Here is a 128,444-nt window from a genome sequence, read left to right on the forward strand (position 1 = left end):
AAACGCATTCTCTGAAAATTATTTCGAGCAGTTAGTTCATAAGCCCACGCGAATATTAAACGGTTGTGAATACACACTTGACTCTTAGCAACAAATAATCCTGAGTTAATAACAAGCATCAAAACCGATTCAGGGATTAGTGAACACAGGGATGTCGTAGCAAGATTGAATATTGTAATCCCCAAATCCTCGAAAAATAAGGGAAAAATATACCTATTCAAAAAAGCAGATAAAAATCACTTGATGCCTTACTGAGAGACAAGCTCCACTCATTCCAAATTAATAATTTAAGTGTAGACCAGATGTGGCTTAAATTCAAAGAAATAGTATCGGCAGCAATTGAGAGATTTATACCAAATAAATTAACAAACGACGGAGCTGATCCTCCTTGGCACACAAAACGGGTTAGAACACTGTTGCAGAAACAACGAAACAAACATACCAAATTTAAACAGACGCAAAATCCCAAGATTGGCGAAATTTAGCGCTGCCCTCAATGCGAGATGCCTCTAACAGTTTCCACAACGAAACTTTGTCTCGAAACCTGGCAGAAAATCCAATGAGATTCTGGTCATATGTGAAGTATGTTACCGGTAAGAAACAATCAATGCCTTCTCTGCACGATAGCAATGGAGATACTATCGAAGACAGTGCTGCCAAAGCAGAGTTACTATACACAGCTTTCCGAAACGCCTTCACAAAAGAAGACGAAGTAAATATTCCAGAGTTCGAATCGAGAACAGCTGCCAACATGAGTAACGTAGAAGTGAATATCCTCGGAGTAGTGAAGCAACTTAAGTCACTTAATAAAAGCAAGTCTTCTGGTCCAGACTGTATACCAATTAGGTCCCTTTCGGAGTATGCTGATGCTTTAACTCCATACTCAGCAATCATATACAACCGTTCACTCGACGAAAGGTACGTACCCAAAGACTGGAAAGTTGCACAGGTCACGTCAATATTCAAGAAAGGTAGTAGGAGTAATTCACTAAATTACAGGCCCATATCGTTAACGTCGATATGCAGCATGATTTTAGAACATATATTGTGTTCGAACATAATGAATTACCTCGAAGATAACGGTCTATTGACAGACAGTCAACATGGGTTTAGAAAACATCGTTCTTGTGAAACACAACTAGCTCTTTATTCACATGAAGTGCTGAGTGCTATTGACAAGGGATTTCAGATCGATTCCGTATTTTTGCATTTCCGGAAGGCTTTTGACACTGTACCACACAGGCGTCTCGTAGTGAAATTGCGTGCTTATGGAATATCGTCTCAGTTATGTGATTGGATTTGTGATTTGCTGTCAGAGAGGTCACAGTTCGTAGTAATTGACGGAAAGTCATCGAGTAAAACAGAAGTGATTTCTGGTGTTCCCCAAGGTAGTGTTATAGGCCCTTTGCTGTTTCTTATCTGTATAAACGATTTGGGAGACAATCTGAGCAGCCGTCTTCGGTTGTTTACAGATGACGCTGTCGTTTATCGACTAATAAAGTCATCAGAAGATCAAAACAAACTGCAAAACGATTTAGAAGAAATATCGGAATGGTGCGAAAACTGGCAGTGTGAGGTCATCCACATGAGGGCTAAAAGGAACTCGTTAAACTTCGGTTACACGATAAATCAGTCTGCCGGCCGCTGGTGGCCGAGCGGTTCTGGCGCTACAGTCTGGAACCGCGCGACCGCTACGGTCGCAGGTTCGAATCCTGCCTCGGGCATGGATGTGTGTGTTGTCCTTAGGTTAGTTAGGTTTAAGTAGTTCTAAGTTCTAGGGGACTTATGACCTCAGCAGTTGAGTCCCATAGTGCTCAGAGCCATTTTTTTTGATAAATCAGTCTAACCTAAAAGCAGTAAATTCAACTAAATACCTAGGTATTACAATTACGAACAACTTAAATTGGAAGGAGCACATAGAAAATGTTGTGGGAAGGCTAACCAAAGACTGCGTTTTATTGGCAAGACACTTAGAAAATGTAACAGACCTACTAAGGAGACTGCCTACACTACGCCTGTCCGTCCTCTGAAACGTCCCCTTTGGAAAATTGTCAATGACTGTGCTGATAAACCTCTTACGTTATTTGATTTTCAAACAGCTGATCAAAACTGAACGTACTCAGACATTTCTCTGAACGTACTCAGACATTTCTCTCTTTACTATTCTGAACAACACTAAACTGACATACAATATTTTTAGCGCAACGCAATCTTACTTTCAATAATCCCTACAAAAGAATGGCCCTGACTAACAAAAATCTATACCTTTCATGAATCACTTACCTCACAAAAATCTTCGTTACTCGAACTACTGCAATACAGCGAGTGCCAATACTGCCAGCTAAATAAAAGATTCTAACTACTGATGGGCAAAGTTAGCAAATGAAAGATTTTGGTAGAGAACAAACAATATATGTATATATATCAGTTCATGACCTCCAGTCTTACAAATTTCCTTTTTCCGACGGACACACGTCCAGATCGTCCGCTCTCAAGATTCTGCCATCTCTCCCCACATCCACCACTGCTGGCGGCTCACCTCCAACTGCACAGCGCTATGTGCTGTTCACATCCAACTGCCCAACACTACAATGACGAATATTGCAACAATGCCAACCAGCCACAGATTGCACACAGCACAGTCAGTGATTTTCATTCAGAGCACTACGTGGCGTTACCAACATAAAAACCTAAACAGCCTACTTACATCTCTTTTAGAATACTGCTGCGTAGTGTGGGACCCTTACCAGATAGGACTGACGGAGTACATCGAAAAAGTTCAAAGGAAGGCAGCACGTTTTGTATTATCGCGAAATATGGGAGAGAGTGTCACAGAAGCGATACAGGATTTGGGATGGACATCATTAAAAGAAAGGCATTTTTCGTTGCTACAGAATTTTCTCACGAAACTCCAATCACCAACTTTCTCCTCCGAATGCGAAAATATTTTGTTGACACCGACCTAAACAGGGAGGAACGATCACCAAGGTAAAGGAAGGGAAATCAGAGCTCGTACGGAAATATATAGGTGTTCAATCTTTCCGCGCTGTACGAGATTGGAATAATAGAGAATTGTGAAGGTGATTCGATGAACCCTCTGCCAGGCACTTAAATGTGATTTGCAGAGTATCTATGTAGGTGTAGATGTACTATTCACATCGCAGTATTGTGAATAGAGCGAAACAAAGGGGCCTTGATTCTGGATGACATATAGCAGGAATAACAGAAGGTAGACTAAAACTCTCTGGCACAGGAGAAGCGACCGATAAAATTGTGTTGACTTCACTGCTTCTCTTACCAGGTAAACATCGATTATAAACAGTGGTTTTCGACTGAAAGCTCTATGTTCCTTTTAATATACACTTCCCGGTATTAAAAGTTTGTTTTTATCTAACATAATATACATTTTCCGCTATTAAAAAATTCCTTGAAACTGTAAATCTCATTTCATATCAGTCTCCTACATTATACGTATTAACGCTATTATCGATTGCCTTCACGTGACTCAAGTTTTCGCTTTTGGTTTCGTTTTTAGAAATTATGTCTGCTGCTTTTTGGACACTTTTTAAATACACTCTTTTGAAGCAATTGAGCTATCTCAGTCTAATGAGCAGGTTAAAATACCTCGATTCATACAACTTGTTACCCATAAAAGACAGTGTTATAATTAATGTTCACTAAATAAAACACAGTAAGAATACATTGTTTTCAAAATAAATTTCACTTACAAAATTTAATTTCAAATTCGTACTTCTCTGGCGTGTCCACCGACACACATAGTATGGAGGGTGCCAACGCTAGGCAGTCTAAGGCATGGGGCAAGGAGTTTTGATCTGTCGCCAGGCAGATAGCACACGTAACACGAACCTTACATTGAGGTGACAAAAGTAATTGGATACCTCCTAATATAAGTATCTGACCTCCTTTTGCGCCGGCCGGTGTGGCCGAGCGGTTCTAGGAGTTTCAGTCTGGAACCGCGCGACCGCTACGGTCGCAGGTTCGAATCCTGCCTCGGGCATGGATGTGTGTGACGTCCTTAGGTTAGCAAGGTTTAAGTAGTTCTAAGTTCTGGGGGACTGATGACCTCAGATGTTAAGTCCCATAGTGCTCAGAGCCATTTGAACCTCCTTTTGCCTGGCGTAGTACAGTAGTTCGACATGGCATGGACTCAACAAGACGTTGAAAGTCCGCTGGAGAAATATAATTGTTGCCGGTGCAGGATTTTGTGCACGAACTGACCTCTAAATTGTCCCATAAATGTTCGATGGGATTCATGCTGGGCGAAATGCGTGGTCATGTCATTCTGTCAAACTACCCAGAATATTCTTCAAACCAATCGCAAACAATTACGGCCTGGAGAAATGGCTGTCATCCATAAAATTTCCATCGTTGCTTGGGAACATGATGTCCATTAATGGTTGCAAATAAGGTCCAAATAGCCTAACATAACCAATTACAGTCAATGATCGGGTCATGTGGACCAGAGGACCCAGGCCATTCCATGTGAACACAGCCCACACCATTATGGGACCATCAGCAGCTCGCATACTCCCTTATTGACAACTTGGATCCACGGTTTCGTGTGGTCTGCGCCACACTCGGTCCTCTCATCAGCTCTTACAACATAAAATGGGGGCTCATCTGACCAGGCTACCGTTTTCCAGTCGTCTAAGGTCCAACCGATATGGTCACGAGCCGAGAAAAGGTGTTTTAGACGATGACGTGCTGTTAGCAAAGGTCCTAGAGTCGGTCGTCTGCTGCCGTAGCCCATCAACGCCAAATTCCGCCGCACTGTCCTAACGGACACGTTCGTCGTACGTCCCACATTCATTTCTGCGATTCTTTCGAATAGTTCTGCTTGTCTGTTAACGCTAACAACTGTACGCAAACACCTGTGCTCTCGGTCGTTAAGTGAAGGTCGTCATCCACTGCGTTGTGATGAGAGGTAATGCCTGAAATTTGGTATTCTCGGCACATTGTTGGCACTCTGAATCTAAGTACACCGAATTCCCTAAGATTTCCGAAACTGAACGTCCCATGCATGTAGCTCCAACTACGAACCCGGCGTTTAAAGGCTGTTAATTCCCTTCCTGCATCGATAATCACGTCGGAAATCTTTTCACGCGAATCACCTGAGTACCTATGGCACGTCCGCCACTACACTGCCCTTTTATACCTTGTGTATGCGATACTGCCGCCATCTGTATATGTGCATATCGCTATCCCAAGCTTTTTGTCACCTCAGTGTGCTACGCTTCCACCGCAAGACATTAAAACAGTACCGATAGTTCTGTCTGATGCCACATGGACCGCCGAAACCAAGGACTACTTCCTGCCTCCTTCAAATAGCGTGCAGATGTCGATTCATCCGCCGATCGCGGATAAATGTGGCTGCAAGGCCACACTCGGCCACTTGTCGCACGTCATCGATAGCAATTCAGCGGCAGCAACGGTCACCAACCAGTTAGTTGCCAGCCGCTGTCAACGAGTGATCGTCGCATAGAAATAAGCAAACTGTCTCAAAATGTTATTCAGTATTCCGAACCTAAAGAAAAAATTATTAGTTACAGGAGTCCAGACAAAACTTCTATATATTAAATAGTTCTCTTTCACTGTGTTAGGTTTGATTAGTGTATAGGACATAAACTGCAGATTCACCCATCATACACCACTCAGAGTTCAGTATTTTACTGTATATTATTTCAACAAATGCTGTTCACTTGCCTATCATTATGCTGCAAATCTTATCAGTCCTATGCAGAGGGCGTTCAAAAAGTTTTGCACAGTCGTCTCTAATTTTTTTAATTTTTTGCAGGAGAAGAATTAAATTTTTTGTGAACAGACTTGGAAAATTTAGCTATAAGTTGGTATATAAAAGTATTTTCTTTTATTTACAAGTGAGCCATAATGGACCGTGAAGTAGATGTCAGGTTGTGGCAATGGTCGGGGATGGATAGTTCCTCTTCACGACCGGCGACGATCTGCCACATCTATTCACAGGAAGTTGCTCACTGTTTATGGGGAGGACACAGTGGATAGCAGCAGTATCCAGCGGTGGTTGCAAAGGTTTAAATTAGATGATTTCTCACTAATGGACAATCCACGATGCGGTAGACCATCGACGGCAGTGGGTGATGTGAATAAGGAGACCATTCATCGAATCATCCAAAATGACAGATGAGTGACGACACGACAGTTTGCTGAAATGACTCGTTTGTCATTGGGTAGTGTGGCATCACTGGTACAGTCAATAGGGTACAGAAAAATCTGTGCACGTTGGGTGCCTAGGTTATTGACAAGAGAAATGAAAACGATGAGGAAGAATGTGTGCGAGGGTCTCATGAAGACCTTTACTGAAGAGTGGAAACAGTGTTTTGACGGCGTCATTACCGAGGATGAAACATGGTTGTTTTAGTCCGAACCTGAGAGCAAAACCCAATCCATGGAGTGGCGTCATCTGGGTTCCCCTCGGAAAAAGAAACCAAGACTTTCACGAACAGCGGGCCGAAAGGTGATGGCCTCCTTCTTCTGGGATCAATGTGGCGTCATTTTAATTGACTTTTTGGAACCTGGCTCCACAATTAACCGGGGCCGTTACTGTTTGTCATTGGACAAGCTGCGACGTGCCATCAAGACCCACAGACCACAGCTTCAGGTTCATCTCATCAGGCTACACCATGACAATACCAAATCCCGTACAGCCCTTATGATGCGGAAGAAAATCAGGAAAATGGGTTGGAAAATTGTTCCTCATCCTCTCTAGAATTTCATTCTTCTCCTGCAAAAAAAATAAAAATAAATGGAGACGAATGTGCAAACCTTTTTGAACGCCCTTTGTAGTTAATGTCGACCACTGACCAAACCAGTTGCTAGCGCACTAGCAAGCAACCTTGTGCAGTAACTACTTTCTATGGGGGCGGGGGGTTCGCTTCGCAGTACCCTTTATAATGGGTACCATGCGTAAGAATAGCATTCTGTTCGAATTTATTCTGGCAATTTTACAGTAAGTTTTGTGTTTTTATCATTTCTGTTCTCATGGGAAGGTTGTCGAATCAAAATATTATACTTCTGATTTTCAGGCATACAGAACTGACACTATGTAAGTAACTCCCATTTCTCTTATAATGAGCTGAATCAAATAGGATATTGGCCTCAAGAGTAACTTTTGTAAAGTAAAAATTGAACTAAAAGAGATGACGGCATTATGATGTTTGGCTCAGTGAGCTTCCTTTCCGAATTCGTTCGTTTATGTTAGTTGTAAGATTACCAATTTCGTTCTTCATTTTTCTGCTATAATACGAGATCTCTTTGGCAAGTAAGTTCCGATGCCGTATAGTGTGCGAAGAAGTGGGGGTAGTACGTAATAAGGTTACTGAACTGTTGTTTGTACCGCATCTGTGAATCAAAATGGCCGCTATCATCGAAAGTCCCACCGCCTATGAATTACATGTTGTTTTGCATTACGTGTGGGAAACACATGAAAGCTGTAAACATTCATATTGTACTTTGTGCAATGTACGCAGAGAACATTATGACTAACAGCAATGTTAAAAAAAATGGTAACATTCTTTATGAAGGTCACATGAACGCCCGTGATGAAGAAAGAAGTGGACCGCCATCTGATGTAACAAATGAATTTGTTGCAAAGATTAATGACAGCACCGAAGAAAATTGTCGATTCACGATTACAAAATTACATCTTCGTGTGGATAATCCCGTCTTCCAATACGACAACAGCCTTGCTAACAGAATTGCACGCTTGTATTTCTTGTTTACTCTTCGACTGGTCCGCTAAATCATTTGACTTTAATCCCATATAAAATGTCTGGAACAATCTGGAACAGTAGATGAATCGTAGCAAATCAACGTCATCGCAATTTGATTGCTCTATGGGATCTAATCATCAGTGATTGGCTTCAGACGGATACAGCAGACCTGAATAAAAACGTGGACTATCTTTCTCTCGGAATTAAGACCATCATCGGGTTTTGAGATGATGCTACACGGCCTTAGAGTGAGGTCTGCTGATGGCGGCCAATTATATTTGTACAGTGTAGTTATGTATGATTATCCCAGGGGCTTCGTCGTGGCACCTAATAGATCTCGGATACTAACAGATGCTGACACCTCAAACGAATGCGCCAGCGTTAACCTACAGTCTCATAGTTCTCGCGTTGGGAAATTATCCGTTACTGCATTGGGAGAGTCTTTGATAAAGATGCTTGCGAGTTACCACTGTCAAACTTTTCTGCTGTTAGCCGACGTCCGTTAACCACGTGAAAATTACGTAGCGACTGTCACTGATTAACAGCTCCCAGAAAAATGCAGATACGAAGAACTCCACCAGTTACGTCCAGAGTACGGTGGGACCGACATTAAGATCCAGAAACTAATATATGGGTTTTTTGTCTGATGGCTAATAATATAAAATTTCTTGACACCATTTTATAACATGATCCAACCCTTCGATCGGCACTGGAATTAAGAGCAGACCAATGAAATGACACAGATATGCTTGTGGACCTGTGATGCATCTTCTTGACATTGGACAGTCCTTGTATGTACGATCTACAGTACTTTTCATATGTTCAAATAACTTACAGGAATGCAACCGGGTGACATCGTCGACAATCGCCGATATTTCGGCAGGAGCCCACCCTGCCATTTTCAATGCATTAAGTAGGGCAAGTAAGCGCTGTGCAAGCCCGCCTGGCTAGCCGTGCCGTCTAACGCACTGTTATATCCTAGCCAGTAATGCCAACCGAGCCCGCTGCCAAAAAGGTTGGCAGCATCAAAGTCCGGACGCCGTCCGCATAAGCAGCGCCAGCGATACAGGAAATCGCCGCAAGTCTGCGCGCGCCACCGCTGGCTTCTGGCTTCTTAAGCGCTGGAGTCGCGAGCGCTAGGACAGTTCTGGATTCGCCGCTCAGTTGTATACTCGCCACCGAATTGTGTACTTGCTAGTCAGTTGTGTGTTCATCGCAGCAGAGTTGTTGTTTGTCGTCAGCCGACGCTGACCAAGCCGCTCCGACTCGAACTAGACAGATTTCTGTAGACCATGTTCACCACTGTGTTCTGTATCGTCGTTAATAAAGATAAGTACCGACTTTCATTTAATCCGAGTGTTTGGGGTTTCATCTTTCTGTTCACTGTTCCAGCGGACCGGTCGGCCCGCTATTAAAAGTGTGGCGGTGACTTCGTAGGCCGTTTCTACAGCGAAGTGTTGTCGCTACGAAGGCCGTCACAAAACGCACTGCTTCCCGAGCGGGAAAGCGTGCCGGTCCCCGGCACGAATCCGCCCGGTGGATTAGTGTCGAGGTCCGGTGTTCCGGCCAGCCTGTGGATGGTTTCTAAGGCGGTTTTCCATCTGCCTCGGCGAATGCGGACTGGTTCCCCTTATTCCGCCTCAGTTACGCTATGTCGGCGATTGCTGTGCAAACACTGCCTTCACGTACTCGTACACCATAATTACTCTACCACGTAAACATTGGGGCTACACTGATCTGGAATGACACGTTCCCGGGGGGGATCCACTGGGAGCCGAACCACACAGTAACCCTGGGTTCGGTGTGGGGCGGCGGTGGGTGAGTGGACTTACTGTAGCCTGTTGCGGGGTTGTGTACCACTGAGGGCTACGGCGGGGACGAAGCCTCTCCATCGTTTCTAGGTCCCCAGTTCAATACATACATACACACATACATATATACATACAAGTGCTGTGCAGTCATGCCTTGAAAATGGCCGGGCGTGGTCCTGTCAAAATACCGGCGATTGTTGACGATTCCTGTAAGTTATTTGAACATTGCTTACGCCAGAAGAAACTTACGTCTCACATTACCTCCTATTTGTGCTTCCTGTCTTTACGATGCTGACAGACTCTGGCTATTCCCACTATATGTCGGGCTCTATTGTTTACTTAAGCATTTACAGTGTTCATATTGAACTTGCTTGACTATTTACGTTCGAAACGAGGCTCTTTTATTTGCCATGACAATTTTCAGCTAGTTTTGGCCATAAATGTTAATGAAATTGTGAATTTGTTAAATATACTCAGTCCCTGTAGAACCGATACAACCATCTATGATAGATGGTATGGGTGTAAACAAGTCATAACATTGATGAACAATGAAATTTTTTCCTCAAGGACAAGAGGTTTTTCTGGGGTATTTTTTGGAGCTGATTTCAGGTAAAGTAGTTTTGACGCAAATTTAGAATTTATCTCAGACTTTGTCAAAGGCTGTGGATCAGGACAAGCCATAGGCCCCACATCGAGTGTCTTACAATCGATTTCTAAACAAACTGCGTGCCTACAGAGTATCCCCTCAGTTGTGAGACTGGATTCGTGATTTCCTATCAAAAAGGTCACAGTTCGTAGTAATTGAGAAAAGTCATCGAGTAAAACAGAAGTAATAGCTGGCGTTCCCCAACGAAGTGGTTCAAGTACTCTGCTGATCCTGATCTATACAGACGAGTTAGGAGACAATCTCAGCAGCCCTCTTAGTTTGTTTGCCGATTACACTGTCTTTTATAGTCTTGTAAAGCCGTCAGATGATCAGATCCAATTGAAAAATGATTTATACAAGATATCTGTATGGTGAGAAGAGTGTCAATTGACTAAATAACGAAAAGCGTCAAATTGTCCACGTGAGTACTAAAAGCAATAAATTTCGGTTACACGATAGATTACACTAATTTAAAGGTTGTCAGTTCAACTAAATGCCTAGGAATCACAGTTACGAATAACTCAAATTGGAATGATCACATATATAATATGGGGAAAGAGAATCAAAGACCGCCCTTAATTGACAGAACACTTAGAAAATGCAACAGGTCTACTAAAAAGACTGCCTACACTTCACTTGTCTGTCCTCTTCTGGAGTTTGGCTGCACGGTTTGGGATTAGTATCAGATGGTATTGACGAAAAATTTTAAAGAAGGGCAGCTCGTTTTGTATTATCGCGAAACAGCAGGGAAAGTGCCACGGACACGATATGCGAACTGGAGTGGCAATCACTTAAAAAAGGAGTTTTTCTTTGCGGTAGGATCTTATCATGAAATTTCGATCACTTACTTTTTCCTCTGAATGCGAAAATATTTTGTTCGCGCCCACCTACAAATCGAGAAATGTCATCATAATAAATTAATTAGAGTTCGCACAGAAAGATTTAAGCGATTGTTTTTCACGCTCGTTGTTCCGGATTGGAACGGTAGAGGAATAGCTTGAAGGTGTTTCGATGAACCCTCCGCCAGGCATTTAATTGTGAATTACAGAGCAATCATGTAGATGTAGACAAAGATGTAGATGAATCTGAAGGTTGCTGGTATCTCCATTCAATATGTATCCCCTAATTAATGGTAAATGCCTTTTCTGATCTTAGTAATTTCTATCTCAATAATTTGTGTAACTGTTCTCGTTCGACGCACATGTAAATTTCTACTAGGAAAACGTCTTCTTTTCCGCTTTTTTTCGTTTACTTATCTCATCTTGTTTCTCCTCCCACTTCAAAATTTCCATTTCGCTGTTTTTGCACGGTCCCCTATCTTTCTTCTATCGTGTTCATTCCCTCCACACCATACAATGTAAATCTATCTACTTCAATAAAATCCCTTTTCATTCTCTCTTCACATTTAAACATAAACTGTAGCTGTTTCTAGTACAGCTAATACTGTTATTATCTTTCTGTATTTCAGTCCTTAATAAAAATAACAACTATTCTAACATTTGTGTCGTAAAACATGAATAATGTGCGATTCGTTATTAGAAAAGGACTCACGGTCCTAATCATACTCGATAAATAAATTCAAAATGTGTCAAGTTACATAATGTGAAAAAGTATGAAATCTACTAGGTGTTATCCAGTGTCAACAAAATTCACACCAATAAACAGGTTATTTGTTAGTTCTCTGAATAGACTGCACAAGACATATTTTCTCACGGGAAGTAAACACACACTGGAATTTTGTATTCCTTGCTTGAGAGACACTTGTGCCGAATAGGTTGCATCAGTGCTAGACCGCTTTCGAGGCAAAAAATCGGAGTAGTGGTGCTTTCGGGGAATAGTAATCTGCTGTCCGTACTAGCTATTTTGTCGATTAATATAACTATCTAAGGCAAGCCTAGAATCATTTATAGCATTAAAATTTCACTGTATGTTAAGCCCACATGCATAAAGGGAGAAGAAAACATCTTTCTGAGCTGTAACAAAGCATTAGCACGTACCATTGTGATCTCTGGGTTCTACGCACAGCGCTAAGTAGGCAGGGGCACATACATCTCGATATGCCCCTGGAATCCAACTTGCACAACGAGCAGGGGCAAATTCACGGGGGAGAGCACATTTTCCTAAAAGCAATAATATTATCACATATACCAATTCCAGTATTTCTCAGATAAATATCGCAGAATAACGTAGCACGAAAAGTCTAGTCCCTAAAAATGGTAAGGATTCTGAACAATTATAAGCTTTTTTTTTACACAGGCTTTCCTGAGGGCTCAGCCAACGATTCCATACTCGCGGGATGACATGCTGCAGAAAGTATTCTATCCAGATTACGGAGCCCATTCACGTACTCACTGTCCTCGCTGACAACAAGAAATCCGAGATGGTTTGTGAGTCCACAAATAGTTCAGAAAGCCGAGGCAGAAAAAGGTGCAAATGACTTACTCAACAAACATATTCCCCTTTTAAATACTCACATAACTACAATCTGCAAACCAGACAAGCTGTAGAAATAAGAATGTGTGAGGAAATCTTTAACCGTGACAGCGGATATAATCGTAGCAATATTTGGAGGCGAGCTCTCGACGTAGAAAAGATCTATATCTATTCGTCAGAATGTTCACGCTACGGCAGGACCGGTGGCATCACCAGCGCAGACGTTGACACCTTCTGCGGTAGCTTTACGTAATTACTGACGAATCAGAAGCCGTCTCTGGGCTGGATAAAGCCATTTTTTGCGGTCATTTGTTCCTGACGAAGGCGATGGAAGTAATCGTCGAAACCTCGAGGTTTTACTCTGAACTGACGTGGAAGAAGTCCGAGAAAGTTTTATAGAACTTTGATTACGATCATTGTTCAGACTGAAATGATGATAACGGTAGGTGCTTGCTACAATTTTATATCGTCTAAACTGTACACTGATCAAAGCTGATAGATTTCGTTGCTTAGTGTGTTGTTCCCTTTTCAAACATAATACAACAGAGATTCTGCTTGGCAATGATATTACAAGTCCTTGACAGGATTCTAGTAGTATGTGGCCCCAGATGTTTACGCACAGGTCAAGCAAATCCCTCAAATTACATGATGGTGGTTTATGGACACGCAGGTGGCGCTCGACGTGTTCTCCAATGACTACAGACCAGACACATTTGCTAGCCAAGACATCAATGTGAGAGTTCACTATAATGCCCCTCACACCACTGCAGCACGGTTCTGACCTTGCAACACGTACTGTTATCCTGCTGGAAGATGTCGTCGCCGTAGAGGAGACTTCAAGTATGAAGCGATTCAAGCGGTCCGCAATAATGTTCACGTAGATCACTGCTACCTAGATGCCTTCGATTACCACCACAGATCCCATGGAAGCCCAACTCAATATACCTCATAGCATAATTCTGCCCTCGCCGGCCTGCGTCTGTGGCACTGTGAATGTGTTGCAGCCAATCGCCTGGATGACGGCGTGTTACGTCGCAGCCATCGACCTGGTGTAACAAGAAACGCGAGTCTTTCGACAGGCGACACGTTGCTGTTGATCCACGGTGAAAACTGAGTGATACCTCACCCACTGTAATCATAACTGACGATATTTTTGGGTAAACACAGGAGCACGTAGGGGGTCCTGTGATGAGGAGCTGCATGTTCAACGATGGCATTTGAACAGAGTGTTCCGAAGCACTTTTGCCTACACCAGCATTGTACTCTGTCCTCAGATCTGCTACAGATCGCTGTCTATCCTGGATTACACAGTGGGGGATCCTCAGCCCTCTCCGTTTTGTGATAAGACGTGGTCGTCCAATACCATGCGACCTACTCTTTATTCCACCATCGTTCAATCACTTTCCATAGCTGCTCACGACAGTAGTACGCCAACAGGTGACCAGCTTCGCCGTTTCGGAGATTCTTCTTTGTCAAATCCCCTTATGTCGATGGATTTCCGCATTTGCGGCCCATATGTTCGCTATGACTGCCCATTCGCCTCTCTCACGTTTTTTCCTTACTGAATCATGTGCCCGCAACACCACCAGTAGGCGTTCAACCTAGCGGTGGGCATTTTAATAGATCAGCATAAAGTGTGATTAAATATTTCAATACATTCTCATCATCCTTCAAATTGATGATATTTATTTCTGTTCCTTACTTTAAAAAAATGGACATAAGAAACTATGTGATACGTGTAATACCACAAGTGTTTATTCAGGTCTGAACATGTTCATTACCGACCGAAGCTAACAGCCTGATTACGAATAAACATGGTGATCTAAGTCTAGAATTATAGTAAAGAAAATAGGAAATTATTATTACATAGGACACATTAGTGTTATTTCTTCACTGAGGCTACTGTTCAACTTATATAAGTAGTCTGTCAGCTGTCTTGAAGCTCAAAGTTTGATTGTAGTTCATTTATGTATGATTCTTTCATAATAACTCTGTTTTTGTATGATTTACTTTTGTTACTTGAATGCATTCACACTTACATGTTCTAAAAGTTTTTATGTGTTGGTATTAAAACAATTTAATTTGGTGACTAATCACTATCTAATGAAGAAATAATTAATGTAAAGTCTCATTCCTGCGGTGGTTTATCAAATTTTAGAGCAATATGGCGTCAGGGGCACGTTATTGTTTAGAATATAACTACAGTGAAAATTTTTTACCATCTAGGCCTGTAAAATAAGATCTTTGGGCAGTTATAACAGTAGACAAGGCACTAGTGTAGCTCTAAGTACGATGATAGTTTACACTGGAAGATAGAAGCACATGATTACTTGTATCATAAGTTACACCAAAGCGGAGCATTTCAATATTATAATTAATTATTGCAGATGTGGAACGTACAGTTTAATATATCTTTTGTATGTATATGTTTTGTGTACATAAGTGACATTCTGTGTATAATGCATGTATGAATAATGAATTTGATATACAGTGGTTCTCTTTTGGTACAGATGAATCGAACATGTTAGATTATGATCGAAATCAATGTCAAAATAAAAATAAGTACAGCTATGTACTGCATGAAACAGTTCCTAAGTTATATTACAGTTGTTCTACACTGCCTACTAAAAATAAGACCGAATCAAGTCTGCACATTTTTTCTGTAATTTTGGTGAAATTTCGAGTACAATTAAGGAACTTCATGTTTACTAAATGGCACATGATGGCCAGAACAGAGACCATAACGTTATTATTTTGGCTACTTAGGCTGTTGCAAATCGATTCACTTAAACAGTGCTTTACTTTCCTGCTAGGGGACAGCCCTACCCTCCCTTTGACAGGGTTTTTGAGTGACGATACGATTAATTCGACACAATATTGAATGTATTAACCCTTTGGGAAAGAGAAACTTATATTATACCCAAAACAGGAAAATAAGTTTATGATAACAATAGTGAAAACTGAATTCAACTATTTGTGACCCCAGTATTTCAAGAAAACACTGTATCAGTTACTTCTGAGGCCGAGAGAAGCATAAACATAAGAAGGTTTCGTTTGCAATCAAACACTTAATGGTGTTTACCGAGTATGCCACCATTCTTGGAGCTGGCTCAGCATCAGCGCATATTAATAGCGAGGTATCTATTCCACCTGGAAAATCCAGTAAAGACACCACTTTTTACGCAAGAAGCATATTCTTCCCCGGTACTTAGCTGTGAAAAAAGATCTGGAAGTAAGGGAGGCCTTTCAATATGCACTACATGAAATTCTGCTTTTATAATACGTTGATGGAATAGCCTAGTCACATCCAAATTCCAGAACAGGTGCGGCAGACCAGGGATAAGCAATGAAATAAAATACAGGTGTTATTGTTTTATGTGTAGTAAGTATTTTCATTTTGTTATAGTAAAACATGATATTTTGTTTCTTTCTTTTTATTGCTATGTCAGATTATGCGTCAGCTGACTTAGAAATATAGCAGAATCCATTACAAAATGTAAAACAGAAAGATACCACATATCTTTAATGTTTTAATAGAGTTCTAAATACAGGGTACTTCTTAAAATAAGTCTAAAATCTTTTAAAGAATTGCAAAAAATAATAACATGATGTTCCTTAGTTAGTATTATTTTATTTTTCTCCTGTAGTAACTCGCTAAGGCTAGCATTAAAAGAACGTACTCTACATAGTTTTTTTCACTTATCTAAAAACTTACTTTACATGACACCTGAGCTTTTATGAATAAACAATTCACTTCCAAACCACTGGTCGATATACAAGAAAAGTTTCAATGAGCACACTAAATCATATCTTCAGCTCTTCAATCACATTCACCTATGCATAACAGTGAAAAACGAATTGATTTACCCAGTGCTTGAGCTTTCGCATTTTTCACAAAAGAATTCGGTTGTAGAGGTAGCTGCTGCTAGTAAAATGGGCATTTTGAAAAAAGTGACAAAGTGCACAGACTTCTCTGTGTGGTTAGGATGAGGTGTACATACTTATTAAGAAAGAGGCATAGATGTAGAAGCATGACTCTTCTTCCATCTTACAGGCAATAGGAGATGCAACTTTAGATTACTAGACGGGCAATATAATTTCAGGTGCTGTGTATTTCTTTTGGTAATTATTAAGGCACTAAAAACTTTATGGATGTGCCATGAAATCTCATGAGTCTCTTATGGTATCCATGAAAATTGACTAGGTCTTAGTAATGGGGCTATGTAGGTTTCAGAACAATTGGGGGGGGGGGGGGGGAAGTGCATTGTTCTTTTACTTCAATAACTACTTGCCCTAGCGTGATTTAATGACCCTTACGTAAACGAACCGCTTACTTGGGTTCTTGTTTTCTAGATTTAGGATCTAATTACTAGCTCATAACTATCATTTTCAGTACCAAAATTTTTGACCAAGATGGCCACCAAGGAGTGCTCATGTCTACCCAAGTGTTACTTAATGGTCAAATGCTTTTAGCCTACTATGATAACTGTCATCTTAATGATCATTTAATGTTAACGACCATAATTTATGACTCAAAAACGGCGATCTCACCTTCTTCATTGGTGTAGTATGCTCCTACAGGTCGTCTACCACCAGCCCCTACACCCACTACCACTACCACCACTCTTAAGGGGACCTGCATCATGAGTTGGGACTTTGCATTCGTGCTCTGTATCTTGGTACATCAAGAACAACAATAGCAGCTGCAAATTCTTGCGAGAGAGGTCCTCAATCATTTAGCTTGTTTTAAAAATAAAATGCATAGTTCTCTTATTTCCTAGCCTCAGCGGTGGTTCTAACAGCACCAGAAGTGTGGGTCCAAACATTATTTAGTCATGTCCTGCGCATCTTGAAAACTGGGAGAAAATCTACAAAATATCAACAAAACTGTAAATAGCGTCGTACATTGATGTACTCACAGGGTACGCAATGTGGTGTTAGTTGTTAAACATAAATGTGTGTCTTCTTGAAAAGTGGGAGAAAATCGGTAAAACAGGCCCAAAAGTGTAAACAGTGCCATATGTTGGTGTGCTCACAGGACAAGCAAAGTGGTGATAGTTATTAAATATTTTCTTTTGTCTTCTCGAAAAGTGGGAGAAAATCGGTGAAATAGCTCCAAAATCGTAAACAGTGTGATAGACTGGTGTGCGCTTAGTGCATGCACAGTGGTGATAGGTATTCAACATTTTAAGTCCTGTATTTATCTATGTCTTCTTGGAACGTGGGAAAAAGGCGATAATACTGCCGCACAACTCTATATGCACACAGCAAAAAAAGTTTTGCATCACCCTGGTTCCCAGAACTCCTGATGATAGACATAGACTGTGGATATTGTAACACAGACATAGTCCCTTTGACTGTTCAGAATCTCACTAAACCCACCCAAAGATGTAAACAACCATGCATGAGCAGCGCCTGTTAGACGGAGACGGTCCGACACCCCATCACTTCCAGTCATTCCACCAGGAAGGAGGTCCACGGTTCATGTTGTCTGTAGCTTAACCATACCTAGACGATCAATACTGCGGTTCGATCACGTCGGCACTGTTAATTTGTGCCAGAAGGGCTCTCAACAAGGAAAGTGTCTAGGCGTCTCGGAGTGGACCAAAGCGATGTTCTTCGGACATGGAGGAGATACATAGAGACAGGAACTGCCGATGACATGCCTCGCTCAGTCCGCCCAAGGGCTACTAATGCAGTGGATGACCGCTACCTATAGATTATAGCTCGGAGGAACACTGACAGCAACGCCACCATGTTGGATAATGCTTTTCATGCAGCCACAGGACGTCGTGTTTCGACTCAAACTGTGCGCCATAGGCTGCATGATGCAGAACTTCACTCCCGACGTCCATGGCGAGGCCCATCTTTGCAACCACGACACCCTGCAGCGCGGTACAGATGGGCCCAACAACATGCCGAATGGACTGCTCAGGATTGGCATCACGTTCTCTTTACCAATGAGTGTCACATATGCCTTCAACCAGACAACCGTCTTGTTTCGAGGCAACCGGTCAGACAGAACGCCTTAGACACACTGTCCAGCGAGTGCAGCAAGGTGGAGGTTCACTGCTGTTTTGGGGTGACATTATGAGGAGCCGACGTACGCCGCTGGTGGTCACGGAAGGTGCTGCAACGGCTGTACGATACGTGAATGCCATCCTCTGACTTATAGTGCTACCAAATCAGCAGCATACTGACGAGGCAATTGCCTTCATGGACGACAATTCGCACCCCCATCGTGCACATCTTGTGAATGACTTCCTTCAGGATAACGAGATCGCTCGACTAGAGTGGCCAGCATGTTTTCCATACATGAACCCTATTGAACATGTGTGAGATAGATTGAAGAGGGCTGTTAATCGACGACGTGACCCACCAACCACTCTGAGGGATCTACGCTGAATCGCCTTTGAGGAGTGGGACAATCTGGATCAACAGTGCTTTGATGAACTTGTGGATAGTATGCCACGAAGAATACAGGCATGCATCAATGCAAGAGGACATGTTGCTGGGTATTAAAGGTACCGGTGTCTACAGCAATCTGGACCACCGCCTCTGAAGATCTCACTGTATGGTGGTACAACAACATGCAATGTGTGGTTTTCATGAGCAATAGAAAGGGCGGAAATGATGCTTATGTTGATCTCTATTCCAATTTCCTGTAAAGGTTCCGAAACTCTCGGAACTGAGGTGATGCAAAACTTTTTTTGATGTGTGTAATTTCATAAGTTGGTGTGATTGATGGGCATGCACAGTGATTGTTGTCACACAAACATCACAGGAATTGGCATTTGGTGTGATGCTCTCCTGGAAATTACACAAATGAAGCCACAAGACTGTAAATGGCAATAGAAGGCAGTGACCTTGCAGAAAATACCGTTGGATGCGATACTCAACTGAAAATTGCGAATATCACGTGAATTTGCACCTGCCACTGCTGTTATTGATTGACCCAGATTACAGAGCACAAATGCCAAGTCCCAACTCAGGCTGCACCGAGACAGTGGGGGCAGTGGCAGTGAGGCAGGGGGACAGGTAGGGAGGGGGGGGGGGGGCAATAGGGCCACACTACACCAGTGTGGGAGATGACACTGCCATTCTTGAGTCATAAATTATGGTCATTATGATTAAAGATAAATTATGGTCATTAAGGTGACAGTTATCACATTAGGCTAAAAGCGTTTGACCATATAGTAACACCTGCGTAAAAATTAACCAAGTGCACCACTTGGTGGCCATCTTGGGCCATTAATTTTGTCCTAAATAAATTAAACAAGATCTCAAGTGAGCAGTTTGTTTACATAAGGGTCATTAAATTGTGGAACAGCAAGTGGCTGGTTTGTTTACATAAGAAAACAGTACCCCCCCTCCCCCCCATTGTTCTGGAACGTACAAAGCCCTACTGCTGTCCTTGATCAAAGCTGGACATTGAGACCAATCTTCTTCTGTATTTGTGTAACATGGTGATGTACAGAGATATGTTGTGTGGCTCCCAGCCTGGTAACAGTCTTTCTTGAGTGTCAGATTTGTTGCTTCTTTATTTGGAGCTGTTCCCCAGCTGGTCTTTCGAAGGTGGGTGGACCCTTCCTAGACGTTATCACTCAGGTTTGAGAAGGTTAGTAGGAATGGAACCAGAGACCTTTGCATCAGTATCCAGTAATGCTATCTACCAGATGACATAGGTGGAAAGGGTGCACATGATCTCACTCTTCTGCCTTGGACACAGTAAATCAAGGTCTATATAGATGACCGTGATGAGTCCCTAGTATCATTTTTATATTATCATTTATGGGTTTGGAATGAAAGGATGTGAGCTGGTTAATGGCGGGTTCCAGGATTAAGAGGTCCATAAAGTTAATGTTCCCCATCTAGCAGAGTAGGAACCACAAAGACTGCCATATATCATCACTCGATGAGACATTGTAGAAACACTCAGAATTTAGCTCAAGGCATAGGTGCATGACCCAGTGATCGTGGACCAGATTCCACCAATTCCTCTAACCTCCCAGCGAAATATCGGTGACGATTATTGCTTGCCATCGGAACCATCTGGTTTCTGCCCTGGATCGGTCGACGTTGCAACATCGTCTGTTCAGGGCTTCAGCTATGAACACCAAAAAGTTCTACACCTGTAGCAAATGATTTCATTCAGTCGCTCAAATACGTATCACAAAAACTGTAAAAGAGCGTCTCATGTCACCGACTTCCAAACAAAAGTCTGTTTAGCTTTCGCAGCGTACACCGCGTTCCCTGAGGACTTCCCGAAGTCCATGGAAGCCGCGCATTCCGACCTTGGCGCCAGCAACCTGGCAGGCGTATCGCAGGCTGTGTTGCAGCGGGCAACCGCTAGACAGCGCTGACAGCAGCGCGGCGCAGAAGGCATCTCCAGCGCCCAGCGTGTCCAAGACGCGCTCTGGAGGATAGGCGGGGGCCAAGAAGACGCCCTCAGGACCTTTTGCAGCCGCTCCTTGCTCTCCCCACGGCACCACCAAGGTCGCTCTGTAACAGGAAGGCACATCCATAACTCAGGGGAAAATCACACAACTGAGAATATTTCTAATTTTTTGAGGCCTCAGCCTCAGTTGCGCAAATTTTCTGGTCTTTATCATGTTTCGGCTAAATTAATCTAGCTTTCTTCAGAAGCATAAAATTGCGATAACATGCCAGAGTAAGAAACAGTCAACATTAAAGTTAAAATCTATAGTACCGTGGTACCATGTCGAATTAAATCTACTTAAGTGAAGTCCAGCCCCGGCATCACTTCACCACGCGGTCGGTTGGCTGCGGCAACCACGTTGGCACAGACCGTTGCACGCGGAATTGCACTGAGCCACGGCCGCCTGTATTAGAGGCCGGAGGACTGAAATGTGGCAACGTTATGTTAAGGCCTACCGCATGGCTGTGGCTATAAGGTAGCGAACGGAAGCAATTGTTTAAGTACTTTCGCGGTGTCTGTTTTATCCGACATTACAGTGTGATTATGCTAAACTCGACTCTGCAAAAATTATAGCAACTAGTCGTGGCTACAGTCGAAGATATAACACAATGTAAGTATACAATTCTGTGAAGTTTGTAGTGTTTTTACAAGTATATGTGAAAATGCAGCTTTACTGTATGATTAAATGATAATGGCGTCCTCTTGGGTAAAATATTCCGGAGGTAAAATAGTCCCCCATTCGGATCTCCGGGCGGGGACTACTCAAGAGGACGTCGTTATCAGGAGAAAGAAAACTGGTGTTCTACGGATCGGAGCGTGGAATGTCAGATCCCTTAATCGGGCAGGTAGGTTAGAAAATTTAAAAAGGGAAATGGATAGGTTAAAGTTAGATATAGTGGGAATTAGTGAAGTTCGGTGGCAGGAGGAACAAGACTTTTGGTCAGGTGATTACAGGGTTATAAATACAAAATCAAATAGGGGTAATGCAGGAGTAGGTTTAATAATGAATAAGAAAATAGGAGTGCGCGTTAGCTACTACAAACAGCATAGTGAACGCATTATTGTGGCCAAGATAGACACAAAGCCCATGCCTACTACAGTAGTACAAGTTTATATGCCAACTAGCTCTGCAGATGATGAAGAAATTGATGAAATGTATGACGAGATAAAAGAAATTATTCAGGTAGTGAAGGGAGACGAAAATTTAATAGTCATAGGTGACTGGAATTCGTCAGTAGGAAAAGGGAGAGAAGGAAACGTAGTAGGTGAATATGGATTGCGGGGAAGAAATGAAAGAGGAAGCCGCCTTGTAGAATTTTGCACAGAGCATGACTTAATCATAGCTAACACTTGGTTCAAGAATCATAAAAGAAGGTTGTATACCTGGAAGAATCCTGGAGATACTAAAAGGTATCAGATAGATTATATAATGGTAAGACAGAGATTTAGGAACCAGGTTTTAAGTTGTAAGACATTTCCAGGGGCGGATGTGGATTCTGACCACAATCTATTGGTTATGAACTGCAGATTGAAACTGAAGAAACTGCAAAAAGGTGGGAATTTAAGGAGATGGGACCTGGATAAACTGAAAGAACCAGAGGTTGTAGAGAGTTTCAGGGAGAGCATAAGGGAACAATTGACAGGAATGGGCGAAAGAAATACAGTAGAAGAAGAATGGGTAGCTCTGAGGGATGAAGTAGTGAAGGCAGCAGACGATCAAATAGGTAAAAAGACGAGGGCTAATAGAAGTCCTTGGGTAACAGAAGAAATATTGAATTTAATTGATGAAAGGAGAAAATATAAAAATGCAGTAATTGAAGCAGGCAAAAAGGAATACAAACGTCTCAAAAATTAGATCGACAGGAAGTGCAAAATGGCTAAGCAGGGGTGGCTAGAGGACAAATGTAAGGATGTAGAGGCTTGTCTCACTAGGGGTAAGATAGATACTGCCTACAGGAAAATTAAAGAGACCTTTGGAGAGAAGAGAACCACTTGTATGAATATCAAGAACTCAGATGGCAACCCAGTTCTAAGCAAAGAAGGGAAGGCAGAAAGGTGGAAGGAGTATATAGAGGGTTTATACAAGGGCGATGTGCTTGAGGACAATATTATGGAAATGGAAGAGGATGTAGATGAAGACGAAATGGGAGATAAGATACTGCGTGAAGAGTTTGACAGAGCACTGAAAGAGCTGAGTCGAAACAAGGCCCCGGGAGTAGACAACATTCCATTAGAACTACTGATGGCCTTGGGAGAGTTAGTCATGACAAAACTCTACCATCTGGTGAGCAAGATGTATGAGACAGGCGGAATACCCTCAGACTTCAAGAAGAATATAATAATTCCAATCCCAAAGAAAGCAGGTGTTGACAGATGTGAAAATTACCGAACTATCAGTTTAATAAGTCACAGCTGCAAAATACTAACGCGAATTCTTTACAAACGAATGGAAAAACTGGTAGAAGCGGACCTCAGGGAAGATCAGTTTGGATTCTGTAGAAAGGTTGGAACACGTGAGGCAATACTAACCTTACGACTTATCTTAGAAGAAAGATTAAGAAAAGGCAAACCTACGTTTCTAGCATTTGTAGACTTAGAGAAAGCTTTTGACAATGTTAACTGGACTACTCTCTTTCAAATTCTGAAGGTGGCAGGGGTAAAATACAGGGAGCGAAAGGCTATTCACAATTTGTACAGAAACCAGATGGCAGTTATAAGAGTCGAGGGGCATGAAAGGGAAGCAGTGGTTGGGAAAGGAGTGAGACAGGGTTGTAGCCTCTCCCCGATGTTATTCAATCTGTATATTGAGCAAGCAGTAAAGGAAACAAAAGAAAAATTCGGAGTAGGTATTAAAATTCATGGAGAAGAAGTAAAAACTTTGAGGTTCGCCGATGACATTGTAATTCTGTCAGAGACAGCAAAGGACTTGGAAGAGCAGTTGAACGGAATGGACAGTGTCTTGAAAGGAGGATATAAGATGAACATCAACAAAAGCAAAACGAGGATAATGGAATGTAGTCAAATTAAATCAGGTGATGCTGAGAGAATTAGATTAGGAAATGAGACACTTAAAGTAGTAAAGGAGTTTTGCTATTTAGGGAGTAAAATAACTGATGATGGTCGAAGTAGAGAGGATATAAAATGTAGACTGGCAATGGCAAGGAAATCGTTTCTGAAGAAGAGAAATTTGTTAACGTCGAGTATAGATTGAAGTGTCAGGAAGTCGTTTCTGAAAGTATTTGTATGGAGTGTAGCCATGTATGGAAGTGAAACATGGACGATAACTAGTTGGGACAAGAAGAGAATAGAAGCTTTCGAAATGTGGTGCTACAGAAGAATGCTGAAGATAAGGTGGGTAGATCACGTAACTAATGAGGAGGTATTGAATAGGATTGGGAAGAAGAGAAGTTTGTGGCACAACTTGACTAGAAGAAGGGATCGGTTGGTAGGACATGTTTTGAGGCGTCAAGACATCACAAATTTAGCATTGGAGGGCAGCGTGGAGGGTAAAACTCGTAGAGGGAGACCAAGAGATGAATACACTAAGCAGATTCAGAAGGATGTAGGTTGCAGTAGGTACTGGGAAATGAAGAAGCTTGCACAGGACAGAGTAGCATGGAGAGCTGCATCAAACCAGTCTCAGGACTGAAGACCACAACAACAACAACATGTGCAAGTGTGCTACGTGAATGACTTTTGTCTACACAATTGTAACAAAAGTTCTACTATATTCTAGATACAATTTGAAAATAAAGTTTTGAATTCATAAGTTTCGTATCAGAATCTTCTCCTAAGTGATTTTGTGTTAATATTATGAATATTTCTACACATTTGATTCTATTTGTAGACTTGTGTTTCGTGATGTCCAAGCAGTAAAAAAAACCAGTCCACTCAAATTCTCATTTGCTATTTTTACATAATAGTATTTTGATTTAAGATGTTAGCAATTAATGCACATTCTATTTGCAGATGCCGGAAAAATGTTGTGTTCCTGGTTGCAACAGCAACTACAAATGCAGCAAGGAAGAGGGTTACATCTCAGTGTTCAGATTCCCTACTGAAGAGGAAAACAGAAAACGATGGACAAGAAATATCCCCAGAAAGGACTGGACTCCATCAAATAGAAGTGTTGTTTGCATTAAACATTTTGAAGATTGTGATGTATCAAGAGTGGAGATTTACATAGACTCTGATGGGAACTGTCACGAGTTTCCTCGTCAAAGGTATTGCTTTTACCAGAAGCTGTGCCAAAAATATTCCCTGGGTTACCATCGTATTTAAGTAAGGTGCAGCCTCCAAGAAGGTGTGACCCAGAAATAAGAAGGAAGTGTGAACGCCATGAAGAGAAGGAGAAGAATGAAGCCATGCTAAATGAGGACATTATTGCAAATTTTCAGTGTTTGTGTGCTGAGTACCAGGATAGAATAAACAGTGTAGGAAAGCGGAGTGTTAGTGTTAAAGAGAATAAGATATTCTTTTATACTATAGATTTTTCTGAAGACATTCCTCAGGTCAAAGTGAGTATGGAAATTAATGACAAACTCACTTCAAATGTGTGTGTGAATAGTTTCAATCTGTCACATGAGCAGCTCAGTTGGATTTTATCTTCCTCACTTAGAGTAACCAGATGGTCAGAAATAGAAAATACGAGGGCGGTTCAGAAAGTAACCTCCGATTGGTCACAGTGCGGGTTGTGGGGGGAGTAGCGACGCCATCTGTGCGTTCACACACTCAACAGGTCAGTCGGCATCAAGCCGTGGTCGAGTGAACGTCGTACCTGCGCTAGTTTAGTTTTTGTGGCAGTTTGAAATGTGTGCTGCAATAGAAAACCCCGCCAAATGTGAAGTGCGTGCTGTCATAAGGTTTTTTTACAGCCAAAGGATATTCTGCAGCAGCTATTCATCGTGAGCTTTGTGCCGTGTACAGACCAAGAGTTATGAGTGAAGGAGTTGTCCGTGATTGGGTACGTTTATTTAAAAGTGGACGAGAAAACGTTCATGATGAAGAGAGGAGTGGTAGACCATCATTGGTGACTGACGAACTTGTTCAGACAGTTGATGCAAAAGTTCGTGAAAATCGACGTTTCTCAATGTCGGAGTTGTCTACTGGTTTTCCACAGATTTCTAAGACTCTCTTGTACGAGATAGTGACAGCAAGATTGGGTTACCGTAAGTTCTGTGCACGATGGGTGCCCAAAATTCTTACCGACCACCACAAAACTCAAAGAATGGCCTCTGCATTAGACTTTCTGTCACGTTATGAGGACGAAGGAGAACCATTGTTAAACAGAATCGTGACCGGTGACGAAACCTCGATTAAGTACGTGAAAAAGAGACAATCAAAGATGTGGGCACATTCAAATTCGCCTACCAAACCAAGAAAAGCCTCGCAAGATTTTTCTGCCAGAAAACTGATGGCAACGGTGTTTTGGGATGCCAAAGGGGTGTTGTTGGTTGTTGGTTGAATTCATGGAATGTGGTACGACCATTAATCAAGACGTGTACTGTGAAACAATAAAAAAGTTACGACGGGCTATACAGAACAAACGCCGTGGTATGCTGACTTCCGGTATCGTTTTTTTGCACGATAACGCCCGTCCTCACTCTGCTCGCAGAACAACAGCCATTCTTGAGTCCTTCAAGTGGGACGTTATCAACCATCCACCTTACAGCCCAGACCTGGCGCCAAGTGATTATCACCTCTTAATGCATTTGAAGAAATGGCTCGGGTCACAGCGGTTTGATGACGACGAAGAGCTCAAAGATGCGGTAACAGGCTGGCTCCAGGCACAAGCGGGTGATTTTTATGCAGAAGGAATTTCAAAGCTTGTGAAGAGATACGATAAGTGCCTCAATCGCTATGGAGACTATGTAGAAAAATAGTGCAAAGATGTAGTTGTAAGATGTATATATTAAAATATTTTTATTTAACTTGGTGTATTTTTTTAAATCAACCGGAGGTTACTTTCTGAACGGCCCTCATATTTTGAATAGAGATATCAACTGTGATAGCTACACACCCTCTTTTAGTTCTCTTTTAAATGAATTAAAGAATATTGTAAAGAAACTTACTCTGCATTCAGAAGCTAATCCAAATTGCTGTGGCACACTCTTGTTTCTGTTGGAACAGATAGATTTGTTGGCAATGAATAAGCGGACATATTCGGTTGATATGATGATGCATGCATTTATCATCTACTACCAATCTCCAGCATGCATTACAGCACTCTGGTCAAGTGGATTACTTATCTTATCACATGTGAAACACATTCAGCAGCTTTCATCTTCACTGAAGATTTGTCCAACCAATAAATCACAAAATGCCCATTTTCTTAAAATTGTTGTGGATAAATTAGGTGAGAGAGAAAAATTTGTAATTCTGCAAGTGGATGAAATTTATGTTAAGCCATGTATTCAGTTTAAAGGGGGGGGGGGGGGGGAACTCCATGGATATGCAGAAAATAATACCCCATCTGAGGCAAGAACTTGAAAGGTGGCTACACTGAGCCACAGCGCCAGAGATCGCTAGAGAGCATTGTTCCGCCGCCTCCACGGGCTGTCATTATTGAGATGTGCTAGAGGTCACTGCTTGGGGAGAGCTCGTAGTAGTCAGTTGGTGTTCAGATGTGCTAGTAGGGAGTGCTTGCTGAGATGTGATACTGAAAGGTTCTTGTTCAGATGTGGTAATAGCGAGGCGGTGTGGAGATATATTGTAATTATGAGAGTGATTTTGGTCAATATATGAAGGTAACGAAACTTGATTTATTTTTCATTATTTCCATGTTTTAAATAATGTGTCATTACAGGTTCAGTCAACAAAGCATCTGGCTTGGGTTCTTGGATTAGAGTGTAATTGTGGTTCTCTTGAGTAATTATGGTATTTGTATTTTCTTTAATTAATTCAGTATAATGTTATTTAAAAATTGTTGTGTTGTTGAAGAAGAACCGTGCCAGATGCGTACGTTGAGTCACACTCCCACACACAGAACAGTTACTCTTGTGCTTGTTGTTGCGTTGGTTTTATAGTTGCTGGGGGCTTAATTAATTAACTGTGTTAATGAAAATTTCCATTTCATTCTTTGTTATTGTTCTAAGCAGTCAGATTGCGTAACAATAACAGTCAGGGCCAACCGTTACGAGACTTCGTAATCGGACAGACAGCTACTAAAGCAAAAAAAAAAATTTAAAATTATTTGCATTAATATTTTTATTAAGCCCCCATGCACGTGGCGTCCACTGCTTCGGATCGTCCCTTGGAATTCTTCTGATTGTAGAAATAGTAGACAGTAGGATTGTTGTAGTAATTTGTAGTTAGTAATTGTAGTCTACATCTACATCTACATCTATACTCCGCGAGCCACCTTACGGTGTGTGGCGGAGGGTACTTATTGTACCACTATCTGATCCCCCCTTCCCTGTTCCATTCACGAATTGTGCGTGGGAAGAACGACTGCTTGTAAGTCTCCGTATTTGCTCTAATTTCTCGGATCTTTTCGTTGTGATCATTACGCGAGATATATGTGGGCGGTAGTAATATGTTGCCCATCTCTTCCCGGAATGTGCTCTCTCGTAATTTCGATAATAAACCTCTCCGTATTGCGTAACGCCTTTCTTGAAGTGTCCGCCATTGGAGCTTGTTCAGCATCTCCGTAACGCTCTCGCGCTGACTAAATGTCCCCATGACGAATCGCGCTGCTTTTCGCTGGATCATGTCTATCTCTTCTATTAATCCAACCTGGTAAGGGTCCCATACTGATGAGCAATACTCAAGAATCGGACGAACAAGCGTTTTGTAAGCTACTTCTTTCGTCGATGAGTCACATTTTCTTAGAATTCTTCCTATGAATCTCAACCTGCTTTTCCCACTATTTGTTTTATGTGATCATTCCACTTCAGATCGCTCCGGATAGTAACTCCTAAGTATTTTACGGTCGTTACCGCTTCCAATGATTTACCACCTATGGCATAATCGTACTGGAATGGATTTCTGCCCCTATGTATGCGCATTATATTACATTTATCTACGTTTAGGGAAAGCTGCCAGCTGTCGCACCATGCATTAATCCTCTGCAGGTCCTCTTGGAGTACGTACGAGTCTTCTGATGTTGCTACTTTCTTGTAGACAACCGTGTCATCTGCAAATAGCCTCACGGAGCTACCGATGTTGTCAACTAAGTCATTTATGTAAATTGTAAACAATAAAGGTCCTATCACGCTTCCCTGCGGTACTCCCGAAATTACCTCTACATCTGCAGATTTTGAACCGTTAAGAATGACATGTTGTGTTCTTTCTTCTAGGAAATCCTGAATCCAATCACAAACCTGGTCCGATATTCCGTAAGCTCGTATTTTTTTCACTAAACGTAAGTGCGGAACCGTATCAAATGCCTTCCTGAAGTCCAGGAATACGGCATCAATCTGCTCGCCAGTGTCTACGGCACTGTGAATTTCTTGGGCAAATAGGGCGAGCTGAGTTTCATATGATCTCTGTTTGCGGAATCCATGTTGGTTATGATGAAGGAGATTTGTATTATCTAAGAACGTCATAATACGAGAACACAAAACATGTTCCATTATTCTACAACAGATTGACGTAAGCGAAATAGGCCTATAATTATTCGCATCTGATTTATGACCCCTCTTGAAAATGGGAACGACCTGCGCTTTCTTCCAGTCGCTAGGTACTTTACGTTCTTCCAGCGATCTACGATAAATTGCTGATAGAAAGGGGGCAAGTTCTTTAGCATAATCACTGTAGAATCTTAAGGGTATCTCGTCTGGTCCGGATGCTTTTCCGCTACTAAGTGATAGCAGTTGTTTTTCAATTCCGATATCGTTTATTTCAATATTTTCCATTTTGGCGTCCGTGCGACGGCTGAAGTCAGGGACCGTGTTACGATTTTCCGCAGTGAAACAGTTTCGGAACACTGAATTCAGTATTTCTGCCTTTCTTCGGTCGTCCTCTGTTTCGGTGCCATCGTGGTCAACGAGTGACTGAATAGGGGATTTAGATCCGCTTACCGATTTTACATATGACCAAAACTTTTTAGGGTTCTTGTTTAGATTGTTTGCCAATGTTTTATGTTCGAATTCGTTGAATGCTTCTCTCATTGCTCTCTTTACGCTCTTTTTCGCTTCGTTCAGCTTTTCCTTATCAGCTATGATTCGACTACTCTTAAACCTATGATGAAGCTTTCTTTGTTTCCGTAGTACCTTTCGTACATGATTGTTATACCACGGTGGATCTTTCCCCTCGCTTTGGACCTTAGTCGGTACGAACTTATCTAAGGCGTACTGGACGATGTTTCTGAATTTTTTCCATTTTTGTTCCACATCCTCTTCCTCAGAAATGAACGTTTGATGGTGGTCACTCAGATATTCTGCGATTTGTGCCCTATCACTCTTGTTAAGCAAATATATTTTCCTTCCTTTCTTGGCATTTCTTATTACACTTGTAGTCATTGATGCAACCACTGACTTATGATCACTGATACCCTCTTCTACATTCACGGAGTCGAAAAGTTCCGGTCTATTTGTTGCTATGAGGTCTAAAACGTTAGCTTCACGAGTTGGTTCTCTAACTATCTGCTCGAAGTAATTCTCGGACAAGGCAGTCAGGATAATGTCACAAGAGTCTCTGTCCCTGGCTCCAGTTCTGATTGTGTGACTATCCCATTCTATACCTGGTAGATTGAAGTCTCCCCCTATTACAATAGTATGATCACGAAACTTCTTCACGACGTTCTGCAGGTTCTCTCTGAGGCGCTCAACTACTACGGTTGCTGATGCAGGTGGTCTATAGAAGCATCCGACTATCATATCTGACCCACCTTTGGTACTTAACTTAACCCAGATTATTTCACATTCGCATTCGCTAATAACTTCACTGGATATTATTGAATTCTTTACTGCTATAAATACTCCTCCACCATTGGCGTTTATCCTATCCTTGCGGTATATATTCCATTCTGTGTCTAGGATTTCGTTACTGTTCACTTCCGGTTTTAACCAACTTTCCGTTCCTAATACTATATGCGCACTATTTCCTTCAATAAGAGATACTAATTCAGGAACCTTGCCCTGGATACTCCTGCAGTTTACCAATATTACGTTGACTTTTCCTGTTTTTGGTCTCTGAGGACGGACGTTCTTTATCAACGATGATGATGTCCTCTCTGGTAAGCCGTCAGGTATTTTATCGTTTCGCCCAAGGGGGGGTCCCTCTAACCTAAAAAACCCCCGTGTGCACGCCACACGTACTCTGCTACCCTAGTAGCTGCTTCCGGTGTGTAGTGCACGCCTGACCTGTCTAGGGGGGCCCTACAGTTCTCCACCCAATAACGGAGGTCGATGAATTTGCAACCATTATAGTCGCAGAGTCGTCTGAGCCTCTGGTTTAGACCCTCCACACGGCTCCAAACCAGAGGACCGCGATCGACTCTGGGCACTATGCTGCAGATATTAAGCTCAGCTTGCACTCCGCGTGCGATGCTGGTTGTCTTCACCAAATCAGCCAGTCGCCGGAAGGAACCAAGGATGGCCTCAGAACCCAAGCGGCAGGCGTCATTCGTTCCGACATGTGCTACTATCTGCAGCCGGTCACACCCAGTGCGTTCAATAGCTGCCGGAAGGGCCTCCTCCACATTACGGACGAGACCCCCCGGCAAGCACACCGAGTGCACACTGGCATTCTTCCCCGACCTACCCGCTATTTTCCTAAGGGGCTCCATAACCCGCCTAACGTTGGAGCTCCCTATAACTAATAGGCCCGCCCTCTGTGACTGTCGGGACCTTGCCGGAGAATCGGCCACTGGCCCAACAGGCGAGGCATCCTGTGGTGGCTCGGAAACGATGTCATCACCACTAGGAAGTACCCCGTACCTGTTGGAAAGGGGTAAGGCAGCTGCCACGCGGCCAGATCCCACCTTCGCCTTTCGGCCAGGCACGCGCGAGCCCACCACTGTCCGCCATTCACCCTGGAGTGATGGCTGACCGGTAAGATGCTCACTGCCGGAAGACGCAGCGACATCAGGGGTTCCATGCGATTCCAAGGCCACCGAAGTAGGCATAGGTCTCACCACAGTTGCCCCAACGCCACTACGAGCCGACGCCTGCGCCTCGAGCTCGATGAGCCTAACAGACAAAGCCTCCACCTGCCCCCGAAGAGTGGCCAATTCTCCTTGCGTCCGCTCACAACAACCACAGTCCCTACACATGACTATGTTTACCCTACAAGCGAACGGTGTACTCGCCTTATTAGCAGCAGGAAATCGAAGTGCTCTCTCACTGACGGTCTAACCGACACTGAGCTGTTCTAACCAAACAAACAAAAGCCTGTACGATACGAGGGTCGATAGCAACGGCGATACTGTACACTACACTGTTATTAAAATAAAAGGTTGTGTCTAGTAGGCACTCAAACACGCAAGAAATTACAAAAATAAAATAGTAACTACCCAGATAACTGAAAATAAGTTGTACCTGTTTGAAGCTCGTAAAAATGTGTAACAAGCGAACGGTGTACTCGCCTTATTAGCAGCAGGAAATCGAAGTACTCTCTCACTGACGGTCTAACCGACACTGAGCTGTTCTAACCAAACAAACAAAAGCCTGTACGATACGAGGGTCGATAGCAACGGCGATACTGTACACTACACTGTCATTAAAATAAAAGGTTGTGTCTATATTGCATGTGTAGATTTGGTAATTAGCATTCTTCTAATGGTATTTTTCAAAATTTAATTTTTATTGCCTTGTATACGCGTTTGACAATTTAATGCAATTATTTCAATTGTTCGTTAATCGTGTTTGAGGGAAGCATTTCGTGTGAAGGGTATTGTTGGAGATAAAGAGTCATTGTGTGTAATTTTCATATAGTGACGAGTTTTGTATATTTTGTAAATGATTACGCGATCAATGAAAAAGGCAAAAATGATGAATAGTGAGAATGACGAAATTGTTGACATGGCGAACTCGCCAACACAGGAGAACAGTATGTTGAATAATGAAGTGGAAATCAATTTAATAAGTCGGGAAAGTAGTCCGGAACCATTTCAAAATTTTTCTCAATCAGAAAATTCACAGAATACGAGATTAACGATAGAAAATTCTGGAATAGCATCAAACACAGATAGCTTTACAGCTATGACGAATGAAACTGGTTTTGCGGGAAATGTTAGGGGCGAAAGGAATTGCGAACAAGCTAATATGGAGCAGTTGATGGGTGCAATATTAAATTTGGGATCACAAATAGGAACAATTAAAACACAGATGGGAACAATGGAAACACGGTTAGACTCACTGGGATCACAGTTGGGATCACAAATAGGCACAATTAAAACAGAGATGGAAACAATGGAAACACGGTTAGATTCACGAATAGGGACATGTTTCAAAAATATGAAAGATGAATTAAAGAAAGAAATCAGAGAAGAAGTACAACCGATTTTGAATGCTCACAATAATATATTAATTGCAGTAGAGATTAGACAAAGGGAACAGGATAGAGAACAGGAGGAGAGAGATCGCGTGATAGTACAGAAATTTTCAGAGTTAAATTTACAACGTGCACACGATAAGGAAGAAATATTTGAGAGAATCGAGGAATCCGTACCAAATGACAGAATAAATAAACTAACACAACAATATGAACAGTTAACCACCAAATGTGTTAATACTGAAACCCGAGTCGCGACACTTACGGAAGACGTAAATAGACAGAAAGAACAAATAGGTGATTTATCGGAAAGAGTTGAGGAGATTTCAGATAAATTGACAAGTCTTAGTTTAAATGGGGATAGAGATTCAGATGATACAGCTCCATTACCATTTGCAGAAACCGAAGAGTACCAGAACATAAATAAGCATGTTGAAAATCAGGGAAAATTTAATGAACGCGTTAAAAGGGAAGTTGAGGCATTACGAAAGCAAGTCAAACAAATTGAAGGCGAAATCGTAGGAAAAGACAGCAGAAGAAATTTAGAATCACAGATAGCAGAGGGGTTTGAAGAAAGTAATTTATTTCATTTACGGGACACAACAAGAGAGCGCCAGGCGCGCGAACTTGACAATAATCGACATTCAAACTGGGACAGACGCGGTAGGTCTTTGTCGCCACGAGGCGAAAACTTTGACTATAAACACTTTTTGACTGTTCGGAAATTTAAGATCTTCCGCAATTCTAAAAATGACATACATCCATGTGCATGGTTAGATCAATTTATGTATGCACTCCCACCAAATTGGCCACTAAGTCACAAACTGGAATTTATGTGTGGATATTTAGAAAACGAACCGGCGACGCGGATGCGTGCACTCATTAGAGATTGTAATAATCTGAATGATTTTTATCATGCATTTCTATCGGCATATTGGTCCGAAAACACGCAAGACAGAGTCAAACACAGTCTTATTATGCAGCGTAATTTCAAACAGTCTGAATTCCGCACGCCAGCAGAATATTTTGAAGACATGATTCGAAAGAATCAGTTCCTTTCCAACCCTTACAGTCCGACTGAATTAATTCGCATTTGTTTTACTAAGCTGCCACAATCCATAAGACAAATTGCTTTAGCCGGAAGATGTAAAGACGACATTGAGACTTTTAAGACTTTGCTACAAGAACTTGAGTATGACAACGACGACGGGACTTCTTGTAATTTTTTCAGTAGCAGTAATTACAATACATTTTCAGAGAAAAGGGATAGTGATCGGAACGGACGTTATTTGGGTAACTTTGAGAATGACAGACGTAACAGACAGGACAATAGATACCAGCCTTATGACAATAACAGACGTTCTAACAGAAATTACACAGACAATTATAATAACGGTAATTCCTACCGGAATGATCAACCATACGGAAACAGTAATCGGTATCATCAAGATAGAAATTATTCATACAGTAACAGAAATTCTTACTACAGAAATAACCAGGGTAGTAGATACAACAATAATTTCAGAAGTGACAGTCGAAATTACACAAGAAGTAGTTATGCAGACAGACAGGAAAACAGAAATTTTAATAACAGACACAACCAAGAATTTGCATCTAACAGACAGGAAGGACCTAATTGGCATCCTCCACGTGACAGAACTTCAGAGAGACAAGTGCAATTAGTAGAAATTGATCCGCGAAATGACGCGAATAATCAAAGACGTGACGCAAACAATCGACAATGACTAGCAGCTTCGGCTTCTGGCAGCAATATAGACGGTTCAGAAAGTAATGACACTTCGACTTTACACTACGTACGACTGGAAGACATGAGAGACATTTTGTTAGACGAAAAGGAAACTAATGTAGACGCATTTTTACATCCTGTTATTGAAGTATGTGTGGGTAAGAATAAGTTCACTGCAGTTTTAGATTCTGGGAGCCCATTGAACGTCACTAGTGAATCAGTTTTTCGTATATGTGAAAGAACTATTGCCTGTCCCGAGTTACCTATTTCTAAAACTACAATTCGAGGAGCGATTTCTGGAAAAGGTGTGGAAGTTAAACAACAGACCAACCTAAATTTCATTTGTCAAGGATACGAATTTTCTGCTAATTTTATTATTGTTCCATTACTCAGTACACAGATTATTTTAGGTATGGAGTTTCTTAACGCACATAAGGCAATTTTGAACTTTAAAGAAGGAAGTGTGAATTTGACTGTTGCCGGAATGCTGAAATGTTTGAAATTTTTCGAGTGTTTAGCAAGATCTGAATCAGATACAAAATGTTTAAGGTTTCTTACTTCTGATGCTTTTGTTGAGCATTATGACGACAGTGTGTTTATTCATGACAATGACAATAGATACAGGGACGCGATGGATGATGTAATTAATAGCGAAGAATTAATTAATGAAAAGGTTAAGAAAGCTGAAGTGCCAGATGACGTTGCAAGAGAAGAGCTGCACCATATTTTGACTTCACATGCTACAGTGTTTAGTCATCACACAGGAACTATACAAGGCTTACAATATTTATTTAAAGTAAAAGAACACACACCATTTCGCGGAAAAACGTACGCTATTCCTTTGGCTTACAGAGACAAGGTTAAGAATGAACTTCAATACATGTTAGATCAGGGCATTGTTGAGCCAGCAGTCAGTCCTTATACCAGCCCATTACACGTTGTTCTTAAAAAGGATGGGTCAATTCGTTTGGTTCTGGATTCCAGACAGATAAATAATATTATTATTCCTGAAACTGACCGTCCACAAAATTTAGATGAACTTCTTCAACATTTCCATGGAATTAAAGTTTTATCCACGATTGATATGCGCGCAAGTTTTTGGCAAATAGAACTCCACCCTGATTGTAGAAAATATACTGCTTTTTTAGCCTTTGGTAACTGTTACCAGTTTCGGAAATTACCGTTTGGACTTACTGTATCTTCAGCAGCATTCATTCGTAGCTTAAATGAAATTTTACCTGTTTATCTTCGTGACAATATTACTTCTTATGTTGACGACATTCTTATTGCTAAACGTTCTTGGAGTGAGCATAACAAAATTTTGGATTCATTATTACGTATTTTTGCACGAGTTGGCATGACAGTGAACTTGGAAAAATCTGAATTTGGTCGTTCTCAGGTGAAATTTCTCGGTCACATTATTTCTACAGAAGGTATTCTCCCTGATCCAGAGAAACTAGACGCTATTCATAATTATGCTGTTCCTACCACAAAACGTGATGTTCGTAGTTTCCTTGGTGTCTGTAATTTTCTTAGACGCTTTGTTAGATTGGACAATTTGGCCACACCTCGTTTATGTGAATTATCTGGAAAAAATTCTAATTGGTGTTGGGATGAGGAAGCTCAGTCAGAATTTGAACAACTTCGTGATGCTTTAGTTGCTGCCCCACTTCTTTCACATCCGGATTTATCTAAAGATTTTTGTTTGGCGACGGACTCATCATACAAAGGCCTAGGTGCACATTTATTTCAAGAGATAGAAGAAAACGGCGTTGTAGTACAGAAAACTGTTGCCTTTGGAAGCCGTGTTCTCTCTAAATCAGAGAAGAATTATTCGATTACGGAACGTGAAGCTTTGGCTGTTGTATGGGCCTTCACAAAATTTCGCACATTTTTGTTTGGCAGACATACTAAGGTTTACACCGATCATCGAGCTCTGGAATTTCTTATGTCGACAAAATTAACTCATGGCAGATTGTCACGATGGGCGTTGTACCTACAGGAATTTGATTTTAGTATTGTTTACATACAGGGATCTTCAAATATTGTTGCTGATGCTTTATCACGTGCACCTATGGGTTTGAAACAAAGTGCCGAAGAGGACGGCAAAGAAAACCATTATTGTTTGATGTACATTCAAGGTGTTGCGTTTGAGAACTTTATTTCGTCTTCGCTCCAGGACATCGCTAAGGAGCAAAATAAGGATCCAATCTGGAAGGACATTAAGGAGAAGTGGAGGAGAAAGGAAAGCGTAGCGATCAGACAGTATTATTTAGTTCGCAATGATATTCTTTTCAAACGAAAATCGGTCGACAACTCTGTTTGGTTAGTTTGTATTCCTGATGAGTGGGTCAATAAATTGATTTGGTACACACATTTCAGTTATGCGCACTTTGGTCCCAGAAAATGCTTTCATAAATTACGAGAAAATTGTTACTTCAGTAATATGGAAAAACGTATTCGATCTGTTCTTGCCAAATGCAAATTATGTCAAAAGGCTAAGCCGCCAACGGTTTCTCACAGAGCACCGTTGTTTCCTATCATTCCAGCGAAATTAAAGGAGATGGCTGCAGTCGATTTGTTCGGTCCAGTGGTTCGTTCTACTAATGGTTTTGCGTACATTTTCGTAGCAGTGGAGTTGACATCAAAATATGTGTGTTTTACACCTTTACGCAAAGCAACAGCTCGTTCAGTATCTAACGCTTTCATCAAACATTTTCTTAAAGAAGTTGGTCATGTTGATAAGGTTATATCAGATAATGGATCACAGTTTCGCTCTAAAATTTGGCTTCGTACTCTACGGCGTCGTAAAATTAAACCAATTTTCATTTCACTTTTTCACCCTCAATCTAATGCTTCAGAGAGATGGATGAAGGAAATCAATAAATTGTGTCGTCTTTATTGTCATCAGAATCACAGAACGTGGGATCAGTATCTTCATATTTTTCAAAATATTCTGAATGAACTCCCTAATGATTCAACTTCTTTACCGCCTACACTGATATTAAAGAATAAAGCACCGACAAATCGCGTTTCTGAAATCGTTCCTTTTCCGCCTTCACGGAAACTGCGGCATTCTGAAGTTGTCAACCTGGCTCTACAAAATATTGCATCGGCGGCTGCTAGAAGAGAGAAATCAGCGAAACGTCCTGGTCGTTTAAAAATCTTGTCAGTTGGCCAGAAGGTGTTAATTAAGTCCCACCGTTTGTCTCATAAAGGAAAAGGCTTGTGTCGCAAATTTTTTCTGCTTTATAACGGTCCATATAGAGTTCGCAAAATTATACGTGATAACACCGTTGAAGTAGAAACTCTTAAATCTCGACGCTCTAAGGGAATACATCACATATCTAACGTAAAAATTTTTGTGGAATGACATACTTGTGAGAAACCAACAGTTTACGTAAACATGGAGAGAGTACAAGGATACCGCGCTGTGTTTGGCGGCGGCACATACTCAAATCAACAGTCAGTCTGCGCGCCGCACAAGGCAGTCGTTGACCGCAAACAATTACCTTCCTACGTCACGCGCCTACAGCTGATCGAGCGCTCAGTGCGAATGCACTGACAGACGTAAACAAATACACAGTCTAATTTCTCCGACTAAATTCTGTATAAAGCTATAAGGACTTCATAAATTATGTTATTAACGTTCAGTATTTTTCAGGATACGGTTGTCTAAAGTATTTAAGACCTTCAGGTAAATTCGGTGCGTGTCCGACGTTAAGACGACTTGCTATCGAGAAAATTTCAGGAAGAATGGAATTTCGAAAAAAAAAAAAAAGTAATAAACTAAAAAGGGTAACTATTAATTGAGTTTATTTTTCAGGTAACATAATTTCACTTAGGTACGTACTTTAGACGTAATTTGCTGCTCGCGATTACGTGACTCATACTTTGTGCTAAATTTTATGTTCTATGAAATTACTTGTGAAGCGACGTGCTTGTGTACATTTACTGATTTTGACAATTATTGATTAATGAACAGTGTTATTACTTGCGTATATTATGCATCGCTTGGCTGCTATGCTTTTTCACTGACGTCATATTTTTTTTATTATGTGCCTGCTGTGCTTAGTTATTTAAATTATAATTGTCACCTGATTAATTGTGCTGATGTGGTTAGATATGTAAGTTATACTTTGTGATTTATCTGCTTGCGCCTTCATGTTTACTTATTAAGATTACATATGAAGATTTATTTGCTTATGGCGATGTGATTCTAATGACCTGTTTATTGTGTAAGGCATGTTTGCTGCTGTGCGTATGGATTGCATATTTACACATTTCTGTTTTGTTGTCATAACTACTCTTCAATCTAGTATATAGAAATGCTGATATACTGTGTACAAATATAGAGTTTAGGTTACACTGTGGTATTAATTATAGATTGTTCACTTGGCAGAGCCTCGTTGTAGGGATTGTGCTGCATCCACTTGTTGACATTCTGTTCTCTACTGGTATATTTACTCGCTATTGCATGTTTTGCTTACGCTCAGTGCCTTATATTTTTAAGATAAGAAAATGAACTGCTATAATTCGACGAACGACATTAGTAAAAGAAAGTCATAGAAGTCACATGAGCTGAGGTTTTATGGAAGCTGTATAAATTTATGCTAATAGGAAGGAAGCTAACGACATGACAGACCAAAACTAGGTTTAGACCATTGACAGTATTACACTGCATTTTTCGTGAGCAATTGAAATAGGAAGTGACACTTGACACAAGGAATACTCCACATGATTGCTTCTGCCATGATTCTTGAAGTGGTGTACACACTGTGAAATATTATGATTATTCACACTCCGTAATCGTACTTAATTACTGAGAGTTATTCGAACTAAGTCTGTTAGAGGTCATGTATGCATTTCTTTTATTTAATGATGGACAAGGAACCAAAATGTATCTTATAATTTATAATGAGTAGAAAATTTGGGTCAGATGGAATACACAGAGGTTGTGTGTGGACAATGTGTCTTCGGATTGTATGGGATGCTGAAGTTGCACTAGGATTTTATCTGTACTTGTTCGAGGAGACTGACTAGAGGAAAGAGTTGTTATGGAAGTGAAATGATATTGGTGCTGAGGTTTATATGTATCGACGTATTATTGAAGTATTAAGATTAAGTGATGATTATTGGAGTTTGGTGGATAAGAGGTAAAGTAAGTGAGGAGCATATTTTTTTTTTGTTGGTCCATATGGAACAAGGAGGATGAAGATGGCAGACTAGAACACTCAAGTAGAAAGAAGATTGCCTACACACACACTTTGTTAAATCAATAAGCAGTATACATTTTTTTTTGAAGAGAGGAAGTATTTGCATATCTTGGCTCACTGACAGTTGTTCAGCAACAGTACAATTTGATCTGGCTTGGCAAACATTGGTCTTGACATGATGACTATGACGTTGACTAACTATTATTGACTGTTATACATTGCTGCCACTACTACTTGGTACACATGATGAACATCAAATCTTGGACAGAGTTACATTTACACAGTTAACACTATTCAATTACACAGTAGCACTTAATGAGGATGAAAGATGAGTGGATGTGTTTTGTGTGTTTTCCTTTCCTAATCCTACCCACCTATCTCCTAAATATTATTTTATTTGTTGGTAGTGGCTTGCACTGACACCCATAAATATTATAGGTTAACTGTTATTGTGTACTGTAATAGTTAATGTGACAATTAACTGATATCATTTGTGTGTTTATTATGATTTGTATGTTTAGTGTAAGAGCATTGATTATATTTTGTTAAAGAAATTGTATGTGCATTCAAACTATTGTTCATGACTGAACTGTCTCAGTAGTTATGGTGAATAGTATGGACTGTTACTTGCACTTTTTCTACATAATTGGTGCCACAAGGACATGTTTAATTTCTGCTGATGAACTGTGTGATCAGTGATTGTAAAAAAAAATTATGGACTGTTACTTGTACCTTTTCTACAATATTGGTGCCACTAGGACATGTTTAATTTCTGCTTATAAACTCTGATGAACAGTGTGATCAGTGACAGTGTATTTTATTGAACTGCTTCTGCTGAGAAATGTGACTTGTTGCTGTGTGTACCTGCTCAACATTGCTGGGTACCACTGATGGACTGTTTCTACTGAAAAGATGTCACCTGTTGCTGTGTGTACCTGCTCAACATTGCTGGGTACCACTGATGGACTGCTTCTACTGAAATGGTGTTACTTGTTGATGTCTGCACCTGCTCAACATTGCGGGGTACCACTGATGGACTGCTTCTACTGAAATGAAGTCACCTGTTGCTGTGTGCACCTGATCAACATTGCTGGGTGCCACTAATGGACTGCTTCTACTGAAATGGTGTTACTTGTTGGTGTCTGCACCTGCTCAACATTGCTGGGTGCCACTGATGGACTGCTTCTACTGAAAAGATGTCACCTGTTGATGTCTGCACCTGCTCAACATTGCTGGGTGCCACTGATGGATTGCTTCTACTGAAATGAAGTCACCTGTTGCTGTGTGCACCTGCTCAACATTGCTGGGTGCCACTGATGGACTGCTTCTACTGAAATGAAGTCACCTGTCGCTGTGTGCACCTGATCAACATTGCTGGTGCCACTAATGGACTGCTTCTACTGAAATGGTGTTACTTGTTGGTGTCTGCACCTATTCAACAGTACTGGGTGCCACTGATGGACTGTTTCTATTGAAAAAATGTTACTTGTGGTATTTGCACCTGTTGACCATTGCTGGGTGCTACTGCTGGAACTGTCAACTGCTTATTCTTGGGCTACGGAAAGCGTTTATGTGAATATTTGTATAAACTGATTTATTGTGTATTACTGTTTGTGGAAAGTTATGAGACTCTTACCTGCACATATTCGTCATTGCTGACGCTATTGATTGAACTGTTTAACCACATAATACTTGTATAAACTGTTATGTAAAGTCACATGTATGAAAGAATTTGTATTGCTTACTGTATTCTATATAATAGGTTATTGAAAGGTCAGTGCAAAGCCAAAATTTTATCTAGTTATATGATATTTACGTATTAATATTATCTTTTATTTTTGTCTGTATTTTTTTGACGAATTTGGTGGTATTTTCACCACCAATGCTGGCAAAAATACCATCAAATTCTAGCCGTGGAGGAAGGGCATATGAAAGGTGGCTACACTGAGCCACAGCGCCAGAGATCGCTAGAGAGCATTGTTCCGCCGCCTCCACGGGCTGTCATTATTGAGATGTGCTAGAGGTCACTGCTTGGGGAGAGCTCGTAGTAGTCAGTTGGTGTTCAGATGTGCTAGTAGGGAGTGCTTGCTGAGATGTGATACTGAAAGGTTCTTGTTCAGATGTGGTAATAGCGAGGCGGTGTGGAGATATATTGTAATTATGAGAGTGATTTTGGTCAATATATGAAGGTAACGAAACTTGATTTATTTTTCATTATTTCCATGTTTTAAATAATGTGTCATTACAGGTTCAGTCAACAAAGCATCTGGCTTGGGTTCTTGGATTAGAGTGTAATTGTGGTTCTCTTGAGTAATTATGGTATTTGTATTTTCTTTAATTAATTCAGTATAATGTTATTTAAAAATTGTTGTGTTGTTGAAGAAGAACCGTGCCAGATGCGTACGTTGAGTCACACTCCCACACACAGAACAGTTACTCTTGTGCTTGTTGTTGCGTTGGTTTTATAGTTGCTGGGGGCTTAATTAATTAACTGTGTTAATGAAAATTTCCATTTCATTCTTTGTTATTGTTCTAAGCAGTCAGATTGCGTAACAATAATAGTCAGGGCCAACCGTTACGAGACTTCGTAATCGGACAGACAGCTACTAAAGCAAAAAAAAAAATTTAAAATTATTTGCATTAATATTTTTATTAAGCCCCCATGCAAACTGTGATTGCCTGTCTCACATCATCTTTATATGGCAGTTTCAAAGAAGTTGTTCATTTGATTCCTGTCAAACAGTTGTCAGGCTCAGATCTCTATAAATTAACACTTAATGTGTTGCAGTTGCTTTCCTCATATGGTCTGACTGTTGTTATTATATCTGATAACAACAGAATTAACAGGAATATGTTTTCACTATTGGTAAAAATTTCCAGCAGTCCATATTCCTTTCTGTCATGTGGTTCCCCTGTATTTGTAATGTTTGACACTGTTCAGTTGTTAAAAAGTATTAGGAACAACTGGTTGAACCAGAGGGACAGTGACAGAACATTTAAATTTCCCCATTTTGACTCAACACCCAATGATCTGCTAATGGCAAAATTTTCAGGTATTGAGACCCTATACAAAAAGGAACTCAGCCAGCTATTGAAATTAGCTCCTCGGTTGACCCACAAATCAGTGTATCCCGTAGCTTAGAAAGACAAAATGTCAATCTCGTCTGCAATATTTTTAATGAGACAACACTTGCAGGCTTAAAAGCTGAATATGGTGAAAATTCAGAAACTGTACACTTTGTTGAAATCATTCTCCGTTGGTGGAATATTATTAATGTTAAGAACTGTACAAAGGGAATTCACAAACAAAATGAATTGTGTCTGCCTTTCACTAGTGCTTCTGATGACAGGCTTGAATTTCTTGACAAATTTTTGGCTTCGTTAGAGAGATGGAGGGCTTTGGACACTACCAGTTGTCTGACCACAGACACACATCAGGCATTGTATCAGAGTACTTCTGTTATTTCAGAAGTTGTTGAATATTCTTTCAGTGGTGTAGGTGTGCAGTATCTTCTGATGGGAAAACTACAAACTGATAATTTGGAATCACAGTTTAGTAGGTATCGTCAGTTATCAGGTAGAAACTACAATGTTTCTGTAACCCAGGTATTTGAATCTGAAAAGAAGTTGCATATAATGAGTGTTTTGGGAATAAAGTCTGCAAAATATGGTCCAGTAAAATTTTCTCCAGAAATAATGAAAGACGTAAGCTTCTAAGATGTAATGTCTACGGATGTTGACGTGAATCCGTTTGTAAGTGTTTTGAACAACATAGGCAATGAAAACGTTGATGTACACCAATCTGTGCTTCTGTATGTTTGTGGTTATGCAGCACACAAAACAACACAATTGCTCAGTTGTACAACATGCACTGATTTTGTTTTAGGCACACATACCACAGATAAATATTTTGATAACCTTGTCCGAAGTGGATTGACTGTACCATCAGATATTGTTGTGGAACTTGGCAATTTTGTGTATACAGTTATGCAGCTTTTAATATCTGAAGAGTATGAAACAAAATTCCTCACTTGTCAAAATCAAAAGCAGTTACCACTCAACCTGGTTGGCCAAGGAGTTGAATCACATGTTTCTCTGCAAATATTTGTAACAGATTCATGTCTCTGTGGAAGGCCACTTACTGATATCTACAAAAAGCTGGTTTCCATAATGTGTAACATATTGTTAAATAATTATACCAAACTCCAAAATGATCATTTAATATGTTCCAAGAAGGAGGGAGTTAATAGAAAATTAAAAACATTACATAACTTTTGACACAAAATCATGAAACTTCTTTCTTACCCATAACCTCAGTCCTTAAATGCTCTGATTAGTACTGGCAAGGAGGAGGTGGCCACTATGAAATAAACTTGAATGCACTGATAAATTTCAGTCATGTTTCTTATGCAAATCCTACAGCAAGGTCGTCAGTCATTTATATAGGAAGGAACATGATAATACATTTCAAATAACAGACTGAAATAATTGCAAGTCTGCAAATAATGTTAATAGGCACCTCACAAAATTGTTTGCTGAACTTGTATCTCCAAATCTCGGGTAAGAAACATCATAATATACTGGTATGAAGCACATGTGAGTTATTGAAAAGTTCATCGTTGCAAGGAAACGAGAATAAAATGCGTAATTCCGACATAATGTCGACGTAATACTGCGAGAAATTAGCTTTTCTACGTTACTGTGTTGTTTATAGGAACCAAATCTACAAAAAAAGAAAGTGATTGCGTATTTATATCTGACACGTGGTCTGCATTCGACAAAATCTAAACTACAGTTTCGGCCTAGCTGGTCACGCTAGGCGGCCTACTGACGTCACAGGATACGACGTCGTCAGCTTGACGACTCCGGCATCTAATACAGGCGGCCGTGACTGAGCACATAGAACTCGTGCACGGTACTATAGGTTTTAATTCTGATGTTGACTGTGCCTTACTCTGGCATGTTGTAGTAATTTTACGCTTCTGAAGAAGGCTAGATTAATTTAGCCGAAACCTTGTAAAGACCAGAAAATTTGCGCAACTGAGGCCGATCCTTCAAAATATTAGTCTTTAACAGTTGCTGACGGGGCTGCAATATGCTAAAAATTCTTGAGAATATTTCAACTATTCACTAATCTAATTCTGATAAATTGATGCTAACATGTAGAAAACATAACAGCATAAATAAAACCGTGAAACTCCATTGCAAGGCAAAACTTTTGTGTCCGAAATTGCGACATACGAGGGCGTGCTGAAAAGTAATGCCTCCGAACGTTTTATGTGAAAACTCTTAAAGGTTTTTTAATCATCGCTAGAGGGCTCCGAATTGTAGTGTGTAACACAACTATGTCGATGCGTGAGAAACAGCTGGCTGTAATCGAGATTATTATTCGAAGAGTTCGTTAACACGTGTAGCGCCTACTCCTGCTGTATGACGATGCCAGACCACACACGAGCGCTGCGACACATGCAACAGTTCCACGCCTTGGATTTCCTGTCATCGATCATCGTTTACACAGTCCCAAATTGGCCTCATCCGATTTTCATCTGTTTCCAAAACTTAAAGGAAACCCTTGAGGACTTCAATTTAATAGTGATGAAGCGGTGGAAGCAGAGGTGAGATTGTGGCTACGCCAACATAGTCAAACATTATACAGTTTGCATTACATTAATACTTGTTCCATAGATCATGAATACGACAGTGTGTTTACATTTTGCGGCGTGCACTGCAGCTGTAGCGGTTATAAGCTAAATACTGACAAACTTATTTGTGCTCTGTAATACAGTTCTTAAATTTAATTAATTTCAGCGGTGTTGCGTGCCGTTTGTGGCGAAATAACGACTTAATAAACTTTTGTAATCGTTCGCTCGCTGTGTTTTATAGAGTTTTCAGTGTGTTGAAGCCGTTTAGTAAATTTCGTGCTTTAGTTTTCAACTGACGTTTATTATTCTTTCTAGTGAAATATTTCAGTAAAATTTTCACTTAGTGTTTTAACTTCGCTTAGTGTTACAGTGGTCGTTTTAATTTTTTGGTTTTAGCTAATAATTTTGTGAAGTTTTGCTGGTATTGGTATCGGCTGTATTGTAGTAGTATTAATACAAGTAGCTGCTTTCTTAGTAGGCAGAGAATCTCCAGACCATTATTGTTAGTTCTTAAATAGTTCTATTGGTATACCTGAACTTTGATAACGTATAGTTTTTTTTTCAGTAACTGTAAATTTTACCATGAGTGAAAAGTGTGGGCTCTGTCGTAGGTTTGTGAGTAGTGGATTACGGTGTGGGATTTGTTCAAAGTATTTTCATTGGGGGGGAATGCAGTGGGGAAGCCAGTGGTCATTTTAGGGAGATCCTCTCCTGGGAATGTAGAATCTGTAGTAGAAACAAGTTAATAGAGGAGCAGGAGCGTAAGATCTGTGCCCTTCAGGTGCAGTTACAATGTGTAAAGGAGGAACTAGATATGTTGAGGAGGGTGAAGGGTGGTGGGGAATGGGAACTGGCAGTTGGCAAGAAGGTAGCTAGGAAGAGGAGGTATTCAGACAGTTTTACTTTGCATACATGCAATAGATACGACCAACTGTCAGAGTTGAGTGGAGAGGAGCCTCGTGTAGCCGTAGATGTAGGTAACTTGCAGCAGTCCTCAGCAATTAGGAGGCCTAGGTTAGTTGCAAAGTCTAGCAGAAAGAAGGTTCTGCGGCTAGGTAGTTCCCACGGTAGAGGTGTGGGCCAGCAGTTGCAGGAAGTGTTGGGGAGTGAGTACCAGGTCACCAGCATTGTGAAGCCTAGTGCAGGGTTGGTTCAGGTGACTGAAAGCATAGGGAGTTATGTAAGAATTTTACGAAAGAGGATCAGGTAGTGATAGTGGGTGGAGCAGGGAACAGTCTCGATAGGGACGGGGAATATGATGTCAGTGGTGACTTGGTTAAGATAGCTATTCAAACTGGTGACACAAATGTGCATTTCGTGCAACTGTTTCAGCGTCATGATCGGCCTCACCTTAATTCGGCTGTTAGGCGCGTTAATGTGGGGCTGGGGAGGGCACTGATGGCGGAGGGCATGGATCAAATCTCAGTGGTGCCAGTTGGGTCTATCAGTAGATGGGGTTTCACTAGGCATGGCCTGCACCTCAATAGGTATGGGAAGGGGAGGCTAGCTAAGCTTATAGGTGACAGTGTAGTGGGTGGTGGTGGTGGTAGTGGTATCACTCATGGAAAAATTCCTGTAGTAGTTGGTGTTAGAGCTGCACCTTTTTTAGACCGAAGTCAGCTGATAGGTATACTTGCTTAAAGGAAGTGCCTCTAACTAAGGGCTCACCTCCAGAGGATGTAATGTTTCCAAGTAAAGAAGGAATTAGCATATTTCATCAAAATATAAGAGGTATTAGAGATAAAGTTAGTGTACTGCTAATAGATGTTAACCCTGAAATTATTGGTATATCAGAGCACCACTTAAATAGTTTGATAATTCAGAGGCTTCCTTCACCAGGCTGGCTGTTTCTCAAGGAGTTCCTTACGGGTTGGGGGAGTGGCTCTGTACGTAAAAAACAGCATTTCATTTGAGTCCATAGACGTAACACGACACTGCACTGAACAGATATTTGAAAGTTGTGCAGCATTAGTTGAATTTAGTGAAACTAAACTTCTAATTGCTGTTGTTTATAGGTCCCCTAACACAGACTTCAGAGCATTTTTGCTTAAGCTAGAGAGGGTTCTTGATTCACTTTGTTGGAAGTACCAGAAAGTAGTTATATGAGGTGACTTCAATATTAATTTTGTACATGATTGTGCAAGAAAAAGGATGAAACTTCCTGGAAGATTAAAACTGTGTGCCCGACCGAGACTCGAACTCGGGACCGTTGCCTTTCGCGGGCAAGTGCTCTACCATCTGAGCTACCGAAGCACGACTCACGCCCGGTACTCACAGCTTTACTTCTGCCAGTATCCGTCTCCTACCTTCCAAACTTTACAGAAGCTCTCCTGCTCAGATGGTAGAGCACTTGCCCGCGAAAGGCAAAGGTCCCGAGTTCGAGTCTCGGTCGGGCACACAGTTTTAATCTGCCAGGAAGTTTCATATCAGCGCACACTCCGCTGCAGAGTGAAAATCTCATTCTGGAAGAAAAAGGATGTTGGCAGATCTCCTAAATTCATATGACCTGATGCAAACTGTGTTTTTTTTTTTTTCAACTATGGTGCAGGGGAACAGTAGCACAGTCATAGACTTACAAGCAGTCGTTCTTCCCACGCACAATTCGTGAATGGAACAGGGAAGGGGGGATCAGATAGTGGTACAATAAGTACCCTCCGCCACACACCGTAAGGTGGCTCGCGGAGTATAGATGTAGATGTAGATATTTTTATTCATTCTTCATTACTAGATGGGCATTCTGTTAGTAAAAGGGTGAATGGCCTTTCAGACCATGATGCACAAATTGTAACACTAAAAGGTTTTTGTACTCAAACCAATGTCGTATTTAATTACAAACTACGTAGGAAAGTTAATCCAACAGCAGTAGAGAGTTTTTCAAAACTTGTCAAGGAAAAAGAGTGGCAAGATGTTTATAGTGCCGATAATATAGATGATAAATACAATGCTTTCCATAACACATTTCTCATGCTCTTTGAGAGTTGCTTTCCATTAGAACATTCTAAACGGGGTACTAGCAGTAATGGACAGCCTGATTGGCTGACTAGTGGGATAAGGATATCATGTAGAACAAAGCGGGAATTATATCAAAATGTTAGTAGTAGTCGCAATCAAGCTACAGTAGCCCATTACAAACAGTATTGTAAGGTGCTTAAAAATGTTATTAACAAGACAAAAAGTATGTGGTATGCAAATAGAATAGCTAATTCACAGGATAAAATTAAAGCCATATGGTCAGTTGTGAAGGAAGTGTCTGGTCAGCAGCACAAGGTTGATGATATAAAGTCAGTTCGCAGTAATAATATTTCTGTTACTGATAAATCAGATATATGTACAGTATTTAACAACCATTTTCTGAGCATTGCTGGTGAATTAAATAAAAATTTAGTTTCTACAGGAAATCATATAAATTTCTTAGCAAATGCCTTTCCGAGATTGACGTCTGAAATACTCCTCTGTGATACAGACAAGGGAGAGATTGAGTCAATAATTAAATCCATGAAGACTAAGTACTCTCATGGATACGATGGAGTGCCTAGCAGAATATTAAAGTACTGTGCTACACATGTTAGCCTTGTACTTAACATTCTTTGTAATTTTTCCTTTAAGAATGGTCAGTTTCCTGAATGATTAAAGTACTCAGTAGTAACGCCACTTTATAAAAAGGGAGAAAGGGATAATGTAGACAATTTTAGACCTATTTCTATGCCATCAGTGTTTGCAAAAGTTATAGAAAAGGCTGTGTATGTAAGGTATTTGATCATTTTATATCACACGATTTGCTATCAAATGTACAGTCCGGCTTTCGAAGTGTGTTTAACAACTGAAAATGCTATATTCTCTTTTCTCTGTGAGGTACTGGAAGGGCTAAATAAAAAGTTTCGAACGCTTGGCGTATTTTTTGATTTAACAAAGGCATTTGACTGTGTTGATCTCACAATATTGCTCCAGAAGTTGGACCATTACGGATAAGGGGAGTAGCTCACAATTGGTTCACCTCTTACTTTAGCAACAGGCAGCAGAAGGTCATTATTAACAATGTTGATAACGGCTGTGATGTGGGATCTCAGTGGGGTACTGTCAAGTGGGGGTGCCCCAGGGATCAGTGTTGGGGCCGCTCCTGTTCCTTATCTAACTAGTATTATGGGTAACTCTAAAATATTTCTTTTTGCTGATGAAACTAGCTTGGTAGTAAAGGATGTTGTGTGCAACATTGACTCGGTTTCAAGTAGTGCAGTACCTGACCTCAGTTCATGGCTTGTAGAAAATAAACTAACGTTAAATCACAGTAAGACTCAGTTTTTACAGTTTCTAACACACAATTCAACAAAACCTGACGTTTTAGTCTCACAGAATGGGCGTATGATTAGTGAAACTGAACAGTTCAAATTCCTAGGTGTTCAGATAGATAGTAAGCTGTCGTGGAAAGCCCACGTTCAGGATCTTGTTCAAAGACTTAATACTGCCATTTTCACTATTCGAACAGCATCGAAAGTGAGTGATACTTCGACATGTAAATTAGTCTACTTTGCTTATTTTCATTCATATGTCGTATGGTATCATGTTTTGGGGTAACTCTTCCCATTCTAGAAGGATATTTTTGGTTCAGAAAAGGGCGGTTCGGGCAATGAGTGGTGTGAGTTCATGAACCTGATGTCGACCTCTGTTCACGAGTCTGGGTATTTTGACATTAGCCTCTCAATATGTATATTCCTTATTGTCGTTTCTTGTTACCAATATTAGTTTATTTTTAACAATAAGCAGCTTTCACTCGGTTAATACTCGGCAGAAATCAAACCTCCATTTGGATCGGACTTCCTTAACTGTTGTGCAAAAAGGTGTGCAGTATACTGCTGCATCCATTTTCAATACGCCGCCACTCGAACTCAAAAATCTTAGCAGTAATCCACGCGCTTTCAAATCGAAACTGAAGAGTTTCCTCATGGGTCACTCCTTCTATTCTGTCGAGGAGTTCCTTGAAAAATTAAGCTGATTCTCATTATATTGCTGATAGCGTTTGCTTAAACTTATGGACTGATTTTCTTTCAGGTTCATGAACATTTATTTTTATATGTTATTACTTTTATGTTGTAAGTTCATGTACTGACACGTTCCATGACCTCGGAGATTTGCTCCTCAATTTGGTCCTACGGAACTTGACATGTAAATAAAAAAAAATAAAATAAAATAAATAACATTTCGCAATGATGTGGAACGTGTCAGTGATGGTATCAACAAATGAGTCTCTCGCTGGGAGAAACGTGTTCGTCGTCAGGGCGACTCTGTTAAGAAATAGATATGAAGACATGAAGAGTGAAGATGTACAATGTTAATAACGTTTGTGTCATTTAAAAAAGCTTTAAGAGTTTCCACATAAAAATTGGAAGGCATTACTTTTCAGAACACCGTTGTATATACTACGAGATTCACATGCAAGACCGAGCGAGGAGGCGCAGTGGTTAGCACACTGGACTCGCATTCGGGAGGACGACGGTTCAATCCCGTCTCCAGCCATCCTGATTTAGGTTTTCCGTGATTTCCCTAATCGTTTCAGGCGAATGCCGGGATGGTTCCTTTAAAAGGGCACGGCCGATTTCCTTCCCCATCCTTCCCTAACCCGAGCTTGCGCTCCGTCTCTAATGACCTCGTTGTCGACGGGACGTTAAACAACACTAACCTAACCTAACCATCACATGCAAGGACGTCCGCAGTTCGTGGTCTAGTGGCTAGCTTGCTATCTCTGGATCATGGGGGTCGCGGGCTCGATTCCCGGCCGGGTTGGGGATTTTCTCTGACGGGGGGCTGGGTGTTTATGTTGTTCTCATCATTTCATCATCATTCGTGAAAGTGGCTAGATTGGACTGTGTAAAGATTGGGACGGGCGCTGATGGCCGCGTAGTTGAGTGTCTTACAAACTAAACATCGTAACATGCAAGGACATAAAAGATCTGTAGTTCTTGTTTTAGTAATTAGTGATCCCGATCTAGTAAGACGTGTGGTGTCCAACCAAATAGTCTCCCCCACCCCATCTCATTTTCCACTGGCGCACCACTGGACAGTACATTAGTATGCTGTCTTCGCTCCGTTATCTCTTTTCAGTCATCTGTTAATCTTGGTTGGCGACAGGAGAGGAGAGAGGGCTGCTATAGTCTAACAAGCAAACAGACCATCTGGACAATTGGTTCATGTACCGTTCATCGGCCAGTGTCGATGGCAATAGTATCACGGTCCTAATTACTTCACGAGTAAACACGCTACACGCGAGAAAACATAAGCCACCAACCTTATGTATACCTCTGTCCATTTAGTATCACAGCGTAAAGTGACTAGGCCGCCACTGGGCACAGAAATGCATCAAAAGGCATCGTCTGGATTGATGAGTATGAGTGCGCGTTGTTTCAGTGGGAGGGTATGAATATTATGCCGCAAACAACATGAAGAAACACGGCTAGATTAGACAACAATATACCGATACATCAGTTATTTTGTAGAATTAATACATTAATATTATACTGAAGATACATTGAGAACACGATGCATTTCTCCAATATATCTACCTTACAGTTTAGCACTGACTATGTATTTTTACCGGATATTGAATGGAAGTAATTACTGTTTTTTACATATTCTCTGTGACAATATCTTATCAGAGAACCTTTACTGGACTGCATCAAAACTATTGGGAGAATGCATATTTCACATGTTAGTGTAGATCATACGTGCACAAAAATGGTGTAACCGTCACATTTATAACAGAGAAAAATGCACCTTCCATAGAAATAAAAAAAAAAATCTCCTCAATTTTAAAAGTGAATTACCACATTTCTGACACATTAATTCTCCCAATAGTTTTGGTGCAGTCCAGTAAAGGTTCTCTGATAAGATATTGTCACAGAGAATATGTAAAAAACAGTAATTACTTCCATTCAATATCCGGTAAAAATACATAGTCAGTGCTAACTGTAAGTTCTAGGGGACTGATGACCTCAGACGTTAAGTCCCATAGTGCTCAGAGCCATTTGAACCAAAGTTACTATGAACAGCATAGTGAACGCATTATCGTAGCCAAGATGGACATAAAACCCACGCCTACCACAGTAGTACAAGTTTATATGCCAACTAGATCCACAGGTGATGAAGAGATTGAAGAAATATATGATTAAGGAAAAGTAGTAGGTGAATATGGACTGGGGGTAAGGAATGAAAGACGAAGCCGCCTCGTAGAATTTTGCACAGAGCATAACTTAATCATAGCTAACATTTGGTTTAAGAATCATGAAGGAAGATTGTTTACGTGGAAGAGACCTGGATACACGGGAAAGTTTCAGACTGATTATATAATGCTAAGACCGAGATTTGTGAGACATTTCCAGGGCAGGGTGGACTCTTACTACAATTTATTGGTTATAAACTGCCGATTAAAACTGAAGAAGCTGCAAAAAGGTAGAAATTTAAGGAGATGGAACCTAGATAAACTGAAAGAACCAGAGGTTGTAGAGTTTCAGAGGGAGCATTAGGGAAAGATTGACAAGAACAGGGAAAAGGGACACAGTAGAAGAAGAATGGGTAGCTTTGAGAGATGAAATAGTGAAGGCAGCAGAGGATCAAGTAAATAAAAAGACGAGGGCTAGAAGAAACCCTTGGGTAACATAAGAGATATTGAATTTAGCTGATGAAAGGGGAAAACATAAAAATGTAGTAAATGAAACAGGCGATAAGAAAACAAACGTCTCAAAAATGAGATCGACAGGAAGTGCAAAATGTCTAAGCGGGAATGGCTAGAGGACAAATGTAAGGATGTAGAATCATATATCACTAGGGGTAAGATAGGTCCCGCCTACAGGAAAACTAAAGAGACCTTTGGAGAAAAGAAAACCACCTATATGAATATCAAGAGCTAACAAGGGAACATCCACATCGCACCCCCCTCCGATTTAGTTATAAGTTGGCACAATGGATAGGCCTTGAAGAACTGAAAACAGATCAATCGACAAAACAGGAAGAAGTTGTGTGGAACTATGAAAAAAATTAGCAAAATATACAAAGTGCGACATATGCAACATCAAGGAAAACGTGAGCTCAGGAGCTCTGCGCTGTCAGAGGGTTAGCCGCCCTCTGTAATAAAAAAAAAACTGAGTTAATAGATCAACAACGAACTTAAAAGGGCGTCTTACGACGTCCGCCCTGATCATATACAACGAAAGAAAACGAACAAAATGGAATTAAAAGAAAACAAAAAAAAAGGAGCTCCGTGGTCCCGTGGTCAGCGTGAGCAGCTGCGGAACGAGAAATCCTTGGTTCAAATCTTCCCTCGAGAGAAAAATTTATTTTCTTTATTTTCGCAAATTTATGATCTGTCCATTCGTTCATTGAAGTCTCTGTTCACTGTAATACGTTTAGTGTCTGTGTTTTGCGACCGCACCGCAAAACGGTGCGTTTAGTAGACGAAAGGACGTGCTCTCCAATGTGAACCGAAAACATTTGATCGCAAGGTCATAGGTCAACCGATTCCTCCACAGGAAAACACGTCTGATATATTCTGCTGACAGATAATAATTGTCTGAAAATAAAAAATTAAACTCTTCACTCAAGGGACTTGAACCCAGGACCTCTCGTTCCACAGCTGCTCACGCTAACCACGGGACCATGGCGTTGGTGAGCTCGCATTTTCCTTGATGTTGCCTATCATGAACATGGACTACTCAGTTTGCATATTTTGCTTATTTTTTCATAGTTCCACACAACTTTTTCCTGTTTTCTCGATTGATCTGTGTAGTGACGTAGCAAGACAGCCACACCACTCGGAGGTAGCCGAAAGGCACGCGTTAAGCTCACGCAGATTGGCGTGAGGTCTGGAACAGGACAATGTCTTGAGAATTGCAATAAAGTACGAAAATCTTGTAATACTTAACTTTAATCCATAATCGGTGTACATCGCTCTTGTACAGATATAATCTCCATTTCACTATACACTGGTAATGGCGCCTTGCTAGGTCGTAGCCAATGACTTAGCTGAAGGCTATGCTAACTATCGTCTCGGCAAATGAGAGCGTATTGGTCAGTGTAGCTTCGCTAGCAAAGTCGGCTGTACAACTGGGGCGAGTGCTAGTACGTCTCTCTAGACCTGCCGTGTGGTGGCGCTCGGTCTGCTATCACTGACAGTGGCGACACGCGGGTCCGACGTATACTACCGGACCGCGGCCGATTTAAAGGCTACCACCTAGCAAGTGTGGTGTCTGGCGGTGACACCACAATCTGTGTTCAGTTTTTCAAGGCCTATCCACTGTGCCAACTTATAACTAAATCTGAGGGGGGTGCGATGGGGAGGTTCCCTTGTAAGATGGAAAACCAATTGTAAGCAATGAAGGGAAAGCAGAAAGGTGGAAAGAGTATACAGAGGGTCAACACAAGGGCAATGTACTTGAGGACAGTATTATGGAAGTGGAAGAGGATGTAGAGGAAGATGAAAAAGGAGATATGATACTGCGTGAAGAATTTGACAGAACACTGAAAGACCTAAGTCGAAATAAGGCCCCGAGTGTAGACAACGTTCCTTTAGAACTACTGATAGCCTTGGGAGAGCTAGCGATGACAAAACTGTTTCGTCTGGTGAGTAAGATGCATGAGACAGGCGAAATACCCTCAGACTTCAAGAAGAATATAATAATTCCAATCCCAAAGAAAGCAGGTGTTGACAAATGTGAAAATTACCGAACTTATCAGTTTAATAAGTCACGACTGCAAAATACTAACGCGAATTCTTTACAGACGAATGGAAAAACTAGTAGAAGCCGATCTCGGGGAAGATCAGTTTGGATTCCGTAGAAATGTTGGAACACGTGAGGCAATACTGACCCTACGACTTATCTTAGAAGCTAGATTAAGGAAAGGCAAACCTTCGTTTCTAGCATTTGTAGACTTAGAGAAAGCTTTTGACAATGTTTACTGGAATACGCTCTTTCAAATTCTGAAGGTGGCAGGGGTAAAATACAGGGAGCGAAAGGCTATTTACAATTTGTACAGAAATCAGACAGCAGTTATAAGAGTCGAGGGGCACTAAAGGGAAACAGTGGTTGAGAAGGGAGTGAGACTGAGTTGTAGCCTGTCTCCGATGTTATTCAATCTTTATATTGAATAAGCAGTAAAGGAGACAAAAGAAAAGTTTGGAATAGGAATTAAAATCCAGGGAGAAGAAATAAAATCCTTGAGGTTTGCCAATGTAATTCGGTCAGACACAGCGCAGGACTTGAAAGAGCAGTTGAACGGAAGACAGTCTCGAAAGGAGGATATAAGATGAACATCAACAAAATCAAAATGAGGATAATGGAATGTGGTCGAATAAAATCAGATGATGCTATATGAATTAGATTAGGAAGTGAGACACTTAAACTAGTAAATGAGTTTTGCTATTAGGGCAGCAAAATAACTGATGATAGTCGAAGTAGAGAGGACATAAAACGGAGACTGGCGATGGCAAGAAAAGCGTTTCAAAGAAGAGAAATTTGTTAACATCGAGTGGAGATTTTAGCGTCAGGAAGTCTTTTCTGAAAGTATTTGTATGGAGAGCAGCCATGTATGGAAGTGAAACATGGACGATGAATAGTTTAGACAAGAAGAGGATAGAATCTTTCGAAATGTGGTGCTACAGAAGAATGCTGAAGATTAGATGGGTAGATCACGTAACTAATGAGGAGGTACTGAATAGAAGTGGGGAGAAGTGGAATTTGTAGCACAACTTGGCTAGAAGAAGGGGTCGTTTGGTAGGACTCATTCTGAGACGTCAAGGGACCACGAATTTAGTACTGGAGGGAAGTGTGGAGGATAAAAATCGTAGAGGGTGATCTAGGGATGAATACGCTAAGCAGATTCAGAATTATGTTGGTTTCAGTAGTAACACGGAGATGAAGAGGTCTGCACAGGATAGAGTAGCATCAAATCAGTCTTTGGACTGAAGACCACAACATGTCCTCCTTGCTTCGACTGTCACGTGTTGTTTTCTTTCGAGTCGCAGAATTCATGAACTTCGCGTACTTCTTGGTCATCAAGTTTGATGTTAAATTTATCGGTAACCTTCCGCTGCTCTCAATTACTTTCGTCTTTTTTTATTTACGCTCAATTCTTATTCGGTACTTACAAGACTGTTCATTCAGCTTCTTTAACTCTTCTTCACTTTCACTGAGGAAAGCAACGTTGTCCGCGAATCTTATTTGTATCCTTTCACGATGATATTTAATCAAACTCTTGACGTTTTCTTTTATTTCCGTCATTGCTTCTTCGATGTATAGGTTGAAAAGTTGGGGCCAAAGACTGCATTTACATCCACATCTCCATAACTATTCTGCATTTCACCCTTAAGAGCTCGGCAGAGGTTTCGCAGAACAACTTCCTGACTATTCTTCGAACATTCCACTCTCGCATAGTATGTGGGAAAAATGAGAACTTAGTTCTTTCCGTAACAGCTCTGATTACTCTTATTTTATTGCAGTGGTCGTTTCATCCCATGTTGGTGGGAGTCAACAAAGTATTTTCACACTCGAAAAAGAAAGTTGGTGACTGAAATTTCGTAAAAAGATCTCACCACAATGAAAAACGCCGTTGTTTTAATGATGGCCATCCCAACTAGCTTATCATATCCATGACACTCTCTCTCTTATTTCAGGATAATATAAAACGAGTTGCCCTTTCTGAACTCTTTCTATGTTCTCCGTCAGTACTGTCTGGTAAGAATCCCATACCGCGCAGCATAACTCCAAAAGTTACAGTCTTTTAGCAGATGTCTTGCATCTTCTATTTGTTTTGCGCTCATGTGGAGGACCTCAATTGCCATTTTGCGCACCACACAGATGTCTTGTCTAAATCATTTTTCAATCTGTGTGCCAGCCGAAGTGGCCGCGCGGTTCTGGCGCTGCAGTCTGGAACCGCGAGACCGCTACGGTCGCAGGTTCGAATCCTGCCTCGGGCATGGATGTGTGTGATGTCCTTAGGTTAGTTAGGTTTAACTAGTTCTAAGTTCTAGGGGACTAATGACCTCAGCAGTTGAGTCCCATAGTGCTCAGAGCCATTTGAACCATTTTTTCAATCTGTTTTCATCTTCTGATGACTTTACCAGGCGGCAAATGACAGCATATCTGCTGCTCAGATTTTCTTCTCAATCTTTTACACAGATTAACAACATCAGAGGCATACACCACATCGTTGTACAATCTCGGATATCAATTCTGTTTTACTCTATGACCTTCCGCCAATTACTACGTACTGTAACCTTTCTAACAAGAAATTAGGAATCCAGTCGCACAATTGAGATGATATCCCATAGCCATGGAATTTATTTATAAACCGTTTGTGAGGAACTGTGTCGGACGCCTTCAGGAAAGCTAGAAGTACTGAATCAATTTCAGATTCCTTTCCGATAGCACTTACTAATTCATGTGAAGGATATTTCTGAATTCGTGCTATGTATCAATAGCTCGGTTTTTCCCGGGGTAATTCGTACTGTTCGAACACAGCATATGCTCCAAAATCTCAATGCAATTTAGTGTCAGTGATATGCGTCTGTAATTCAACGGATTACTTCTATTGCCTTTGTTGTGTATTCGTGTGACTAGTGCAACTCTTCAGTCTTTACGTACGGATCTTTCGTCGAGCGTGCGGTTGTATTTGATTTCTAAAAATAGAGCTACTTCATCAGCATACTCCGAAAGAAACCAAAATTGTATACTGTGTGGTCCGGAAGATATATCTTTATTGAGTGAATCAAGCTGCCTCGCTACACGAAGGGTATCTGCTTCCGTTACTCATGTTAGCAGCTGTTCTTGATTCGAATTCTGGAATATTTACCTTATTTTTGTTGAATAAATTTCGGAAAACCATACTTAGTAACTTCGCTTTAGTAGCCCTGTCATGAGTAACATTACCACTGCTAACACGCAATGAAAGTATCGATTGTGCCTTGCCGCTGGTATACTTTACTTACGATTAGAATCTCTGAAATTTCTTCCCGATTTAGAGACAGAATTACATAGTGGAAACTATTTAAAGAATATCGCATTCTGCGCAAAACTTAGAGCTTCTGCTCAACATCTCCATTCTAGGAGATTTTGTTTTTCTTTAAATCTGGTACGCCTTTTTCATTGTTTCTCCATCGGTGTGCTGGCCTGTTTTGTGTACCATGGAGAATCAGATCCGTCGCTTATTAATTTACTAGGAATGAAACTCTCAACTGCCGTCGGTAATATTTCTTAGAATTAAAACCACATCTGGTCTCCTCTTGCAAAGTTATTTTGGAAGGAATGAAGTCTCTTTCTTAGAAGGCGTAAACAAATTTTTATCTGCTTTTTTACATAGGTGTATTTTGCGTTTATTTTTGGTGGAGGTTGATGTTACAGTACTTAGTCTTGCTACGACGAACTTGTGGTCACTAATCCCAGTATTCGTCATGATGCTCGCTATTTGCTCACAATTAGTTGTTGCTAAGAGTCAAGTATATTTTCGCAACCGTTTAGGCTTCTTGTGGACTCCTGAATTAATTGTGCAAAATAAATTTTGGAGAAAGCATTCAGTACAATTTCCGACGATGATTTTAGCACTCACCGACCTTAGGTGTTTTCGCCAACCTGAGGAGGGTCGATTTTGAAGCCACCACCAGCTCTAGTTGTATGAATGGGTACCTATTTGATATGATATTCAAGTTTTCTTTGAACTTCTCAGTAGCTGAATCATCTGAGTCGGGGGTCGGTAAAAGGGACCAATTATTATTACGTTCCAGTCTTACACTCTTTTTAATCCGATCACTTAGTTCTTGGCCTTCCATACTTATTTTTTCCTCTTCGTTCTTATAAATATTGTATATAGCATGGTAATTGCTGATGAACAACTGACACTTGCTAAGAAATAACTGCCAATCACTACGGAACAACCGACTATTGCTACGGAACACTCGAATAATGATAGTAAAAGGAAATGTAGAGGGCGAGGGTGTTAACTGCAACGAAGCCTGTGCTCGAACACTCTGTGCGCATTCGACAGTTCATACAGTACAGTGTTTGACGAAGGTTGTTGTGTAACTGATTAGCGCGACATTCCATGTGGTTCAGCAACATGTCTGCAAGACACCATTTGAGTGCTTAGGATAGTTGACGAGCAGTTGGATGGCTCGAAGCCAGTCAAAGTGTCACTGCTGTGGCCACAGTAATGGTGTGTCCAAAAGTGTCATATCACTATTAAAAAGGCCGTTGAAGGTGCAAATGCTATGCAAAAGCTTGCCGGTGGTCATAGACAGGTCACCATAGCCCAAGAGCCCGAGGGGCGAAAAGGAACAGCCATCTCACTCCTAGGCAGATCACTGCAGACCTTCCACCCGCTGCCGGTACAAGTGTCTCCACCAGAACCATGTCGCAGTGATTAAATCAGGTTGGTTTGATTCGTTGAAGTTGGGAGCATGTTCTCCGGGTCAGCAACTGTGGTCCACAGTGACGTTCTTCAATGAATTCCGCTTCACTATGGCAAATGATTCTGGCCACCTGTTAGTGTGGAGAGAGAAAGGAACACGGTACACATAACAGAATGTTCCTGCATGTCACCGGTATGGGCAAGGCATTATGGTGAGGTCAGGCATGATGCACATTGGCCGAGCACTGCTGCATATCTTTGCGTGACCTACCATTCCTGCACAGCGGTGTTGCAGGGAGATTATTGTGGATCGTGTCTGTCTGTTTAGGGATGCGATAGATCCCGACTTCCTGTTTATGGATGACAACGACTGCCCGCATAGGGCCGCAAGATGTCGGACACATGGGAGGTGAACATATTGAACGCATGGAGTGGTCTGCGTATTCCCTGGACCTAAACCCTACAGAGCATACCTGGGATGCTCTTGGCAGACATGCTTTGCAACGAACACCCCTTCCCCGAACCGAAAAAGAACTGAAAACCGCCTTGAGAGAGGAGTGGGATGACATCCCCCAAGGACTCCTCACAGTTTGATAGCCAGCGTGAGTAACGGGTTCAAAATGTGTATCAGCGCCATTCTTTACTGAGAACCCTGTACAGACCTTTATGTTGGGAGTCTGAACTGCACCAAACATAATCTTATCTATCTCTGTTATCCCACTTCCTCATGTGGTGAAATCAGTACCATTTTTCGTTATAAACGTACCACTCCACTTCTGTTACGTATGCCCTGTATTTCATGCCGTCCGTCTTTGCCTGTGATTATTCCTATTCAACAGTGACTCTGTTCCTTATCAGTTGTCAAGCAGTGTGTATTACCCGTCGTGCCCTACAGCTTACTCACATTTTCCTCTGAATTTCGAATATCTTGTACCATATTACATTGTGAAAGGCTTTTATTAGGTCGACAAATCCTATGAACGTGTCTTGATTTACATTATTTAACCGCAATGTCAGAAGTACCTCTCTGGCGTCCTTACCTTTCCAAAAGCCAAACTGATTGTCACCTAACACATCTTTCCCATTCTGTGTATTATTCTTGTAAGCAACTTGTATCCATGAACTGCTAAGCTGATTGCGCGATAGTTCTCGCACTTAGTTGCCCTTGCTATTTTCTGGATTTCATGGATGATATTTTTTCGAAAGACTGGTGCTATGTTATCTGTCTCATAGATTCTACACACCAACTTCAAAAATTGTCTTTTAGTTCCTACTTCCTACAATGTTTTTAGAAATTCCGAAGGCAAATTATCTGTCCCTTCTGCCTAATTTGATCGCAAATTTTTCAAAGCTCTGTTAAACTCTGATACTAGATCCTTTAAGTCTATCAAATCGACTCCCGTTCATATTCTACCACTTCATTAGACAGTTCTTCCCTCTCGTTGAGGTGTTCAGTGGTTGCCTTCCATCTGTCTGCTCTGTGGAATTTCCATTACGCTCTTAGTTTCGACGTTGACGCCCATTCATTTAGTTTCACTAAAGTTATTGTAATTTTTTTATGCTGACTCAGTCCTTCCATTGACCATTTCTTTTTCGATTTCTTCTTATTTTCCTGCAACCATTCCGCCTTAGCTTCCCTGCTCTTCTATATATTTCATTCCTGGGTGACATATTCCTGTATTCCTGTCTTTCCCTGTCTTCTTAAGCCGATCGCTTGAATTATCTCGTCTGTTTCCTACTGTTTCATTGCAGTTATCTTCCTTGTTTCTACGTTTTCCGCCCAACTTCTGTGATTGCTTTTTCTCGAGATGTCCATCCCTCTTCAACTGAACTGCTTTCTGTGGTATTTGTTATCGCAGTATCTACAGCATTTGAAACGCATCTTATCATTCTTCAGTATTTCAGTATCCTACTTCTTTCCACATTGTTTCTTCTGAACTATTCTTTTAAACTTCAGCCTACTCTTCATCATCATTAAATTGTGATCCGAGTCAGTCTCTGCTCCTGGGTACGCCTTACAATCCAATATCCGATTTCGGAATCTCTGTCTGATCGGATCGAACCGGGGACCGAGGATATGTCGCTTACTTGTCAAAGACGCGACGCTTTTTTCCTTTCTTTCGATCTCTTTCCTCGTGATATTTACGTCAGTGATTCGTGCGGATATTGAGTGACATCTTTCAACTTTCGTCGATGAGAACTTAAGTCGGTTTTTAAATTACAGATGTGCACTGTCCCCTAAGCGAACTACGAGTATATACCTGCGATACAACAGTGAATGTGGGTGCGACACCAGGTAGTTGTTCGTAATTCAGTTGTTCATAATTGAATACAACTACGTAACGTATCGAATTCCTAACAAACCCATCCTCGTTTCTAGAGTGTTACTAATAAGATAACGAGTTGTCCGAGAACATGTAACACATTAAACTAATGTGCGCCTAAGAATTTCATAGTGAAAACTAATATATCGCAGAAATCTGTTGGAATAACGTAGGTTACCCAGGTTTGAGGTATCCATAAAGTCCATCCAGTGTATCAGACATTGACTTATATCCGAGCGCCCTCGCAAAATCCTTGCTGACAATAACAACATCTGCTGTGGGCATCAATTCTAGACACTGGTCATCATAATATTGCATATCTATTGACATCGGGATAGGTCTGCGTTCTCCGGAATTCCAAGCCAGAATCCTTTTTGCCGCTTTCTTCAGATGGTCGAAGTTTCGTGCCTGCAAAAAAAAATTAAAGACAATTGTAAGTACTTAGAGACAGATGTAAAAAAACAAAATGTCCGAAGACTTTCAGTTCCTCTTAATGAAATTTACACAATGCACTCTGTGTTATATCTCATAGTTTACGGTACCTCAAGGTGAATCCAAGCATACTGTGACAAATCTATTTTAAGAAAAGCTTCATATGAAACCCAAGGCCATTCGCCGCTATGATGCAGTATCGTTCGTGAGCCATTACTCTTATTAATTATACAAATCGAGACAGGAAATTCTTTGTCTTCTACAATCTCACAGAGTTTCAGGTTGACACCATATGTTTCCAGCTGCTGTTTGACAAAACTGCAATCAAAATAGAGAGACGAAAGCTGAACACATTATAAGTAGTTACAAGTTATTGGGTAAACACCTGAAATCAAGCGGACAAAATAAAGGTTATGCTAGCGCCTGAGATATAGGATACGAGTAAATGATAAGTTACAAGGTAGTGACAATAGTTACTGTGGTGTCACTGTCAGACACCACACTTGCTAGGGGTAGCTTCAATCGGCCGCGGTCCATTAGTACATGTCGGACCCGCGTGTCGCCACTGTGTGATCGCAGACCGAGCGCCACCACACGGCAGGTCTCGAGAGACGTACGAGAACTCGCCCCAGTTGTACGACGACGTTGCTAGCGACTATACTGACGAAGCCTTTGCTCTCATTTGGCGAGAGACAGTTAGAATAGCCTTCAGCTAAGTTAATGGCTACGACTTAGCAAGGCGCCAATTGTATCAGTGCATGTATCTTACGAGTCTCATTTGTATAGTCAAGAGAGATGTATCAAAGGAAGCATTAAAAGTTAAGTATATTCCAAAGCTACGTATTTTCTTTATAGTATTCAATACGTATCCTGTTCCAGACTTGACGCCAGTCGGCGTGTGTGTACGCGTGCCTTTCGGCTTCCTTCTCAGTGTGGCGTAGCGAGCTTGTTACGCCACAACAGTTACAATTCGCATATTGTTCGCCGTAGCTAAAGAGCAGTGGAAGATACAGCACTCGCTTTACAACCATGGGCAGAGGGCACCACTGATTCCGTTTGCCAACACTGGATAGCGCCTCATTGTGAAGTAGAGTCTACGCAATGTTTCAGTTGTGTGAATTGTGAAATAATGTATCTTTAGTCACTTTTGCAAGAATATGATGTAACAACTTAACGTGCTGCGTCCTTTTTTATGAGACAGGGAGCGAAGCTCCACCTGGATCGAATCGAAGTGTCAGACTGATGACCGCGTACGTTGTACACCGGTCAGCCTGACAGTGGGTTTTAGGCAGTTTTCCACATTTTCCTAAACAAATGCAAAGCTGCTTTCCTATCTCCACCTCAGGAGCACAACACACGGGTAACTATGATACGAACAAACACAGAACAAAGAGTTCACGATTCACATACACGAGGTACACATAGCTCCTTCTTTAAGAGAGCTGGGGTTAACGGGTTTGTGAGGATAAGAAGGACATCCGACCACAGAATTAAAATAAAAGCCTTCGCAGGGCATTATAACATGCGACAAATCCGCTTATCTATTTATGAATCGTAGCAGACTACAATTGTTATACTCTTGAGACGTCTCACGTGAACTGTCAGGACTTCCACAGTTACCGCATTCCACCATATGGGATACTTCTTTAACTAATAACGATCGCTTTGCCCAGTTTGGATGACTAAATTCCCGTTTATTATTCAATCAGCTTGATTCCCGTTTAATACCAGTGACAGCCCGGACACCCTCGCCCAGGTCATGCAGCCTCTGTGTGACGTAACAGACCGCAATATTTCAAGATCAGTTCAATCATTTACAATATTTTTTAGGTATAGAGTGCTATGGGGAAAATAACCAAGACTTTTCTTTCGCACATACGCAGAAGAAACGCGCTCAGATTCTCGACACTATTTTGGTTTGAACATTTGAGAGTAGCTCAACATCAATATTTAAAAAAAAAAAAAAATTGAAAGTAGGTCGGTGAGTGTCAGACTATATATTAAAAAGTCACAAGATCAGTCCTCAGCCAGCTTTAGATTTTTGTCACTTATTGCTTCTCTCCTCTCTGGCAACGATTTGTTACCGTGAAAAATGTTGAGTTCCACTGTGGTTCGAATCCCTCGTTAAATCGCAAGTCCTATAACTGGCTGTGGAGGTCAGTTCGAAGATCAGAAAAAGGTAAGGTATGTGAGCGACTGGGTGTCGGCATAATCTGCTATTTGGCTGTCGTGTAGTTAATTCTAGCTACTGAGGCTCTTGGTATTCTTGCTCTGCGTGTATCACAGCGGCTCTGCTCTCCGACGAATTGTTTTCTCTTCCAGCGAGAAGACTGGCCCATGTGAGAGACTTGCGCTTTGCAAATAATAGACCACCATAATTTCAACGAGTGTACCAAATTTGGGAAGGAAAAGGCAGTCTATGGCTTTACGGGGATATTCCTCCCTTTTAGAGGAAGACAATTAAAGCGTCAGACGATTATTAAGTAATGAGGTGGAACAAATGGCAAGTACCTTACGTCTGGCTCTAAGGACTGGTTTTTAAAATATCCAGTTTGTACCTCCTTAGAAATTTTTAAATACATTATAGTGTATTTACTCATATTCAATCATTCTGATATTTTATCACTGTTGTGGTTTTCTGTTAGTTTATTTACGTGTTATGAACATTTATATGTTAATGACACCAACGATGTTACATATAAAAATGACGAAACTCCTGACACACGTGATATAAACACTGATAAGATAGCTGTGTATATCGGACGTACCTTCCTGATCGTGAATTAATGCTGAGAGTTCCAACCAAGTCGCACTGAACACCCAGCTCACCCAGAACTGCGCAGTCGTTGGCAGCGTTTCCTCCTGGTCTCAGCTCCCGAGCTACAACCCTGTCAAGAAATTCACAAAAATACTATAGAAGAAACTAGCGATAAAAATACAATGGCGTCTCTGTATTGCGAGACGTACATATAAGTCAGTCACTTAAGTAGTGATTAACATCTGGAATAAGTGAGGATTGTTTCGAAACTTCTACAGACAGCATGCGTGATTGCTAGGATGGTGTTCTTTACTCCAGTATTTACACTGATTACAAAACAGACATAAATTCAAAATTTTACTTTGGGTTTGTATTGAGTAACTGCCGTGATAAATTGTTTTGTCTGTGGTTTCTGACAGAGACAACCAGAATCTGACTAAATGAATCTTTCATTTTACAGAGAGAAAGGAGTCCTGCAAGCAGGTAGTAGTCACGGGAGAGGTGTGAGCCAAGGGCTACATGAAAAGCTAGGTTTAGATTACCAGGTCACAAGCATTGTGAAACCTAGTGCCAAGCTTAGCCAGTGACGGAGAACATAAGGACCTCAGGCCTCCAGGAGCTCTAGTTCTGCAAGATCTCCAGGAGAGCTTCTGTGAAGTTTGGAAGGTAGGACACGAGGAACCGCCGAATTTAAGCCATGAGGAAGGGTCGTGAGTAGTGCCTGGGTAGCTCAGACGGTAGAGCTCTTGCTTGGGAAAGGCAAAGTTCCTGAGTTCAAATCTCGGTCCGGCACACAGTTTTAATCTGCTAGGAAGTTTCATATCAGCGCACACTCCACTGCAGAGCGAAAATTTCATTCTAAAAGCTCGACTGGTGTTGATGAAATTTCAAACAGAATTCTGAATATTTGTTCCAACTTAAAATGTAATGTCCTTAGTGATATATGCATCACTTTTACAGGAAATTTTTCCAGACAGGTTCAAATATGCAATTATTAAACTTCTTCATAAAAAAGTGACTATAAAGACTTAAACAACTATAATCCAGTTCCCCTATTGAAGTTGTTTTCCAAAATATTCGAAAAAGTAATGTAGTCAAGAATACTCTAGGACCTAAGCAGCAACAGTTTACTTAGCACATCACAGTTCACATTCCAGAAGGGTTGTTTGACTGAGCATGCTATTTATTTATTCATCCCTCAAACAGTACAAACGATAAATAATAAAATATTGCCAGTTGCTATTTTTTTATCGCTTCAGGTCATTTGAATGTGCAGATCATATTATTCTCTTAGACAAACTTAAGTTTTATGTAACTGATGGCTCTACACAAAGGTGATATGAATAATACTTAACAAACAGAATGCAAAAGGTTGTGTTGAATAATTTAAACAATATTGGAAGAGTAGCAAATTTTAGTGATTGAGAAGGAATCACAAAGGGAGTCCCACAGGATTCAATCTTGGGTCCACTTCTGTTTCTTGTGTATGTGAATAATCTTCCATTTAACATTCAGTAGCCAGAATTGGTGCTTTTTGCAGACAATATTAATGCTACAACAAAACCCCCTACAGAGAAAGTAACAAAAGATATTGTAAATAACGTTTTCCAAAGAATTATTAAGTAGTTCTCAGAAAACGGACTCTTCCTAAATCTTGAAAAAAAAAACACACTATATTCAGTTATCTACAACAAACATAGGTTACCAATAATTGCTCTAGCACATGAGCAGGTGTCAGAAAAGAGGGTGGAATGCTGTTAATTTTTGGGTGTTGTAATGAAACTGATCTGACTACGTCATGCTCCATGTACCAAGTGTAATTTCCAATACAAGATGATTTATCACGCATTTTACGATACACTTTTTTAATTGTTATAAATTTTGTAAATATTTCTTATAAAAAGAAAAATTATCTTGATTATTTTGATAAATGTACATGTCAGAGAGGTATGTAAGGATGGAGAAATTCAACAATCTATGACTAATGTGTGGTTATATATGTATTTAACAATCTATGGACTGTCAGTGGGAAAACTAAGCGAGTTGCTGTGGAGTAGTTCGCCCGCCAAAAGAGGTTTGTATGGCTGCATGTGGTCAAAGTTGGGCGAGTGTCACCCATTACGTGCAAATAACTATGCTAAAAAGTATCTTTAAAGCTTTGAACCACAAGAAAAAATGTTATTTAAAATTTGTGAAATGATTTCAAGAATATATCAACAAAGTATAAACTGAAACGTGTTCATTGTTTTGACTAGAATTGATACAGCAAGATCATAGCTGTGAACGTCCACAAATCCAAATATTTTGTCAATATTCTACAGGGAAGCGAGAAAGAAGACCCCTAGACGTGAATCATAGGAAACAATGAAGGAGAATTTTACCAGCCAAGTACCTATTATTTTGATCAATCAACATTTCTGATCTTTCCACCCTATTTGCTCAGTACATTGTTACGAAGAATGAAGTACCTGTCCTGAGAATCAGTAGAGACAGAATTTAAATAATTAATTTGAATCGGTAATTATAGGGTAGGGAGCCAGAGTGTATATATCAATGAAAAATTGAACTGGAAGAGGCGTATTAATAAGCTTGTCAAAATACTTCTTTTCAGATACTTTTGCTGTTCATATAACTGCCAATCTTGGAAACAAACCAATTAAAGTAGACACATATTTTGCATATTTACACTCAATAATGTTTATGGAATAATTTTCTGTGGTAACTTACCACTTACAAAAAAAGTAGTGATTGCGTAAAAGCGAGCAGAAAGAATATATGGTGTTCATCCACAGACATTATGTAGGTGCCTCTTCAAGCAGCCAGGTATTTGAACTGCACTGTCACAATACACGCAACCACTAATGAAATTTCTCATAAATAATCCATCACAGTTAGAGAAGAACAGTGAGGTCCATACCTACAGCACTAGCATGAATAACGACCTTCATTACATATTATTAAACCTGTCAGTGGCTCAGAAAGGAGTACAGTATGCAGAAAAAAAAACTTTGTTCATTTTCCCAATAATATAAAATGTCTGACAAGTAGTCGACAAAAGCAATTTTTAAAGCTATTCTAAAGTCATTTCTGCTCGACAACTCCATCTATTCCACGGACGAATTCCTATCTAAAAACTGGTACACTGTAAAACATAAGTAAATGAAATGAAACAAAGTAAAATAAAATAAAGAATTTATAAAGGGAAACGTGCAGTAAGAATAATGAAAAACATCTAAGTATTTGGGACAGCATTTTACACAAGCAAAACAAAAAGTCATAGATAGAAACCACCAGAATGTCCATATTAACAATAAAGTGCAAGAAGAAATCTGCAGAAAATAAATCAGTTTTGGAATTTTTTAGAGTCTGAAATCACCAACATATCTAAAAACACGTTAAACTATTTCCTGGCGACTTCAATGCGCAAGATGGGAAGGAAAAGAAACTTAAGAATATTGTATGCGAATATCCAGCAAATTTAATAACAAACAAAAATGTGTAAAATGTACCACATATTTTTGCAGCCTACCAAGAAAATTCAAGACCTGGAGACCTGCAAATCCAAACCTATGAGAATTTTTGCCAGATCAAATAGCCAAATCTAAAGGGAACATCACAGAAATTGCGAATGCCAAAGTAATAAGCACTGAGGAATTTGATTCAGATCATTATCTCTCTAAGATTAAAACACGATTTCTCCCATCTAAACATAAAATATAACCAAGAAAGTAATCAGCTATAACTCTACGATAGTTAATATTACAATAGACAATACAGAAAATGTCGGAAAAGAAATTGAGAGAGCAAAAAACGTCACTGGTCTGAATTCCAGATACAAAATTTAGGACTGCCCAAGAGTAAAAAGAAGACACAGCGGAGGTCGAGTGTGAAAAAGCACTAGGACAAAGAGCTCAAAATGGAGAAATGGAGATGTTAAAAAAAGAACATTTAGAAGAATTAAGACAACAAAGAAAAGACATCAAATATAATCCGAAAAATGAAAAGAACCTTTGAAAAAACTCAAGTTATGGTAATACAAGAAATTTTTTTGACAGGCTCCTAAACTGTCCAGTTCCGAAAGTTAAACTGTAATTTACAGCAATATCATATAATCTGGAGGAAGATTTCCCACCAACAGACCCAGAAATTCATGAAGCCATCAAATCACACTAAAACAACAGAGCAAGCGGCGTAGAATCCATTACAGCAGAAGTACTTAAATGGTCAGAATCAAAGACTATAAAATATCTACAAATGCTATTTGAGAACATTTTTAAAACTGAAAAGCTTCCAGAAGAGTGGAAAATAGTGTTAATCCACACGCTACATAGAAAGGGAGACAAACAAAACGTCACCAAATACAGAGGTATGTCACTTCTGCCAGTGGCATACAGAACATTATCAAAAATTGTCATGAATATAGTTGTAGAAACTTTAGACAAATGATTGGGAGAAAACCAGGAAGGTTTTCGAAAGTGGAAATTATGCAAAGAACAGATTTTTAACTTAAAATCAATAATTCGCTACAGAATGTTAACCAGCAAACCTATAATAGTATCATTTATTAATTTCCAAAAAGCATTTGATTCGGTAGACAGAGAAACAATAGATGAAGTCGTTAGAGAATTTGGTGTTAAAGCAAAATGAGCAAACATAATTCAGGAAACTCTAACAAAAACGATATCATAAATTATATTTATCGAAGAAGTATCCCAGCCATTTGAAATAGAAACTGGTGATGGGAATGGTTTATCATCTTTACTGTTTAGCTGCGTTCTACAAAAAATTGTAAGGCTCTGGAATTTGGAGTTAAAAAATGATAAAATTGAATCATTGATTCTAGAAAGGAAAACAAATGGAATTAATTCAGAAAACCTGATAGACAGAGTTATTCAAACAGATCTTCTGGAAGAAATAACAAATAGAAGAATAAACTACTAAATTTAGAATGCTTTCAACGCGAAAGGAATAAGAAATCTAGAACATGGGCAGAAGAAAGGAAAAGACAACATGGGAAGAAGATAAAGGAGTGCTAGAAAAACAGAAAACAACAAGGAAGGAAGAGGAACTGAAGTTGTTACGTGATCATAATTGGTCAATACGAAAAATTAAAAAAATAATAAAATTATAAGACTTTGTTTTTAGGTGCAATTTCAGGAGTAGGACTAAGTGTAAACTGATAAACTGAGTCGTTGCAAATGATTTCGATAAAAGAATCGTTTAAATGATCTATGGAACATGTAACTAACTAACTAACTAACTAACGACCAAGTGGCCAGTGGGGGTACCGCCCCAGCAGCAATCTTTGTCATGATCAAGGGTTCACATTCATCAATGTCAACGCAACGAAATACCGCAAGGTATAACCATTCATCTTCGTTATCTGCACGCCACACATACATAAATGCATTTATTTGACAGGCTATGGCATGACTCATGCAGACAGGCGCCACTAGGACCTAGCCAAGAAAACTGTGAGGGACTCCTATGCTGCTAGTGAAGGTGAATAATGACTATGGGACTGATAATGATATAAAAACGACTTATACACTGCTAGTCATTAAAACTGCAGTAACGTGAAGACTACATGCAACAAACGTCAAACTAGTATGATGTGAACTGCGTGCTTGGATATGTAAATGACTTGTATTTCAGAAAAACCACTCAACGTACGTAGTAGAAATGCCGTCCACATTTTGTGTATAAGAAAAGTTTGCAGAGCAGGTTTTTCATTCAGATTTCCGTTTGAAAGTTGCGTTGTGAAACGATGGTGTAATACCTCGTGTAAAAAGGAGTCATGTCCACCAGAGAGCGTCAGAATTCGGCAACGGCAGGATCGTGGCCTATCAAGATGGTGGTTCATCTTTCTGTGACATTGCTGATCTCTTTGGTCAGGATCCCGCAACTGCTTTGAGAATATGGAATCGATTAGCTCAGATGGACCACACTCAACGCCATTCAGTATATCAGCGGCCCAAGGCGGCCAGCGCCAGAGGGACAGGCATATTGTTCACTCGGCCGTAAAGCATCGTAGCCACGTCACGTATCTTGCGTCAGTCAACAGGATTTTCTCAGCAAGGAAAGTGTCCGCACGGAGAGCACAACGCGACGCTGCAGCAGAGAGACGCGCCGACAGCGGTGTATCCAGGGTCAATACTGGACATTTTCAGAAGAGTCACAGTTCCGCGTACAGCACATGATGGATGTATCAATGTGCGGAGACCCAAGGAAAGCGACCGTTGCCAGACTGCAATCGTCATTGTCACATGAACTCAGCACCTGGTGTCTGATATGTGATGCCATTGGGTAGACGATTTAGTCACCTCTGGTTCATATATCCAGTAATTGGGGCAGCAGGTGTTACATTTCTGACCTGTCAAGGATGGTAGATGTGCCCTCTGTTCGAGGTTTCCATGAAATTATCTTTCAACAAGCTAATGTGAAACCAAAGATCTGACCTACGAGAATATCGATAGTGATTGTGTTTGACAGTTGCCTGGCTAGCTCGTTCTCCAGGTTCTCACCAATTGGAAACATCAGACCTTGGATACTGGCTCGTCACCAGTCGCCTGCCTCATGGCACAGAGTTCAAGCGACATGGAGTGATGTACCCAGATCTGTCAACCAAGCTTACTTGGACGCGATGCCCAGCTATACTAAAGCTGTTACTGCAGGATGTTGCTGCCCTATGCATACAGTTCGCGGCCTCTACACCCTGATATCACCTACAAATTGAATCATGTATTCTTCCTGTTATACAAAACTCACATTATGCTGTACAGAAGCAACGCCCAAATGGTAAAAATTCAACTCAGGTGGATTTAAGATCTTAAGTGCCCAATGATATCGTGAGAATTACGTCTCAAGATTGTATAATTCTTTACGTTGCAAACATTCTTTGGGTTTAAAAGAATTTATTTTTTGACATATTCTAAAATTCCAAATTGTATGTTTTACAAGTAAGAGGCTAACAGTAGTTCATAGATTTAACTTAAGTGTAAAATAGTTGCATCCAAGTCAAGTGTATAATTACGTCTATAGCTCGCAAAGCTTGAACCACAGGTATGAGGTGTCGGTTAAGCTGTTTAGCATACTCATAAGATGCTCTAAGTCCAATCCCTGGTGCTGTATAGGGAAGGAAAGCTCCCCATTGGATCATGCAAATTTAAGGAAACGAAATGCGACAGAAATGTCTTACTGTAGGAGAACTATTAGGTGTGGCGCTATTAAACATGAAAGTATGGGCACGATACCACATGTGCACGATTAATGAAGGGGATCATCTAACTACAACAGAAACTAGCGGTCACTATAACAGTTTCGTTTATTGCCATAAAACATAAAAAATGAGCTACCTACTGAATTCAATACGTAAACATTTAATAAGTGGTCTGTTGTGACCTGAAGAGCTGGTGAAGCATTGTGAACAGGAGGCCGAGCATCGAGTGTGGATGGTATCTGCAATAATGTATATTTATCGTGTTGAGTTTACAGAGTTGCAGGTGTCTTCAGGGCTGCAGTCAGCGGCCTGGCATAAGCGCGCATGCCGCAAAGAACTGCTAGTGCCTCATCAGTGAGGCTTGAAATCACCCCACAGATCAGTGAGACACAGCAGTGTCCTATGCTGGTAGAAGCGAGGAGGGGGAAGAATGCATCGCCTGTCCAGACATTCTGCGACACAGTGCACCTCCTACCTTAGCCTGCCACGTACTCACGAGGATACTGCCAACTTTGGCCCAGGATGTTGACTGTCGTGATGACTAGGCTCTGCTCATCCACCATGAATCGCCCAAGACTGCAGTAGACGTTCACGAGTAGGCCAGGAGGCTCTGTGAACACGCCATGCCTGGGCGGTGTGAAGATGACAGCTTGCAGATCATTTTTAATGCACTGTAGTGTTAGAGGGCAGGCCACGAAACGTCCTTCTCTTCCAAGTAGACAGCGATGGCAGAAAACAACGGTAGTACGCAGCAGGTTGGCTGCATTTCGGTTTGAAGTCAGCAAACGGGTAGCAGATAGACAATCATCAATTAGCTTGTCATTGCGTCACTGAAACTCAGTAGACTGTCATTCTTCCTGGCTCTAGTGACATGGGCAGAATGGTAAAACGAGTCAATGTGCCTTTGAGTTCTGAAAGCCTCGTTATTTATAAGGTGGAGCCTGTGCTTATGATGTGGTGGCTATGAGAGTACGAGTGCATTTGCCCTTGTTTATCGGTTCCGCAAAAAAATGGTTCAAATGGCTCTGAGCACTATGGGACTTAACTTCTGAGGTCATCAGTCCCCTAGAACTTAGAACTACTTATACCTAACTAACCCAATGACAACACACACATCCATGCCCGAGGCAGGATTCGAAACTGCGACCCTAGTGGTCACGCGGCTCCAGACGGTAGCCCCTAGAACCGCTCGGACACTCCGGCCGGCTCGGTCCCGCAGCACCCCTTGCCTCACTATCTGACTTTTCACCGGTGCTTTGGCATTGAAGTTATATAGTGTTACTTCACAGTGCCTTGTTATGTAGCATCGCAACATTTGTGTTCCAGTCTTCTTCGCTCAGAGGTTGTATGGCAATGCCTACCTCACACCGTTAACGTCTGTTACGCTGGTGGTGTGTCTTGTTGACATTCTAAGTGGCACACTGGCCCAGAGCTTTTCTGTTCCGAGCTCACCTGGTAGAACTTCGAAAACTTTAGATGTATACCACACAATTTTTCTGCTGTGAAACGGGCAAAGGACTGTGATTATGAAATATAGCCCAGACACAGGTGGGTGGATACTTGCAAGCATAACATATGAGTCCGATACTCAGTTCTAATACGGAGACATCCTTCAGAGCAATGCCTCAGCAGCAATAATAGTTTCTTTGGTGTTTGTGTAGTAAGAGTTCTTTTGCTGATAGCCTGGCAGCAAGTGCCTTTTAGCTTAACTCCTTGAAACTTGATTGTTTCTGCCAGTGTAGGACACTTGCTGGCTAACTGCAGCAGACCCTGTGACTTCTGCCAACAACAAATTTATAAATAAGTTCAACAAACTCCTACTCTTGTACATTTTGTCATGGTTAAGCAATGATGGTCTGCTGTGGGATGGGGGGAGACAGTAAATCTCTCCCATTCTGTGACAGGTTTAACCCTGGCCAATTGAAAGGCTTGCATGTAGAAATATTTGGGAAAGTGTGCCTTCTACATAAATAATTATTGTGAGCTCATTAGAGTCCCCATTACTAGGATTTTAAATGAACATTCTTTTATGGTGAGGCTGCAGAGAAAATGGCTGGTCTCTTGCTTTACTGTTCTGAAAGCTACACCTGGCTCACATTTTGTCTTTCTTAAAAGGATTTGTCCCAGTGTCTAGCATAAAGCAATTTTATGGCAGACAGACCACCTCCAAATCTCCTGTTGTGCTGATATGGGACACGACGAATTTCTACCTGTTCGGGAGGTCTGTTTTCAGTTCCAAACATGTTTATGACTTCCCGGTAATTTTTAAGTACGCTTCCATGTTGTGTGAGTAAGCTAAGAAAACCTCCATGGCTGCAAGAAATAACAAGTCCCCCTCACTGTAATAAAAGGAAAGCAGCAGAATAAGTAATTAGCTGTTCAATCATTGACAGTATTAAATATGGTTTGTAGTTGCGATACGGTGTTAAAGAATCGACTTTTACTGGCTACTGGGATGTGCATATTGCATTATAAAATACCTTGTGTGACCGTTTGTACATAAGCTGCCACCTAACACAGGGGACTGTAGAGGTCATTAGCATCATTTGCATGCATCATAGATTGCCTACAGAGCACGTTTACAGACATCTAGATTAACATCTAGATACAATTACAAATTTGCGAAGTAACTTTAAGAAAGTTATCGATAATAGAGCAGTAGATGTCCAGGAACAGGTGCTTTTGAGTACTCATTTCTCATTGAGCGTATTTTCTATGGAATTTTTCAGGTGGGTATATATTTCTGTTTCTTCATACATGTCCATTAAGTACCATCCTTCACTGTATGAAGTATTAGGAGGTTCTTTTCGACACTGTGCAATGTGTGATTATGTTGTAAGAGATGAGCTGTGAAAGTGGCTTTCTTTCCTATGTTTTTCTTTTTAGTTCTGTGTGTTCTTTTTAGGCTGTCACGTTTTAAAATTCCTTCTTATTTGTCCAGTGTAGCTAGCCGTATAATCAGACCAGCAAATTTTTTATATGGCATTGTTTTGAAATAAGTGTGGCCTTGTGTTAAAGTCATTTGTGAAAAGAAATAATAGTGAAGGCTGAGATTTGTATTCAATGTTACAACTTTCCCTGTCCTACCAAGAAGAGCAGTTACAATGGTAAATGAATTTATTTGAGAATGAAGATACGCAGACTCATACTTCACACTGCCTGGATAACAGGCTCGCAATTTCTAATTCGCGGCCACGTGTACATTATTTATCGCAGTTGTGCCAGTGTTATTCGTGCTTGGACATCGGACTTCGTAGTTAAATAATAGACAGAGGCTCTGAAAAAGTTTACAACCGTTAGTAGTGATCTGCATGACACGAGAAAATGACTGATAATTGTCCGTCCGCAAGTCGTTAACCCGGAAGAAATGGCCAAGGCAGGAGAGACTAGTCTAGCTGAAGCAGACGAAAAAAAAAGTGATAAACAACTTACAAAAATTCAGATATAAACGTTTTGTTGATTTTTATCGCAATTACTGATATATATTAAGGTTGCCTTCTCTGGCCATGCGTATAAACGGCCATTCAACTACAGCCTTATAAATCATTTGATATATTGCATGGGGGCTTTATTAAAAATGAAATGAAAATAATTTTAATTTCTGCTTTAGTAGCTGTCTGTCCGATTACGAAGTCTCGTACCGGTTGGCCCTGACTAGTATTATTACGCAATCTGACTGCTTAGAACAATAACAAAGAATGAAATGGAAATTTTCATTAACACAATTAATTAAGTCCCCAGCAACTATAAAACCTACGAAACCAAAGCACAAGTGTAACTGTTCTGTGTGTGGAAGTATGACTCAACGTACGCATCTGGCACGGTTCTTCTTCAATAACACAAGAATTTATAAATATCATTTATACTGAATTAAAAGAAATAAAAATACCATAATTACTCAAGAAAACCAGAATTACACTCTAATCCAAGAACACAAGCCAGATGCTTTGTTGACTGAACCTGTAATGACGCATTATTTAAAACATGGAAATAATGAAAAATAAATCAAGTTTCGTTACCTTCATATATTGACCAAAATCACTCTCATAATTACAATATATCTCCACACCGACTCGCTATTACCACATCTCAACAAGAATTTTTCAGTATCACATCTCAGCAAGCACTCTCTACTAGCACATCTGAACACGAACTGACTACTACGAGTCCTGGACAAGCACTGCCTACCACGACATCCCAATAATCACTGTGCCAGTGGAGGCGGCGGAACAATGCTCTCTAGCGATCTCTGGCGCTGTGGCTCAGTGTAGCCACCTTTCAATATTCTCTCACTGTCCTCTTTGATTGAGGCTAGGAATTTTCTTTATAAAATTACTCAGTGAAATCAAATGTTTCTCTCACTGCTAGGAGTGTCTGCATAGGACATTTATTTCATTCTTATGGTCACTTTTATACACATCACACACAGGCTTCACGCATTGCACTCGATTTTAATCTCTTCACTCAACATGTAGTGGAAAGTTACAAAGAATTACTTCGATTACTTTTCTAGAAAGAGAAAAATTAGAAATAGTCACTTTATCATTTATTTGAGGTAAAATGTAGTTTATTCATACTGGATTGTGGAGATGCTTGTGATAGACATGAAAAAATAGGAACACCAAGAAGGAGCTGTGCGACATAAAAGGTAGTTTGTAAGCATGTTTCTACATCTGAAAAACGAGGTCTACGCAAATTCCGCGCCAGGCGCGCTAGTAACGCCATTACCATGGCGTAAATCGGCCTTGCTCTAAATATACGCTGTAATGGTCGTGAGCGCTCAGTTACCTTTGAGATTGGGTATGGTGAGTCGCCTTTAAGGCGACAAAGACGCTGTTATCAGCACCTCGCTGAATCTGAACGAAGTCGGTAATAGGGCTACGAGAAGCAGATTGCTCCTTCTGCTATAATGCAGAAAGACTTGACAGGAATGTGGCCACTGTACATGCTGTACTGTCGCAAGAAGACCGGGCTCCGGACTGCCACGTGGCACTACCGAGAGGAAAGGCCTTTATGTTCGGCGTATGACTCTGTCGCATAGTACTGCACCAGCTGCAGTAAGCTGAACAGCGGTAGGCACCGCACAACAAACTGTTACACATTGGTTACTTCAAGGACAGCTCCGAGCAGACGTCCTGTAGCGTGCATTTCACTGATACCAAACTACCGCCGTTTGCGACTTCAGTCTTGTCAAGTGAGAGCTCATTGCAGGGCAGGGTACAAGTCTGTTGTGTTTTCTGACGAAAACTGGTTCTGGATTGAGTTTTATGGACGTGACATTTTGACTAGTTCTTACTAATTTTGGCCAACAGTTTTGCTCTACAGAAATACTGGAGGCTTCTTTTCAAAGAGTTAGCTGCGTCTGTATTATTGCTGATGTCACAGTCTATTTCTATTGCTGTAGTGAAAAGAGTATTCACCATTATGAACGCAACAAAAACAGAAGTGAGAAATGGAATGAAAACAAAAATACTTAGTGCAGTGTTACGAGTTAAAGTTCATCTCAACCTCAAGTGTTGTATTGAGTTGCGTGTGCTGCAGAAATGTTTAAAAGATTCAGTAGCTCAGTTGATTCAACAGCTGTAAACAGCAGTACCGAAGAAGATGAAAATGTCTGTTTTGTAGTCGAAACTAAGCATGAGAATATTCCTTGCGCAAGTTTGGTATAATTACTCATGAACCATTTCATGTTATAAGTGTTCTCAGTTTAATGAATATGATAATTAAATGTAACTACATTTGAATTTAGTAACTAGTATAACTTCCAGATTTTCACAACTGCATTTATAGTATGACTATATTTTCACAGTCCTCATAGCTCATTCGGTAGTATGCCTGGGTTCAATGCCGGCTGGAATCGAGAATGTTTCTTTGAAGGTGAAGGTTCCTCGTTATGTCCGGTCTGGTGTGTGTGAATGTGAGTGTGTTGATCTTCTTCGAGGATTGCCACTGTCGAATCATATGACAGTTTAGTCTAGAATTAACACAACTAAGTCAACTGATTAAAAATGGCGGTAGTTTGGTTATTTTTGTGGATAAAAAGGTCGCGATATTTTGGCTGTTTTTTCTTCGGTAATTGGCTACAGAGAACTGGAAAAACTTGGTAATCCTACACGCCACCGTGTTGCTGGTCAGTAGTAGCACCCGGACTGCGTGAAACACTCGTGGAGTTTTGTGTATACACGTTTCAGCTGCAACTTTTACTGTAGTGTCAATTGCCTCTTGGATGAAATGACATTCCGAGTGGATGACGAGAACTCATCTCAAGAACGCCATACTGTATTACAGCTACACAAGTGTGCATTATTGTTACTGTAGACTACGTCTGTACCAGTTAACTCTGTTAGCTTTTCAAGCCAATTCTAGTAGAGGTTGCTTGAAAATTATTACTACCGTAATTTGTCTCCGCCTTGCTTTGCTTAGATGGGCTTATAATGCGACATTTTGCCTAAAGTTCTGATTATTAACTCTTAGTCCTTTAGTAGATTATATTGTAAGGATATAGCATTTGACTGGCTATCGTGTTTCATATGAAGTTCTCACATACTTGTTCACATGTTATACAAAACACTTCCATGCCTTGTAGAGAGCCGTTAATTTTTCATCTCCTCTTAACCAGTAGACGTATGACCAAACAGCTTTTACTTACATACTAAACGGGTCGTGTCCATTGACTCCGATATCCCTTATCAGTACTTAACCTAAGGTCGCAGTGGTCATACTACTCAGACATTCTGCTCTGACACACGAAGTGCATGTTTTCACTTAAATGGGAGACTAGTCCTCTATTTCCTAGCTCCTGTTCTTAGACCAATAGCATTTGCATATGAATTAGATATACATTTTGACGTACTTGCACCACATACTTAACTGAGCAGAAACTTATATACATTGTACTTAGCGGAGTCTCATTACTAATGCCTATGCTCATCTTATTTTATTATAAGTTCAAATGTTCAAAATATGTGTGAAATCTGATGGGACTTAACTGCCAAGGTCATCAGTCACTAAGCTTACACACTACTTAACCTAAATTATCCTGAGGACAAACACACACACCTATGTCAACGGGACGACTCGAACCTCCGCCGGGACCAGCCGCACAGTCCATGATTGCAGCGCCTCAGACCGCTCGGCTAATCCCGCGCTATTATAAGTTCTGTCAATATATGCAATCAGTTATTGGAAATACCTCTTCAAGTCATAATGAGGGTACAGACCTTTAATTTTCCACGTTGTCGGTTATGCCAATAGTTGATATAATATATTTAACGTCTCACTCCAACATAGGGGGCGTAAATGTGGCCGACAGTAGTTTGTTAAACTAGCCACTACCGGACGAGTCTCATTTAGACTTCGACAATATTCAGTGTTGGTTTTTGAGTACGCCAAAGAGCGTCAAAATCACGATTTACCTCAGGATTATGTTGTGGGTAAGAGTTACAGTTCCCATTAAAGGGTATCTGATTCTGCTGATTGGAATGCCATTGGTTGTTTGAATTACTTTGTGTTGTACTGAACTTGCGTGTGTTTTGAGCATTGGAATACCACTGATTGCGATTATTGTGATCATTCCAGTGGCGTACTCCATTATTTTGATAACCCGACGTGACATTTGAGGAGCCGGCACTGGGTAACAAATTCCGATTGTTGACGTACTGCTAATGCGGTGGCATGCCTGATTCATTTCATTCCCATTACTGTGATCATTTCCATTATTACTAGCCCTTGCATCTTCATTTATTAAATCAATGGAGTCGAATACAGATAAAAAATATTTCAAATTGGATTCAGGTACCTGCAGTATCTTTCCTGTAGTATGAATCGGCAACTTGCCTTTCAGGATACGTAACACATCTCTATCTGATGCAGGTTCATCCCAGAAGCGAGTCTTGTTCAAATGTTTGCAAAAAATAATTTCTTAGGTTTCTTTACCTAGGAGAGTGTAATTCTAGATTAAAGAGTTGTTTTCTCAGTTTTTCTTCAGAGCTTTTTGACCAAAAAGGCATTTTCGAAATATTCATACGTGTGACAACGTTGTGCAGTCGCGGTAGTCCATAGGACAGCCTCGCCCTGGACAAAGCCTGTGATGAACTGAATCTTTTGTGGGCAAGACCACATCTTAGGCAATACATTTCTAAGAGATTTAATGCAAAAAATAACAGGATCTATAGTTTTCTTTTGTGGTATGAGCACCTGAAATTATTTATGTTTGAGGAGACTTTCCTTCAACAAGACAGATATGATGGTTCGTCCTTCCACTAAACTTCTACTAGTATAGTTTTGTGGCGATTGTCTACCTGAGCATACGTCATCAACGCAAGCGTTGTTTTGCGATATCAGCCTATGATAGTGGTCACTAGCTCCAATTGCTTGAGCTCTGTGTCATGTGTTATCACCAGTTTGCCTTTATACAGTGTTTCATTCCTTTTCCACTCAGTAAATTTGACGAGTTAATTTATCTTGGACTTCTTGTTGCTATTTGGACATATCTTGAGTCAAAGTTTTCCTCACGAAACTAAGCTGTCTTTTGACACTTTGCACTGTGGTTGCCTGTTCAGCACATACCTCAGTGACACTCTGATCTGCCGGCCGGAGTGGCCGAGCGGTTCTAGGCGCTACAGTCTGGAACCGCGCGACTGCTACGGTCGCAGGTTCGAATCCTGCCTCGGGCATGGATGTGTGTGATGTCCTTAGGTTAGTTAGGTTTAAGTAGTTCTAAGTTCTCGGGGACTGATGACCATAGAAGTTAAGTCCCATAGTGCTCAGAGCCATTTGAACACTCTGATCTATCGCTTTCCTTAGCTCTACTTCGAATTTTTCAGTAATTTGATTATCCTTTTTCTTTAAAAATGCCTATGTTTTGCTTTCGGGCTCTGCCAATAGATTTTTCTATGCACGACACTACTTGTTTGTGAGTTTGAGGCTATTTTGTTTTAGTTGTAAAGTGTCAAAACTTTCGGACAAATCTTTTACCTTCTTCAGAAAGGCCCTTAATGGTTTGCTGTAAACCTGGTATTTATGTGATACAAATCGTATTTTAATACTCCTGTTACGTGGTTAGCCACTTTCAACTGCTCTGTTTGATTCTTAACTTGGCGCTGACTTTCTCCACTTGTCACTAAGTAGCCCTCGAGCGGTCGCGCCTGTGTATAAAGTGCGTCAACCGCAAATAACATTGTGCTGCACAGTTCCATTGTTGTTTTACAATAGCAAGCCCCTGTCTAATCTTGCATTATTGTTTCAGCTAACACAGTGAGAAGTTGTGTTGTCATAGGTTCACGTGAACTACAGTAATTTAAAATGAACTGCGAGTGTGCCATCTTAGCGTACGAAGTACGCCACGCGCCCGGTCATGTAAGTAATTGTGCTGCACACTTCGTTTGTTGTTTTACAATATCAAACACCTGTCTAATCCTGCATTATTGTTTCAGCTAACACAGAGAGAAGTTGTGTTGTCATAGGTTTACGTGAACTACAGTAATTTAAAAAGAACTGCGAGTGTGCCATCTTAGCGTACAAAGTACGCCACGCGCCCGGTCGTGTAAGTAATTTTTCCTTCATTTTTATTTCGTTCCTTTTTATCGAATCAAAAGATAACTCGGATAATTGGTACACTACCTATTCCTTAGCCAACTCCCTTTTGAAAAAACGATTAACATGCATCGGCACATTGAGAACGTGAGATCCTACAAGAGTTTTTACTAGGGAAATATAGGGCTATCCACTCATCTTTATTTGTTTTTCAGAATGATATGGCGCTAATTTTGTATGTGCCGAAACAAAACAGGGCAGTTATACTACTTTCAATCATGCACGATTTTTGAATCATTGACGAAGTGACAGGTAAACCAGAGATAGTTTTGGATTACAATATAACGAAGGGAGAAGTCGACACAGTCGTTCAACTGGGAGGAGCGTATTCCGTCGCACAGGTGAAAAGAAGATGGCCATTGGTTGTATTCTATACTGTAATGGATATAGCAGGAATCAACGCTCAAATAATTTTTCATACAAATGAGGCAAAACCAAAAAAGAAGATAAGAATTTTCTAGAAAGATTTAGCACTGCCTCTTATGAAACCTCAACTAGTGGAAAGAGTTAATATTCCTTCACTTCCTGCCGACATTTCCTCGTGAAATACAAAGATCAACGTGTTGAAAGAACTGAGGGGCTTACCACCACGAAAAGAGGTCAGTGTGTGACATGGAGACGAGAGAGAAACACATCTACTACCTTAAGATGTAACACATGCCATAGCTTTGTTTGCACAGAACATGTAAAAACTGTGCATGGATGTGAGAAGTATAAAGCATTTCCGGAAAATGCGGAAAACGATTAACTGTGTAGATGGAAGAAACTTTGTGATAACTGATACTTTTTCAATATATAAAGCCTTTGTGCTTTTATATTGCAGTGAAAGAGTGTTTTTGTTCAGTATTTGCTTAAAAAAGTGTTGGAATAGATTGATATGACAGCTGTGGCAATAGAATGATATGAAAATTTCGGATGTGTTTAATCAAAAAGTAAATTAGCGATGTAATGTAAGTTTCTTGTGTTGTTGTTTAAATAAACTAAAATTAAACTGTGATTTAGCTCATGCATGTTTCCCTTGGTAGCATAATGACAGCTTTTGACTACATGTGTACAGAGTGCGCCACGCGCCCGCTCATGTTACGAAAATGCGCGCCTGCTCGAGGGGTAAAAAACTCATTGCTTATTATCTATGATGTGTATTCTTTGATTCATAGAGGATAGGTTACTATTCATGACTTCTTCTTTTTGATTCATGGTCTCTTGTTACTGTTTTAGTGTTGAATGGCCCAGTAGACATTCTTTTATAATTTTTGTAATATCAGTGCAAGAGAATCTTGCGCTGTAGTAACAGATTCAGTCGTGAAGGTTGATGTTACATTATCTGCTCCGATTACGTGGCTAGAAATAAATGCATCTTCATCAATTACTGGATTAAAATTTATAGTATTAACTTCAGAAACAGAGCTAGATGTCATAATACTGTATTCTGTATACACATGTTTCAGTAGGCGACGTAATATTACTCGCCGCAGCTGAGCCGACAGTTGTGTTTACATAGGCGGACTCACCGTTAACTGTTTGAATAGTCTCATTTACAGTATTAGTCTGTGCCATTTTCAGCAATTGCTGGTGAGTTAACATCATAATAAGGGATGGTAATTTTCTAAAATGTTATCATTTTTACGCAGTACAACTAAAAATTACAGAGATAGCGCATTCCGCTCGTTAATGCACCTTTGGTAACAGGTGACGATCACACTAATCAAGGGCACACTCTTAACTACGATTATCCTCCATCTTCCGGAATTTCAACAGACTGTAATTTTAAGTACCAAAAAACTCTAAAAAGTTTACCTAAATGCAAAAAAAAAATGTTTCAACGCACAGGAAGCTACTGAAGCGGATCTACAGAATTTAAAAGCATTAAGAGATCCTGTTCTCTTTACCCGGAAATGTATACGCCAACAATCGTTATGATAATAAATTTTGTAACTCTCGTTCTTTTCCTTCCAGATTTTCTTGCTTTTTACAGCGTTCAGTGCTCGCAAATAATAGAGACAACAAAATTATTACAATACATACACCATAAAAATCGAGTCCTGCTTATGATGTCGCCAGTTTAACACTCTCTCCATCCGAAAGAAGAACTGAATTGGTAAAAGAAATTATTTGAGAATTAAAATATGTAGCCTCATGCTTCGCTGCCTGGATGGCAGGCTCGCAATTTCTAATTTGCGACCCTGTGAATATTAGGCACCAATGTTATTCGCGCTACGACATCGGGCTTCGTAGGAAATAACAGACGCAGACTGCAAAAATTTGCTGCCGTTAGTAGTGATCTGCATGACATAAAAAATGGTTGATAAGTGTTCGCTGGCAAGCCCTTATTCCGGAAAGCGTTCTGAGTACTTACAGAAACTGGAAGGTTCTGTTTCTCAGCTGTGAAAATGGTCATTGTTACTCGTCAAATGGCCATTGTTACTCGTAAAATAAACACACGCACACTATCTCCAATTAATGTAAACATTATTAACGAAGAATTACACATGTTTGCACAAGCAATTGGCAAGGCTGGAGAGAGTAGACTAGCTGAAAAAAAAAAGTGATGAAGAACTTACAAAAATGCCGAGACAACATTTTTGTAGATTTTTATTTACTGATACATATTAAAGTTGCCTTCTCTGGCAATGCGTATAAAGGATCTTTCGACTGCAGATTTCTAATATCATTTATAACAGAGAATATATACATACAGGTTTATGACTCATTTGATGTATCATTTGAATGTGTAAGTTACCTTTCTTTTTTAGAAAAAACGCATTACTGAGTATGAAACCTGACTTGGCCATAGAAGGTAAGTGATACAAATGTTCAAATATGTGTTAAATCTTGTGGGACTTAACTGCTAAAGTCATATGTCCCTAGGCTTACACACTACTTAACCTAAATTATCCTAAGGACAAACACACACATCCATGCCCGAGGGAGGACTCTGTCCTTCGCCGGGACCAGCCGCACAGTCCATGACTGCAGCGTCTAAGACCGCTCGGCTAATCCCGCGCGACGGAAGTGACACAAATTGCTTTTATATGTAAATCGATTTTTGTCAATAGGTTCTTTTTAGACTTCATGAAATTATAAATTTCATCAATTATCGTTCTGTGATAACGTTTACTCCAAGCTGTATCTCGAAACCAGTGAAGTTCCTTTTTTACTTCGTTCGCATGTAGTAGCAGTTTGAGGAGCCTGTTTATTGCAGAACGAAAGACCTTATACTGAGCAGGATCACATGATGTGGTAGGTATAAAGACAGTGGAAGATGTGGACTTGTGATAAATTCCCAAGATACGTCTATGTTGATTCGTACTAATAGAAAATCAAACCAGTATTGTTATCCTGCTGGTGTTCGACTGTAAAGGTAATTTTATTTTGTATTTGACTAAGGGGGGTTTGTAAATTGGTCCGCTTCTCGGTAAGAGGCACGGAATAAGACGAGAATGCCATGAATATAACGTCTTCAATACGCTGTACTGGTGGTAATTTCGGGGCATTCATTGAAGTATTTGTTTACCAAATGGTTGACAAAGATATCTGCCAGTGTACCTGCTACTGGAGACTCCCAAGCTAATGTGTCTTTTCGAGGGTAGGTTTTGTTTTGAAAAGTAAAATAGTTGTGTTTTAGTACAATCCCCAATCACTCAATAATTTCAGTAATTCTTGCAGGGGAATTGTGGCTTTTATGGGAATATTAGTATACATATTAGCTTTGGTTCAAATGGCTCTGAGCACTATGGGACTCAACATCTTAGGTCATAAGTCCCCTAGAACTGAGAACTACTTAAACCTAACTAACCTAAGGACATCACACACACCCATGCCCGAGGCAGGATTCGAACCTGCGACCGTAGCAGTCCCGCGGTTCCGGACTGCAGCGCCAGAACCGCTAGACCACCGCGGCCGGCTATTAGCTTTGTCAAGCAAAGCAAATCTCACGTTAGAAGAGATACATATATGTTTAATCATTTCTGTTAATTCGTAACTGCTTTTTACAGAGCAGTTGTTTTGAAACATACAATGATCTCTTAGCAGTTTATAGAGTTTTTTCGCCATTAGATAGCTAGCTTTGTATGTAACGTTAACTGTTGGTCTAGGAGCATTGTTCTTGTGCGCTTTCTGTAGACGTAGGAAGGGTGTTATGGGGTTCATTAGTTTCATGCTGACTTTTTGTTTTTTATCAGTGGACTTACTATATACAGCTTTCTTGATTTCTGTTCTGGGTTTATTTGTTGGGTTCTAATTTATTTCTGTAATGTTGTTTCCCAAAAGGAATTTCTCACCTTTCTGAATATACATTCTAAGACAAAAAAAAAAAAAAAACACACAAAACAGCAGTACACCACGAAGGAATTGTCCGAATGGGACGAGAATCGGTAGATGTGATGTACACGCATACGCAAATGAATGAATACAGTTTCAGAAAAATTGGATTATTTATTCAGGAGAAAGAACTTCACAAATTGAGCAAGTCAATAACGTGTTGATCCACCTCTCGCCCTTATACAAGCAGTTATTCGGCTTGTCATTGATTGCCATTGTTGCTGGGTGGCCTGTACATGGATATCTGTCGAATTCTGTCCAGTTGGGGCGTTAGAGTGTCAAAATCTTGAACTGGTTGGAAGGCCCTGCCCATAATGCTCCAAACGTCTGAAGGGGGGGAGGGGGGAGGAGAGATATCTGGCGACCTTGCGGTGGTTTGGTTTGGCAAGTACGAAGACAAGCAGTAGAATCTCTCGCCATGAGTGAGTGGGCATTGTCTTGCTGAAATGTAAGCTCATTATGGCAACAAAACGGGACGTAGAATATCGTGGACGTACCGTTGTGCTGTAAGTGTACCGCGTGTGACAACAAAAGGGATCCTGCTATGAAATGAACTGGCATCCCGGACCGTTACTCCCGGTTGTCGGGTTGTATGATGTATGGCGGGCGACAGTCGTGCTGGTATCGCACTGCTGTCCGGGTACTCTCCAGACACGTCTTCGACCTGGAATCTCACTGACCAGTGTAGAAGTGTCTTCAGTGATGGGTCCCGCTCCAAATCGAGCCCCGATGACGAGCGAAGATGTAACTGTGGTTGAGGCTCTGTACACTAGAGACGTAGTTCTACAGTTAACTGGGATAGCTCATCCTCTGCAACTATTTTACTCTGCTATTAAATCTAAGAAAGACTGTTTTTCGCTTCTCACTTGTAAAACAAGCGATTAGGAACTTTTGAATATTTCAAAACATAAATCCTCTTAAACTTAAAGAATACGTATAATGTATTGAACGATAATCTTGAGACGCCCATATTTCTCACGATATCATTTGGCACGTAAGATCTTAAATCCACCGGAGTTGTACTTTTATCTTTTGTACGTCGGTTATGTACAATACAATATAAGTTTTAACTGTGTCTATATTTACACGTATGTAAACTTTACTTTTGCATTTTATTTGATGTACGTGGGTACATATGTATCGTATTTAAGCAGTTTCCAGAACCGGTTGAAAACGACTTAATAGAAAAGTCGAAACTGGTGCTGGACAAAAAAAAAAGTTCTACACAGCAACTAGAGCGGTTTTGCATTAATTCAGCAATACATAGCGGTGTCTGGATACTTTTTATCAGCATGCATTTCCGTGATGCACAGCACCTCTCCTGTAAAGTCCATTTTACGCAAGCGACTTTGTGGTCAAAATCGACTACTCGTAGTGCGTCCACGTCACGTGTTTGCATATAAATCAGCCGCCAATCACGTCGCTAGTGTGTCAGTGACGTCAACGATAAACTGACTGAGCCAAGTGGGGAGTCCGCAGAAACAGGGGACTGTTGTGTCGTCTGCTAACAAAATAAATCAACTGCGTACTATAATAATTTATTTCAGACTGAAAGTCCTGGTAGAGGTAGGCAACTATTATGACAAATATAATAAAAATGACTTTAAAAATGCTTGTTGGTTGCTGAAAAAATCTCGTAGCTGGTTTTGGAGATTTTTTTCATTTCCACATTCAGACATATTTCGGGCCCAGCCCATCGTCTGGTGGCCTGCCAGCATTTGAAATTTAGGATTACAAACTCTTCCCATAATGCAAATGCAAGTATGCACACCTGCAAGATTCATAGGCGTAAAAAAATAATAAAAGATGGAAGATGTCAAAATAGGCGACAGTGTACATACCATAAGCAGTCGCATAAGTTCAAGAGACAGTTGTAATGCTCATTAAGTTGTACGGCATTTACACCTGCCTACTGAGCTTATATAATTGCATATCGTATATACGTTGTTGTCGTCTTTGACACCTTCGATTTTTTATTATTTTTGTATATTTGTGAACCTTGCAATACACTTGCATTTGTATTATGGGAAGAGTTTGTAATTCCAAATTTTAGTTCCTGACAGGTCACCATACGATGGGCTGGGCCCATACATTTTGGCCGGCCGGAATGGCCGAGCGGTTTTAGGCGCTCCTGTCTGGAACCGCGCGACCGCTACGGTCACAGGTTCGTATCCTGCCTCGGGCGTGGATGTGTGTAATGTCCTCAGGTTAGTTAGGTTTAAGTAGCTGTAAGTTGTAGGGGACTGATGACCTCAGATGTTAAGTCCCATAGTGCTCAGAGCCATTTGAACACTCTGATCTATCGCTTTCCTTAGCTCTACTTCGAATTTTTCAGTAATTTGATTATCCTTTTTCTTTAAAAATGCCTATGTTTTGCTTTCGGGCTCTGCCAATAGATTTTTCTATGCACGACACTACTTGTTTGTGAGTTTGAGGCTATTTTGTTTTAGTTGTAAAGTGTCAAAACTTTCGGACAAATCTTTTACCTTCTTCAGAAAGGCCCTTAATGGTTTGCTGTAAACCTGGTATTTATGTGATACAAATCGTATTTTAATACTCCTGTTACGTGGTTAGCCACTTTCAACTGCTCTGTTTGATTCTTAACTTGGCGCTGACTTTCTCCACTTGTCACTAAGTAGCCCTCGAGCGGTCGCGCCTGTGTATAAAGTGCGTCAACCGCAAATAACATTGTGCTGCACAGTTCCATTGTTGTTTTACAATAGCAAGCCCCTGTCTAATCTTGCATTATTGTTTCAGCTAACACAGTGAGAAGTTGTGTTGTCATAGGTTCACGTGAACTACAGTAATTTAAAATGAACTGCGAGTGTGCCATCTTAGCGTACGAAGTACGCCACGCGCCCGGTCATGTAAGTAATTGTGCTGCACACTTCGTTTGTTGTTTTACAATATCAAACACCTGTCTAATCCTGCATTATTGTTTCAGCTAACACAGAGAGAAGTTGTGTTGTCATAGGTTTACGTGAACTACAGTAATTTAAAAAGAACTGCGAGTGTGCCATCTTAGCGTACAAAGTACGCCACGCGCCCGGTCGTGTAAGTAATTTTTCCTTCATTTTTATTTCGTTCCTTTTTATCGAATCAAAAGATAACTCGGATAATTGGTACACTACCTATTCCTTAGCCAACTCCCTTTTGAAAAAACGATTAACATGCATCGGCACATTGAGAACGTGAGATCCTACAAGAGTTTTTACTAGGGAAATATAGGGCTATCCACTCATCTTTATTTGTTTTTCAGAATGATATGGCGCTAATTTTGTATGTGCCGAAACAAAACAGGGCAGTTATACTACTTTCAATCATGCACGATTTTTGAATCATTGACGAAGTGACAGGTAAACCAGAGATAGTTTTGGATTACAATATAACGAAGGGAGAAGTCGACACAGTCGTTCAACTGGGAGGAGCGTATTCCGTCGCACAGGTGAAAAGAAGATGGCCATTGGTTGTATTCTATACTGTAATGGATATAGCAGGAATCAACGCTCAAATAATTTTTCATACAAATGAGGCAAAACCAAAAAAGAAGATAAGAATTTTCTAGAAAGATTTAGCACTGCCTCTTATGAAACCTCAACTAGTGGAAAGAGTTAATATTCCTTCACTTCCTGCCGACATTTCCTCGTGAAATACAAAGATCAACGTGTTGAAAGAACTGAGGGGCTTACCACCACGAAAAGAGGTCAGTGTGTGACATGGAGACGAGAGAGAAACACATCTACTACCTTAAGATGTAACACATGCCATAGCTTTGTTTGCACAGAACATGTAAAAACTGTGCATGGATGTGAGAAGTATAAAGCATTTCCGGAAAATGCGGAAAACGATTAACTGTGTAGATGGAAGAAACTTTGTGATAACTGATACTTTTTCAATATATAAAGCCTTTGTGCTTTTATATTGCAGTGAAAGAGTGTTTTTGTTCAGTATTTGCTTAAAAAAGTGTTGGAATAGATTGATATGACAGCTGTGGCAATAGAATGATATGAAAATTTCGGATGTGTTTAATCAAAAAGTAAATTAGCGATGTAATGTAAGTTTCTTGTGTTGTTGTTTAAATAAACTAAAATTAAACTGTGATTTAGCTCATGCATGTTTCCCTTGGTAGCATAATGACAGCTTTTGACTACATGTGTACAGAGTGCGCCACGCGCCCGCTCATGTTACGAAAATGCGCGCCTGCTCGAGGGGTAAAAAACTCATTGCTTATTATCTATGATGTGTATTCTTTGATTCATAGAGGATAGGTTACTATTCATGACTTCTTCTTTTTGATTCATGGTCTCTTGTTACTGTTTTAGTGTTGAATGGCCCAGTAGACATTCTTTTATAATTTTTGTAATATCAGTGCAAGAGAATCTTGCGCTGTAGTAACAGATTCAGTCGTGAAGGTTGATGTTACATTATCTGCTCCGATTACGTGGCTAGAAATAAATGCATCTTCATCAATTACTGGATTAAAATTTATAGTATTAACTTCAGAAACAGAGCTAGATGTCATAATACTGTATTCTGTATACACATGTTTCAGTAGGCGACGTAATATTACTCGCCGCAGCTGAGCCGACAGTTGTGTTTACATAGGCGGACTCACCGTTAACTGTTTGAATAGTCTCATTTACAGTATTAGTCTGTGCCATTTTCAGCAATTGCTGGTGAGTTAACATCATAATAAGGGATGGTAATTTTCTAAAATGTTATCATTTTTACGCAGTACAACTAAAAATTACAGAGATAGCGCATTCCGCTCGTTAATGCACCTTTGGTAACAGGTGACGATCACACTAATCAAGGGCACACTCTTAACTACGATTATCCTCCATCTTCCGGAATTTCAACAGACTGTAATTTTAAGTACCAAAAAACTCTAAAAAGTTTACCTAAATGCAAAAAAAAAATGTTTCAACGCACAGGAAGCTACTGAAGCGGATCTACAGAATTTAAAAGCATTAAGAGATCCTGTTCTCTTTACCCGGAAATGTATACGCCAACAATCGTTATGATAATAAATTTTGTAACTCTCGTTCTTTTCCTTCCAGATTTTCTTGCTTTTTACAGCGTTCAGTGCTCGCAAATAATAGAGACAACAAAATTATTACAATACATACACCATAAAAATCGAGTCCTGCTTATGATGTCGCCAGTTTAACACTCTCTCCATCCGAAAGAAGAACTGAATTGGTAAAAGAAATTATTTGAGAATTAAAATATGTAGCCTCATGCTTCGCTGCCTGGATGGCAGGCTCGCAATTTCTAATTTGCGACCCTGTGAATATTAGGCACCAATGTTATTCGCGCTACGACATCGGGCTTCGTAGGAAATAACAGACGCAGACTGCAAAAATTTGCTGCCGTTAGTAGTGATCTGCATGACATAAAAAATGGTTGATAAGTGTTCGCTGGCAAGCCCTTATTCCGGAAAGCGTTCTGAGTACTTACAGAAACTGGAAGGTTCTGTTTCTCAGCTGTGAAAATGGTCATTGTTACTCGTCAAATGGCCATTGTTACTCGTAAAATAAACACACGCACACTATCTCCAATTAATGTAAACATTATTAACGAAGAATTACACATGTTTGCACAAGCAATTGGCAAGGCTGGAGAGAGTAGACTAGCTGAAAAAAAAAAGTGATGAAGAACTTACAAAAATGCCGAGACAACATTTTTGTAGATTTTTATTTACTGATACATATTAAAGTTGCCTTCTCTGGCAATGCGTATAAAGGATCTTTCGACTGCAGATTTCTAATATCATTTATAACAGAGAATATATACATACAGGTTTATGACTCATTTGATGTATCATTTGAATGTGTAAGTTACCTTTCTTTTTTAGAAAAAACGCATTACTGAGTATGAAACCTGACTTGGCCATAGAAGGTAAGTGATACAAATGTTCAAATATGTGTTAAATCTTGTGGGACTTAACTGCTAAAGTCATATGTCCCTAGGCTTACACACTACTTAACCTAAATTATCCTAAGGACAAACACACACATCCATGCCCGAGGGAGGACTCTGTCCTTCGCCGGGACCAGCCGCACAGTCCATGACTGCAGCGTCTAAGACCGCTCGGCTAATCCCGCGCGACGGAAGTGACACAAATTGCTTTTATATGTAAATCGATTTTTGTCAATAGGTTCTTTTTAGACTTCATGAAATTATAAATTTCATCAATTATCGTTCTGTGATAACGTTTACTCCAAGCTGTATCTCGAAACCAGTGAAGTTCCTTTTTTACTTCGTTCGCATGTAGTAGCAGTTTGAGGAGCCTGTTTATTGCAGAACGAAAGACCTTATACTGAGCAGGATCACATGATGTGGTAGGTATAAAGACAGTGGAAGATGTGGACTTGTGATAAATTCCCAAGATACGTCTATGTTGATTCGTACTAATAGAAAATCAAACCAGTATTGTTATCCTGCTGGTGTTCGACTGTAAAGGTAATTTTATTTTGTATTTGACTAAGGGGGGTTTGTAAATTGGTCCGCTTCTCGGTAAGAGGCACGGAATAAGACGAGAATGCCATGAATATAACGTCTTCAATACGCTGTACTGGTGGTAATTTCGGGGCATTCATTGAAGTATTTGTTTACCAAATGGTTGACAAAGATATCTGCCAGTGTACCTGCTACTGGAGACTCCCAAGCTAATGTGTCTTTTCGAGGGTAGGTTTTGTTTTGAAAAGTAAAATAGTTGTGTTTTAGTACAATCCCCAATCACTCAATAATTTCAGTAATTCTTGCAGGGGAATTGTGGCTTTTATGGGAATATTAGTATACATATTAGCTTTGGTTCAAATGGCTCTGAGCACTATGGGACTCAACATCTTAGGTCATAAGTCCCCTAGAACTGAGAACTACTTAAACCTAACTAACCTAAGGACATCACACACACCCATGCCCGAGGCAGGATTCGAACCTGCGACCGTAGCAGTCCCGCGGTTCCGGACTGCAGCGCCAGAACCGCTAGACCACCGCGGCCGGCTATTAGCTTTGTCAAGCAAAGCAAATCTCACGTTAGAAGAGATACATATATGTTTAATCATTTCTGTTAATTCGTAACTGCTTTTTACAGAGCAGTTGTTTTGAAACATACAATGATCTCTTAGCAGTTTATAGAGTTTTTTCGCCATTAGATAGCTAGCTTTGTATGTAACGTTAACTGTTGGTCTAGGAGCATTGTTCTTGTGCGCTTTCTGTAGACGTAGGAAGGGTGTTATGGGGTTCATTAGTTTCATGCTGACTTTTTGTTTTTTATCAGTGGACTTACTATATACAGCTTTCTTGATTTCTGTTCTGGGTTTATTTGTTGGGTTCTAATTTATTTCTGTAATGTTGTTTCCCAAAAGGAATTTCTCACCTTTCTGAATATACATTCTAAGACAAAAAAAAAAAAAAAACACACAAAACAGCAGTACACCACGAAGGAATTGTCCGAATGGGACGAGAATCGGTAGATGTGATGTACACGCATACGCAAATGAATGAATACAGTTTCAGAAAAATTGGATTATTTATTCAGGAGAAAGAACTTCACAAATTGAGCAAGTCAATAACGTGTTGATCCACCTCTCGCCCTTATACAAGCAGTTATTCGGCTTGTCATTGATTGCCATTGTTGCTGGGTGGCCTGTACATGGATATCTGTCGAATTCTGTCCAGTTGGGGCGTTAGAGTGTCAAAATCTTGAACTGGTTGGAAGGCCCTGCCCATAATGCTCCAAACGTCTGAAGGGGGGGAGGGGGGAGGAGAGATATCTGGCGACCTTGCGGTGGTTTGGTTTGGCAAGTACGAAGACAAGCAGTAGAATCTCTCGCCATGAGTGAGTGGGCATTGTCTTGCTGAAATGTAAGCTCATTATGGCAACAAAACGGGACGTAGAATATCGTGGACGTACCGTTGTGCTGTAAGTGTACCGCGTGTGACAACAAAAGGGATCCTGCTATGAAATGAACTGGCATCCCGGACCGTTACTCCCGGTTGTCGGGTTGTATGATGTATGGCGGGCGACAGTCGTGCTGGTATCGCACTGCTGTCCGGGTACTCTCCAGACACGTCTTCGACCTGGAATCTCACTGACCAGTGTAGAAGTGTCTTCAGTGATGGGTCCCGCTCCAAATCGAGCCCCGATGACGAGCGAAGATGTAACTGTGGTTGAGGCTCTGTACACTAGAGACGTAGTTCTACAGTTAACTGGGATAGCTCATCCTCTGCAACTATTTTACTCTGCTATTAAATCTAAGAAAGACTGTTTTTCGCTTCTCACTTGTAAAACAAGCGATTAGGAACTTTTGAATATTTCAAAACATAAATCCTCTTAAACTTAAAGAATACGTATAATGTATTGAACGATAATCTTGAGACGCCCATATTTCTCACGATATCATTTGGCACGTAAGATCTTAAATCCACCGGAGTTGTACTTTTATCTTTTGTACGTCGGTTATGTACAATACAATATAAGTTTTAACTGTGTCTATATTTACACGTATGTAAACTTTACTTTTGCATTTTATTTGATGTACGTGGGTACATATGTATCGTATTTAAGCAGTTTCCAGAACCGGTTGAAAACGACTTAATAGAAAAGTCGAAACTGGTGCTGGACAAAAAAAAAAGTTCTACACAGCAACTAGAGCGGTTTTGCATTAATTCAGCAATACATAGCGGTGTCTGGATACTTTTTATCAGCATGCATTTCCGTGATGCACAGCACCTCTCCTGTAAAGTCCATTTTACGCAAGCGACTTTGTGGTCAAAATCGACTACTCGTAGTGCGTCCACGTCACGTGTTTGCATATAAATCAGCCGCCAATCACGTCGCTAGTGTGTCAGTGACGTCAACGATAAACTGACTGAGCCAAGTGGGGAGTCCGCAGAAACAGGGGACTGTTGTGTCGTCTGCTAACAAAATAAATCAACTGCGTACTATAATAATTTATTTCAGACTGAAAGTCCTGGTAGAGGTAGGCAACTATTATGACAAATATAATAAAAATGACTTTAAAAATGCTTGTTGGTTGCTGAAAAAATCTCGTAGCTGGTTTTGGAGATTTTTTTCATTTCCACATTCAGACATATTTCGGGCCCAGCCCATCGTCTGGTGGCCTGCCAGCATTTGAAATTTAGGATTACAAACTCTTCCCATAATGCAAATGCAAGTATGCACACCTGCAAGATTCATAGGCGTAAAAAAATAATAAAAGATGGAAGATGTCAAAATAGGCGACAGTGTACATACCATAAGCAGTCGCATAAGTTCAAGAGACAGTTGTAATGCTCATTAAGTTGTACGGCATTTACACCTGCCTACTGAGCTTATATAATTGCATATCGTATATACGTTGTTGTCGTCTTTGACACCTTCGATTTTTTATTATTTTTGTATATTTGTGAACCTTGCAATACACTTGCATTTGTATTATGGGAAGAGTTTGTAATTCCAAATTTTAGTTCCTGACAGGTCACCATACGATGGGCTGGGCCCATACATTTTGGCCGGCCGGAATGGCCGAGCGGTTTTAGGCGCTCCTGTCTGGAACCGCGCGACCGCTACGGTCACAGGTTCGTATCCTGCCTCGGGCGTGGATGTGTGTAATGTCCTCAGGTTAGTTAGGTTTAAGTAGCTGTAAGTTGTAGGGGACTGATGACCTCAGATGTTAAGTCCCATAGTTCTCAGAGCTATTTGAACCATTTTTGAACCCATACATGTTGTGAATAAGGAAATAAAAAAATCTCTAAAAACAGCTACGAGATTTTCTTAGCAAGTTACAAGTATTTTTATTATAATTAAAAGAATTTATTTTGTGTTTTTGTGTCTCCTCAGTCTTTATTTTGGTGTTTGTTTTGAATCGCAATGCAAAGGACACACGAGATACTGGTACGTTCCCTACTAATCTTCCACAAGAAATACGAACTGTCTGTGAGCTACCAAGAACTTACGATTTACAAAACTTGGACTAAAAAAAATAGACAACGTACATGGATAAACGATTTTAATGAGAATTATTTCAACATTAAAAGAGTCGGATGTATTTGACAAAAACAATTTCCTATGTTATTTTGCAGGCGGTTCTAGGCGCTTCAGTGCGGAACTACACGGCTGCTACGGTCGCAGGTTCGAATCCTGCCTCGGGCATGGATGTGTGTGATGTCCTTAGGCTAGTTAGGTTTAAGTAGTCCTAAATCTAGCGGATTGACGACCTCAGATGTTAAGTCCCATAGTGCTTAAAGCCATTTGAATCATTTGTTATTTTTCACTTAGAAAAAAACAAAAAAAGAGGCAAAGAATAAATTAAAAAGGTGATATTTACTGTGTTCTAATTTTTTCCTGTATGTTTGTAAGTATATATTTTGTCGAGCAAATAAAAATACACTATGTGATCAAAAGTATCCGGCTATCCCAAAAAACATACTTTCTCATATTAGATGCATTGTGGTTCCACCTACTGCCAGGTATTCCATATCAGGGACGTCAGTAGTCATTAGACATTGTGAGAGAGCAGAATGGGCGCTCTGCGGAACTCAAGGACTTCGAACGGGGTCAGGTGATTGGGTGTCACTGTGTCATACGTCTGTACGCGAGATTTCCACACTCCTAAACATCCCTAGGTCCACTGTTCCGATGTGATAGTGAAGTGGAAACGTGAAGGGACACGTACAGCACAAAAGCGTACGTGAATACTTTTATGCTTAGCCCAGCTCCAATGGGAATGATTTTTAATGGATCTCATTTTGTTTTACTGGTAGTCATGTTGCCTGACATGAGCTTCCTTGCCCTGAAACTTGTCGTCACCAATATGTGATTTTACGTCTAAGTAATGTATGTTTATTATATTTTTATCCAGTGGTTTTGTACATCCTTTATACCTTGATAGTTCTTTTTAACCATAATGTCTTCCCCCATGAACCATGGACCTTGCCGTTGGTGGGGAGGCTTGCGTGCCTCAGCGATACAGATGGCCGTACCGTAGGTGCAACCACAACGGAGGGGTATTTGTTGAGAGGCCAGACAAACATGTGGTTCCTGAAAAGGGGCAGCAGCCTTTTCAGTAGTTGCAGGGGCAACAGTCTGGATGATTGACTGATCTGGCCTTGTAACATTAACCAAAACGGCCTTGCTGTGCTGGTACTGCGAACGGCTGAAAGCAAGGGGAAACTACAGCCGTAATTTTTCCCGAGGACATGCAGCTTTACTGTATGATTAAATGATGATGGCGTCCTCTTGGGTAAAATATTCCGGAGGTAAAATAGTCCCCCATTCGGATCTCGGGGCGGGGACTACTCAAGAGGACGTCGTTATCAGGAGAAAGAAAACTGGCATTCTACGGATCGGAGCGTGGAATGTCAGATCCCTTAATCGGGCAGGTAGGTTAGAAAATTTAAAAAGGGAAATGGATAGGTTAAAGTTAGATATAGTGGGAATTAGTGAAGTTCGGTGGCAGGAGGAACAAGACTTTTGGTCAGGTGATTACAGGGTTATAAATACAAAATCAAATAGGGGTAATGCAGGAGTAGGTTTAATAATGAATAAAAAAATAGGAGTGCGGGTTAGCTACTACAAACAGCATAGCGAACGCATTATTGTGGCCAAGATAGACACAAAGCCCATGCCTACTACATTAGTACAAGTTTATATGCCAACTAGCTCTGCAGATGATGAAGATATTGATGAAATGTATGACGAGATAAAAGAAATTATTCAGGTAGTGAAGGGAGACGAAAATTTAATAGTCATGGGTGACTGGAATTCGTCAGTAGGAAAAGGGAGAGAAGGAAACATAGTAGGTGAATATGGATTGGGGGGCAGAAATGAAAGAGGAAGCCGCCTTGTAGAATTTTGCACAGAGCATAACTTAATCATAGCTAACACTTGGTTCAAGAATCATAAAAGAAGGTTGTATACCTGGAAGAATCCTGGAGATAGTAATAGGTATCAGATAGATTATATAATGGTAAGACAGAGATTTAGGAACCAGGTTTTAAATTGTAAGACATTTCCAGGGGCAGATGTGGATTCTGACCACAATCTATTGGTTATGAACTGCAGATTGAAACTGAAGAAACTGCAAAAAGGTGGGAATTTAAGGAGATGGGACCTGGATAAACTGAAAGAACCAGAGGTTGTAGAGGGATTCAGGGAGAGCATAAGGGAACAATTGACAGGAATGGGGGAAAGAAATACAGTAGAAGAAGAATGGGTAGCTCTGAGGCATGAAGTAGTGAAGGCAGCAGAGGATCAAGTAGGTAAAAAGACGAGGGCTAATAGAAATCCTTGGGTAACAGAAGAAATATTGAATTTAATTGATGAAAGGAGAAAATATAAAAATGCAGTAAATGAAGCAGGCAAAAGGGAATACAAACGTCTCAAAAATGAGATCGACAGGAAGTGCAATATGGCTAAGCAGGGATGGCTAGAGGACAAATGTAAGGATGTAGAGGCTTGTCTCACTAGGGGTAAGGTAGATACTGCTTACAGGAAAATTAAAGAGACCTTTGGAGATAAGAGAACGACTTGTATGAATATTAAGAGCTCAGATGGAAACCCAGTTCTAAGCAAGGAAGGGAAAGCAGAAAGGTGGAAGGAGTATATAGAGGGTCTATACAAGGGCGATGTACTTGAGGACAATATTATGGAAATGGAAGAGGATGTAGATGAAGATGAAATGGGAGATACGATACTGCGTGAAGAGTTTGACAGAGCACTGAAAGACCTGAGTCGAAACAAGGCCCCGGGAGTAGACAACATTCCATCAGAACTACTGATGGCCTTGGGAGAGCCAGTCATGACAAAACTCTACCATCTGGTGAGCAAGATGTATGAGACAGGCGAAATACCCACAGACTTCAAGAACAATATAATAATTCCAATCCCAAAGAAAGCAAGTGTTGACAGATGTGAAAATTACCGAACTATCAGTTTAATAAGTCACAGCTGCAAAATACTAACGCGAATTCTTTACAGACGAATGGAAAAACTGGTAGAAGCGCACCTCGGGGAAGATCAGTTTGGATTCCGTAGAAATGTTGGAACACGTGACGCAATACTAACCTTACGACTTATCTTAGAAGAAAGATTAAGAAAAGGCAAACCTACGTTTCTAGCATTTGTAGACTTAGAGAAAGCTTTTGACAACGTTAACTGGAATACTCTCTTTCAAATTCTGAAGGTGGCAGGGGTAAAATACAGGGAGCGAAAGGCTATTTACAATTTGTACAGAAACCAGATGGCAGTTATAAGAGTCGAGGGGTATGAAAGAGAAGCAGTGGTTGGGAAGGGAGTGAGACAGGATTGTAGCCTATCCCCGATGTTATTCAATCTGTATATTGAGCAAGCAGTAAAGGAAACAAAAGAAAAATTCGGAGTAGGTATTAAAATTCATGGAGAAGAAGTAAAAACTTTGAGGTTTGCCGATGACATTTAATTCTGTCAGAGACAGCAAAGGACTTGGAAGAGCAGTTGAACGGAATGGACAGTGTCTTGAAAAGAGGATATAAGATGAACATCAACAAAAGCAAAACGAGGATAATGGAATGCAGTCAAATTAAATCGGGTGATGCTGAGGGGATTAGATTAGGAAATGAGACACTTAAAGTAGTAAAGGAGTTTTGCTATTTAGGGAGTAAAATAACTGATGATGGTCGAAGTAGAGAGGATATAAAATGTAGACTGGCAATGGCAAGGAAATCGTTTCTGAAGAAGAGAAATTTGTTAACATCGAGTATAGATTTAAGTGTCAGGAAGTCGTTTCTGAAAGTATTTGTATGGAGTGTAGCCATGTATGGAAGTGAAACATGGACGATAACTAGTTTGGACAAGAAGAGAATAGAAGCTTTCGAAATGTGGTGCTACAGAAGAATGCTGAAGATAAGGTGGGTAGATCACGTAACTAATGAGGAGGTATTGAATAGGTTTGGGGAGAAGAGAAGTTTGTGGCACAACTTGACTAGAAGACGGGATCGGTTGGTAGGACATGTTTTGAGGCATCAAGGGATCACAAATTTAGCATTGGAGGGCACCGTGGATGGTAAAAATCGTAGAGGGAGACCAAGAGATCAATACACTAAGCAGATTCAGAAGGATGTAGGTTGCAGTAGGTACTGGGAGATGAAGATGCTTGCACAGGATAGAGTAGCATGGAGAGCTGCATCAAACCAGTCTCAGGACTGAAGACCACAACAACAACAACAACCATAATGTAAAAAAATTCCCTGAATAGCTCCATGTACTTCTGAAGAAGACAGTTTTACAACTGACGAAACCATTGTGAAAGGTTGTTAATTAACGTTTACCAGCTACTGGTTAGCTGATTCTCTCAAATCATTTATTTCCATTCACCGTTGCTGAACAGCAGTTATGTTCAAAATTTTTTCTGTGTTTCCCTAAAGTCCTCCAGCAAATGACGGTATGGTCCCTTTGAAAGAACGCGACCGATTTCCTCCCTCGTCCTTGAAACAATCCGAGCTTGTGCTCTGTCTTTAACAAGCTCTATGCCGACAGGACCTTAAATCCTAATTTTCCTTCCTTCCTCTCACTGTCTTACATTGTGTTCCATTCCCCTTTTTCAGTGAATTTTTACCTAACGCTGCCTCTGAAGTTCTCAACAACCCCTGGTTCCATCAAATTATTAAGTTTCGTACCTTTTTTCAGTATCTTCACTTTTAATCTACAGTTCTTAACCAATAAATTATGGTCGTAGAATATCATCAATCAAGGCTGAGCTATAAGCCATTGATGGAAGTGATATTTTTGATGGTCTGTAGTTTTGTTTGACATGCTTTGAAAGGCTGTAGTTCTGCTTGAAATACCGAAAAAAAAGGAAATGTGTACAATTACACCACTTCTGTACGTTGGCCAACAGGAGTTACTCAGCAGTTACGCAACCTGGTGCAAACTCTCTTATAGGGGCAACATTTCAGATAACCATGCTAAAGAGTTAGTCGTACAACTGAAGACCTGCATTTTAAACACCCGAATATCAAAAATTTTTGTTCAATAGTAAATACAAACTGCACCAGTTGACACAGAGTGGTATTTATAAAATCAATGCTAGCATTATGGCAAAGTAGAGCCGCAATTTTTGTCCAAATCAAAGGGCGAGTTCATTCGTTTGTTCGGAAAGGGTGACAGAATCGAGGTGCATGCCCGGCAGTCTATCGCAAACGATTTTATACAAACTGTTCGGTAAAAAATTTCATTTCTGCGTTACTATTTTACACGTCAGCTTCGTGTTGACGTACCCATCATTTCGTTAATGTGAAAGTTTTGTAATATTTGCAATGAAATAAGACACTGAGCACGCTCGAAAGAGGTTGCAATGAAGAATAGGAGTCGATAGGATTTTGTGTTTAGTATATATTTCATAATATGTTGCTCCTTATGAAATTTGGCTAGCATGTTGAAGTTATCTTCACACTTGGGTGGAGGTCTCCTTCCATCACCAATCTCGAGAAAACTGATCTGATGTAGCCCCCTCATTTGCGACTGCGTGCGCCAGCGATAAAGCGAGAACGAAATATCTGTAACAGTACTCATATTTCATAAATGGTTTAAAATTTCAAAATGGTATTTTGGTAAATGATAGCACGCGAAGAGGAGAGTATTTTGCCATATGGTTACTTTCCAAAACTTCATTATCTACCCTGTTATTCCAAACTAATGACTTTTTCGATGAAATAATATAGTATTGGGGGCCATCGATAGCTGGTGAAATGAGAAATGCTGTGGGTTTTGGAACAACGTAAGTGAACACATTAAACGTTTATTTTTGTACTGGCGGTGTGGTTTTTATAAGCCATTGACCTTACTTTTTCTCAGTTCGTCACTTAATGAACTTAATAAACCACTGTTTCAGAACTCTCTCGCAATTGCGTCTGCAAAAAATGTTTGTGAAGTGACACTGTGTAAACTCCGCTGTGCTTTTTGGTAAAAAAAAAAGCAAATTTTAACATGGCAACAACAACAATGTAAGTTTTTGTCAGAACTCGTCACTGACACTTCTCTGAAAGTTATAAATGGTTACAAGCGAGCCAAAAATAAATCGCTGCTTTTGTTGCATTTTCAGCGGAATTCTTTCTAGATACTAACCAAAGCAGGGGCGACAGTACATCTTTCCGACTAGTCATCATGCAAGTGTGAGTGTGGAGGGGTTCCACTTAATATTTACAAAAAATGTGAGTGTAGGGTTCAGTTTACTACAGCACTTACCCTCAAGCGCTCGATGTTTCCCCCTACTGCGCCTGCCGCCCCCCCCCCCTCCCCCCAAAATTACCTCTTTCCCCATGCGTGCCCTACCGACTGCGGATCTAACAGCCATCTTATCCTGTGCGCACTCTATATATTAGTCAGTCATCAGCGCTGTGGCAATTAGGTCATCTGAACTTGAGAGAAGCTGGAGATTAAGGAAGAGAGATCCACCTTATCAACGATGGGTTATCCTGGTCACAATCCATTGTAGGCGGTATTGCTACTCTCTGTTCTTCGCTGGAGCACAGTCTCACATGTCCTACAATGTTGCCACATCCCATCACAAGCCCTTCCAGTATTGGCTTTTGCCTCGGAACAATTTCATCACAACTTCATTCTCAAAATTGATATCAGAAAGTATGCTAACCAATCACGAAGTTTGCTAATGAAATGCCACTCTCACTGTCTGACATTTCACACGCACTTGCACTGCCAGTTGATCGACGGGATCCCAGTATTGACACTGACTTGCCTATTGTGACACATAGATTTCAGTCCTTTAATGAGGTGGTCACCTCATGGGATAGCGAGGTTGTAGTGGGCTCATTGTATCCAAAGGCATCATGCTCGTATATGGCGGTATGTGGATGCCAGCGATATCATAATCAGCAGGGCTTACAGCAGTTCATCAAAAGTCATTCCACTTGACAATGGTGAAGGGGCACTTAGTCGAATGCTTGTGGTATTTTAACCACTTTTGACGGTTAGAACCCTGAGAACATATGTTTTTGGGTGTTAACTCCGCGAGACACTGCTTTCTTTCATTCTGTGACCCAATTTAATACTTTATAGTGTAACCATTAGTGTTATACAGATAGCCGTACCGTAGGTGCAACCACAACGGAGGGGTATCTGTTGAGAGGCCAGACAAACGTATAGTTCCTGAAGAGGGGCAGCAGCAGTAGTTGCAGGGGCAACAGTCTGGATGATTGACTGATCTGGCCTTGTAACACTAACCAAAACGGCCTTGCCGTGCTGGTACTGCGAACGGCTGAAAGCAAGGGGAAACTACAGCCGTAATTTTTCCCGAGGGCATGCAGCTTTATTGTATGGTTAAATGATGATGTAGTCCTCTTGGGTAAAATATTCCGGAGGTAAAAATAGTCCCCCATTCGGATCTCGGATAGGATAGGTTAGAAAATTTAAAAAGGGAAATGGATAGGTTAAAGTTAGATATAGTGGGAATTAGCGAAGTTCGGTGGCAGGAGAAACGAGACTTCTGGTCAGGTAAATACAAGGTTATAAATACAAAATCAAATAGGGGTAATGCAGGAGTAGGTTTAATAATGAATAGGAAAACAGGAATGCGGGTAAGCTACTTCAAACAGTATAGTGAACGCATTATTGTGGCCAAGATACAGGGTGTTTCAAAAATGACCGGTATATTTGAAACGGCAATAAAAACTAAACGAGCAGCGATAGAAATACACAGTTTGTTGCAATATGCTTGGGACAACAGTACATTTTCAGGCATCAAACTTTCGAAATTACAGTAGTTACAATTTTCAACAACAGATGGCGCTGCGGTCTGGGAAACTCTATGGTACGATATTTTCCACATATCCACCATGCGTAGCAATAATATGGCGTAGTCTCTGAATGAAATTACCCGAAACCTTTGACAACGTGTCTGGCGGAATGGCTTCACATGCAGATGATGGTGGTGGTGGTGGTGGTGGTGGTGGTGGTGGTGGTTAGTATTTAACGTCCCGTCGACAACGAGGTCATTAGAGACGGAGCGCAAGCTCGGGTTAGGGAAGGATTGGGAAGGAAATCGGCCGTGCCCTTTCAAAGGAACCATCCCGGCATTTGCCTGAGACGATTTAGGGAAATCACGGAAAACCTAAATCAGGATGGCCGGAGACGGGATTGAACCGTCGTCCTCCCGAATGCGAGTCCAGTGTGCTGACCACTGCGCCACCTCGCTCGGTCATGCAGATGAGATGTACTGCTTCAGCTGTTCAATTGTTTCTGGATTCTGGCGGTACACCTGGTCTTTCAAGTGTCCCCACAGAAAGAAGTCACAGGGGTTCATGTCTGGCGAATAGGGAGGCCAATCCACGCCGCCTCCTGTATGTTTCGGATAGCCCAAAGCAATCACATGATCATCGAAATATTCATTCAGGAAATTAAAGACGTCGGCCGTGCGATGTGGCCGGGCACCATCTTGCATAAACCACGAGGTGTTCGCAGTGTCGTCTAAGGCAGTTTGTACCGCCACAAATTCACGAAGAATGTCCAGATAGTGTGATGCAGTAATCGTTTCGGATCTGAAAAATGGGCCAATGATTCCTTTGGAAGACATGGCGGCCCAGACCAGTACTTTTTGAGGATGCAGGGACGATGGGACTGCAACATGGGGCTTTTCGGTTCCCCATATGCGCCAGTTCTGTTTATTGACGAAGCCGTCCAGGTAAAAATAAGCTTCGTCAGTAAACCAAATGCTGCCCACATGCATATCGCCGTCATCAATCTGTGCACTATATCGTTAGCGAATGTCTCTCGTGCAGCAATGGTAGCAGCGCTGAGGGGTTGCCGGGTTTGAATTTTGTATGGATAGAGGTGTAAACTCTGGCGCATGAGACGATACGTGGACGTTGGCGTCATTTGGACCGCAGCTGCAACACGGCGAACGGAAACCCGAGGCCGCTGTTGGATCACCTGCTGCACTAGTTGCGCGTTGCCCTCTGTGGTTGCCGTACGCGGTCGCCCTACCTTTCCAGCACGTTCATCCGTCACGTTCCCAGTCCGTTGAAATTTTTCAAACAGATCCTTTATTGTATCGCTTTTCGGTCCTTTGGTTACATTAAACCTCCGTTGAAAACTTCGTCTTGTTGCAACAACACTGTGTTCTAGGCGGTGGAATTCCAACACCAGAAAAATCCTCTGTTTTAAGGAATAAACCATGTTGTCTGCAGCACACTTGCACGTTGTGAACAGCACACGCTTACAGCAGAAAGACGACGTACAGAATGGCGCACCCACAGACTGTGTTGTCTTCTATGTCTTTCACATCACTTGCAGCGCCATCTGTTGTTGAAAATTGTAACTACTGTAATTTCGAAAGTTTGTCCGCCTGAAAATGTACTGTTGTCCCAAGCATATTGCAACAAACGGTGTATTTCTATCGCTGCTCGTTTAGTTTTTATTGCCGTTTCAAATATACCGGTCATTTTTGAAACACCCTGTAGATACGAAGCCCACGTCTACCACAGTAGTACAAGTTCTATGCAAACTAGCTCCGCAGATGACGAAGAGATTGAAATGTATGATGAGATAAAAGAAATTATTCAGATAGTGAAGGGAGATGAAAATTTAATAGTCATGGGTGACTGGAACTCGATAGTAGGAAAAAGGAAGAGAAGGAAACGTAGTAGGTGAATATGGAATGGGAGTAAGGAATTATTCAGATAGTGAAGGGAGATGAAAATTTAATAGTCATGGGTGACTGGAACTCGATAGTAGGAAAAAGGAAGAGAAGGAAACGTAGTAGGTGAATATGGAATGGGAGTAAGGAATTTTACACAGAGCATAACTTAATCATAGCTAGCACTTGGTTCAAGAATCATAAACGAAGGTTGTATACATGGAAGAAGCCTGGAGATACTGGAAGGTCTCAGATAGATTATATAATGGTAAGACAAAGATTCAGGAACCAGGTTTTAAATTGTAAGACATTTCCGGGGGCAGATATGGACTCTGACCACAATCTATTGGTTATGAAATGTAGATTAAAACTGAAGAAACTGCCAAAATTTAAGGAGATGGGACCTGGATAAACTGAAAGAACCAGAGACTGTACAGGGTTTCAGGGAGACCATTAGGGACCGATTGACAAATACAGGAGAAAGAAGTACAGTAGAAGAAGAATGGGTAGCTTTGAGAGATGAAACAGTGAACGTAGCAAAGGATCAAGTAGGTAAAAAGACGAGGGCTAGTAGAAATCTTTGGCTAACAGAAGAGATATTTAATTGAGTCTATGAAAGAAGAAAATATAAAAATGCAGTAAACGAAGCAGGCAAAAAGGAATACAAACGTCTCAAAAATGAGATCGCCAGGAAGAGCAAAATGGCTAAGCAGGGATGGCTAGAGGACCAATGTAAGAATGTAGAGGCACATATCACCAGAGGTAAGATAGAGTAGAGACTGCCTACAGGAAAATTAAAGAGACCTTCGGAGACCACTTGCAAGAATATCAGGAGCTCAGATGGAAACCCAGTTCTAAGCAAAGAAGGGAAAGCAGAAAGGTGGAAGTAGTATATAGAGGGTCTATACAAGGGCGGTGTTCTTGAGGACAATATTATAGAAATGGAGGATGTAGTGGCGTAGCAAGACAGCCACGCCACTCGGAGGTAGCCGAAAGGCACGCGTTAAGCTCACGCAGATTGGCGTGAGGTCTGGTACAGGACAATCTCTTGAGAATTCCAAATAAAGTACGTAGATGATGTAATACTTTATTCCATAATTGGTGTACATTGCTCTTGACGGTACAGGTTTTATAATAAGCTCAATATAACTGGTAATGGCGCCTTGCTAGGTCGTAGCAAATGACGAAGCTGAAGGCTATGCTAACTATCGTCTCGGCAAATGAGAGCGTGATTGTCAGTGAACCATTCCTATGAACGTCGGCTGTACAACTGGGGCGAGTGCTAGTAAGTCTCTCTAGACCTGCCGTGTGGTGGCTCTCGGTCTGCAATCACTGACAGTGGCAACACGCGGGTCCGACGTATACTAATGGACCGCGACCGATTTAAAGGCTACCACCTAGCAAGTGTGGTGTCTGGCGGTGACACCACAGAGGAGAATGTAGATGAAGATGAGATAGGAGATATGATACTGCGTGAAGAGTTTGACAGAGCACTGAAAGACCTGAGTCGAAACAAGGCCCCGGGAGTAGACAACATTCCATTAGAACTTCTGAGAGCCTTGGGAGAGCCAAGCCTAACAAAACTCTACCATACAGTGAGCAAGATGTATGAGACAGGCGAAATACACTCAGACTTCAAAAAGAATATAATAATTCCAATTCCAAAGAAAGCATGCGTTGACAGATGTGAAAATTACCGAACTATCAGTTTAATAAGCCACGACTGCAAAATACTAACACGAATTCCTTACAGTCGAATGGAGAAACTGGTAGAAGCCGACCTCGGGGAAAATCAGTTTGGATTCCGTAGAAATGTTGGAACACGTGAGGCAATACTAACCCTTACTTATACTTATCTTAGAAAATAGATTAAGGAAAGGCAAACCTACGTTTCTAGCGTTTGTAGACTTAGAGAAAGCTTTTGACAATGTTGACTGGAATAATCTGTTTCAAATTCTGAAGGTGGCAGGGGTCAAATACAGGGAGCGAAAGGCTATTTATAATTTGTACAGAAACCAGATGGCAGTTACAAGTGTCGAGGGGCATGAAAGGGAAGGAATGGTTGGGAAAGGAGTGAGACAGGGTTGTAGCCTCTCCCCGATGTTATTCAACCTGTATATTGAGCAAGCAGTAAAGGAAACAAAAGAAAAATTCGGAGCAGGAATTATAATCCATGGAGAAGAAATAAAAACTTTGAGGTTCGCCGATGGCATTGTAATTCTGTCAGAGACAGCAAAGGACCTGGAAGAGCAGCTGAACGGAATGGACAGTGTCTTGAAAGGAGGATATAAGATGGACAACAACAAAAGCAAAACGAGGATAATGGAATGTAATCGAAATAAATCGGGTGATGCAAATGAAGCAATGATATTGCTACTCTTGTTTTCGAGAAATATGTGGCTCTCTTATTCCGAGTATGTCGTCGTTTCCATATCGCCATTTCCGAAGGTATGGTACGTCTTGGACGTAAGAAACAGAACTTAATCCTAGAACATTAAAGAAACGGGGGACACTGTGACAGTATTACTAAACCATCTTAAATTTTACTACTCCATATTTTATTCAAAGGATGTCATAATTTATAGTTTATGCACTAGTTAATTATAGTTATAAGGTCACCAGTGGTATGCCACATAAAAAATAAGTACAGCATGTCCAGTTTTACATCCATTACTGACAAATTGCTCAAAATGTTTGTGGGAACCACGAATTTGTACAAGCTGCAATTGTAAATTATTGGAGTGTTTAGTGATCTTGGGAGTGAATCGGTGTCTTTTATACTCCCTTTTGCTACAGATACTTCGCTATTGTTTTACGAATAGGTCACGATTTCCAGGAGTGTGGTTAAGCTGCTTTCGGATGTACTTTCTGAATATATCGCGGTTTCCTATAGTGTTGTCAGGCTGGAACGTAAGAGCACAGCTTGAATTGGCAGAAAAAATCGGGTTATGGTGACAGATTCATCTTTAACGTATCCAGAGGTCTATGTTAGGTTGGAATGTAACCGTTTGGTTGTGAGTTGGCGAAGCCAACGAATATGAAAGCAAAAAGTCTCGGTGTGGTGACAGACAGATGTGTAGCGTAGCCAGAGGTCTGGGTTAGGATGGAATACAACAGTTCGGTTGTGAGCTGACGAAGCGAAATTTGAGAAAAGGAAACACAACAAAGGCCGGTGAAATCGTAGGAAATTGCGAGTTCGATGGAATGCAGCGATGGTCGAAAAAAATACTTCCTTGAGCCCGGTGAATTTCGGACCAAGGTTTTCGGGGGAAACCAGCGCCTTCAGTTTGCTAAACATTACAGGTACGTTACACCATCGCTTTGCTTGGTACTGTACATTACATTGTTCAGAATAATAAAAGAAAAGTCTTCCTTGTGACGACGATCATCAGAGACTGTTTCAGTTCATACAGCACTCTAGATACTGAAGGTTTTCAGTATCTTACAGTGAATCATAGTCTGAACTTCGTGGATACGGAAGGTCGTTCCGTTCACACAGAACATGGACAAACTGTTGCGGGACGTCACAGGTGCCATCCGAAGATATGGCAGAAAGACCAAACATTTCGCATGTTACCTAGCTGAGTACATGTTCTGTCGACCACATCGCCAGAAAAAAATATTACATCACTTTTTTGTTGAAGCGAGTGAGCATTATCCGCCTAGCGGAGCTGTGATGCAATAATTCTTTCAAAATATGCTAAAAGCACGACCAGCGATTACAATTTCGTGGCTTTCGGGGGAAACCAGCGCCTTCAGTTTGCTAAAAATTGTAGGCACGTTACATCATCGCTTTGTTTGGTACTGTACATTGGAATACCTACTTTATTCTTGTTTCATTCTTAACATCTTTTCGTCGTTTGTGTATTCGCGCATTGAAAAAGTGATATAATTGGCTGAATATATAGCGTGTAATGTGCTCTCATTTTGTGTTCTGAGTGGCTGCGAATAACTGTCCTGTGCCCAGATATTGTAACATATCACACAGCGCAATCTCGATTCACAGTTTCCGAAAATATAGTCCCTTATTTGATGGATTTCGTAGTTTTACTTGCTTATTGCGCAAATTTGCAGTTTCATTGCCACCTATCCAAGAAACGTCCTTTTTTTGTCGGTTTGTTGCGCTACAGTACTTGAAAGTGCGATATCGATGTATAAAAATTCTACCGTGAACAAGGCAAAGGTATGTTATTCGATGTCAGTTACTTCACCAGACTTGTGGAGTTTTAACGTTAGTTCCCTTCTATGATCAATAAATTTTGATGTTCTTATCAGTGTAATGCGATTGTCGAGAATTTGTTTTTTTTTTTTGTTTTTTTTTGTGAATATCCTTCTCCTTAAAAACCAGCTCTTTAGAAAACCTTCGCAATGTTTGCTAAACTATCTAAACAAATAGGAGCCAAATTCATCTATTTGTGTTTCAGTATTACACCTGGTTACATGTACAATTCTTAGTTACCAGAATTAAACTTAACTCCTAATCATTTGCTTGTGAGAAGAAAATATAGCTTATTCTGCACATACCACAAGAAACCTATAGTAGATGACAGATAATGGCTTTCTGTGAACATAATATAGTATAAATTACCTACTTACGATTTCTAGACATACGTACATTTCCACAGAATCCTCGACAGGATAGTTTTCACAGTACAACAATTCGTCGAGACAGATCAGTCCAACGCAGAGAATTCTTTTGTCGCTCATTGCCATATTTATCTCTGGCCGGCGAGGCTGAATACGTAGACTTCGTTGTAAGCGATGTAGACTGCTAAAAACGAGCTCTGTGCTGTGAAACTGGTCTTGAAAAGAATCTCGGGTCTCAACACATATCAGCACAAGTGTCTCACTGCCAGCAAACATCAGAATGCTATCTCATTATGTAATATTTACCACTTCTGACATAGAGGAAGGTACCTGAAGCTAGTTATTTCTGTCCGCTTGTAGGATGTGATGCAAGGGTCTGAATTTCGTGGTCATGTAATGTCATCTGTTACTCTGGTTGAAAGAAAAAGCAGAAGCGCTAATGTAAAGAGGTTGATGTGGGTACGCAAGCCTAATGTTACATATTGTTCCCAGCACTGGTTTGGAAAAAGCTGTGTAATGTCAACGTAAGTAGAATTTGCCTAGATGTTAAATTGAAACACTGGCTCCTCTGACTGGACTGACAATATTTTCACCAAGAAATGAGCTACCACGAACCTAGCAGTAAATAACTATCAAATTTTCATTCTGAGACCATTCTCATCCGTCATAGTATAATTCAACGTAATACCGTTGCAACGTTTAAGAACTCCGGTAATCGCTTTTAGTTCCTTAAATATACTATAATTCAACGTTATGCCGTTGCAACGTTTAAGAACTGTGATAATCATTCTTAGTTCCCTACCTTGATGAGAAAATCAATTAAATTTATATATCTAAAGTAAATTGTTTTTCAGGCTAAATTATTATAAATCTTGCAATAACCCATGTTAGTTTTTAGTATAATTATTAAACATCAGAATATGGTTAGTGATAAACAGTTTGAATTCATACTGTGACAGACGCCACAGAAACATCTTAGCTGTCCCATTATCATTGCTGGCATCATATTTTGAGCCTTAAACCTGTACGACTTATTGATCCGTCCATCTTTTCCACGAGCGTATCTTCGGCAGTCTACTGGTTCATTCGGATACGCCGCTTTGGCCAACCCAAATTTCGGCATATTTTACAAGTGCTGACGCCAGTTACTACGTTATCGCATCTTTGATGCTCTCAACGAATAGAGATCCTCGTGATTTCTGAATTTCTTTCACGGTCACACAATGAGTAACAAGCTATATATTGTATGAACTACATTTAAAATCTTTCCACGTTTCCTTCTTGAGTTAATGCAAGGGTACAATTTTCCCTTCCATACACCAGTGGCGATTTGTAATTACTTTGCGTACAGCAAAAAATGCGTCTCTTGCTAATTTGTACTCCATAAAGCACCTACAATAGTTAAATCCTTCATAGGGCTCAAGTGGTTTTACTGTCCGATACGCAAAAGTCTAAATATGAAATTTGGTCACTGATTTTATGTACACTATGTGATCAAAACTATCCGGACACCCCCAAAAACATACGTTTTCCATATTAGGTGCATTGTGCTGCCTCCTGCTGTCAGGTACTCCATATCAGCAACCTCAGTAGTCATTAGACATCGTGATAGAGCAGAATGGGGCATTCCACGGAACTCACGGATTCGTACGTGGTCAGGCGATTGGGTGACACTTGTGTCATACGTCTGTGTGCGAGATTTCCACACTCTTAAACACCCCTGGGTCCACTGTTTCCGATATGATAGAGGAGTGGAAACGTGAAAGGACACGTACACACAAAAGCATACAGGCCGACCTTGTCTGTTGACTGACAGAGAGCACGCGGTCGACAGGTTCCATCCTGTCCAGCGTTAAGTGCTCGCGGGCGTGGAAAGATGTTTACATAGTCAGTCTCTGAGACTAGAGCGGCTGACCGTTTGTGGCGGGACCCTTAAGCCGTCGGCACACGGACCGTGCATCCGAACGTTGAGCGTTGAGCGTGCCGAGTTTCTGACGTCATAGCGTGGAATAGCACGTTCGGGAGTCTTTCCGAACGTGCAGAGCAATATCTGGCATGTCAGATATTCTGAGCGTGCGTCTGAGCGTTGACCAATGAGATGGCACAACGGCACCTACGTCAGACGCACGCCGTCTCCCTTCAGTACAGAGTTGTGAGGCGCCATATTGGCATTCATTTCAAGCCTATTTGTATATATGCCGTTTCTAAGCACCAGCAAACTGAGAATCACTAAATAAACCCGTTGTTAACTGTGTGATTCGTTCCAATAAAATAATGAGAAACATCATATTCGTGGCAAAATTATTATTGTAACTTGCGTATTATGAGAGTAGGCTATTTGAAGCCAGCAACACACTGAAGATCTACCCAAAACGCAATGTTCTTGGTACAATTTGTTATAATTAAACTTCAATTAGTAACATATCTACGATTAAGGTTTTCTGCAAGAGTTAAGATACTATGATTAATAAACTGGAAAATGTTTTTGTTGTAGCGTAGTGACTAGCGTCACTGCCCATGAATATTTATTTTCATGGGGCGGTGGTTCGTGTCTTGCCACTTCCAAATTTTTTTCCTAACATTCGCGTTTTTATTGGGTTCTGATACTTCATTATTAGTTTAATGTAAGTATGTACTATAATATTTGATGTAATGTAAATATAAGTTCACCTTTTTTTGAGGGGTGAATTTGTTCGATTGGCTTAATCTACAGGACAGCTTGCGCAACTTGTATAAAGATATTTTGTTCTTTTTTCTGTTTCACTTCGTAATTCACACGTTGCAAAGATTCTGCTACTGGGTAGGAACACTGATCAAGTATGACTGACCTTGGGGTTTTACTAAAATGTGGGAATGATGAAATACTGTTTATCTTATGTAGAGAAGTATTCCAAATTCGTACCGCACTGTTTGTAATGGAACTTTTATAAACCTGTGTCCTTATTGATTGGACATGGTACTTTCCTTTTCGTGGACAATGGAGGAAATGTGCGTTTTAATAGAGCTAACGAGGGAATTTTACGAGCGCCCGTTGAGTAAACAGTGTGATTTACGAACTACAAGCATCCCTCAAGTGCCGCTGGAGTGCGGTGCGATCGGGTATACCACGTTGGGGCCCACGTACCGTATGCACAAGTCGCATCGTTCCTGAGCGTTCAGCAGCACTTTGAACTTGGCACGCTCAACGTTAACGTTCGACAGCACGGTCCGTGTGCCGACGGCTTTAGGCGCCGCTAACCGCCTACCTGGCGCGCTGGCTGTGGGGGAGTGCGGGCACCGCTGGTCGCTTGACGTCAGCCGGCCAGGGAGCTGCCGATGGAGCGGGCTCAGCCGGCCACGCGTACGTCAGCTGCGCTCTGGAGTTTCGCTGTGTGACCATGGAGAAGTCAGTTGGGACACACCTGCATGACCGTAATGTCTGAAATAAAGAGTCATTTTCCAGGTATTTACAGAAGGCTATGTCCGTCGCGTGTATGGAGGGTGTGTGACGTAAGCGGGGCGGCGGCGCAGCGATTATACAGTTATTACGCGAGCGCGAAAGCGAGAGCGAGTCAATTAGCGGGCGTTCTAGTGTGGTCCAAACGTGCTGTTATATAGTCATGGCAGATTACACTGTCAAGCAAACTTTTGCCTCCAAAAGTGTAGCACTGCGTTCTCGCTCGCACAGGGACACGTGGTGGATGGTGAGCGGTTGGCATAGACAGGTTTGAACGTGCCGAGGAAAACAACTTTGGCAGTGAACGGTCGACTGTTGTGTGATTCAGCTCCGGGGCAGACAATTTTGGCGGGAAACGTGCGGAGGCGACGAATACACGTGATGAGCGGACAAGGGGCCGCTGTGACGTCAAACGGCAAGTTCCAGCGTGTCCAGCGAAAACATGTTTACGACGTGGGAGCGATTGCTGGGCTCGCCCCGCGCGCTAGTGGCCGGCCGCCTCACATGACAGGCGTAGGCAGTGTCTCCGCCCGCTGGCCGGGGGGTGGCGAGGATTTGAACTAATTCAGTTGGAGGGAGGACGTCGTGGTGACTGCACTGCGATATCAAAGATGTGTGTACTGACTGTGTTGGAGAACAAGTGATGACCGTACTGCTTGAAATAAAGTCTTCAGTCCCTTCCCCCCTGCAAAATCAAAGGACGTGAATTATGTTACTATAAGTGCAGTTTATTATTTGACGCGATTATGATAGGCTACCAGTGAAAAAAGATAAGTGCTGGAGAAAGCTCGTACATGTGATCAATTTTGGTGTTGGGATTTGAACTTGTGATAGATTTTTGTTATGGAAGTAAGGAAAATGGCTTTCTCACCGAGAAAATCGGACATCTTGAATAAATAATAAATGGTGATAATAAATAGAAGTACAGTTTTCGAGAGAATATCGTGTTAGAATTTGAATTTGGCGCAATTTTCTAGTGGAGGTAGGCCTATAATAATAAATGATAATGAATGATAATAAATGATAATGAATGATAATAAATGATAATGAATGATAATAAATGATAATGAGTGAGAATTAATGTTAATAAATATTAATGAATAATAATAAACAAAAGTAAGGTTTGTTGGTATTTGAATTTGGAGGGAATTTTCTAGTGGAGGCAGGTCAATAATAATAAATAATAATGAATGATAATAAATAATAATAAATGATAATGAATGATAATAAATGACAGTGAATGATAATGAATGTTAATAAATGATAATCAAAAATAATAAAAAGACAAGTGCGGTCTTGGCATGTATTATCCTGTTGGAATTCAAACTTCCCGCCATTTTTCCTTCTGGAGGATTAGGTTAGTGGATGTAGCACAATTGGACTATTTTCGCGCCAAAATTCGCCATCTTGGATGACGTCATGCGATGTTGCCAAGTCTATATGCCGCCATCGTGGATGACGTCATCTCCGCCATCTTGAATAAATTTGGCAACAATGCAGCGTGGTCTGGCACATACTTAGTCCCCCTACTAAAGTCGCCTCTCTTGGTGTAAGGGGCGTAATTATTGGGCGATGGAACAATTGAAAAACATTGTGTGAAGTGGCGAATCACAGTTCACGATGTGGCGATCCTATGGCAGGGTGTGGGTATGGCGAATGCCTGGTGAATGTCATCTGCCAGCGTCTGTAGCGCAAATAGTAAAATTCGGAGGCGGTGGTGTTTTTCATGGAGGGGGCTTGCACCCCTTGTTGTTTTGCGTGCACTATCACAGCACAGGTCTACACTGATGTTTTAAGAACCTTCTTGCTTCCCTCAGTTGAAGAGCAATTCGGGGATGGCGATTGCATTTTTCAACACTATCGAGCACCTGTTCGTAATGCACGGCCTGTGACAGAGTGGGTTCATGACAATAACATCCCTGTAATGGACTGGCCTGCACAGAGTCCTGACCTGACTCCTATAGAACACCTTTGGGATGTTTTGGAACGCCGCCTTCTGCCAGGCCGCCTCAGTGCAGTACTCCATGAAGAATAAGCTGCCATTCCCCAAGAAACCTTCCAGCACCTGACTGAACGTATGCCTTCGAGAGTGGAAGCTTCATCAAGGCTAAGGGCAGGCCAACACCATAATGACTTGCAGCATTACCGATGGAGGGCGCCACAAACTTGTAAGTCATAGTGTAACTATGTAGAGAAATCCAAAGATACCAACTAAGAGAAATAAAAGTAGGCTGAGCGAATCCGCTCCACCTTACACATACAAATAACATAAAACCAAACCTCGTCGACGAGGCTAACACCTACGAAAACATAACACTAAAGGCAGGACTGCAAATTAGTGCACGGTCTCCTATAAGACGGACAATGGAAAGACTCACCTACACACATCAAAAAAAAGTTTTGGATCACATCGGTTCCGACAATTCCGGAACCTGTACAGAGAATTGGGATAGAGATCAACATAAACAACATTTCCGCCCTTTTTATTGCCCATGAAAACCACACATTGCATGTTGTACCACGATACAGCGAGACCTTCAGAGGTGGTGGTCCAGATTGCTGTACAGACCCGTACCTCTAATACCCAGTAGCTCGTCCTTTTGCATTGATGCATGCCTGTATTCGTCGTGGCATACTATCCACAAGTTCATCAAGGCACTGTTGGTCCAGATTATCCCACTCCTCAATGGCGATTCAGATCCCTATGAGGATTTGGTGTGTCACTTCGTCCATAAGCAGCCGTTTTCAATCTAGCCCAGGCATGTTCGATAGGGTTCATGTCTGGAGAACATGCTGGCCACTCTAGTCGAGCGATGTCGTTATCCTGAAGGACGTCATTCACAATATGTTCACGATGGGGGCGCGAATTGTCGTCCATGAAGACGAATGCCTCGTCAATATGCTGGCGGTATGGTTGCACTATCGGTCGGAGGATGACATTCACGTATTGTGCAGCCGCTACGGTGCCTTCCGTAACCACCAGCGGCGTACATCGGCCCCGCATAATGCCACCCCAAAACAGCAGGGAACCTCCATCTTGCTGCACTCGCTGAATAGTGTGTCTAAGGCGTTCAGCCTGACTGGGTTGCCTCCAAACACGTCTCCGACGATTGTCTGGTTGAAGGCATATGCGACACTCATCCGTGAAGAGAATGTGATGCCAATCCTGAGCGGTCCATTCGGCATGTTGTTGGACCCATCTGTACCGCGCTGCATGGTGTCGTGGTTGCAAAGATGGCATGGACGTCGGGAATAAAGTTGCACATCATGCAGCCTATTGTGCACAGTTTGAGTCGTAACACGACGTCCTGTGTCTGCACGAAAAGCATTATCCAACATGGTGGCGTTGCTATCAGGGTTCCTCCGAGCCGTAATCCGTAGGTAGCGGTCACCCACTGCAGTAGTAGAACTTGGGTGGCCTGAGCGAGGCATGTCATCGACAGTTCCTGTCTCTCTGTATCTCCTCCATGTCCGAAGAACATCGCTTTGGTTCACTCCGAGACGCCTGGACACTTCCCTCCGCCACACACCGTCAGGTGGCTTGCGGAGTATGGATGTAGATGTAGATGTAGAGAGCCCTTCCTGGTAGAAAGTAGCAATGTGGACGAGATCGAACCCCGGTATTGACCGTCTAGGCGTGGTTGAACTACCTACATGGTTGAGCCATGTACCTCCTTCCTGGAGGAATGACTGCAACTGATCGGCTGTTGGACCCCCTCCGTCTAATAGCGCTGCTCATGCATGGTTGTTTACATCTTTGGGCGGGTTTAGAGACATCTCTGAACAGCCAGAGGGACTGTGTCTGTGATACAATAGCCACAGTCAACGTCTATCGTCAGAAGTTCTGGAAACTGGGGTGATGCAAAACTTTTCTTGATGTGTGTAGTAGAGAATGATTTGATCTTTGTTTTCTTTTGTTTGCGACAATTTTTTCTTGTCCGGATTTATAACAGACATTGTTTATAATGACGTTCCAACTACACCTGAAGATATGCGAGAGAGAATTGTCAGAGCATGTGCTTCGATAAGTGCCAATGTGGTATGGAATACCACTCAGTCAATGATAAGATTGCAGCACTGAATTAATACAAATAGTCATCACTTCGAACACCTTCTGTAAATGGGCGTTCATGCCACCTTTTTGACCTTCGTTGACCTTACTGTTACATATCATTGGATTCGTCTCGATAACCGCTATCAGAAAATAAGTACCCAACTATAGCATCCCATCTAAAAAAACAAAGTTGATCTTCATATCTCTGACGCGTCCTCATCTAGCAAAAAGGAACCAACGTTATATTATGGCCCCCGTTGCCCCATGCAACATTTGTCCCACAAACTTTTCAGCTACTATCATACTTTCGGATTTATTGTAGGTGGCAATAGCTAGCGACTCACCCTGTATATGCAGGCTCAACCAGGTAGGCACATGCCGACGTTATGGGAATGAAGCACATCAATGCACGGAGGCTCAATGGGCTACGGTCCGTCGTAGAAATTAGTCGCTTTTCTAGTTCCTCTGTCCTTGTGTTTGTTCAAATGGCTCTGAGCACTATGGGACGCAACTGCTGTGGTCATTAGTCCCCTAGAACTTAGAACTACTTAAACCTAACTAACCTAAGGACATCACACACATCCATGCCCGAGGCAGGATTCGAACCTGCGACCGTAGCAGTCGCACGGTTCCGGACTGCACGCCTAGAACCGCGAGACCACCGCGGCCGGCTCTTGTGTTTGTGATAAATGTCCTTGCTTTTTGGCGTACTGCAAGTATATTGCATGTATTGTTAGATACAGGTTGCAAAAATTCCAGAAAGACGACTAATGACGATGCAGGAATTGGTCAAAGTTTTGACGAAGCATATGATCAAACTGACGGAAAAAATTGAATGCCGCATCAGAAAGGCGGCTGTTCAGAAAGATTTAATTGTTTCTCTAGCTTCCTCGATTAGTTACATCACTTCTTCCAGTATCTAATTATGTCGACGGTCACCTTTACCATATTCCATGTAGCATCAATGGCTGCCACTCAGGTATTAAATCTCAGTCCTTCTTAATACTTATGACTTTCGATGCTTTTTTGTTTTACGCTCTATCCATCTTTTTTTTCTTTTTTTTACGCTACCCCTTTTTTTTAATAAAGAAAGAAAATTACCTCTTCCACTTCAGGCGTTGGCCCCTATCACCCATACTACCCCCAAAAACCTATCTAGCCTAAAAACAAAAACAAAGCTAGTGCCACCGCCACTTTCATCCTAAAGCTAACTAGGGCGGCCGTTCGCCACCACTTCAGGTTCCGCCAACGAACGAAAATTAAATATGCCTCTGAACTTTGAATGAAAAAATAAAATAAAAGGAGAAAGAAAAGGGTATAATACTTTATTATATTTTATTTGTTGTTCATTTTGTTCTTATTTTGTTCTTGTGCATTTATTTGGATTCGAACGCAGGTCTCCTGCCCACTTTTTTTTTAATCTTTTTTTTATTTTTATTTATATAGATATCAATGTGCGAACAGTCATAGTTAATCAAGCCTGGAAAACTAAAACAGAATGAAGACGCCATCGAAGATATGAAACATAAATAACATGAAAAGAAAGCTACCACGTCGTAGTGAGGCTTTCCAGCGACTGCGCCCACTGATAAAGATTGTTCAATATATGCTCGTTTGCAGTTCGTTCTGACCTCATCTGCCACTGCCTGGAACATTCCAGCTACACGGCGGGCTGTGAAAGGCACTCCATAGGCAGTTTGCGAAGCACTGTTGATATCTGGTATGCCCAGAAATAGCATGATGTCTTTCTTGCAAATAGAGCCAGAAGTCAAGGAAATTCTTGTGTCCGTCACGACAGAGGTAATGGACTGCATGTCTACGTATCCAGGTGACAGAGTTGGTTCGAGTTTTGGGGTAAAATGTCTCATCCGGAAACAATAACGTGCGTGCAGATATATGCTCCGGCCTAACTCGCAAGAGATAAGCCAGCATCTGCCGCACTAGGTGCCAAACCGGTTCCGCCTCTCCACAGCTGAGGCGGTGCTCGTCAGAATCTACTGTATTACAACCCACACAATTGGGAGATTTTGCCATGTGAATATTGTAGAGACTTTCTTGCGTCACGAGCTTCCCATTAACGACTACGTTCCATTGAGAAACAACATCGGAATCAAGCATGGCATCGTGTACAGTCTTCCACACCACGCGCCACCGTACGTCAGGATATTTTAGTTCGACCACATTTAGGGGGCGGCGTTGCAGCATGTCATGATATAGGCGTCGAGTTGTGGCCATTTGTGGTGTCGTGAGCGCGACACTACAATAACTTTGTTCTAAATAGAAACGTCCTATATAAAAGAGGGGTGCTGGGATGTCCTGTAGTGGCACCGGCGCTCTTAGTGAAGCAGGTCGTAGCGCCGTCAGAAGCAGACTCGTGAGGCTCGTAGGACAACGGCGCAGCAGACATAAATGGGAGCTAACATAGAGGGCAATGGCCCTATCATGGACGTTAACTAGGCCGAGACCACCTTTTTCCTTGGGGAGGGTAAGAGATACGTATCTGATCTTCAGTAACATACCAGCGGTGACGAAGTATCCCAGCGCTGCCATAATGCTACGAGCCAAGGGCTTCGGAATGGGTAGCGTTTGGGCGACATGCGGTATGCGGGACGCAAGGTATACATTGGCATAATACGCCCGCTGAACGATGTTGAGGGATCGCAAGCGCTGATTTGCAATTCCGGCCCTAAATTGGTTAAGAAGGCGTCGATAATTAAGCGTCGTCGCGCGTCGCATGTCGTTCATGAAATCTAAGCCCAAGCAGCGTACAGTATCACTGAAGCGTAAGGGGGCAATGTGTTCCTGCGGTAGCCCAATCCCGATGCTCAAGGCGACGGACTTGTCAACGTTGATTTGGCTACCAGAAGCTGTACCGTAGGCTGCAATCCAGTCCAAAGCCGCGGCCATGTCGTCAGCTCCACGTATGACGATCATCAAATCATCCGCATATGCGGTGCAACGATAGATGGAGCCGCCGAACTGTATCCCAGTGAGCCTGTCTCGGAGACCACACAACAAAGGTTCTAAGGCCAATGCAAATAACAATGTTGATAATGGACATCCCTGTCGTACTGATCGGCGGATCGGCATGGGTGCCGTCAGTCTTCCATTAACAAGAACTCGAGAAGTTGCACCATGTAGTAGGCGTGTCAACACTGTGATAAAGGGGTCGGGGTATTCCATGCGCCGTAGAACGGCCGTGAGGAAAGTGTGGCCCACACGGTCAAAAGCCTGGCTAAAGTCGATAGACGCGAGGGCTGCCGGCAAACGTCTCACCCGTGCAAGGGAGATGAGATCTCTGTAACGACATAACGCAGTTCTGATCTTGTTGGGTCCCCCCAAGGACGTCTGATCGTCGGACAAGACGTGCCATAGTGTGCCGCGAATACGTTCTGATAGCAGCCTCGAAAAGATCTTGAAGTCGCTGTTCAATAACGTTAAGGGACGATAGTCGCGGACATGATTCCGTCCCTTCGGCTTATGGATGGGGACAATCAGACCTTCCAAGAATGGTGCAGGCAATGTTATACCCGGGGACATCAATTCCTGTCAAATTTCAATCAAACACGGTAGCAACAGTTGTTTAAAGGCTCGATAGAACTCTAATGGTAACCCATCGATTCCTGGTGATTTATGGGGAGCACCTTTACCAATGGCGTCGAGCACTTTCTCTTCTGTCACTTCTCCCAGTAAAGTCGGTACCATGTCTGGTGGAACTGTACCGTGGACATGTGCTGAAACGGTGTCTACCGTCGCCATATCAGGGAGCACTGCTGAATAAAGTTGAGCGTAATGCCCATAGAAGGCTTCTGCTATATCTGCTTGTTCTACCACGTGTCGACCGTCGTCGGTTATCATGTCGGTTACCAGTGCCCTACGGCGCCTCCTGCGTTCTATGAGCACGTGGTGCATAGATGGCCTTTCTGATTGTATCATGTCTGGAGCACGCGACCGTATAACAGCGCCTTGTAAATGATGGCGTGCTAAGGAGACGAGCTGCGCTTTCGCGTGATTGACTGTGATCTGCCTGTCAGGTGAGGGCTCCATAGCAAGACATTCCCGTAGGACGGTGTAATAAAAGTTTTCCGTGCTCCTCCTCCATGCCGCTGCTTCCCGGCCGTAAGCCATGAAGGTGCGCCTAAGAGCAGGCTTCGCACATTCAATCCACCAACTGAGGGTCGATCGGTAACGACCACGACGCTGTAAGGACGCGTTCCACGACTCTTCGACAGCACCTTTACATGCCGGCTCGTCCAGATGGGCGACGTTCAGTTTCCAGGGGGGCCTACTGCGCCACACACGTGCAGGTTGGAGGGCAATGGTACAAATATAGGCTGTGTGGTCGGAGAATGCAGTGGGCCAGAGCTCTGCTCCTCTCGTCGCCGTCGAAAGGTTGCTTGTGACGTAAATCCTGTCCAACCGACTTGATGAATGGCTTGTATAATGGGTGTAACCAGGAGCTGGGCCATGGATGTGGCGCCACGTGTCAATCAGGTGGAGGTCACGCACTAGCATTTCCAATTCCGCACACGGGACGTGATGTGGCTGCTGATCAGATGGAGATAATGTACAGTTAAAATCTCCTCCGATCACCATATCGTCTATGCGGCCCATGAATAGACGCGTAATATCTTCCGAAAAAAAGCGGGCCCGATCTCTCCGTCTCCCTGATCCTGAAGGGGCATATACATTGATGAGTCGTACACCGTTGACAGTTACAGCCATGGCTCTTCCACTCGGTAAGTACAGTACGTCCGTAGCCGCCAAACCGTCCCGTAGCAGAACAGCCACACCACAATCGGTAGAAGAGGCGTGGGAGATGTGGGCGGTATATCCGTAGAAGTCAGGGAAGCTAGCGACACATACTTCCTGTAAGAGGGCCACGTCGATGTCCGCCGCATCAAGCATGCGTTGTAGCATTGTTAGTTTGTGTGGTGCCCTTATCGCGTTGATATTGATTATGGCAAGGCGAAAGGTGTGCTGTCTAGCCTCTTCACCTAGGGTAGACGCCATGGCAATCAAAGCTAACCGCAAGAGATGCCGGACCCACCAAACTCGTTACAAATTATGAGCCTTTCACGCTAGGAGTGGCATCCCCAATGCCGCCCCCTCCCCTGTCACCTGTGCCCTCTTCAGGAAGTTCCTCAACATCGTCCGACCACAGTGGGTGCAACACGATGCTGTGTAGCTGATCGGCACCTAAATCTCTCTCACGTACGTCGTCTCTGGTAGAGGTAGACGGAGCGCCATCCATCGACGCGACCTGCCGCGTTTGTGGTGCAAGAAGTAACTGGGCACTCGTAGTATGGGCAAGTGAACCGTCTACACCACTTAGATCCTCAGCAGGCGCAGCATCCATGCTGTCTGATGAGATGTCACCTTCTTGACCGGCCGTGTGTAGGAGGCAATCGTCAGAAGGGGTCCGCCGACGTCGCTTGCGTCGTCGAGGCGAACGTTGCTTTCGAACGTGGACATCCGTATCCGAATGTGGGAGGCAATCCAGCGTCGTATCACCTTCCGCTAGGAAAGCCGCGGTCGGGACAATGTTCGCGTCCACGTCCATCGCGTTCTGAATGTTATGTTGCGTCTGGAGTCCGTGGGACTGTTGCTGCCGTTGTTGCTGTGGAGGGGGCGACATATGGGTTGGCACCGAGGGTCCTTCCTCTTCCTCCCTTGGTACTTCTGGCGTCGATGGATGTGTCTGATCGCCCGTTTCATCCTCAACTATGGTGCGCATCGTCGTCTGAGCGTACGTGAGGGGCAGGATTGTCGTCCCCGTCGGGGAAACGGAGTCTCCCACTGGTATCTGCGTAATTCTACGTTGTAAGCAGCTCGATCGAACATGGCCTTCCTGCCCACATCCGGAACAGGTACGCGGTTGACCGTCGTACATGATGATTGCACGACAGCCACCGATGTTCAAATAGGACGGCACATGTTTCTTGAGCTCAAGTTTAATTTGGCGCACACCATTGTAGACCTTATACGTCGAGAAAGTTTGCCACTTTTCTGCAACGTGGCTGATAACATTGCCATATGGTCGGAAGGCGTCCTTGACAACTTCCTCTGGGACCTCAAAGGGGAGCTCAAAAAACCCTTACAGTCCTTAGGCCCATGCCTGCATGATCCACCGTCACTGCACCGATATGCGAGTGTCATGGCGGCTGCAGTGTAACACGTGTTAAGTTCGGCTCGCGAAATTTAGTTGAATTCGAAGGTGTTCTCGCAGGTGGTGTTGTCTAGTACAAGTGGAATTCGTGTAAACAACAGTGTTCTGTGCAGCAGTGCTATTTTTTTTCTGTGCTCCGCCAATATCTTCGAGAAAATGGTAAACAGAAGAGTGAACAGCAGCGCGTCCAGCAGCGGGGGAGCAGCAGGTGCGGCGGGCCCGCTCTTGGCGGAAGGTGCGGCCGCGGCTCCCGGTATAGCGGAGCTGGTCCGCTCTGAGGTAAACGCTGCGCTTCGCGATAAAAACAATCTCGATCTGATAGCAGGCACTATATCAGATACTGTAACGGCAGCAGTATTGGCCAAAATGCGTGAAACTGTTGAGGCCAATACTGCCGAAATTACAGCACTAAAAAAGTCTGTGTCTGAATACGAGAAAAAGGCACGAGAGTTGGAAGTGAAACTATCTGCCGCAACTGACGAACTAGAACAGTACCAAAGGCGAAATAGTCTACGACTGTTTGGAGTAGTAGAAAATAAGGAAGAAGACACGGACAACCTGCTTATACAGGTTGCGCGTGAAAAATTAGGCGTTGAAGTGACCAAGGCAGACATTGACAGGAGCCATCGGGTGGGACGAAAACTACCAGGTGCCACCAAACCTCGTCCAATAATAATTAAATTTATCTCGTACAGGAAAAGGGCAGAGATCTTTACCCAGAAGAAGAAGTTAGCAAGGACAGGGCTTACAATAAGGGAAGATCTGACACACGAACGGCTAAAGATTTTAAACAGTGCCATATCCCATTTCGGTCTTCAGAATGTGTGGACTCAGGATGGCAGAGTAATCATTAAGACAGCAGCTGGAAAGAAGACAGTCACAAACATGACAGAACTGAATAGTATTAAGTGAAGCTACTCGAGCCAAAAGTGCAAACTTAACACCATTTGCAAATTGTAACAGCCCTATACTCAGATATAGTCTTGCAATTTTATTAATTTTTAATAATACCCATATTTGTACCTTCAACTAATTGTTTTTGTAACTGTATTAACTTTTCACTATATTTTTTGTGTCTGTAGCTCTAACCATTACTTAATTTTAGTTACTGCTAACACTTTTTTCATTTTCTCAGTTTATTCTCTTCCGTTCTGAATTAGTTCTATTGCAATTATTAGTCTCTCCTTTAGTTCATTAATCACCCATCTCTTCGGTTTAAATTGTTCATAACAAAAATCACTATCAGTATCACTTTAGCAAATCTCAATCTAATTGTAGCTTCCTACGATAATCACTACCAGTATCACTTTAGTAAATTTCAATTTAATTCTAGCTTCCTACGATAATCTATTAATTATTAAGCTTACTTCTCTCTGCTGGCAGCATTGGCCTCTTAAATCACTCCCTTTTCCCTTATTTCCACCCTAAGCTGTTTCAAATACGCTAATTACATTTCTCCTCTTGCGACAGAGGATACACAGTGACACACAGCCGTCACTATTTTGGGTATTCTCCTAGCACCGAATACCACTAATCCATTTTCTATACTCCCGCAACCTCAGGAAATCTCTAGCAGTCGCCTTTCTTTCGGCACTCGCGGTGTCACACACAGGGCGCGCAAAATCTCGGACACCCCTGTGTTATGTCACTTGGCGGAAGCAGCGGCCAGTGCCCCTCGCGGCAGGTAGTGCCTAACAAAGGGACAAACCAGTCTGCCACCCTACTCCAGGCTGCTCAGCGGAACGCATCAGAGCTTTTAGCAGCTCACTGCAACATCCAGTCTTTACCTGCACATTACGAAGAACTTAGCCTCCTCTTCAACCAACTAAACTACCACGTAATCCTCTTATCCGAAACGTGGTTGAAACCACACATATCCTCTGCATCTATTCATCTCCCAGGGTACACATTTCTTAGGGCAGACAGATCAAAAAAGCGAGGTGGCGGGGTCGGCGCATATATACGAGCAGATCTCAAAGCGAAAGTCTTATGTACGTCAAATCCTGTTGAGGAAAAAGAGGCTGAATTCATGTTCATTGAAATAAATATACACAGTCGGAAATTCTTGACTGGCGTCGTGTACAAGCCGCCAAAAATAAGCTCAATGAGTTCCTTCCAGTCGGAATTACATTCACTTCAGTGTCAATACGAACATGTAATCGTAATGGGTGACTTGAACATAGACCTGCTAAGAGACACTCCCTCCGCAATAAACCTAAGAAGACTGTTTAGTTGCAATAGCATGAACATTCTTCCATTACAACCTACACACCATACGGCGCACAGTCATACTCTTATAGACGTAATCGCAACGAAACAGACTGACAAAGTAAGAGATGTTGGTCAAACATCGGCCCCTGGCCTCTCAGCACATGATGTAATATTCCTGGCCTACTCTGTGCAGCCCCCAAGGATCAAATCGCGTTACATAACTTGTAGGAACATGAAACGTATTGACCTTGACGCTCTAACAGCCGATTGCTCAGAAATCTCATGGCATCAAATAATCAGAGAACCTACAATCGACGGCAAACTTAATGAACTTGGTGATAAACTCACTGCCCTCTATGACAAACATGCACCTGTGCGCACAATCCGTGTAAGAAAATCTCCTGCTCCATGGCTGACAGCTGAATTACGTCAAATGATGACTAATAGGGATGCTGCCCACAGGCGTTTCAAGGCAGATCCGAAACCCGAGCGTTTCGAAGAATATAGAAAGCTACGGAACAGAGTGAAACAATACATTCGCAATGCTAAAATCAGGCACGCTCGCTCCCTTGTATGCAGCGATCTGACGCCCACGACTCTATGGAAGAATCTCCGTAGCTTGGGGGTCGGAAAGGCAAAATCGGAAACTACTTTTCATGTGTCAGCTAACGAATTAAATGAATTCTTCTCTGCACCTCTGAATACCAGCACGGCTGATAATTACCGTCCACAAGAATCCCCAAACAGGATAACTAACAACGATACCTTCCATCTAAAACACGTAACAACAAATACGGCAAGAAAAGCAATAATGAGAATCTCTTCTGATGCAATAGGCAACGACAGTATCGGTATAACCATGATTAAGAATGTTGCCGATATCTTAGTGCCTGTCTTAACTGACATATTTAATTTTTCCCTCGTAAACGGAATATATCCCACTGCATGGAAAAGAAGCCTAATTCGACCCATCCCTAAGATCGAAAACCCGCAACTGCCTAGTGATTACCGACCAATTAGCATACTGCCTGCTGTTTCCAAAGCACTTGAATATATTGTTCATGACCAAATCACTGAACACTTGCATGAATTCAGCCTATATGACAAATTTCAATCCGGTTTCCGTAAACATCACAGCACAAACACTGCTCTAATTAAAGTAACTGATGACCTGAAATATGC

The 128,444-nt window shown here is 41.4% G+C and overlaps 1 protein-coding gene across 1 annotated transcript; it reads right to left on the minus strand.

Annotated features, from left to right (window-relative positions):
* Window positions 1–12,250: 12,250 nt before the first annotated feature.
* LOC126252250 (ketohexokinase-like) lies at window positions 12,251–111,551 on the minus strand. Its single transcript, XM_049953125.1, has 6 exons — window positions 111,421–111,551; window positions 66,046–66,165; window positions 63,388–63,595; window positions 63,024–63,253; window positions 20,951–21,158; window positions 12,251–12,343 (listed from the first exon to the last, which is right to left on the minus strand). Exons 1-6 carry the CDS (start codon window positions 111,516–111,518, stop codon window positions 12,251–12,253), a joined length of 957 nt encoding a protein of 318 aa, XP_049809082.1. The 5' UTR covers window positions 111,519–111,551.
* Window positions 111,552–128,444: the final 16,893 nt, after the last annotated feature.

The sequence above is a fragment of the Schistocerca nitens genome, chromosome 4 (assembly GCF_023898315.1).
Source record: "Schistocerca nitens isolate TAMUIC-IGC-003100 chromosome 4, iqSchNite1.1, whole genome shotgun sequence".
Classification (NCBI taxonomy): domain Eukaryota; kingdom Metazoa; phylum Arthropoda; class Insecta; order Orthoptera; family Acrididae; genus Schistocerca; species Schistocerca nitens.

What these genes read in the sequence shown, in the direction of transcription:
- LOC126252250 (XM_049953125.1), bottom strand. Translation starts at nt 111,518, where the DNA reads ATGGCAATGAGCGACAAAAGAATTCTCTGCGTTGGACTGATCTGTCTC. An exon ending in ATTAATTCACGATCAGGAAG is followed by an intron (nt 63,596 to 66,045) that starts GTACGTCCGATA and finishes TTTTGATTGCAG; the next exon opens with TTTTGTCAAACAGCAGCTGG. An exon ending in GCCAGGTTGCTGGCGCCAAG is followed by an intron (nt 12,344 to 20,950) that starts GTCGGAATGCGC and finishes TATTGCTTTTAG; the next exon opens with GAAAATGTGCTCTCCCCCGT.